Source organism: Seriola lalandi, unplaced genomic scaffold, assembly GCF_002814215.2.
Source record: "Seriola lalandi dorsalis isolate HSWRI2012SDOR001 ecotype SW California unplaced genomic scaffold, Sedor1 jcf7180002054378, whole genome shotgun sequence".
Taxonomy (NCBI): domain Eukaryota; kingdom Metazoa; phylum Chordata; class Actinopteri; order Carangiformes; family Carangidae; genus Seriola; species Seriola lalandi.
In genome coordinates, this window is record NW_019524931.1 from 313,450 (window position 1) to 457,628 (window position 144,179).

General features: G+C 41.2%; 4 protein-coding genes and 1 pseudogene across 7 annotated transcripts in view; 3 read left to right on the forward strand and 2 right to left on the reverse strand.

Annotated features, from left to right (window-relative positions):
- Nucleotides 1–818: 818 nt before the first annotated feature.
- On the reverse strand, nt 819–27,105 carry LOC111657031 (voltage-gated inwardly rectifying potassium channel KCNH2-like). The gene is made up of 3 exons (XM_023408995.2): nt 26,383–27,105; nt 942–1,172; nt 819–847 (listed from the first exon to the last, which is right to left on the reverse strand). The coding sequence occupies exons 1-3, from the start codon at nt 26,456–26,458 to the stop codon at nt 819–821; spliced, it is 336 nt and encodes a 111-aa protein (XP_023264763.1). The 5' UTR covers nt 26,459–27,105.
- A 2,883-nt stretch (nt 27,106–29,988) lies between these two features.
- On the reverse strand, nt 29,989–101,306 carry sspo (SCO-spondin). Its single transcript, XM_087174742.1, is given in 103 exon segments — nt 29,989–30,509; nt 33,327–33,477; nt 35,798–35,922; nt 36,724–36,784; nt 40,924–41,019; nt 42,095–42,306; nt 45,857–45,903; nt 48,461–48,615; nt 48,715–48,842; nt 49,482–49,678; nt 49,918–50,056; nt 50,163–50,279; nt 50,490–50,651; nt 52,591–52,833; nt 52,927–52,973; nt 53,258–53,447; nt 54,475–54,528; nt 54,619–54,774; nt 55,663–55,839; nt 56,038–56,208; nt 56,446–56,492; nt 56,586–56,738; nt 56,941–57,178; nt 58,025–58,159; nt 58,410–58,577; nt 59,263–59,475; nt 60,727–60,891; nt 61,362–61,582; nt 61,875–62,020; nt 62,189–62,355; nt 62,489–62,641; nt 63,178–63,236; nt 63,382–63,481; nt 63,608–63,820; nt 64,524–64,694; nt 65,061–65,261; nt 65,485–65,531; nt 65,655–65,824; nt 65,932–66,011; nt 66,137–66,307; nt 66,962–67,215; nt 67,559–67,653; nt 67,742–67,878; nt 68,397–68,531; nt 68,703–68,873; nt 69,031–69,077; nt 69,213–69,468; nt 69,639–69,809; nt 69,903–70,091; nt 70,599–70,690; nt 70,922–71,047; nt 71,314–71,443; nt 72,027–72,149; nt 72,304–72,495; nt 72,589–72,753; nt 72,931–73,089; nt 73,675–73,827; nt 74,170–74,415; nt 77,153–77,275; nt 77,400–77,541; nt 77,648–77,775; nt 77,916–78,029; nt 78,778–78,879; nt 78,999–79,103; nt 79,337–79,385; nt 79,590–79,749; nt 80,494–80,644; nt 80,777–80,959; nt 81,488–81,625; nt 82,288–82,440; nt 82,563–82,775; nt 83,038–83,139; nt 83,617–83,796; nt 83,877–84,050; nt 84,136–84,257; nt 84,492–84,606; nt 85,779–85,951; nt 86,053–86,146; nt 86,491–86,640; nt 86,757–86,866; nt 87,251–87,378; nt 87,564–87,766; nt 87,957–88,091; nt 88,210–88,466; nt 88,548–88,642; nt 90,065–90,275; nt 92,555–92,813; nt 93,506–93,671; nt 93,779–93,997; nt 94,191–94,363; nt 94,949–95,075; nt 95,176–95,317; nt 95,417–95,669; nt 96,613–96,769; nt 97,415–97,540; nt 97,708–97,793; nt 98,219–98,377; nt 98,836–98,938; nt 99,106–99,329; nt 99,505–99,675; nt 100,223–100,305; nt 100,400–100,609; nt 101,254–101,306. Coding segments are annotated over 103 exon segments (15,231 nt in total). The 3' UTR covers nt 29,989–30,486.
- A 3,472-nt stretch (nt 101,307–104,778) lies between these two features.
- Nucleotides 104,779–111,897, forward strand: aoc1 (amine oxidase copper containing 1). Of its 2 annotated transcripts, none has more exons than XM_023409012.2 (5): nt 104,779–104,842; nt 105,560–107,098; nt 108,037–108,325; nt 110,077–110,209; nt 110,867–111,897. In XM_023409012.2, exons 1-5 carry the CDS (start codon nt 104,833–104,835, stop codon nt 111,134–111,136), a joined length of 2,241 nt encoding a protein of 746 aa, XP_023264780.1. In that variant the 5' UTR covers nt 104,779–104,832; the 3' UTR covers nt 111,137–111,897. The 2 variants fall into 2 exon arrangements, with proteins under 2 accessions (XP_023264780.1, XP_023264779.1); XM_023409011.2 differs by lacking the exon at nt 104,779–104,842 and adding an exon at nt 105,107–105,271.
- Nucleotides 111,898–117,094: 5,197 nt separating this feature from the next.
- Nucleotides 117,095–118,175, forward strand: LOC147818970 (uncharacterized; annotated as a pseudogene).
- A 16,741-nt stretch (nt 118,176–134,916) lies between these two features.
- The window catches only part of slc12a7b (solute carrier family 12 member 7b), a 58,860-nt gene continuing 49,597 nt past the window's right edge, over nt 134,917–144,179 (forward strand). Inside the window, exon 1 of one of the 3 annotated variants that reach the window (XM_023408998.2) lies at nt 134,917–135,197. In XM_023408998.2, coding sequence (XP_023264766.1) covers nt 134,960–135,197 — 238 coding nt within the window. In that variant the 5' untranslated portion in view covers nt 134,917–134,959. The remainder of the gene's footprint in view (nt 135,198–144,179) is intronic. The other 2 variants (XM_023409002.2, XM_023409001.2) reach the window with 2 other exon arrangements.

A 144,179-nucleotide genomic window follows, 5' to 3' on the forward strand; every position in this document is an offset into this window, starting at 1 on the left:
CTGGCGAGAAATCGACAAGGGTTTCCCCCATGTACTTTCCTCTATATTACTGGAAATGTTACTCAAGTCTGTTCAAAATGTTGCTATTTCATGATAATGTTTTAACTTCAATGTGACTTTTATATGAATGTGCAGAATTTGATTCAATTAGTTTTATGAGGAATCAAGTGTAATCTAACAACAGCTACACATTAGCTTTATTTAAACACAATGTGGAAACAGACCAGAAGCACCATACTGCATTTTCTGCACTTTCATTCTCATCAAGAATCCTGGCACTAACAGGTTGCAAAAGAGACATAAGATGCTAAATGGACTTATCAGTAAACAGTAGTAAGATCACTCACACATAACAGCTCACACATAAACATTAGCTGGTGAGTGCCAAATGTTCTGTACACACCACATAAACAGATACTGACTCCAGCTGAGAAACAAGTGACAAAACCCATTCAAACACCTCAACATTTCACATACAAGCACACTCAAGCGCATTCACACTCCAGTACCTTCAATAGTACTTTTACCATTCCAATAGCAACTCAAATGGCATATGCTCTCCCGAGCTTGTTATCTTTCATACAGAATCCAACAACCACGTCCTTCTCCAAACACAAAACGCATGCACGCACGCACGCACGCACGCACACACACACACACACACACACACACACACACACACACACACACACACACACACACACACACACACACACACCTCCGTTTTGGTACAGTCCATTTTTCTGACTGTCGGCTCTCATTTTTATGTAAATAACACACACTTTCCTTCCCAAACAAGCACAGACACTGTTCTGTCTTTACACACCATCAGCTCCATATTCATCTCCTGTTTATGCGAACAGGCTAAAAACAGGTCTACACACCCTCTCCTACATTCACACAACCACCACCCAAATCACTAAAAGTTTTTTTTGTCCTACCATCTTTGCGGTAAAGGTTGATCTCCACTTTCCTCTCCTCCGATCCCAGCAGGGCCTGCGCCATCTGGGCAATAGCCAGTCGCTTAGTGTCAGGTCCGTACAGGAAGTTACACGTGCATGGCTGCTGCATGATCTCAGCGCGTGAGTAGCCACACATGTGGCAGAAGCCATCGTTGCAGAAGATGATGGCACAGTTCTCCACTCTTGCATTGGCGATGACAAACTTACGACCTGTGGGTGGAGTGAGAGAAGTTTATTCTTAGTCAGGTTTGTCCTGGATAGCAAAAGTAACATCCAATCAATGGCACTGAAGTGTGGGTTACAGAAGGACAATTAATGCATGTGGAATAATTTGTTAAGTCAAAAGTGTAATTTGTGTAAATGTATGTATGAGGTTTGGTGTGTAGGCTGCATCAAACTAACATCTTTTGTTTTCCCGCTTGCACTATAAATGCCCTTTAGTCCATGTACCACATATACCTGCTCTGAATATGCAAGACACCATACATATGCCTACATCATTGTTACCTATTTGAATTTCATAGTTTACCCTACTGATGCGTTAGCTTTGAATGGATGGTTAGCAAAAACTTTAAACAGAATAAAACACACAATCTCCACAATCATATACAACACAACTGTTTAAACTTGATGCAGATGACCATCAGAGTATTTAAATGAATGACAGTGGAATAGTTAACATCAATCCACATAAAAGTAAAACATGTAGTCTGTGTGAATCTTCAACGTATATGTAATTCAGCTTTAACCAAGCAATATTAGAACCACTGTTATGAGAAAGATTTCAAGATGGAATTTATTATATTTTAAGATTAAGGTTGTATTGTTCTAACAGTGATTCTGTGATTTAGAGAAAAACATTCAAACACAAATAAATATTACAAGGACAGACCGCAAAGGTGTAATCATTACATAATCAATAACAGTATCAATGGAAGCATTCCAGTTCGTTTCAGCAGGTCCAGGGTCTGCATGCTGGCTCATTTAATGGCTGACTGGGACATCTTAATGGGACAGAGCCATCATTAGTAACACCTGTGCTTCTCCTGCTGTAACAAGTCTGAATGTCTGCTGTGCAACAGGTCGAAATTTCTTCCAAGAACAAAGTCACAAAATGATGTGAATGAAATCGTTTTACCAGCAAACACTAAATATTATGAGAATAGACTTCATGTTTTGGGAGGAAATGCATACCATGCGAATACAATCACAACATTTCTCGACGTTTCCTGTAGTACTAATTAAAAACAACGGAAATCACCTGCGCACTAATACAGCAGTCTTGCTAACATGTCGACTAATAAAACTGCACAGGCACCGTGAAGTTACTCACTCTCAATTGCATTGTAAAACTGAAACCTCGTGGGAACCCTGAGCTAAACAATAAAAAAAGAAATAAATTTCACCTTTTGGAAGATATAGTTCACCTGTCCAACGACAGTTTCTTGGACGTTTCACTTATTCTGGGCCTCGTGCTGATATGTCGCTTTCAAAATAAGAGGCCCACTTTCAAAATAAAATTGAAGTAGTACAAAAATAAATCTCTATTAAAAGAAAATTAAAAACAATACATTCTTTAGTATACCACACCAAATAGGTAATTCACATTTGTACTCACTGTAGAGTAATGAAGCCATTTTACTGGCAATGGTCTGTTACAACTGGAAATACTATAATATTATGGCTAGAAGTGTGTAATCTGTTCCTTTTCTTCTCTCTGTTCATCTTAATTCCAACTCAAAAGTGTGCGTGCGTGCGTGCGTGCGTGTGTGTGTGTGTGTGTGTGTGTGTGTGTGTGCCCATAGCTTTGGATGTGTGTGTTTATAATTGTGGTCAAAAGTGTAAACCGCAGCTGCAACCTTGGTAGCTCTGACTCCCACAAAGCTCTGATCTGTGTCTCTATCTAAACCACTTACTGAAGAAGGAGCCATTTAGTTCCATGGCCTCTGCTCAATGTCAAAGAATGATCTTAATGTACTCAGAGAGCTGCTGTTATGCCTGAACACACACACACACACACACACACACACACACACACACACACACACACACACACACACACACACACGAAAACATACTTGGACATACTTCATTACCCTGTACTCTGCCTCTTTACTTTCAATGACTCTTGAATAAAGTGCAAGTCTGTGTTTCTTATGGGAATACTAAACAACGTATATGTGTGAATGTGCATATGGCCTGTGTGCACATGTGACTGTGCTTGTGCTACATTAGGGTATCTGTCAGGCTAATAGATGGCATCCACTAAAGAGTTTTAAGCTTCTGAAGAGCTCCTGTTACTTTCATTACTGCGCCCCACTGTGAGGAATATTTCACTCATAAATAGTCATGCGGATGGTTAGAGGGAAAGAGGAAAGGTTTGTGACAGAAAAGGGTGGATGAAGGAAAAGACAGCTGGAAGGCAGGATGAGGATGAATAAATTGATGGAAATAGGTAGAAGGATTGTGGAAAGGACGGATTACAGAAAAACAGGAGATAAATAGAGGAAGGGGTGGATAGTGGATGGGAATTAAGGAAAACAGATGCAGGATAATGAAAGGGGAGAGATTTAGAGAAAAGGATAAGGTGAAGCAGGGATAGAGGAGCGGTGATCTGTCCAGGGATGGAAGAATCTGAACACATGTCTCAGCAATTAGGTGGCATCAAATAAACAGACTGTTGCTGTTTTCCACATTTCACTCTGTGGCTGTGAATTCAGTTCAGTTCAATTAAAAACAACTTTTTAACTATTTAGCCATGAGGGCAAATGTATGAAGCAGCTTGCCAGCCAGATCAACACATTCACAGAAAAATAGATCCACTGTAAATCGCAGCTTTAACAAAATTCTACAAAAGGACGCTGTAAGCGTAAAGTCTAAAGGTTAAACTGGAAAAAAATAATAACCAAAGTAATGAAACCATACAAAGGCATAAAGAATTAATACTATTCATTACAAAGTTTGCAGTTTAAGATGTTTAAAAAAGCAAAGTTAGCTACTTTGTCACAGGCCACATTTCACCCAAGATGTGTCCATTATAAGGAGAGCAAACTCCCTAAGATGAAGGAAACTATTTTTCAGTACAAGTATTGTATATAAGAGTTGTTCATCAGAAAAGTTTTTGTTGGAGTCTTGGATAAATGACAGAATCCCAAATTCTTTAGGTGACATAAATAATTCAGCAACAAGATTATTGTTGCAGTGAACAAACCAAGCAGGTCCTCAATGCAACCTGGGTCTCAAAAATACAGCCTGACACTTTTGGTAATTTCTATTCCTTGTGAGGAGATCTTCACAAAGGCTGCTGGTGATAAATCTTCCCCAAGGACTACAGCTGGAGAAGGGGAAGAGCACCTTACTGCTGCAGCGAACTCTGAGAGATTTAGTTGCTTCTTGCTTAGTGTGTGAAACTTCAGACTTTGATCACGATGTACCTAAAACACAAGGCCAGCTTCTGGGAAAAAGGATTTAAAATGGTGGTGAAAGAATGTTCAGTTATTGATTCTGTATTGATTCAATGTGCTTCCAATGTTAAGATTGTTAAGATTGATTCCTGGCGGTTCCTGACCATTGTTCTGTGGTGTGTACATTCATTTTATAAATCTAGACTGGACAACTATGTAGGTGCTGGATGAAAATATAATATATGCAATACACATTCAATACATCAGGGTGAGATCTCTTATAGAGGCCCACATCAGAGTCAAATTGAATAATGATTGAATATGTTCTATGCAATACAGCATTCTGTGCCATCATAAATCTATAGGACCAGTAGGAATAAATAGGATTGATGAGGCAGATTAATTCACCAACAATCCAGTCTCTACCATCTGTCAAAACCTGTTCAAATATGTTCATGAAATCATGAAATACAATAAATCCTTAACAACGCTGCTAAGGTGCTAAATTTACTTTCACAACCAGCAGACACAGTGGTGAGAGGTGGCCAACCATGAGCCATGCAGGGCCGTGCCAGGGTGTCATTCTAAGACTCTTTCAAGGAGAGGGAAAGAATTCATCAGTGAAATCACCTGCTAAGGTGACAGGATGGACATTAAAACCTGCAGACTATTGATTCTCCATGCCACATAGCAAGGCTGTGACTGAAAGTACTCCCTTATTCATTCATTCCCTATTCCCTATGTCAGACATACTCAATAATTTACTCTATTATGAACGATAAATTGAGATTTCTGACACTTGAAAATCATCATCATGATGGTTGGGATGGGGAAGGGTGTTCTTCGATGGCCCTCTTTGCCTATAGAGCCCATCAGAGTGGGACTGCCACTGATTGTGGGTAAATGTAGTGCACTATATAGGAAATAGTGAGTGATTTTATACACAGCTGTGGCACATTTAACAGTTGCATTGGTTTTCTGTTCAACCATACCCACACTCGCGTCATGGTGTCAGTGAGGGCAACAACAACCTGTTTAGAGACAAAGGGATGCCCTTTTCATGGATGTTAGGCAGAGACCATGAACTGAACTGCAATGTCTGTCCCATCATTTACTGTCAATCATCAATATTCCACCAAGCTGATGAAGGCTAGCCATGGCTGAAGCAAAGCCTAAACTGCAAGTTCAAGAACTGCCTTAACAAGATGCCTTAAGCGCTGTCCACTGATACTTAACTCTCCCAAGAAACAAACTCCCCAACCTCCCTCCTCCACCTTCGTTAACTCAGCAGACCTGAGCATTGATCCCACATTCAGACCAAAACCTGCTCATACAGTTAATCATTTCAGTGACAAATGAAGTGTGACATACTTAATATATGCTAACTGAACTACTGTATATCTGAATAATCTGGGTCTCCAACAACCCATTGCCAAGATTTTGGGAGCAGGTAATGCATCACACATTGGCCCTTGATGAATGAATGAATTAAATTAAAACAAAGTCCACACACTGAAGTAATACTTCTTGCTAAGTGTTTTTCATCAGACTTCATTATGAAACAGCCCCTGAACAGGAATTATCCTTTTACAAGGAGGAGGGTGGACATTCATTATTCCCTGTAAATTCTGTTTCAGAAGCAGTTGACTGAGGTGATGTGCAGCAATTCCCCCTCTGAACCAGTGGTTTATAAGTCATTTTTATACCCACTGGGAAGAGGCTGTTCTGCAGTATCCAGACATTTCTGCACACTTCATTCCTTTTCAAAATCACCTATTGGCCCATGATATTTAAGACCCCTGTATCTGCACCAAACTCTTTGAGCACTACATTGTTTTGGAGGAATTGTTCCACTGCTGCATTCGTTATTATGTTGGAATGAGTTTGGCGGCTGCAGCTAAATGATTTACGGATGTTGAAAAGATTTATTTCTGTATCAAGTGTCGAGCCATAACTTGGATATGAGGGTTATTACTGTATTGATTGAGTGCATTTTTGTGTGTGAGTTCGTTGTATGGCTGTGGGTGTTGTTTTCTCAGCAGCATGCACACATAACAGAATTTCTGCGGGAACATATGATGATGCCTCAAACACAAACTCGGAGAGGGAAAACAGCAAGACGCAACACAGTCTGACCCTGTGTTAAAAATACAAAGATACGGCATGTACCTCACGGACTGATAAATAAAAGTCTGTTAATCAAGAGAGAAGTCAAGGAGAACTGACAAAATACAGTCACCCAGCAAGTAAGGATCAGAGACTGGCTTACTTTTATATACAACACCCAGTCTGTTTGCATGCATCACTAAAATATGAACAAATATGCTCATAAAGGCTGAATAAAAACATAAATATGTAAAAGTGACATTTCATATGTAGAAAGACAGAAACCATCCTCCTTAGGGTGGATAGCTGAGGTCAGCAAAGCATCTGACTTTCATAGACTTTCTCTAACCCTCACAAAGGAGTTTTAGTCACTTCAAGCCGACAAAACCTTACCTAGGCATGAGAAAGAAATGATCATCATGATAACAGATAAGCCACAGTATGTTGCCGTTATTAATGTAGGACTTGTTGATCATAGATACGCCCTTACGATCTGTTTAACCTCTTCCACTCCATACTAATTTTTTGGAGTCTGCTTTCTAAATCTAGCACATACTTTTTTACTTGCCATGGTGTACATTTTAAACAAGCCCCCTAAATGTAATGGTAAAATATATTTCTTGTGATTGCCATCCAGAGATATTTGTAAGTTTTGCAGTTGCTAAATATACATTGTTATCATTAGCCTACCAACTGTTTATTTAGTCTTTAGTAACTCTGAACAGCACAACTTCTTCAGGACAGACTGGACCCTACAGTGACTCGGTATCGGAAAAAGACGAGAGAGTCCGACCAGGCCGGGTTAGCTGGTTAGCACGCTAACTCGGGTGATATAAGTAAAAAAAAAAAAAAAGAAAAGTGTTGCCCTCCACCACTGGGGACAGCTCTTGGTGAGTAAATGAGAGTGAGTTCGATGCTGTTCTAGTCTGGTAAGTGAACAACTGTTAATGCTGATGTTGGCTATGTAGCAGCAGCAAAATTTACAAAAAGCTCCTTTAAAGGCACCAATGACTCAAAAAACGTGACTTTCCCTGTTTCTCTGCTACACAACACCCAATCAACCAAAAACTTATATCCCAAACCATTCACACTTGACAGAGCTGTGTGACATCAGTCAAGTCAACTGCTCTAACTTTAATCACAGTTAAGTTCTCAAAGGGCTTCAGCAAACCCAAAATCCTGTTAGCAAACTTTACATTTTTCCCATTTGTTCCTCTCCCTCCCCAAAAAACACCCATCAATCGAAGTCATGCCACAAGAATCCAAAACTGAGTTCATCCATTTCTTCTTACAGAAAATGAACATCCATCAACGTAGAGCTCCAGACTGAAAATGTCTCTGCCCATTTCTTCCTGCGTTAAACACACAATTATCACCGCCTCTTCCCATTTCCTTCATAAAACCGACATATCATCTATTGGACATGCCCATCCTGGTTTTAACAGGCGGTTCTCGTGGGAGACATAAACCGGTGGAAGGGCCTGTTCAGATATTCATGGGAACAGTGGAGATCGGTGCTGCGGATGCACTTGATAGCCTGCCTCCGTGAATTAGTGGCAGCATCAGCCCTCAGAGGCTCATAAAGCTTGATGGGTTTGTCTGGCTGCAATGAGCGCCGGGTAATACAAAAGCAGAGATGTGTGTGCATGACGTATGTTGTACATTTCATTTTCCAGCCTTTGAATAAATGCTTTTTACTCACTGATAATGGCCAAAAGAAACAAGTAGATGTGTTTCTTCCCCAAGTTGTTTAATTCTTTTAAAGAGCCTGCTTCCTTTAGAGGGGATGAGAGTTTACAGCAAAGGGTGACGCATGTTTGGATTAATGTAATCATTCTTCAGACACACACACACACACACTCACTCTCACACTCTCTCTCATGCTCTCTCTCTCTCACACACACACACACACATAAAGATGAGATAAAAAGCAACCATAATAAATAAATACATAAACATGGTGCATTCTGAATGACATTTTAACTCAACCAAAAGACAACCACAGGGTGAGAGAGGGTTAAGGCTCTAAAACAGGAAAATTAAAAACAAGCATAAAGGATGTCGGTAGTCTAAAGATCTAAAGACATGACAATAAAAGAGTGCAAGAGTGTTTAGTTTTATAGACACGTACTGATGTAAAAAGGAAGGCAGATGAATAAAGCATCAGGAGAGAGAAGCAGGAGAGTTTGAAAAGCAGCAGGGTTTGTGCAGCCCAGTGTTTAGGCCACAGCTGGACATGAGGGAAAGCTGGTATTAATTCTTGCAGGGAGGGGTTCAGGTACTGTATTTTTACATTGCAGGCGAGAGGAAAATATTCGGAACCAGTGGGCAACTGTGTTCACTTTTTATTCACACCAAGTGAAGCGTATTCTTCCTTTCTTGCTGCAGACTCCTCTCCGAGGTGCTTTATAATGTCACTTCACAGGCAGAGATATTGAGTTTGCTTGACTTTTGTGGCCCTGTATCAGTAACCTGCAGGTCTCCATGCTCTTATCTAACTGTGAAGTGAATGGGAAAAACAACGTGTGTAAACAGTTCAGAATCTATGATTAAAGAGACCCATGGTGGTCAATAATCAAATAAATTAAGACTTTAAAACATAAACTATACTAATGAATACACACAAAAATATAACATAACCATGAAATTATGACGTAATATTTTAAAAAGTAACCTTACTTTCATTGTTATGCAGTATTATTCTATCATTGTCTTTCAAAAAACAAGTGTTGCTGTTTAGAGAAAAGACAGAATGAGGCTGATTAATGCACCACAATCAATGGGATGACACTATTGAGTGAAATTAAAAAAATGAAACAAATTTAGGTCAGAAACAGGTGGAAAAGTCTCATCACATAAATAGATTTTTTAAAGTTGTTTTAAGAGACAATTTGTGAGTCATTTCTTTCAGCATTCTCGATGTATTGCAACTACAGTTTTGTTAAGATTAGGGTAAGATTGTGTTAACAGTTGAAAAAAAGCAAACAATAACTGTTAGTGTTAGGGATAGTGACCATCTCAGGGCTAGTTAATTTCACTATCAGTGATATTTTGCTTGCAGCTCGACATCGTGCTCTGTCATCTTTGAGAACTGTGGATTGCAACGTGATAAACATGAGCCGCACACACCAAAGTGTGCAGCGCTGATAGTTTAGATACTGCAACCCAAGATCCCCCGTCCAGCTTTGGTTTTGGTGACATCACTGACCACTCCCTGCTTTTCTCTCCCTGCAATTACCCTCTAATGAGCTTCTGAAAGGAGCGAGCTGATGGAGAGGCTGATTAAAGCTGCTACTGCTCAAGAGGAAAACACCATTTCATATTCCCACTAACACACACACACACACACACACACAAGATTGATGAGACATGCACACAACCAAATTCACACACTCACACACATAGAAGATCTTAGACGCACGTACACGTTCTCATAAACCCACCAACGCAGACTGAATAATTCACTAAGACCAGACCTTGGGGCTTTGCAGTCTGCCAGTTTGTGTGTGTGTGTGTGTGAGTGTGTGTGTGTGTGTGTGTGTGTGTGGATCTGTGTGGATCTGTGTGTGTATGTGCTTGGAATCTCCCTGAGTACACTGCGTAGGCGGATAAGGAGGGAAGCCCATGTGTTAGAAGCACAAGTCAACATATCAGCTCTGTGCCTGCTAGCTACAGAGACAGAGAGATAAAAGGAGAGAGAGCGAGATAGAGGACAAAGGAGAGAGAGAAATGAATGGAGAAATAAACAGGAAGGGAGGATGAAAAACAATATGAAAGTGAGAGACAAAGAAAAAAGAAAGAAAGAAGCATGTGATCGGTTGGTTTACTGTTGTAGACGAAGCAAATACAGAGACAGGCTGGAGAAATTTTTTTTTGTCTCTACCCATTTTTAACTGTGCAATCGCCATGGAAACTGAAGATTTGACACATGCTAAATTCTAACGCAGAGAACTGACACTGACAATAATTCACACTAAATGTGGGACCATTTATATGCAGTGGCTCTTAGAGCAGCGTCCAGAAACACCATCAATACAGTTTATACTCAGAGTTCTGTAGTAATCACAGATCAATCAGACTAAAGATACTGAATTACTAGCAAATGATATGAACACGACACGGATGCAGTGTCTCAATAAGCCACAGTTTACTTCAGCTCTGGCTGACTCATGTGTTCATGTGATGTTTTCCATCTTTAGCCAGTACACATTGTACACCGGTGTGGATAAACTCCTCTGACTTGTTTACAACGATTAGGTCACATAAATGATTATTCATCTTCAAACTCCAAAACAAGCTAAAATCAACTTTATTATATGAGAAGAGCAGGATTTTTTGAGGTTTGCTAACTCCTTATGACTCAGCACTCGTTACATATTCTGACGGTCCAGCCACATAAGGGATTCTCACTGGGAGGGTAGTGCCTGTCGACTGAGGAGTCTTAAGTCAGAGTGTCCTCATCACCCACTCCTTGTACCTTCTGGCCCTGGACATGCAGTAGAGACAAATGAAGAAACTCCATTTCCTGATGTAGAACATGAGATGTGGCTGCAAGCTCCAGAAATACTGAATGGACTTGAATTAATATTTCAAAGAAGTATTTAATTCAAGTATGAACTTTCACACTGACATTTTTATCCTTTTGTTATATCAGTGCATGATAGTCTATTTTATTGTATGTTGTAAAACATAATTTGAATCATTTCTAACTTGTATTTTTTCTGGTACCACTGGTCCAACCCATAGATTGTTACAGAGGAATTATGACTATGAATAAAGGCCATTGACACCTTCAACTCAAGGCCATGTTCTCATATTCTTGATAAAGGGTTGTACAATATATTTTCTTATTTCAACCTTCCTCTTCTTCTCTTCTTCTAATTCTTGATTTTTATAGCGGGTTGGCAGACAATGTTGTGGTGCATTACTGCCACCAACTGGAATGAAGCATGGATCGGGAAATGGGCGTGTGTGGAACGCCACACTGACGTGGACTGACGTGAACCCCGGTTGTGGTATGAATGGAACCAAAAAGTCTGCAGCTGAAACTACGTCTGTATCTTAACACAGTCCACTGAGTCATATGAATTGTAAATGGGAGTTTCCAGCTCAATGCTAGTATTTTCTTAGCAGCCAGCAGAACCAAAAATAGAATTCCTCTGAGGGAAAGTGATGAGTCGTCTTTTGAAAGTAAAGCCTTTGGTATAACAGAAAAAATAGAATAAAAGTTCTAACTATAGGTGGAGGTGTTGAAAAGGGCTCAAATTTGAACATTACCACATCGCCTGGCAGTGAATTCCCACTTCTTTGTTACTATAAAGGGGGAAAATGGGTGTGGGAGATTGTTGGAGTTAAAAATGCTTTACAAGCTTCACAAATACCTACTTTGTACAGTACATTGCTATATGAGCCATGCGTCAGTGATACTGTACCTCACAGTACTGTAGCTGTAAACCAATCCAGCTTCCAGCTGTCAGCTCACAGGTGGGACACATTCCTCTCCGAGTCTGATCACTCACTCAGTCAAAACCTACTCGCAGCTTTCCTGCAGTGCCAGAAAAATAATTATATCTATCTCTCATCTGGTGTGCTGGGCTTGGCAAAAACATTACAGTGTTCCCCCAAAATGAAAGTGCTGTTACAGCACAATATGTCTTTCCAAAATTTACTCATATTTTCATCCCATTAGAGATGCTGGCCGAACATTCTGTTGGCAGGACAGAAGTGTTCACTGCTGGGGAAGTGCTGATGTCATCAGTGTGAGACAGCTGACAGGAGGACGGGGGGTCCTGTCATGTTTTGACAGCCCAAGCATTTATTTTAGTAAACCTAGTGTTGTATTTGGAGCGATTTCTAAACAGAATGTATAAAAAATACATTTCCACATTTACTGACCAGAAAACCTGCTGGCACATTGTTTTCTGTGTCAGCCCATATTACGGCAGCTACACAACTCATACAGCGGCTTCAGGAAGTCTTCAGACCCCTTCACCTTTTTATACACTTTATTGTGTTGTAAATTTGGTTAAAATCGCGTTTTTGCTTGTCAGTCGACACTCAATAATACATAATGACAAGAGAAAATGTTTTTTAGAATTTTTTGCAAATTTACTAAAAATCTAAAATTAAAATCTCTCATTTACAAAAACATTCAGACCCTTAATTCAGTACTTTGTAGAAGCCCCTCTGTCAGCAATTATCGCCTCAGGTCTCTTTAGGTAAATCTCTACAAGCTTTGCACACCGTAGGGAAGGTATCATCCAGGTGACGGGCGCTTCCTGGAGTTCGCTGTGTGTTTGGACTTCTGCCCAATTTTCTTCTGCCAAATTTTTTTTGTCTTCAGACCAAACAATCTTTTCCCCTTATTTTCTCAGAGTCCTTTAAATGCTGTTTGGCAAAACTCCAAGTGGGTTGTCGTGTGTCGTTTACTCAAAGTGGAATCCGTCTGACCACTCTACCATAGAAGCCTGATTGATGGAGAGGTGCTGAAATGGTCGTCCAGCAGTTTTCTCCAATCTCTGCAGAGGACAGAAGTTCTGTTACAGCGTTGTGTTCTTGGTCACCTGCCTGACCGAGCTGCTTCTTGCCTGGTTTAGCTGGACGGGCAACTCAAGGAAGAGTCCTGGTGGTTCCAAACGTCTTTCATTTCACTATATTCAGGCAATTTGCCACAGGTGAACTCTAATCAAGTTCTAGACACATCTCAAGATTATAAAGAAAATGCTGGCACTCACAAATAAATAAATAGTCTTATTATTTCATAACAGGCAATCAACAAACCCATTTCTGCAACAAGCCACAGCGTTTCTGCACCGGATACAGGGCTCAGGATTTAGATTTATTTTCTACATCTCAAGGATAATTAAAGCAAACAGAAAGCACAGCAAAGGGTCAGAATACTTTTACAAATAAGAGATTTCAGTTTATGATTTTTAATAAATTGGCAAAAAAATCTTGCAAAAACATGTTTTCACTCTGTCATTGTGGGTTATTGAGTTTGGACAAAAATGACAATTTTATCCATTTAAAATGAAATCTAAGACACAAGACTGTGCAAATAGTCAATGGAAGAGGTCTGAATACTTTCCGAAGCACTGTGTTCTGGAGAGACGTGGATTCAACAGAACATATATGACAAAGACAGTTCAGCTCCGCCCGCTACAACAACACTACCCCAAACTCATTTCATACTGCATCATGCTACTACGTTAGCACAGTGGAAATTCCTCTGCTGAATACAACTGCAAGAAGCTGAGCTTTTCTTGCAACACAAAAAAAGTCATCTGACCAGGTTCCTCACTGGCCAATTAAAAATGCACATTACTGAAAAGCCCTCTAATGGCAGACAGCAGATAACTTTGCAATGTGACCGTCCTATTTCTATTGTTTATATCACAATTGTCATGAAGGATAAAATGACTGTCACTGTTATAAATTTCCAGAATTGTAAAATCCAATCTCACTGTTTTATAAACAGATAATCCTGCAAACCCGTCGGATCCGTCGCTCAAACCAGCCTTTCAGAATCCTGGAGCTGTTTCCAGTCAGCACACGTGTCACGAGTCAACAGTTTTTAGTTTTACATCAAAATTGCAATCAAACTCTTTTTTTTCTTTTTGCTATTGCTCAATTGTTCTGACCTTTATCCAGCTGTAGAAATATTCTGTTTGTTTCTTGGGAAGCACAAAGCACAGGCCACAAAGCAGTAGTTCTCCATTATTCCACCACTGATGGTCTTGTTTATTTCCAATGATCTTACTCTGTGTTTTCAATTGCAAAAGAAAGACTCCTGAGTAAAATTTACTGGTACTGGCCATCTGGCAAATTTGGCACATTGGTTACATTTGAAACTGCAACTCACACGAGACCCCGACATTCACTATTGTATTTTAGAGCGAAGCAGGAAGTGGAAGAAACCCTTTGAGTAAATGCTGACAGAGTGGCTTTCATTTGAACAAATGGGCCACCATGTTTGCATTCCTAATCCACTGTTAAATACATCCACGGTATCTCTACTGTAGGTTCAACTTGAAATCATTTTAATAGAAATAAAAACATGGTCTGGAACAAATCCCACACAAATGCAATCTGAAGGTCACCTGACTCAAAGCTTTGACTCTGTCCCTCCACACAGCTGGGGAGTCAGTCATACGACGTGGCACTTTTCAGAGAGTACACACCGGTCCAATCATCCAACAGTCGTTAAGAGTGATAATCCCATAATCACTGCAATCCTTAATGGGCTGTTTCGCTCTGAAGTGTCTCAGTGCTACAGTGTGTACAGCATCTCCCCATGCCTTAACGAGGTTATGCAGATTTATGCAAATGAGGTCTAATCCCTGGGACACTGGGGACTCCGGGGTCTTTAAATCGGTTAGCCGGCCTTTTCTGTGCCATCGCTCTCGGGGTGGCACAGGAGTCACGGTGAATGAGAGAGGGAGTCCGAATACGAGCGAGAGGGACACAAAGGAAGAGTGGATGAGAGAGGTGTGATGAAGTTTTAGAGGAACCTGGAGGAGGGAGACTTGATGAATGGGAGGGCGAGAGTGAAAGGGCAGCTGCCGGGAGATAAAGCCATGACAAATAGAGGTACAGGCAAAGGGCTGAGAGGAGAAGGACAGGAAAATACTGGGAGCTGCCAGAACACTCGTGCTGCCCCACTTGGCTTTATATTCTCACTTCTTTAGATTTCTAGAGATTAGAGGTGAGAAACAGGCACTCCCACACATTTGAACCACAGAGCCATAAAAACTAGAGCTCTTATTGATCAGATCAATCATATTTGAAGATGATAATTCTATAATATTATTTGTTTCTTCTCTCACGCCCTGTATGCATTATTTCATATGTATCTGCAGCGGCTGTAGGTATCTGCTTTATATAGAAAAGTCAGATACACTACATCAACGACCCCCGCCCTCAAACCCTTTAAAGTAGCTGAAATCTTAAATACATCTCTATATTCATGGCTCAATTTGCAACAGATAAGGTTTGAAAAAAAAAGTTCCTCTGATATTTTTTTTTTTGAGAGAGTTCCACATTTCAAAAGTGAGCTAAGCTCCTTATGATCAAACCCACGATCCAACTGTTGCTGAATCCTGATCAGTGCTCAAATGGATGCGGCACATTTGTGCAACTGAACCTCATAGTAAATTGTCAAACATCGTAGCAAGACAATGATTGAGAAATTATGTTTTCAGGGTCCTTAAGGCTTCAGAGCGCTGAAAAATAAAGACTCTCTCTCCTCTCACGTCTTTCTGACATCAGAACTTTTCAACATCTCTCACTTTAATCCTGTTTTGTGTCACCTGAGTGTAAGAGTGTAACACCAGAAATGCCTTTGAGGAAAGACTGTGAAAAAGAGTGCAACATTTGTCCCATTTCCACCATTCATTACATCCAGCCCCTTTGCATGATGGGAGACTTTATCTACTTTACCTTTCACCTTGCAACACAAAAACAGACTACGTCCTGCACTGGCACTGACCGGTCCTGTTGGTTTGTGGTTACTGGGAACACTATACTATAATTATATATATATATATATATATATATATTTTTTTTTTTAGCCTTTTCTAATCTACAACGACTGATGATGACAAGATGACAGGTGAACATTTGAAGGTACAAAACAGTTTAAGCATCTAGATTATCATCTCATTTACTGAAATCCAACACTATGAGCATCCCTCATTGTTTACTGTGAGAGAGTTTACTGCATTTTCATTTTGTACCATTTTCTTCTTTATTCTTCTTTGATTTTGTCTCAGGGAGGATGCTGCCCTTTTTCCCAGTTTTACATCAAGGTACGGAATAAACATCCTGATTGAGTCCCTGAGCATCACCTGACAACGCGCCATTCATGCATTCAAGCCTGTCTCTTCTTTTTATCGTGGCAGGAGAAAAAAACATGGCAGAAGTGCGTTTGATGCTTCAGTCTTTGGGGCACACGTTTTTATAAAAGCACAGCCAATTAGAAGCTGATGATGTGGAGGGAGACATAACTCTCCCAGAGATGCTTCTAATGTGTGTGTCATGATCTGAGAAAAGGGATTCGAAGCTGTGCAGCCACAAACATTCTGCTCTGACTTTGAAAATACATTTTTTTCAGAAGTGTTTTTGAGAGACTTTTGATGCCCATAGGCGGCTTCTCAGTGCAGCTCTCTCGTAGCACGCTCTCGGCTTCACTGAATACTGAGAACACCCAACTGCATTGACCAGTGCACATGATCATGATGAAATCACAATGCATTTGGTCTTTGTGTCTATTTTCCCTTCACGGCCACTAGACTACATTTTCCTGGTCTGATCCTTAACAACCATGTTACATTAGATTAATCTGATATTATATGTTCTATACATATTATATGTTGCAGCTCAATGCCTACAAGCCCTTTTCAAACACCAGTTGTAAGAGACTAGATTCAGTTCCAGGCCAAAGTTATGGCCATTATTTCACTTGTTGATGGCTTCTTTATCTAAGGTGTCAACAAAGGTATCGCACAATAAATCAATTCTTCATGTTTGAATCATGTTTCAAAACACTTGGAATTCAATCAGTCAATTAATACATTTCTTTTCATTTTGAAAATACAAAAAAACAGCTGCTTATGATTTAACCCATTTCCAACTGTCATTCAAACATGCAAAGACAAATACACAGCCTCCTGATTCCTACTGTAACATGCACAGACACCTCTAAGATCGCCGTTCTCCGCTGTGGCCTGGTGATCCACAAAACTGTGTGGTAACCACAGGGTCACAAGTTCAATCCTCACAACAGCTGAGGCATCCATCCTCATCAAAGCGTTCTTGACTAGAAGCTGTAACTGCTGAGAAGCTCTTTGCTCCACTTCAGTTGTATTTACCGTTGTAATAATCAGAATCGGAATCTCAAACACAAACAACACAAAACATTGGACAAAACATTGAATTATTGCCGAGGTTTATGTGGGCGTTTTCTTTTCAGTAGTCAGTAGTTGAAATCCTCGGAGCTGCTGGTCCTCGAAATAATTTCAGAATGATTAAAATGATCTTAATTCATGATTTAAAGGCAAAGACAAAAGTGAGACATTGAATCTATTTTTTCAAACAGCTGTTAAGAGGAAACTAGAGAGCTTTGCTTTTCAGAATCAGGGGTGGGGTGGGTGTTATGTTTCATGTGTTTTCTTTTTTATAATATGTAATTATATTATTGTATTTTATGTTTCAGGTATACGTGATGCTGCCACTAAACAGCAGATCAAAGTTTTATTTCTTACATGCTAAGGTACAATGAACAAAAAGCAAAACAGTGAATTGAAAAAAAACATATGAATTGGTTGAGTAAAATCTTGTATTTTGACCTAAAATCCATCTGGACTTCAGGCAGATCACTGCAGTGGTATTAAAAAAATGAAATTCTTTGAAAGGGTTGAGCGAGCCTTATTTTAGGAGGGTGGGGTCTCTATTGTGATGGTTAGTGTTCAGTCAAATGTCATGGCAGACATCAGTACTTGTCATGAGGATGGGGGAAAGTGTAATCCAGGTGAAGCTGCTAATCTTCAGGCGTAAAGATGCAGAAGAATTCCCGTATTAAGACTTCATATTAACTCAGCTACACTTAGTTAAATGAAGGACAAATAATCTGGTTTTGAGCCCATTAATCTTTCTTTAGCATTTCTAATGTTAATGGCTTATCTCAAGTCATTTTAAGTGTTGGATATAGTGTTTTGTAGGGGGCTGATTACTAGTGTCCTGTGGATGGTTTTTGGGGATCTATCCTGTCAAACATCTACAGATTACACAACTTTTCCCTGTGGATATCTTTGTAGGCCCTGCACTTGACTTGTAGATGGATAGCTGGAACTAAAAAACACACACAGTGAGCACACAACCTCTTCCCTCTCAGCACCCTCAGCGGGTGCCATGTTTCCCGTTTGGATGCATACCCATTTGAAATCAGAAGGCAGTTGGGCACGGGGGCACCTGCTGGGCACCAGAGAGACGAGTGAGGGAGTGAGGGAGTGAGGGAGTGAGGTAGGGGGAGACAGAGAGAAAACAGGTTGTCAAATGAGACAAAGAGCAGAAAGAGAGAAGAAGCGAGGTACAGAGGGAAGGCGGTGAGACAGAAGAGTGTTTACAAGCTCTGAGGGTTTACAAGTGTGTGCGCTCGTGTGTGTGTGTGTGTGTGTTCTTTTGTGTGTCCGCTTGGCAACGTGTGGGTGTGTGTGTATGCACGACAGAAAGGGAAGAAGACAGGAGAAGACACAGAGGGAGAGAGTGTGTGAGCGAGAGACGAGTGATTTCACACCAATAAAGTGCAATCTTGAGGCACTGACTCACTCCTGACTCCAGCAACAGTGTGGCAGCGTTGCTGTGTTTACACCCTCCGAGTGAAACAGATGGAGCAGAGAAACAAAGCTAACCGACGGAGAAGACCCTCAGTCCTGTGTTTATTCTGGACGTGTACAGTAAAGCAGCTATGGCAGCCTTTGTGTAGGAAAAATATTGATACTGCTTGATTTTCTAAACATCTGGAGGATGACCATGAAGCTGTAGAAATGTACAAATACTGCATTTTTTCTGCTACATGAGGAGTAACATCAGACAAATCCACAAAAAGTCTGCAGATGGAACCTTCAAATGTCTCCTCGCAGCCTAATCCATGTATGCAAGTCAACATTTGCACTCGACTGGAGTTGCGTGTCTTTGCACAGAGGCATTTCTTCCTCCCTGCACTGGGAACATCAAGGCTCTGCGCCTTATGCAACTCTCAGCCAAGGTCATCAAAGCATGAGGAAGCACGAAAAAAGCTCAGGTGGATGACCTGTTGTTGTGGGCAAAGAGGCCTCTTGGCTGACTCAAGCTAAAGACGATTGAAGCGCTTTTCCTGAAACTTTTCAAGTCGTCTCACTCAAAATTTCTTTGCAAAATTCACATCACTGGTGGTGTATTCTGTTTTTTCTTCGTCTGTATTCGCAGAACTTGTTTGCATTGCATTGCTACTGTATGGTTCTTCTTAGAAATTGTAATTCTGTCTCCATATTGTTATTCTTCTGTCTGTTCTACATCTCTTTCCATCCTGATATAGAGATCCCCCTCTGTTGCTAATCTTGATGTTTCCTCAATCATGTATTTAAAATATATTTTAAAAATATAGATTTTATCAACATCCAGTTCAACTTTGGTGAAACCTGGACAGGAAGAGGTGAACCGTTGAAAATGGACGCTACTTCCCACTTTTATTTCTTCCTCTGGTGTTTAAACTGCTCCTCTGTTGCGAGAGAGAGATTTACTTTAAAGTAAAATGGTGTATAGACGAACTCCCGATTAGTGATATGTAAATAAAGTTGACTTGATTCTGGGTACACACCTGATAATCTCAACTACCCTTTCATTTCTGCATATTGACCGTTTTTCCTATCTGTTCATTTCACAAAGTGGAGCTCACTGTTATACACAACATTAAAGAACAGGGCGTGTTGCTCTACATTTTTCTCATTGTCAACAAAATCCCATGAAAATACCAATACCAACAATTTGTTAGTCTGCCTGTTTCTGACTTCCCTTCCCTCAGCCCCAAGCCCATTAATCAGCCCGATCCCGAAAGATCCCAGTGAAGACGAATATAAAGTCAAAGTCATTTTCTAAAAGTTCTTAGTAAACTTTACTCAAACAGGAGGAAATACTGACCTTTCAGCCGTGGATTATTACACATTGGGCGCATTAGTCTGTACTTCCAGCAGCAAAATACTATATGTTGAATTCAGTCAAAATAAATTAATATGTTTATGTGAAATTTTAAAATGAAAGAACACTTTATTTTCCTCCACGCCTCCAATATTTTCATAAATGTCTAAAAGGCAATTCCCACCTGCTTCACTCTAACCAAACAACCAGCCAGTCAATGTTTTCAATCAATTAGCTGCAATTAGTTCATAGTGGTTAACAATCAATACATATATTAAATATATTGAAAACAATTTCCACAAGACGCAGAGCATAAAATTACCTGGAGTTATTGTTACCAGAAACAGTGTACCTCTTCGTACTGTGTGTGTGTGTGTGTGTGTGTGTGTGTGTGTGTGTGTGTGTGTGTGTGTGTGTGCGTGTGTGTGAGGGTGGGTGGGTGTGTGGGTGGAAGAGTTGGGGGGGGGGCAGTTGCCATGGCGATGAAGTGTTTGCACTTCAGCCGCAGAATGATAGCATCCTCCCCGGAGGACAGTGGCCTCCAGGCTCGTAATTGGACCAAGTCTTCTCTAAGGAGCGCCGCAACGGAGAACAACACACGACACCAAAAGGTTGCTGTGACCTCATATTTAAGGTCAAATGTGCTGTTGGTTGTTGTCGGGGAGGCACACAATTTGTCTGTGCAGTCTGATTTGTGTGGAGCAGCGTGGAAATCAAACATGGAGGATCACAGTAAACAGAGAGGGTTACACGCACAGAGGAGCGTACAGTCAGCAGAGTCTGAAGTCAGGGAGTAACACCTGAGGTAGAGGCGGAGGGCTGCTTCCAGTACATGCTGCATCTGCTCATCTAATTAGTTTATGTTTCAAAAAGGAGAAATCTAATTACATTTGTTTTTTGGTCCAAATAGAAAACTTCCGAACAAACGCAAAACAAGACAACAGTAAACACATTGTTCCCCATGAATAATGCATTTCCGTCAAGGCCACTTGCAAATGAGTCGCTACGTCTCCAAACAAACAGCACAGCCTTTGGCCACTCAGTGTAATTTCACAACATGCCAGCATGGAGAAATGAGAAACACAGTTTGTGAGAATCTGATTATCTCATATTGCACGTGTAATTTTGGATAAAGATTATTCCCTGAAGTTCGGTCAAAATCGGATCCGTGTTGTAATTTGAAGACATTTTGTAAAGAAGCAGAGGGCTGGGACAAACATGTGGAGGGATTCACACTCTAAATGCCTGCACATATATACTGTACAGTCTATATATATATGTCACATTACTGTGGATATTTGATTATATTAAGTTAAAATCACAATGTTTACACAAGTCTCTGTTTGCAGTGGATCTCATAAAGCCTTCCCACTGACTGATCATATTCCCATATGCAGTAAACAAAGATCACGCTCCCCATTGATTTTCCTCCAGTGGACACATCAATAATCTCTATGCAAAACAGATTTGACCTCCTGTTCGTTTCAGTCTAATAATCCAATAAACATTGGTGTTATAGAGATCAATTCTGAACAGCTACTGTGCATTACCACCCAGGCTGCCTGTTTGATTTGTATGCATTTCCTGCACTTTATAGTTGCTGTTAATGTGACCTCATGGATCTTATAGACTTCATGGAGATCATATCCCACTGTGTGCATGATGTGTGACTCATAAAAAAGTAATGTATATGTTTCATAATCTTATTCTATGGAGCACAAATTCATCTTCGACATGAAAAGGTGCCACATTTATGTTTAAAGGGGAACTCCTCCTATTTTACACATCAAAGTCTGTCTCCAGCTGTTGGAGTGTAATACTGCATACGTGAAAAAAGTTCTTATAAGGCCCTTTGTCTCCGGAGGGAGCTGTGTGAAGTCTAATGAATGTCACCATGTCGACTACCAGCTTGAAAATGAACAAACTTTGCAGGGTGGAGGTAGAAAGAAATGAATTTAACAGAACTCTGCAGTCTGCTCCTCATCTCTGCCTGAGGCCAGAGGTCTGAAGCTACATTAGCTGCTACTACCATAAAACACCCAAGTCTCCAAGATACAAAGAGCATATCCCTGGTGGATCAGTTTGCAATGTGAGCTGTGTCTTTTCTGATGTTTACCTTGCTGCATCTTGATGACAGATAAACCAGTTGTGATAACTTTTCAGTGCAGTGAAACAGTCTCAGTGTTATAAACCAGTCTGCAGTGTCGTGGTGTGTGATAAGCTTTTCTGACTCATAGACTTATTTCTCAAACAGGTTTTATTGGATCATAATTCATTGTGTGCGGAACCTGTTTTAATGCCGGGTTGGCATTTCAGTGTGAAAGCCCGCTAATTGAAATTTTGACATAAGATAATTTTCCTTAAGTTTCTGCTGAAGTCATGAAGACGGAACCTGACTGCAAACCTGCAGTGTGTTTATTCCCACAAAATAAATGTGGTACTCCCTCCAATCACCTCATGTCTTTGGCATTTTGGTGAATTTTATTCCAAACTAATGGAGTGCCAAAACCGCTGACACATTTCGATCTGAAGCTTTCATCACAGCACACACACTTTTATATAGGTGTGAGGAGATTTTTTTCCACTGGAGTGCCAGCTTTTTGTGTTGTAGTTTTCTTTTTAAAATTCAGAGCACACAACTTAAAATAGATGCAGGCGAAGTCGCATTCGCCTCTTTCCTCTTATGAACTTACTCAAATGAAAGCCCAGATCAATCCATCACTGTCTCAAGTACGACAGGAAGCCTGTGATTATGATACATTATTTTCAAACCATTTCCACCCTCTACAACAGGACAAACAGGAGAGGCCTACTCCCCTTGATTGTTATTTGTCTCAATTACGACAAAACAGCAGCTAAGGATCTGGTGGATCAATACGCGGGGCAGGACTGTGTGGGAGCCCACACCAGGCTCACTGTAGTAAGGTAATACCTATGCTGACTTGAATTACATTAGTGTAGTTTACCTTTTTCTCACTTTGCTGTTGACTCAACTCATGTAACTCTGTGTTCCTGGAGTTTACACGGAGCTCAGCGGTGCACATGCGCAGTAGAGCCGTAGGAAAGAAGAACTGTGTGGACTGTAAGAAAAGTCTCTAGGTTAAGTTATATAACTTCACTGAGTAGGCCATTTTTAAAGTGATAGCTAAAACTAAAACTGGTAGGCTAATGATAAGGTTAGCTAGTTGTAACCAAAGCAGCTAGCTAAAACTTGCCATGCCATTCACACGAGAGCCTGAAGTGCATGATGAGAGCTCTGACCAAATTCACTGATCTAATTATTAAATGCTAATTTGATACGGTCATGACCAACAATTGACTCTTGACATTTGACCCTCGGACAGAGATCAAACTTTGTTTTGCTCAGTTTATCTTTTTCATTTTAAATTGTAACAGAGCCAAAATGTATATGTTGTAGTATATTCAGAATAAGTGGGTGGAGTTTCCCAGCATGCTCTGGGGTAATGTGTTTGCAGGCATAAATTGAGTGGATTGTGTTCTGGATGTTACCTGTGCATGGTGACTGGTATTACTGTTCTTGACAGTTACTCTACATTGTTTCTAGTAGCTTTAAGTCCCTTTTAGGAAAAAGCATGTTAAACCATGAGTGAAGTGAGTTGCATAATAAATCATAACCTTGGAGACGCACTCCCTTTTAATATGACAGATAATTGCATTCCTTAATAAAATCACTTTATAAACATTAGTTATGGACTTGTTTCATTAGATACTTCCATTTGTTTTCTCATACATCAGCCTTCATTGCTCATAACAGTATTTTCTTAAGCATAAAAATAATCCTGTGAACCTAACAGTCTGTGTTGTGCTTACTTGATTTATCCAAGACAACCAGTTTCCTAAACTCTACTGAGTAAAACACACCTTTTCACACAAGTCAGACTAACTTGTTTTATTTAAGTTGCTAAGAGCAAGTTAACTTGAGTTGCCATTTTTAATTGCAACAACTTCAGAAAATGAAGTAAACACAATTACATTTTAAGTCAACTTAACACATGAATATGAAGTCAACATAACTGAAATAGATAGTCATATTTACTTCGTTTTTTCAATGCAATCGGTTTCCTAGATATTTTTAAGTAAGATCAACTTGTCACATTTCACAGTGCTCTACCTTTCATAAACTGTAGTTTATGCAGCAGCTATGGATAACTTGAGAGGAGTGGACTCATGTTTCAGTGGTTGTGGAGCACTGAGTTCAGAGTGGATTCAGAGGCAGGAGTGGAAAGACTTAAATGGGCAAATCCTTCAGTCAGAAGAAGAATTTGCTATATATAAATAAATAAAACAGATTTTGTCAGGTTTAAATTTCCAGTGTATTTTACTTCAACCCCTGTAGAATTAATAAGGTTGTCTAATTAGATGCTGGTGTCCACTGATGCCCCTTCTCAATGTTGACCAGTTTGTTATCCACAGCCATTAGACACCGTATTGTCACCAGCATCAGCATGCTTGCTTAGCCTGACCAAAAGCCTGGAACAATCAATAGACAATTATTCTGAAGACATGTATCACTGGAAAAATATTTGGAAAGCACTGAAGTGAGGTTCTCCGTCTCTCAGCTGTATTTTGTGTTCCTCTGCAACACTGAAGTGCTCCTCTTATCATCCACCACACAGAGAAGCTTCCTGACAAACTGAGTCAATGCAAATCTGCTGTAAAGAAACACTACAGATATGAGCTGGCAGCGATCCATGCTCACCATGCAGACTTATCCACCTCCATCAGGATGGAAAAAATAAGCACCACAGGATTAAAGTCAATTACCCAACTCTGACTTTGGTGTTTCAACTTGGCTGCACTTGTGTGAAGACGCTTTTCAGCACCTTTGTGTCTTAAACACAGTGTTTTTTTTGGATCCAACCCTTAACAACATCTTGTTTGAGGCTCTGCCGCTGCCGTGACTCGTGGGTATTACAAATGCAGCAAGACATCACTTGCTATTCCACAGCAGCCCTGTGAACTGCTCAACCCCAGAGCATATGGTAAATGGTGGAGGGCAAGGTGTGCATTTCAGCATTTACAAAGAGGGAACCTCAAGAATTCAGCTGTTTGGGAGAGAGTTGTGTTTTTTTCCCCTTATCAGCTCCTGATGGGAGTCATTGACATTTAGATTCCCCCAAAAGCTGCATCTAAATCTCTATTTAACATCTCTTGCATCAGCTTGAATGTCAAATCCTGAACTGACAAAATGTTAATGATACAAATCTTCCACTTTTCCATCATCATCCTCTCCATCTTCAGCAGGAGAGGTGCTTTGTGGCTCCTGAGGCACGTTTGAAGTCTGGTCACATGTTCAGAGATGGAAGAAAAAACATGAATGATTTGCATCAAGGGTAAGAGCGCTACAGGGAGGGAGGACGAATGAAGCCTGTGTATTTTGAAATATAGACAGCTTCGAATTTCGTGCCCCTGGCCTCCATGAAAAATTTAGCAGCTCATATATAGTGTGTTTGTTTTTGTAGTTGATTAATTTATAGGATAATGATTTTTTTTCTTTCAAGGCAAACACAACAAAGCACTATAATTGTTTTATGTTTGAAAAGCAGATATATGCAGTGGAATATATTTAGTGAGGTTTCTGTATTAAAACTATTTTACACATCCTCACTAACTGAGCCAAATGTAATAGATCACATGACCCCAAAAGCACCTGGGTGTCATTTTTTGGCAGATTGCCTTGCCTGACAAAATCCGTCAAAACAGCAGCAGCATGAGACACTCAGCGTGACATTAAAGCTTGAGAGGAGATGCAGAAACAAACAATATCTGACTTTGAAAAGTATTGTATTATATTGCTTTGTAACCTTTAAAAAATGACAGGTATGGCCTAAAAGACCATTCCTGACTGACAGATGTCTGTTGCAGCTGCAGGGTTCAGATCAACAGACTTCAGAGGTTTAAATACATATAAAGCGTCCGTGTTGTGGTATAAAAATGCATGAAAATAACTGAATGTGTGTTTTTTTTTTCTGAGGATTTATGACTGATTTCCCCTCCTCACTGTGAAACATCGCTGCACCACGGTGTGACATGTCACATCTGGTAACCATGCATCATTATTGAGGGTAATTCTGGAAAAACAAATGTCAGCTGAAAGCCTACATCATCAGGGAGCCATTTTCAACCCGCTTTGAATCAGTTATTAACATTAATGACGGAAAAATAGGCTGCACGGTTATAAACGATCTGTCTGAAAGAAAGAAAAATAATGATCTTACTCTGACTGTCGAATTTCCTGATGATTGTGTCCAGGAAGGTGTTCTGCGGAGCCACATGGCCCCTCCGGACCGGCATCTTCGCTGCGGTGGCCCCTGGACTTTTAGAGACTTTGCAGGACTTTTAATATTATCACACCGCACGACGCTCACTGCGCTCTCTGCATGGAGACCGAGCACTGACGGGTTCAGTGGCAGTAATCCGAAGGCCAAAGTTTTCCCAAGTTGGTCAGAGAGACTGAGGCAGCTGGTGGAGCTCCAGGAGAAAGTGAGAGGACGAGAGTTCTGGAAAGGAGGCGCACTGTACGCACGGCGGGTTTGAGCCGTTTCCAGCCTCCAGTTTCCAGGTTGAAAGGTGTGAGGGTGTCTGTTTCTGTCCCCCGAGGGGAGGGCCGCCCGGTCAGGTGATGTTTCTCTCCGGTCTCACACTCGCTGGAGCGCAGCAGACCTCTCATCCTGCACTACAGTCCACTCCTGTGAAGCGGACTGGGCGAGCTTCCCGACGAGCGTCGCTGGAGCCATAGTTGGGGCGCTGAGCTGCGCGGTTTTTTTTTATATTATTTGTTTCTCATTCCACCTCCTCCCTCTGCCCCTGAAGGTGTGCGCGCTCAAACTGTGGAGAAAAAGAAAGAGGGATGATTAAAGAAAACTGCAGAGCGCAGATCCGCAGCTTGATCCGTCCCTGCTCGGTGTTTTTGGAGGTGTTCTCTGTATCTCTCTCCCTCGCTGTGCGCTCTGCCGGATGACTTCAGCTCCACCGGCGTCTAGCTGCGCCTCTTTTAACCCTTTGCTCATCAGGAGCGGAGCTGCTCACACTTTTTCTTTTGGAGAGAGAAATAGATGCTGCACAGGTTTAAACTGTATCTGAGGTTTTCAAAGTGGGGCCTCTTGGCTGCTATAAATCCGGTCCTAGTATCAGAGATGAAATTATTCAGTTGACTAAATTGATTATTTATTGCAGCTGGAGGAAATGGGCCTAAGATGGCAGCCCCCGGATCCGTCCGGGTGCCGTTTACACATTAAGGAGCAGGTGGTGTCAGGTGAAAGAGGAACGTGCGTTGTATGACGACAGTTGTATCACACACCTGCTCCACGAGGCTGCGGCCAAACGGCTGCTATTAACAGGTGTTAGGCTACAACACGCCCGTCTCTCTGGATGGGAGGGATTCATTTGTGAGACACACACACACACACACACACACACACACACACACACACACACACACACACACACACACACACACACCCTGCTGTCTGCTACCATTTTACTGAGCTACTGTACTGCAAAAAACACCGTCTCCACGCCCCACAAATGAACATTTACCTGCCCCGGAGAGACGCGCGTGACCGGCTGAACCTGGATCAGTGAATTTCATGTAAATGAGCCACTGACACGCGGCTGTGATGCCGCTTCATTGTGTTTCGGGGTTGGATGGGGATTCACCACTCTGCTCTGCTACGTCACACCGCCGGGGTTCCCCCCTTCCGTCATGCTGGAGATGATGCCTTCACGAGCTGTCGGATATTGCGGCTTGCTGGGAAACGAACACGAATGACAGACCAACATGCTATGTTTTGAATGAATTCATATTCTTTTTCTTAATGCTGATGACTGCTGGGATTAAAGTAATTCTTTACACATTAGCAAAACATTTCATTTGACTGAGTCCATTGTTAGAGTGATGAGTTTAAGGAGCAGAAACCATGAAATTCTTGTCACATGATGATTAAAATCATGTAGTTAATATGCTGATTTACATATTTATGGCCTATATGTATGGAACTCTCAGGAATGAATAAATACAGTCGCAGTAAAAGATTGTGTGCAGGAGTTTTATTCAGGAAAAAGCAACTAAATTTGCCTGGTAATGTATTATTTGATTCCTAAAGCGACTGATGTGTAAAACTGTGTTTACATGCAGGTTTTGGTTCTCCCCACACTGGATGCCGCAGCAGCCTCTCCCTTTAAATCCATCTGAGCAAGATTTTTATATCCATCTCAGCGATGTAATAGGCCTTGGCTGTGTTTCTTGTTTTCAGTTCTGTCAGGCACAGGCCTAAAGCAACACTGCTACTCTGTGGGTGCATTTATCAAAATGACCCGCAGCAGCATGAATGCATTCATTTTCCCAGCGATCAGTGTTTTAATGATTGGTTAGACATGATGGATTGCAGCCTTGCAGTTGGAAGAGGCCTGAGGAACTATCCATCAAAAATGTGACATTTTGGTATGAATTAAAAATGCATCAGCTCCTGCTCTTATTACATTCAGCAGTATTTACTACAGCAGCTGAAAGCCAGGAGAGGCGTGCTGGTCAGCCTTCCCCTCTCAACTCCCTTATTTAGTCTGGAAAAGAGAGAGGGAGGAGGAGAGGAAGGAGGAGATGAGAAGGGGAAGAGGAAGGAGGACTCTTTATTGTCACAGATGAAACAGATCCAGCCTGTCTCGCTCTTTTTGTGTTCACAAGTACAAATACACACAAAGAGAGAGATGGAAAGTTGACTATAGTTGCTAAAGGAGTTCTTAATGCACTTTACCTTGTGCAGTAATGAATAAATGTCTGAATGAAGGAAGTGAAAAAGCTCTGGGCGTCACTTTGACACATCCATTAAAAGCTACATCTTCTTATAATGAAGAAACATTTCAGCTGCAAATGAAACCCAGAATCATCACTCACCTGACAAATACTGAGTTTTCAATTTCAACACTTTTACTGAGCGAGCAGCAGGTTGTTGTGAGCTTCAGTGTGTGCACTGAAAAAGATTGAGGAAAGAAGAAGGCAGATAGACCAGCAGACTTTTTTCAATGCTGACATTTTCTTTGGAAAATATCACTAAACATTGAACCGAACCATTTAATTTATAACTTAAATCTGGATCCACTGAAACCTCTGAGCCTTAAATTTGTAAAATGGGTCCAAAGGAAAAGAAGCTTGTTTTAAGGCCGAAAGACAAAAACAAGTAAGACTTAGCTGTGGATGCCTCTGTACATGGATGATGCAAACTTATGTAACTCCTGTAAAATGAAACCAACACAGTGATTATACTCCTAATATTTATCTTGCATGTTAAAATAAAGGCGTTTTGGAAAGGGGGTTATTATGTGATGTGTGTATTATCTTTGAATTTTTGATTATAAATATTTCACCAGGTGTTCCAGCTCTTAATTCGAAAGCTAAAGTGTAGTAGTTTAAAGATGTGTACATTACATGTGAAGCTTATTGCATGACAAACACAGCTGGTGCACTGTATGGGAAAAATAACAGTTTGAGAGCATTTATGAATAAATCTGGAGCCAGTTAATATTTTTTTAGGCTACAGCGGTGTTGGTGGTCTGATGAAAGACATGCACTGTAACAATAAACCTTACAAGAGTTAAAGGGGTTGTTCTAATCTGTACAAGTCATGTTGATTACCTTGTTTTTTATATTTTAAATAAAGTTATTTTAACGGGAAAAAATCGCAAAGAAATTAGGAAATTAGGAAATTTGGAAGGGAAGATTTGCTGTTGACTTTTCAATATTATTCAAAGATATAAAATGGAAAAAGGCATTGATATTTTTTTGGGGAAAAATTGTAAAAAAGGATTCTTAAAAAGGAGCCAAGATATTTTCCATGTGAAGAAAATGTTTATTGACCAGTCCACTGGAAATGCACCGTAAACATCTAACCAGTTATTGTAAAATCCAATATAATTAAAGGAGAAATCTGGTACATATACATTTTCTTTAAACGTACAAAAGAAACATATATATAAATGTATAATAGGTATTACTCAGATCGTATCATAGGTCTTTTAATCTATAAATATACAGTAGAAAAAGGCTGTACAGGCTGAAGAATAAACAAAGAGAGGAACTCTAAGATCAGCAGTCATATGATGACTAAGGACTACAGAACAATGTGTGCATCAACAGGGACTTCTTCAGCACTAGTCCACTCTTTCATCCATCTATCCATCCTGAATCCTCCATGTATCACCCTTCCTATTTTTCAGTGTGGTGCTCTCACTTGGGTTGGAGTTCATACTGCTCTCATTCTGTAGTGCATACACACATTCACACAAATACACACACACACACACACACGCACACACAGCATACTCCCTCAGCGTCTGGACAGGTCACCTCCTGTGAAGAAGAGATACAGTAAGACTGATGGTGTCATAACTGATGCTGTTGTTTTCTGTCATAACTTAACACAGACGCCAAACAGAAAACTGCCTCCACTGCAGGAAGAAAGACAGAGATCGAGTGTCGCTGAAGCTTCTCATCTGTCTGAACAGTATGACGAGATGTAAGTGGGAATATCTGAGTTTCTATGTTTGAAGTGTATAAAAAAAAAAAAAAATCAATTAATCTACAGCAAATGATTTGAAATGCATTTCATTTATCACATGAAATGCATTCACCGAAAGTATATAATAAAATCTGCAGTCTTGTGTGTGTAATGTGTGTGTGAGGCAGGAGAAGGAGTGTCAGATGAGAGACGAGAAAACTTGTAATGGCAGTTAATACGTGTAAGTGTGTGTGAGAGCACGGCCACATGCTATTCAAGATTGATTGCTGTAACAACCAAATCCGTCAGACGAGATGTCCGTGGGAGTGTAGCACTGGGAGGGGAATATGAGCTGGGGGGGGATGTTCTGTGTCATATGTGGCTACATCCAATTAACTAACGCAATCAGGCACGTTGATGAATGGATTAGCACATAATTGCTTCAGAGGTGGGATCCTCAATTGAATTATTCATGCTGGGCAAAGGCAAACGTATGTTTGGCTGAGATTAGAGTGTATATGCGTATGTGTGTGTATGTGTCAGCGAACGACTACGTGTGGCACTGATGGAAAGGGACTGAAAAATTGTAGTAGGACAGGAAGAGACAGACACCTGAACACCACCTGCTGCAGTTGAAGGTATGTCAAGGCAAGTTAGCAAATAGCTACAGGTTGCAGATTAATGGTTGAAACATCAAAGACAAACAGTGACTGAATCTAAATACAAACACAATTTCAGGATCACTGTCTCCTGTGTGAAAACTAGAACCACCTCCTCATGGTTGTATCCCTCCCCCACTCAGACTACTTCCAGGTTACATCCCCGTTTATCCAGAGTCATTAAAATATTAACCATTTGTGTGAAATTTTGTCATAATTGTTGTGTGAAATCTTGAGTCATGGCTTAAGTATTTTCTAAGGTCACCATGACCTTTGACCTTTAGCCACCAAAATCTAATCATTTCATTCCTGAGTCCAAGTGAACATTTGTGCAAAATTGTGGTGATATCCGCTTTTTTAAAATTAGAAGTGTTATATAACACCACATTTAAAAAGAAACACACCTGGAACATGACAGGTGGAGCTGATCTACATCGTACAGGTCTATGGAGGATATGGAGGACCTACTGCCTCATGTGGAAGCTGCGGTCTCCACACCAGTGACTACATAACAACTGACTCACTGCCCCTTCGAACACCTGCTGCTACAACACTGATTGAGGTGGGGGCCCCGACGTTCAAAAAGTGTTGCAACTAAAGAAAGAGCTGGGTCCTGTTCTTCAAGAGGGGATAATTTAACTTGATTTCATGGTTGATTTGACATGGGGTCATTTTTAGTTCTTTAAAGCATCATCAGGAGCTGCTCTAAGAGCAAACATCTCTCAAGCTAAAACTTATTAACTCCATATTGTACAGCAGGGGTCTCCAATCTTTTTTACTCTGAGAGATACTTTGACAAAATAAAAGGGGCTGAGAGCTCCTCATGTCTTACATTACTGGTTATATTCATTTATGTATCTTATCAAAACATACATCCGCAACAAGAGGATGAATAAGACCATTTCACAAGTCGTCAAATATCAACATCCAAAACTCACATCCAAAAACATCTGAAACTGTCATCAGACAAAAATCTGAGTCATGATTCAGTCAGACCTGAACACACAGACATGAAACACCACTGCTAATACACCTCCATAAATCTGCTTAGAAACCAGAGAAAGAAGAAGCTCCTCAGTCAGTGGTCAGTGATAGTCAGTCAGTACATCCAATGGTACATAAGAAATTTAAAATAGCTAATTCGATACACTTCATTTTCCAAAATGTAAACAAACATGGCCTAAAAAAAAACCAGGGTTCATGTTGAAGTTCACAGCTTAACTCACTGTATCCATAGCAACATATTTCCAGTTTCTTGGAAAAGTTTAGTTTATATCTGTTCTGTTATCAGAAGAGTTGCTATCACTGCACGTCGCCTACAGCTGACCTGATGTAAACAAACTAGACATTAACTCATTGGACTGACAACTGACAGATAATGATCTGGTGTATTTGATTTAGTTGCATTAGGAGCAGGTTTACTGAGTGAAGTAAGTGTTGCTTGAAATTGCTTAAAGTTTGAACGTTGCATCTGTAGTTTGTACAGACTATATTCTATGAACCTTTGGGTGAGCTACTGGTAGCCTGCGAGCCACGTGTTGGACACCCCTGCTGTACATGGATTTACTCTCGGTGAAGAATGACTCTTTTTCTATTGATACCTCTGAAAAACAACACTGAGGTTTCATAGTATAGAACATGTTTAATCTAAATTAGCCAGTGTCACACCAGCCGACAATGAGCTCAGTTATATAATGAGCACACGGTCATGTGAGCGCTGATCACGGTTTAACTGTTGAACCATGTTAGATATTTCAAAGTAAAAGCACCTTGTAAAAGCTTTGTCTTATATTTTAGTGAAATGCAATGACAATGTTACTGTATTTTTTAAATCATATTCCCTGATTTTCCCTGTTTGGATTTTACATATGGGATTCCCCTGCTGTTCCTCTATGTTTGCTGGGAGCCTGCATGTAAACATATGTCATGTGCAGATATTTTTCCATATATTTAAATGCTCAGCTCTCACACTGACATGATATATGTACATGCTCATTCATTAGTCCCCACCTTGGCAACTGGTGCACTCGCAGCTGTGTATGACGGGGAGGACGACCGGCTCGCTCTCGCCGTTCTCACATTGCAGGCTGAGGAAACGCACCGGGTTGTCAGGATCCAAACGGTAACTACAGCACTCGCAAACTGACTGGAGGTACGGCTCCTGTGTGGAGAGAGGAGGAGAGAGGATGAAATTACTAGAGAGGACGAGAGACGCAAAAAAAGGAGAGGAGGTGAAAAGAGAACCAGAGGAAACCAGAGAGGAATCCAATTAGGAGATTGGAACATGATAAGAAGGTGAAATTAGAGGAGGAGGAGGAGGAGGTTATGAGACAATTTCAGAAGATGAGAGAAAAGAGTTGAGAAGAGAGAGATGATTGGGTGAAAGAGGAGAAGATGAGCTAATTCCAGATAAGTTTTAAGGAGGTGAAAGGTTATTGGCAGGAGGAGCAAGGAGACAAAATGATACAGCATTAACTAGACTGAGGACAATAAGAAGCTCAAAACAAGGGAGGGGGCATATCTACAGTCACATCAGTCGATTATAAACTATACACATTTGCTGTGGTGCATCTGAAAATATGAAATGGAGTAACTCAAAAGATTAAACCTTCCAACAGAAATGACTCCATGTAAGAGGCTGCTCGTGAAGCTATACTTTGCTTTTTAGCCTCTTTCAGCTCATTGTTTTGGTGACAAGTGAACTCTTCTAAACCTACTGCGCACAACCAGAAACAAGCTGTAAACACCAAAGTGACATATCATCACCTTGTGAATAAGTGGACACAAATGTTTGCTTGTTTACACATTCAGCAAACACAGAGCAACACTGGATATGATTTTTATTCATCTGATGAATCCAAGTCCAATATTCTCTCTCTTTTAGCTCTGATTTGTTCTCCACCAACTCCTGAGGGAAATATGTGAAAACAGCTGTCTTCTGCAGCTGGAAACAACGCTGCAGAGAACAACGGGACTGAACCAAAAGCAGGTGCAGGTCGTGAAACCAAAACAGTGAGCAAGATGTACAAAGAATCTATAAACGCTAAAACATAATACAAACACAAAATTGGGTATTAGGAAATAATTTTGCATTTTTTGTTGGGATAGAAAACCCAGCTTTGGTGCTTTGCATGACAGAAGCTAGAGGCTGTGGCTGTGCTCATGTGTTCAATTAGTCCAGGCGAAGACTCAAGGAGGAGAGAGACTCTCTGCAGCCTCTCCTCCTAGATAACAGGAGGAGAAGGAAGTGAGACCGAGGGAGAGAGTCCAATATCAAAAACTCAAAAACACCTTCAACTTCTCAGAAAAATTGCAGCTATTAGTGCTTCACACACTTTGAAAAGTCCACAGTGTGTGTGTGTCTTGGACTACTTAAGCTGGTGAAAGGAGCATGAGTATTTTCCTGCCTCTTCCGGTCCTGCTGATCAATCAAAAGGGAACTTCTCTGCGCTGCCTAGTCACTGGTTACCATCCTCTGGTTGCCACAGTAACAGGAGGTAATGACACATTTGGCCGAGCTGATGTTTATTTTTACTAATCTCCCAGCATGACTGACTCTATTTTTACAATGTGAGATGTATGGATGCCAAAGAAGAACAAAGTCACCATGGTGATGAGGTGATGAGCTCGCTGTCTTACTAGGATGAAAAAGACAACAAATGAAGGCAGGAAGAAAAAAAAAGAAAGAGATTCACTAATAGGCTTCACACGTGAGCCCTTCGCAGGACTCCCATCCAAAACATCTATATTTAGATTACTGGTGACTCAACTGCTGAATAATGTACCGTTGTTCACCTGTCTTCATGCCATGTGAACACAGGAGGCAGGTCACGTTCTGTCAGCTGTGATTACAGCTGTTAACAGAAGGTAAAACTATCAAATAATCACGTCGCCTTGTTCAAAGACTGTTGCCTGTTCCCTGTTTATGGAAGACGTGAGATTACAGCACATGCCGGTAGCTGCGTGGGGCCAACTGTTTGACTTGATTTTGTTATGCAAAAACAGAGTTAACACCCTGGTGTCAGGTCACGCTTCAGGAGGAAGACAGATGGGAAATTTGGCTGCACAGTGACAGCTAAAGCAATAATCCTGATTGTTTTCTTGCACATTGTGAACACTGTTATTAATGGTGGTTGGTAGCTTTGTGAGGATTTAAAAGGGAACAAATTTGTTCTGCTATTTTTTGGCACTTTGTATCTACATGTTGGTAATTTAGGCCTGACGGACATTTGTAATTAAATGAATATTACAGAAATTCCTAACTGCAGGGGCTGAGCTTGCTCTATATGATTAAGCAGTCAGCCCTGATGAGCAGTTTGCAAACAATTACAACCAACAGATTTTTTTTTTCTAACCAGTTCCTTTCAGTCCATTTTGCTCCCTGTATTGATCGTCACTGTGCTACCAGTTGTCACTCATGTTGAAGTCAATACTTGTCAGTGTTGCCAGAAGATGTTCGAAGCGTTATATCTTCTCCGTACCTCCAGGATGACATCGGTCCTGGACAGACAGCGTCCCCTGCAGAAGCTGACCTCCACGTTGTCAAGCCGACAGTCTCCCTTGGTGATGTTCCTGACTTGCATGTAGCGACGACACTCTGGCTCGCCTGAAGGAAGCACAGAGAGGAGGAAGGGGGGTGGGTGGGGTGGGGGCAATAATATAGAAGGACAAAGTGAAGGGAGAATACAGAGGGCAAGGAAAAGGTGAATATGAAAAAAAAGAGGTGTTTTTTTTCTTCTTCTTTTTGTATTTGCATGAAAACGAAGGAAGAAAAGACAAAGGAAGAGACAGCCAGTTCCTTCCTGAGAGCACAGTGACATTGCCATGCCTCCTTGCAGCATGTGACATTTCCTCCACTGGGAGAGAGATTAAAGCCCCAACGTAGGCTAAGTAATGTAATCTCTCACTAATTGAGCACCGCAGCACTTGGTTTTTAGCCTCCTATAAAATCAACTATAGAACATTCAAATCCACTGAAATGGTTTCCAAGCCATGACATGAAATAAAGGGAACCTCAGTGATTTTTGTATGTTTGAACAACAAGCGGTATTTAAACAACCACAGATGACGAATCAGTACTCTCCACTGACGTTAGAGAGGACAGGAAATAGTCCTGAGGCTGGATTTAAGATGACAACTGAAACTACAGCCACAGAATGAAAGTGTAGCTTTTGTTTTTTAATCTTATACTTGTGTTTAAAAGTCATTTATTTTTTTGATACAAAAGTTGGTTATAAGAATGCTCTCAGGTGATTTATTCAGGGAATTGAATGCAAATTGTTTCATTTAGCACTTTCTATAAATGTCTTCTTGTTATACAATAAATATACATTTCATTTCTGGATACTTTTCTTGGTGCATTTGGTTTTTGTGATGTGTTTTTTTACATTCTGTGTGTTGTACCAACCTGGAAACTGCTTCCTACAGACTGGACAGCAGCTGCCTGGTTCCTCCACCTTGACCTCCCCCTGACAGAAAGAGAGAGACAACATGTCTTTATAATATTCTTTCAATCAATCTGAATGAACAGACAGGTGCGTAACACAACAAGCGATGAACAATAAAAATAAAATAATCAAATAATAATAAAAAATAAAAAATAAAAAAGGAAGTCGACACTGTGTGAGTTTAATAGGGAGGTAACAGCTATGTTTTGATAGCAGCTTTGATTGGGCATTTCATTATATACATTGGATGGGGGAAGAAAACAAATGATGGCCCATCTGGGTGAGCCAGAGCCACGATAACAAACCTAATGCAAATATAAAATCTATTAAAGTATTAAATGTGATCATTAATAACATCAATAATTATCTAAAAAATAATTAAAAAGCACTACATACTGAAGAAAGGGGAATTACTTTAAACTAGAAAATATAAAATAGGTGAAAAACAGTATAATCTGAAATGCAACACAGTGAGAATCAGTAAAGCCAATAGAAAAAAAGACCAGACCATCCCAGAACAGCTCCACCCTATATACAAACACCTGACATAATACATAATACGCTTATGTCTAATGATGTGATTGAAAGTTCCTGAAAGTTAGAAATTGGTGCTGGAGTTCAGATTTTCTTTTTAGGTCAAACAATTATAGAATCAGATGAAAACATGGAACATATGTTATAAACTTTCTTTTCATCAGATTATTCCAGTCCTCATCACTGAGAGTCCTGCTGGTTTCCACTCTAGGCAGTTCAGAACTCATTTCGACATGGGGCACCGTGGATCAGGAGGACCAGGGTTGGGATCCAGAATAGAGGAGTGAAGTATAAATAAGGTATAAATACATATATCCTGATGATACAAGTGACAGTGTGAACAGATGATGAGAGGATGGAGGGAGAGTGACTGAGTATCAGACAGGCAGGCTGCAACAGACAGACCAACCAAACTGATGGGAAAAGCGACAGAAATAAGAAGCAAAAAGTGACACAGAGACCAAAAATAGAGAGAGAGAGAGAGAGAGAGAGAGAGAGAGAGAGAGAGCGAGAGAGCGAGAGACAGTGACATAGAGACACACAGGACAAACACAGAAGGAGTGAAACCGCTGTGGAAGAGAGATCCAGAACAGTCCTGAGAGAAGCAGGGTGTCCAGTACAGCTGCTGAGAATAGCTGCTGTTGCAGAGTCTCACACACACACACACACACAGTCTGACAGCAGGCGTCACAGCACCCTCAGCAACACCAGCCTCAGCTCACCCCTGAAACTTCCCACAACTCCATTATGTCCACACACACACACACACACACACACACACACACACACACACACACACACACTGTTCACCCCGAGGACTTCTCCTCCCACTCTACACTGCCGCCAGCCTTCCTTCAGGGATGGAGGAGCCCACTCACTTAAAGGGTGGGAGGTCACAAAGAGGACCATTTCAAGATGTATGTGTGTATGTGGATGTGTCTGATGTGGCAGGAGGGGGAAAGAAATGGCGTGAAATGTGTATTCTGGTTATTTCAAAGAAAAGGGCACTTGGCATTTTAAGCAAAGGGTAGTCACATTTGTGTCATCTACAGGCTGTGACATGGAAATTGGAGCTGTGGTAATGTGTCTGCCACAGAAAAAAAGAGGGTTCAGTGTTTGAGAGGAAAACATCCTGATAGCTTTTATCACCAGATATAACAACAGAAGCTTCAATACATTACCTTGAAAAGTGGCTCTCAGAGCAGTGGAGGCATGTTGGTAGATTTCAGTTTTAAACAAGCAGCGCCATTAACTGTAAGCTGAGTCATGAATAACAGACTGCACTGACAGTAACCAATTCTCAGCCTGTCAGCAGAGGGAACACAGTGCATTAAATGACCTTTTCATATTGGCTGGGATAAGGAGAGCTTTCACTGAGGCATAACTTAGTGCAGCTGGGGATGTGAGGGATTTGAGAATGCAAGCACTAATAGTTATGGAGGTTTGAGCCCCTCCAGAGACGCACTGCAACGGCACAAAGACCTGTATACACCACAGGTGGAACACTTGGTAGACTGTCTGCTTTGCGGAGCTCAGTGTGCGTTCACCCTCTCCTAAAAGTACTGGATGTAAGCAGATTTTATTTTTACCCTGGCCTTTATTCAGCGCTGGTATGCTAAAGATATAAATTCAGCTTTCTGTGTCAAGGATGAGACAGTCGACTTTTCTACTGTGACTTTCTTCACTTCACCACCATGGAGAGAAGATTGTTTTTCATCAATAAGGTCTGCTGGTTACTTAATCGTTCTTTATGTAAGTTCCATTCACCCGAAATGCACAAAACACATTTTCTCACTTAACTTTTTGAATCTAGAGATTTAGATAGTTTTGCATTCATTTTTAACAAGGTTTCTTTGAGATAAGAGAATGAAAGAAGAAAATAATCCATATAAAGTATGAATTAATTCGTGCTGTCCTCGAGAGAGGTAGAAATGAATCAAATAGATTTTGATTCAGTTTTGAGTGAAATATTTCAACAGCTACTAAGTGGAGCACAATGGCATTTGTATAAACATTCATGTCTCTCATTAGAATGAATTGTAGTAACTTTGGCCATCCCCACCTTTCCTCTAGAGCCATTATTTAGATCAAACTTTTTATTTGTCCAATACTTTTGTTTATTACCAAACGACTGCAAAACTAATGACCAGAGTCTCAGGGTTAGGGTTTGGCATTTCATTCGTGGTCTACAAACCACATTGTTAATTGCTTTCATTACTATAGAAACAACATCTTGACAGTGTGTTCTTTGGATTATACAGAGAAACAGGGACACTGTTTCCAGAAGGACTTGTTGCTGTTGACTTTTTGAGATGTGAGTTTTCTGTGCTGTGACCTTGATTGTTTTAGGACGGTGACATAAGTCTTGGAGATGGATACATCAAAACTATCTGCTTGGCTAGATCCTCTAGATAGCGAGTGGTTTTATATATAAAGTATAGACTAGTTTCAATTCCTTTTTAAAATCAACACGCCTCAGTGGGACATCACAAACTGTTTATTTTCACATTGTCCTCCTCTGCTTCTGCAGGACTGGATAGAATCTGTATTTATCCAAGACCACACGCTCCACCTGTGTGACGGACTACAAAAACTGATACATATTTTATGGAGATTTTATTTTTTTCCTCCTCTGCCTCCAGTAGTACAGAATGCATACATAATTGACTGCTGCAAGCCGTTTACCACCCATGTGTATGAGCATTGTCTGTGTGATAAAGGTAAAGTCAGTTTTCCTCTTTCAGGGGGCCGTGACCAGCAACGGCAAGCACGCACTGGTACCCGTAATCTTCCATGCCTGACAATACAATTACACAAACCATATGCAAAATGTGCCTTACAATACACACTGTGTGCGGTGCCATTCATTTTGCAGAACAGGTCTCAGCTTCGTCAACAAAAAGTGGATATGTTGCACTGGAACGAAACTCAGTAAAGCTCAGTAAACGATTAAACCGGGAGTCAGTGTTTCGCGGGAGGTAAAAGGGCACTGTAAAGGAAAAAGTGCAGGCTTGTGGGAGGATCGGACAGTCAGGTATTGATCTGCTTCAGCCAGAGACTTGCAGAGAACATCCCACACATTCTTGAGGGAGCAGAGCATTTTCTCCCTCGCGCAGAGTAATTGAGATGTTTGTGACCACCAGAGTCTGTGTGAACTGTACCACCCCGGGGGTAACAGCGGCAGCTGAACGGACTGATGTGCTCGCCTGGGAGACTGATCGTGCCTCTATATGAGAATCTCTATGTCTGTATGGCTGCGAGAACAATCTAATTTGCAAAGACAGACACCACAGAGAGAGTTATTATGGTTCATATTATCCTCCTCTAGTGACTGCAACCAGTAGAGTACCCTGATTTTTCAGGTATTTAGGATTAGCTACAAACATTCCTGTTTAGTAAAGCAATCTAAAAACAGTTTCTCAAGTGACTTTCTAGAAAAATTTCCACATCAAAATCTATCCATATGTTATGGATTTTATTCATACCACTCACCCCTAGTGCCTTTGATTATAGGATACTGGGAAAAAATAAATATCACATTCTGGAGAAAACATACAGAACATACAATCAGACAAATGTTGGTTTAGTGTGAGTCTGGAGTGTCAGTATGTGTTTGTGTGTCTCACCTCATCACAGTGGAGTGGAGGACACCTCAACTGGCACAGTTTTTTGCCGTTGACACAGCGGCAAGACGTGCAGCCCTCCTCCCACTCTGATCCTGCCTGGCTCACACACACACACACACACACACACACACAATATTTATATTCACTTCCAGGTACTGTGATCATGCCTCAGCAGCATTACTGTCTCTGTCAGAGCAGGTTTTAATAAAGTAAAACTGGTCATAGTTCAGGATCTATTTCCTCAGTGAATCCTCGAAAGCTCGGGCTGTTACAATGCAACTAGAATACACACTACATTATATATTTGTGTGTGTGTGTGTGTGTGTGTGTGTGTTAGCTATGGGAATCATTAACAGTGCTTTTACCCGTACAAAATCACCCACTTGGGATTGCCTTTGTTGCTCACATTGAACCATTTGGCATAATAATCATGAGGCGGTTGATTAGAAAATCATAGAGGGCCTTTATATGGACATTAGTCATCTCCAGCCGACAGAGAGAGAGAGAGAGAAAGAGAGAGAGAGAAACAGAGAAGATGGGCAGACAGAATGACTGAGAGACAGGGGGAAAAGAAAGCGAGAGAGGAGGATTGAGGGAGAATCGGGATAAAGAGAAAAGTGATGGAGAGACTTAAAAATCTTGTAAAGAAAGCAGAAGAGACACTGTGACCGATAGAGCAGAGGGATGAGAGGAGAAAGAAAGAAACTAGGAGAAAATGATATGAGTAAGAGACAGGTCCGACGAAGGAAGATCAAAAGGGGTGGGAGGGTATGACCTCTTGTCAGTGTATGATTAATTTTTATAATCCTATAATATCCCCTCCTTCATAAATAATTCCTGGCAGGCTTGCCCAGTTGCGGTCTGAGTGCTGGCTTTCTACGGCGCTTTCTACATAATTGATGAGGCTGAGGCCTGGAGAGGCATTGTGGTGTAATGTGGCCCGCGGGGCATGTCACTCATCTTCTAATAGGCCATTCTTTATGAGTAAATAACACAATGGGAGTGAATGGGAGGGAACGTAAACACCACGCTCATGGTAAGGTTCAGACACAAGCCACAATGAGGCAGCCACAGCGGGTACAAGCTGCCAAGTGAGCTGGGCAGCAGATGTCTGTTTACTTGGGTGTAAGCCGGCGTGTGTGTGTGTGTGTGTGTGTGTGTGTGCATATACCTCTCGTAGGATGCCCTGGTCATGGCAGGGGCAGAGGGCGGGGATGACACACACGCCCTCCGTGTTTCGATAAAGCCCCTCCTGACACACGCAGCTCTCCACAGAGTGACTGCAGTTGACAGGAGAGGAGGAGTAAATGTCCTGGCAGCTCCTCTCACACAACAAGATCTCCCCCGACACACTCCTCCTCCACTGCTCCCCGTCAGGACAGGCTGCAGAGGAGGAGGTGAGGGACAGGTATGAGATGAGTGAAAAAAAAAAAAGGTGGGAAGAGAGAAAAAAAAAAGGGAAGAGAGATAAAATAGGAAGAGGAAGAAAGATGAGACAAGATGGTGGGATAAAGGGGAAATTGAAAAAATAAGATAATGTAATGATGAATTGTTGGAGGCAAGGGAGTGGGGGGAATCAAAAGGTGCATTAGAAGGTTTAGTATTAATCATGATGACACTATTTGTTTTCTCTTGCTGTGATATACATATTATATTTAAAATTTAAAAAGGCTTTTATAGCCATAGTAATAACAGATGGCCTGTCACGCTTTGGATTTCTCTGAACTTCCAGGAGCTGTGGTAAGACTGTACAGAGTAACTACACCCAATCTAATAATGTCACTTTCACTGACAACTAGTGCTGGTGGCAAAAGGCTTTTTCCAATCCTGTAATGTAAGCTGTAAGCATTAGCATGCCTTGTTTAGTAGCTAATATTTTAGTAACTGAGTTTTTCATCCAAGGCAATTCAGCAAATCATTAGCAAATTATATTATTAGCAGGTTATAGGTTATGTTTAAAAAGCCCCATTCACAACTAGCATGTCTACTGTGTAGTATTTCCCTATTGACTCCAGGATGATAGCGTGTAGGCTAATGTGAGTGGCTCTGTCCTGCTCTGTATTGGTCCTATGACTTCACTATGACTAACAAGCTCCAAACTGCAATACAAGAACAATAATGTCTCTTTTTTCCATGTCTCCTACATGCATCATGTGGTGACGATGTTGACGTCTTGCCTTAGCTTGAGCCTTGGTCTTTTAGCATTATACCATGTATATAACCATGAAGTGCATGTTTACGAGCATTTTATAGCTTTTTCATTTCAAAATGAGTCAGCTGCAAACATTAATATATAAAATTGAGTAAAGACAGTGTGTTCTCAACCAACTAAATAAGTTAACACTGGCCTATAGCTAATACTAAATCTAATCTAAAATCTACCAGATAGACAAGAAAATCCTGCTTTTGCCAACCCCCTTCTGAAATGAAGACCCCATTTTGTTTTGAATTGTGAAGAAATATTCGTTGTAAACCTGCTACTGTGAACTGCATGTTTCGTGTGAAAATGGAAAACTTTTGGAAATCATTTTGTTTTTTCTTCTCTTCTTTCCCATTAATCGTCTCACAACCCGACCTGTAGGTTGGGAACCACTGGACTTAACTAACTGGATGTAGCTTAGTTAACACTAGCTCCACCTCGAGCAGCTACAACATTAAAGTGTAAATGTAAAAATGCATTAGTCAAGTGGCGAACGAGTACTTTTAAACTTTGCATTTAGCTGATGGGACGTTTTTACTTTTATTTAAATAGAATTTAAATAAATGACTTTTACTTAGGTAAAAGATCTGAATACTTTTTCCAACTTTTTGTTGCTTGTGATGATGAATAAAACAGGCCCCATCTCCTTTCTTCTCACTCACCACAGTCAGGGGCCATGCAGGTTGTGGTGCGGTGGTCGGGGCCATCACATGGGGCCCCTCCATACTTGCTGGGCTGCAGGACAGTTCTGGTGGAGCGCTGTTGCCCCGTACCACAGCTGGCTGAGCAGGGACTCCACTGGGACCAGCTGGACCACATACAGTCCACTGCAGGAGGAGAGTGAGGATGGTAAAAGAATATAAAGAAACACTTTCATCCAACTGTTACTTCTATTTTCAATTACCTGCTGATGTTAAGCAGCATATGGAAAAAAAATGTGATCTGAAAACTTTTGCTCTGCTCCCCCAGGAAAACAAAATTACAATCACACCAATAATAAATCAGTTTATATTAAAGCCATTCTTTAAGTGCAACATCCTCTGGGAGTTATCCTGAAACAGGCAATGCAAGCAAATCCCCCAAAATCTACAAAGATAACACTAAACTAGAGACAATATTGTAATTTTTCTTTTCTAAAAAGATGATAATCAGACTTAGATTTGGTTTCAGAGAAAGTTAGTAATGTAAAAAGAGTAAAGGGAAAGAAAAAGGCCACAGATAAACAAAATACTTCCTTCTCTTTGAAAGTGGCAGGGTATGTCAGGGGGTCAAAGCTAAATTTCTGTATTCTGTCAACCAGGTTCATAGTGTCATATTTTTATTCAGTATGACTATTGATCATGACAACATTTCAGTCACCAACTCCATTGTAGAAATTTGGGAAATGCAGCCTCTGGTAAGAACGGTGTGGACTGAGGGAAAGACTATGAGCCACCTACAGCGTCCCAAAACAGAACTAACTTCTTGATCAACTTTCAGGCTGACTCCCTCATTGAATCCAATGATGCATGGTCATTTCCACTATGCTAGTGGGAGAAGGGGGCTCGTTTTTAATTTTGCTCTTGTGCATGCTGAGATGTGAGAAGATGGTTCTTGTCTCCAACAGCAAAATAAAGGACATGGTGTGTTTTTAATGATAAAAGGGAGACTAATTGCTCCACAGCTGCTCCACTGTTCAACCACAAAGATTGACAGTGAGCTACTTCCTGTGTTCACTTTCAGTTTACTCAGATGTGTTTGAGGTGATTTTTGATAAGAGAATTTTGGTTTAATTGAATTGATTTTTATTATTTCATTACTTATCCACAATTAATTATTTCTAGTGTCTTTTACTGTTTTTTCTTTTTTTTTTAAAGTTAGTTACAAGGCAAGACATGTTTACATACCTTTGTGCAATCACCATTTAGCAGATGAGCTGTTGTCACATAGTTAAACCTTTGGCCTATTGCGCCTTCGAAACCTGATGAAGCAATGAGTAAAACACATTGCTCTAATCAGTGTGAATAAAAGGTTCTTCATCATATTTATTGTCACTACCACAAACGCCTAATGTTGATTTTTTTCTGACAATGTGATTCTGTTAAATTTAAATCCTACAGAAAGCTGTAGGAGGCATAAACCCAAACTAACTCCATTCTACATTGTTCTTCACAGAGTTTGTGTCCCATAATATCCACCATGAAGGTTTTGATTAACATGCTAACATGACCAGTAGTTATAGTGGACAAAAAAAAAATAACACCCAGGTTGACAGATACTGAATTTCCCATCGAACTATATTTAAACTGCTCTCTGGCATTTTCAAATCCAGACAAGAGAGGAGGCAGGACAAGGATAAAAGGCACTGCTGATCAAATGATGACAGATAAAACACCCAGGTCAAATCACAGAGCTCTTTAGGTCTCTTGAGAGGATGTGAGTGGTTGCACTTTGTGACACTCTTTCTCCCCGCTATCATTCAGCTCTTTCTCCCCCCCTGCTAGTTTAAGATGTTACCGCATGTTTACCAAACAAAAACCCAGTAATAGCTTTCGCAAGCTGTGATCAATGTGACTGTCACTCAGTTATTTGAGCCAACTGCTGTCGCAGCTGTTACTAACTACAGATAGGTTGATATATCTATCATAGTCCTGACAGTTCAACCAAAGATTATTGTTGCTGGCACTTCCATCGCTAAAAGAGAGAGGCCTCTATAAAGTGAAAGAAATGCAGCTGTGACGGAGCATCACTCACCATCACATAGCTCTGAGGTGCAGTTGAACGCTCCACCTTGGCAAACACTGGATAAAATCAGAAAAAAGTCAAGTGACTGAAGTAGGATGTATAATAGTAAAAGGATAGTAAAATAGTTGACTTATTATCTTACTGAACAATGAGACAGCAAACTAATCATCATGTCACACAACCGAGCCTATCAGACTATATTAAATGAGTATGAAACCACTGAGGAAGATAAAATGACTTACGGCATGTCTGCTGCAGGCCAGACTATCTGTTACAGCAGATATCATGGTACCAAACTGGTTTGTTGTTGAGTGCATAGTTTGACTGAGACAATGAAATTCAACTCTGATGGTGTTTCACAACATGTTCAAAAATTAACTCAAAAGGTGATTTGAGTAGCTTTTTTAATTTCAAAATATCAGTGTCACATTAATTTGTGATATCTTTCATCATAAATAAATCAGTCCAGGATAAACCTGAGTGTCACTGCTTGTCGTCGTTAAAACCACAGTTTTGCATATTCTCTCAGGGATAGTTTATTAATTCTATATTTTGCTTGAAGGTTTTCGAAAGAATGGTTTTCATAGGACTTTAATTTGTTCTACCGTCTCTTGAGCGACATGCTGTTAAACTCCTTTTGTGCAATAAAGTAAAAAGGCTTCTTTCAAAATCCATTCTCTCCAAGTAGAAAAGCTGAGAATAATGTGGCATTGTTATAGTAGAGAAAAACATTTTAGAGAGGAACATTTTAGAGAGGAGGAAGGGGTAGATGTGTGCACAAAGTGTCTGACTTAAAGGCTGCAGTTTGATTCCCATCTACTGACAAGCAATGTTGACTTTTCTGAAGCAGGACCACGATCGACCCCTAAACTTAACCAAGCAGTTTTATTTGCCTAAACTTAAATAAACTTGAACCACCATGGTAGAAGACCAGAGTGGTAATGCTAATATAGGCTGTTTTGGAAGCTGACTCATGTCTTGACAATGATGATTATGATAATATAGTTTTTTTTACTACTGAGATTAAAATGTTGCATGTGGGACTTTAAATGTTTTTCACAGACTGAGCATATTTGAAGTATTTCAGTAACATGTCATAGTAAAGTCATCTGTGTGTATTATCAGTGGTGCATGTTGTATCTTTCATTCAGAAAATTAAACTAAAAGAGATTAATAATTGTACAGTACAAAAGCTAGACAGATATGGGACATAAAAAAATAACAGTCACATACTGTACTAAAATGATATAAATAAAAGACCCGATGAAGAATTGACTCAAATAAAGAAACAAACAGGTTGTATTACTCAGAAATGATTTCATTAAAAACATATCGAAAGCTATTTTTTTTTTTTTAGATATTGCCTGAGGAACACATGATGCTGCATGTACCGTGTGAACTGATGACAATCTAAATGAATCAGTTCAGGAGGGAATGCTCTCACTGCACGGCAGACTATGCATTACAACACACACCTACAGCAATTAATCACAAGGTAAATTATTGTCTGTTTCATGTGGACATTTAATCTGCTTTCAATAATAGAATCGGGCGCCTGGGAGGACAGTTAGATTGATGAAGAAGCACAGCCACTGTTCAAATGTGCCACGATGTTCTTTACAAGGGATGAATGAATACACACATTAATATGCAGGGAAAGACAAGTGTCTGAGGAAATAAAAAACTGAGGCACTGGTGAGGAAAAAATAAACAAAAAACTTTGAACCACCTCACTGTAAATGTCTCAATAAAAGAAATTTAAATTAGTGCAGTGGTCTCTCAGTGAAAGTCAGGTTCAAGTTCAGTGACCACACTCAGCCATACCTCCCTATCCACCCCGTTTATTAAGAAAATGCACTTTATATTTTTATGAAGTAGAGTTTCATTTCAGTTTCTCTTCCCCACTGCAGCTTTCCTTTCTATACGCCCTTTCAATACTATTTGCACATTCTCTTTAGAGGCAAATCTTTTTTCTGACAAAACCCACATGCTCACGAACTGCATGAACTTTAGTAAATCCAGTAGAACACATGGTCAACCATGCTTATCATATCTGCTCCTGTTCTTTGAGCTCCCCACTCCTAAATGTATGAAGGATTAGAGGCATTCTGAGAGTCAGTTACTGTGCTTCAGTTCAGAGGACGTATTTTCTGAAGTCTGCATAAAGCATTTCCTCATACAACAGGCAGCCGTCTGAAACCTGAATCTGGACAGTATGCTACAGTCCACTGTGTGGAGGTCAGTTGTTTATTGTTTCCTCATTAAGTGGAAAAACCATGTGGCTGTGACATATTTACCGACGATTTGCACTCAGGTGATCAGCTCCCATTGAAAGAGAACATGGTCACAGACCTTACATGTTGATGAGGGCCACCATAATGCTATGTATTATAGGTCTGTGTGATGCTAGATTCTCATTCTGGGAGGAGGCACAGGTTCAGCCTGTCCCCTAATGACCCTCCTTCATGGACCAAATCCACGATCCAGCCTCTGACAGTCAAAGCTACCTCAGCAGGCCAGGTCCAGGCCAGGTGAAGGGCAGTGTGGCTGCTCACAACATGACTATGGTAGTTAAATCAGTGAATGAATAAATGAAAGTGTGTAGTGTATTACCATGTATTGCAGAGGTGCTGAATGGCTGTTCCAGGTGGCAGCAAAGCTTCTGTGATCCCCATGGTGCTAATATTCAAGCTTTGGTAACCAGTCGGCAGGGAGAGCGCTGAACAGGGACAGTTAGCATGGGACACACACAAGCCTCCGTACAACACCTATGAGGAACACAGTGAAACTGTTAAGAATGAGTCCTGCTATCCAACCACACACAGATACACACATACTCACACACAAACAAAAAGGGATGTACAGACTTGTCCAGAGGGGCAGTTGCACCCAGGGGTGCAGGGTCCAAGTAAACACTGAGTGTGTGGCCACAGATCCTCGCAGGTATATGGGCAGGAACCAGAACAGTCACTGAACACCTGCCCGCTGGGACACTCTGCAACACACATACACAAATAAACATCCAATGAATTGCATCATGTCTCATATAAAGTTCAGTACACAGACAAGTGTATGTTTTTTTTTCTCTGTGCATATTTTGCAGTCTGTGTCTGCAGAACAGATTAGCTCAGATACATCTGAGGTCACACCTTTGACTGCAAATCACTATAAATACACTCAATGAAAATACCACTTATGAGTTGCTTGGTAACCACTATTTAACTATAATTCAAGAATTATATTGCTCTGCGGATAGATAATATGGAAATGTGCTATATTTACTATATTTACACATTCAATATGGTGTGTGTGTGTGTGTGTGTGCGTGTGTGTGTGTGTGTGTGTGTGTTACCAGGCAGGCAGCTGTCTGTGTTACAGACAGTGTGCTGTTCAAGTGGTCCAACACAGGCCATGCCACCAGGTTCTGTCTCTCTAAGGACTGTCTTGTTCCGTGTTGACAACCCACCACCACATGTAGCACTGCACTCACTCCAGGGTGACCACTCGCTCAACAAACAGCCCACTGGAGAGAGGGAGGGAGGATGAAGATGGAGGTTTTACAGGTGAATTCCTAGAAAACCTTTGTCAAGTTATAGTTTACATTTTGCATTTGGGCATGTGCTCTGTCTCAGACCTGGACATGATGACAGGTCACAGCTCTCTGTCCGTGAGGTTTCAGCACAGGGAGGGCCACCCTCTTTTTCCTGGCAGAGGCGTGTCCTTGTCCTCTGGCCTCGCCCACAGGAAGTTGAGCAAATGCTCCATGGGCTCCAGGGTTCGTACACGGGGCAGGGAAGCTTGGTGCACACCAGAGTGCCATTCTCACACACACTGCAGACACAGGGTGTTTGGAGAGGTGAGATAAAAACTTGATCTAATGCTTAGAGGAGAAGTAAGGTATCTAATTTGTAGAGGCAAGAAAAGGCCATAAAGTCTGAAAGTCATCAGAGCTGGTGAGACACGCTCCACTAATATTACAGATCAATTTGGACAAACTTTTTCGAACAAATCATTGTAATTTTAGCCTTTCACTTTCCAAAAATTAAAAATCAAACAAAGATTGTTCTCACCAGGTGTTACAGTCCACGGTAAGCTCCTCTTTAGGGATGAACTCCAGTGTCCCGTTACCTGATGGGATACCACAGCGACACTCCGTCATTGGCACACAGTGACCGTCCTGCAACAGTTGTCCATTCGGACACCGACAACCTGAGACAAAAGAAAGACGGAAATAAAAGAAATAGGAAAATAGAGAAACAGATACTGTGTTTTTTATTTAGAAGAATCTACTGTTTGCTTAAGGGCTCAGATTTACCTGCATGACAGGCTCCTTGCAGACACTGAACATGCTCCCATAGGTCAGTGCAGCTGCGAGGGCACTGATTGGCACAGCTCTCTTGGTACATCCGTCCCCTATCCTCACAGCGCTCACCTAGGAAACAGGAAAACAATTCATTCAGGCAAAGCTCACTGCATATGCTGTAAAACTTGTTTTACATTTTCGTGAAATTTTTGCCTTTATTTGATAGATGCTGGAAAGATGGCGCAGTAGAATAGGTCTTTTTCTCATGACCCACAAATTGCTGGTAAGATTCTAACTGCCTTTAAGTCTACCTGAGTTTAAAATAAAGGATCGTTGTACCTGGGCAGAGCCCTGTGTTGCAGCTCTGGCTCTGGGTCTGTTGGCTCTTACAGCTGGGTCCCAAAGGAAAGGCCAAGGGCCGCCTGAAGCGCTGCCTCACTCCACCGCTGCATGGCTCCGCACAGGCCGTCCAGGCACTCCACACACTCCACTGACACAGATCTATAAGAGTAGAGTGATTATCACCAGCCTCAAGTCTATTTTCATCCTAATTATAATGATTGTAATTATCATGATGGCTGCTGTGATAGCTGTAATTGTTGTCTTCTCTTCTGATGATTCTCATTATCATCAACAATAACAGAAGTGTGTTTACTGTTTATAGACTTATGTACAGGCTTCTTTGAGCTGATGAGATTTCTGATTTATACGTTAGAGATGAAAAGTTTGTACTATTTATTCAGAGTAAATAAAATCTTTGTTCATCTTCACTCAGCAGCTCAATGATCTGGATCCACTATAATGAAATACCAGACTTCAAATACTTGACATGCAAATCAAACCTAAGGTCCATTGGGCATGGCAGTAATGCAGAGCTATTCCCATTCATATCCAAAGGGGAAGGGCTGAGGAGAATGGAGGACTGATAGGACTGAGCTCAGGATGAATCATTCGTTGCTCAGACGACACCCAAACCAATCGACTTCATACGTCCCCACAGAAACATGGACGTTTAACTCTTCCTTTCTTCAAATCCCTTTTCCATTCTCATTCCTTTGGGGAATAATGAGAATGGGGCAGTGGGGATGCACAATAACATTTTTCACTGTGAATACTGATTGCAAGCGCTTAAACTGTCCACTGATGGTATTTATCAATCTACACCGGCAGCAGTGAAGTGACACACAATAAATATCCACACAGAAACCAGTGGGATCCTGGTACCACACTTTTTAGATTTTAATTAGAGATTCTGCGTTGTCAGAAACCTGGTCATTCTTTTCTGTTTACGATGCATCAAACTGATGATGAATCTGCCAAAATTCACTCTAACTGAACAAAGATAAAAACATAAATAATTGTTATTGGTGCCAAAGAAGGACAACTTAAAATCAGTGGTGTAATGATAAAGATAAAGAACCAAGCGAGAAATCTCAGTGTAGTCAAAAACCTACATTTTAAAATCCATATGAAGCTAATCACAAAAATCAGCCTACTATCATTATAATAAATATGGTAAGAAGTAAAGAATCAGTGTCTCAGAAAGACAGAGGAAGAACTTGCTCTTATCTTCAGTTGACTGCTGTACAGGTCTCTCTGACAAGTGGATCAGACAGCTGCAGCTTATTCCTTCCTCAGACCAAGAATATGAATCACATCAGTCCAGTTCTCAGACCACTGAACTGGTTTCCTGTGTGCCAAATTACTTGCTTTAAAATACTATATAGATACACTATATATATAATAACATAGCACTGAATGGTGCTAATCAAAGAGAAGCAGCATTCAGTTTTTAGGCAGCACATCTCTGCTTCATCTCTCTGTTTCAATATAAGGTTGAAGAGTTTTTATTTGCTTCTGCTTTTTGAAATTAAATTTGAAGACATTTATTCATATCTTTCACAGCACTCCTATTTATTCTGCTTTATTCGATTTTCTTTTATTAATCTTTATTTTATTCTATAAATCCTCTTTAGATGTGTCTCTTTATGCTGACTCCAGTCTCTAATACAAAATACCATCTCTTTATGTCTTATGTAAAGTACTTTTGAATTGTCTTGTTAAACGATGCTACACAAATAAATTTGACTTTGAGTCTACTCATATTTCAAGTCAAGTCAATCCAGAGTCATTTCATCACCACAGTAACTGTCACAGTCACTCTGACCCAATCTGTAATTCATGTTTTTGATGATGCCATGCCATGCCTAGATGCCATGCCTGTCTAGCTCTGACTAGTTCACTGGGTTGTCTGCATGAAATCTTTTGTTGGGAGCAAAGTGTCATATTGTTGCAATAAGCTGAGGGGAACTGAGATGGAGCCAAACTGCCCAATTCATTATTTTCTCTCACTGTGAAGTTAAAGAAGGAACTGGAGCCTGACGAAGGCAGCATGAGGAACTGTTTGCATTTCTGGGCGAAGATAAGAGTGAACAGTTACCTTTACAGATGTTAGCATCTGGACAGAGCCTCTCCTCTACCAGCGGTCCTGGACATTGGCTCTGCTCCTCCTCTCTAGAGACTGGAAGACCAGAATCAAGGTCCAAACAGGCCCGGAAACGTCTCTGAATTGAAACCATTTTAGTGCCACTGATAACCCCCCCTTGGAGAGTGCTGTGCTGCAGGGATGAGGAGGGCACACAGGGAGAGCAGGCAGTCCACTCTGACCACTCGCTGCTGATGACTGAAAGAAGGAAAGACAGAGGCAGGGTACCAGGATGAAGGAGTTATTCAAGATGGAGCTCTTTTCATTACTCTGATTACTCTGCTTTCTTACCTTCACACTCTCTCATGTCACACTGCAAAGTCCCATCATGGCAAAGGCTAGAGGACAGAATAGCCAAGAAACAGATTAGCAATATGCCAGAATGAGTCAAAGATCCCAGATGACGTAAAATAGATAAACGGATAAGTTGTGAATGAGTAAATAGTGATTAAAACCAAGACCAGCATGAACAATGAAGATGCAGCACAGACATAAGTGTAGCGATGGCAAAAGTCCCTTATTATGTATTTATCCTATATTCATGCAGTGTTTGGCACAGCTGCCTGAAATGATGCAAGAGTGCTGTTACAGACACCATTATTTTTTATAGCACGGCTCTAACCAGGTACTGCAGCCTATGGTGACCGTGGCCCCCTGAGGGACAGTAACAGGTGTAGGTGGTTGTCCTGGAGCTTGGTGCTGCAGGTGGACGCAGCCACATTCCTCTGGAGGAACACAGCTCCCGTTCTGCTGCAGCAGGCCCTGGAGGGGAAAGGAAGAAAATGGCTCAGTGTTAGCTGAAAAGTATAATGCTTTATGAATATACAGTATATGAATCTGTTGATAAATGTATTTGAATAACTGTATATACAAGGAAAAAAACCCAATTATTAAACATAATTTAAAAGTAATCCATTGCTGTTAAATGAATTATGGTTACTTGTGTTTTACACCTCCAGTAATCTGCCTTCTATTCCATATTTCATTATCTCCCCTCCCCTCTGCTGTATGGGCGTATCATCAGTCTATCAGAGGGGTCTTCAGGTTTTTGTAATAAATCATAGCTGGAAGCTCAGAAACTGGGCCAAACAACATTATAAAATTGTCATCACAGCTCATATCAAAGTGATGTATTAACAACAATATGTAGCACAGAATATTACACTTTCTGAAGTCATAGCAGTACATCTTTGCCCTGGTCTCGTACAGCTGGATAAATACCTTTGATGTGACATTAGAGCTGTTGCTGTCTACTTGTCCAGCCAAAGCCCAGTTTTACATTGATTAAAGTTAAACTGGTATTTCAGCTATTTCAGCTATTTCCACATACAGATTGCAATGCTTTCAGAATCATGTTTCCAAAATGTTTGTCACTTCCTAATTACAAATATATTTAAAAGCTCTACATCACAAATATAAAGTTTGTAATAACTGTTAGGACAAGGGACTTTTAGTGCCAGAAAGACTGTTAGAATAATATCTAAATATAGAGTGTGCACTGCAATGTGTGTGTGGAACATATCCAAAGAAGAAATATCACATTATGTGACAAATTTGATTAAATTGGGCGTCCAAATGACCAGCAATCAAGAATGTGCCTTTAGGTTTACAGTATCAAGATTAGGCACAACTGCCATCATAGTTTTAGGGTTAGGGTTAGTTTTGACATTGTTAGAATGACCCAGTTCACTTTATTGAGAGTAAAAAAAGTGTTACTTCTTCTTCCTGTATATATGATAAAGTAAACTAGGACTAATGAAAAATTTACCTGTGGGCAGTAGCAGCCTGGTATACACTCCCTGACCCCTAAACACAGATCTCCCTGGGCCTGCAGTGCACACTGCTTCTCGCAGGGCGCACCACAGTCTGAGTACACGAAGGGGGCTTCACAGTCTACAAACAGGAACACAACACAAGAAATGACTGTAGTTCCTGTACATTATCAACATGTACAAAGTCCCACGCACAGACACACACACTCACCATCACATTGACTTTGGCTGCATGCCCTGCTCTGTGTTTCAACAGGAGTGCACTGTTGCCCCCTGGTGGCTGGGGAGAGAGCTACACGGTAGCGCTGCTGCCTCTGAGACACACAGGAGCACTGAGACCAAACACTCCACTGCGACATGGGACAGCCTGGAGAAAAAAAACAAATCAACAAGTCTGGTGCAGCACACAGGTTTAAACAAACACTTCATGGTATTTGTGAAGCACCACTTGAACGTGTACTCATGTGAATCAATGTATATATGTAATGTAATTGATCTATTCACACACCAAATATTAGGTTATCCTCCTTTACAATTAATGTAAGATTGGCATTAACAACTAAACTACAGTTAAAGCAGAGACACAAATTCAGTTAGTAACCATAATGATCTGACACTAACAACTATAAATAGACCACTAGTATCAAATCAATCATTGCATTATCAAGACAGTCAATTTGTAGACTTCCTGTTGTAAATATTGGGATTAAAACCTAAATTGAGTTAGGTTTATTCTATATATGGACCTTCTTGGTTACATGTTTAATATTATCTGATACAGATGAAATGTCAGATCATTGTAATCGTACTTCCTAAATTGTCTATTTAGGAGCTTCTACTTTGTGCATGCCTGTGCACCTGATATCATGTTGGGATGTGTATACCTCAAGCACTCATTGTATTGTATTCACTAATAGCTAACACACTATATTCAATTGTTTACTGCAGCAATAATAAATGTAAGAGTCAGGCACCAGTTAATACCCCCCCTCCCGTTGTTGTGATTTCTCACACACATAAATATTTCATATCATGAGACAAAACATCCACACACTGCACTGACAGCTCCCAGCAAATTTAATTTAACAGAGCATCATCTAACAGAGAACTTCATCAGGCACTGTCAGAAAGAGCGTTTTACAAATAGGATCACACAGAAAAACATTAACAGTGCAGCGCACACACTGATTTCTGCTATTTGACTGTCAGGTTTCAGTTTACCAAGCTGACCACTGAGAGTTGTGTCTGTTTGTACCTGGACAGGGCTGTTTGTAACAAAGCTGGGTCTCCTCTGTGTTCCTCTCAGCCTCGATCTCAGTGGGACATGCTGCATCACCCCCTTCCTCACACACACACACCCTGCGCCGTGTGACAGACCCCGCACCACAGGTCCGGGAACATGGTGACCATGGTGACCAGGGGCAAAGGTCATCTGGAGTCAAGGAGTTAATACAATCAGAGCAAATATGATCTGTGTTTTACGTCATGTTTTACTGACGTTCTTCTTTTCCAGGATTGCACATAGAGTACATACAATATAGAAATGTTATCACTAGAAATCATGTGTCTGTTTTTTGGTAATATACCAATGAATACTGTGAAATTGTGGCATTTCTGAGTGCATACAAACCCAGACAGGGCGGGGTACGACACTCCTGGATTTCTCTCTCTGGCCCACTGCAGTGAGACCCATTGTTTCGTGGTGGGGGGTTGATGCAGGCACGGGTTCGAACCTGTGTCCCCTTTCCACAGGTCACTGAGCAGTCGGACCAAACTGACCAGGGGGTCCAACCACCATCCACTGACAACAACACACAAAACTTGGTCATATGAAATGTATTTTTGCCAAACAATCTGGCTGCATGCCAGTCAAAAGTTTGTTGCATGCCAAAATCTGGCATGCAATCTGTTTCTTTATTCTCTATATTCCTTTTTTTCTTTTTTCTTTCTTTTTTAACTAAATGAGTACATACTGCAGTTTAACACATTTAGGCTCGCTTCATTTCCTCCGTCTTTTAAAATAAATGGAGTGACCCACCTCTGCAGTCAATGTCTTGGCAGTAATCTCCCTCTGGGGTACATGTGCTAGGAGACAAAATAAATGAGAAAGTACTTCGAGTGCAAACCCTTTATCAGGCAAACATTATTTTCATCTTTGTTTGTTTTAATCCATCTCACCATTGTTTACACTCTCCCTGTAGCCAGGTGTCCCCCACAGTGAGTTCCTGGTTGTGATGGAGACAGAGGGGCGGGCAGGATCCTGGGTCGCAGGATTTATGCTGGACTTCCTCAAAGTGGCAATCTGCTCCTTCAGTCTCTGGGATCAGAGACCTGACACACAACAGTGACACAAAAAGTACAAATGTATTGCTACTTTACTCTATATTTCAATTTACAACCTTTTTAATAATAATTTTTAAATTATAATATTTAATATATTTATTTTTAATATATATTTAATAATAATTAATAATGAACAGTGTATTAATATAGGCTAAAGTAGAACCGTGGATTTGTGAATTTCTTTTCTCACCTGTATCTGGTTCTCTGGCCCTGCCCACAGGAAACGCTGCATGACGCCCAACTGGACCATGAGCTCCAAACGCACGCAGCTTGGCAGCTGTGGTTGGTGCAGAGGAGCTGTCCGTCAGTGCAGCTGCAGTTGTTACAGTCCACCTGATGCCAGCTGCCGGCCGCCCAAATCTGACCCAGTGAGTCCACACAGTCACACTGCCAAAGCTGCACACACATCCCGTCCTGCTGCAACTGGCCTGGATGCACACATGCATTAGTCAGACATTATTGCTGGAAAATATATTGCTGTTGATTTTTTTGCAGCCATCATAACAAATTACACCTATTACACCTTTCGTGGGCAGCTTTTAAAAGGGTCTGAAACAGGTTTTTTCAGCAGCATATAGCTCTGCCTCTGTGCTCGTGATCCCAGCCACCCCTTATAACTGACAGTGTGCTGATCCCCGTCTACTGCAGGTAACACACTGACTATGCATGACTTCTGCATATAACCCCCCCGTCAAATAACCCCAACTATCCCTTTAAGTCTCTAACATGCTGTGTGGGGACCCTGGCAGTCCCTGATGTTTCTGTTTTTCAGAGGCACACTCAAGGGTCTGCATGCCTGACACAATTACATGTGGAAGTTTGCAGATGGGCACATGCACGTTTGCCTTAGCCTCCAGCAGACACAGAGCAACAGTATAATTTATTTGGACTTGTTTCCTGCCACCTGGAGATCTTTTTAGCTCTGGTTGTAGTCTCTTCCACCTCCTAAGAAAAATATCTGACCTATCTGACCTAAATATCTATCCTGTAGTGATATCTTAATATGTCAATATTATATATTGAGTGCACACCACACTAAAGTGTATTCAAAGCAGCTCATAACTAGTTTTGGATTAACAGCACCGAGACTATTTCAGTAACCCACCTGTATAGTCATGAACACAAATGGACATACAGATACACATACACAGTCCCGCTTATCTGTTCAATACCAGCAGGTCCAGGACCTATAAGGTCTCTCAGATATGCAGTAAACACACACACAAACACACACAGCGGCTTATCTGTTCATAAAATGATAGCAGCCTCGGCACCTTTAGGGCAGCGACAGCCCGGCTGACATTCTGTGTTGCCCTGGCACTCGATGCCCTGCTGGAGGTCTGAGCACCGCTGTGGACATTGGTCGGCACACAACACGAACTCCTGGCCCGGTGGGCAACCTTTCTCATCTACACACAAATACACAAACAGAAGGTCACCATTTTCCCATGATGCTACAGACATTTTCTCTGCATAACATGCCTCACCAAGAATGCTGATCACAGGTTGTGATTGACTTTTTGAACAACAAAGATGTACCTGATAAAATGGCCACATGCTGAATCAATGAACATTTGTGCATGCATAGGATGAACTAACCCTAAGGTCACAGTAATATAAACTCAACAAGTGTGTGTGAACATGTTGGGTCTGTCTCACCACAAGGTTTGGTGTTGCAGGGTTTGACTTGGTTCTTCTCTCCTTCGCACTTTTTCCCACCGTTTTTGGGTGGAGGGCTGGAGCAGGAGCGAGTGCGTATGGAGCGTCCGCCACCACATCGCTTATCACAGCGGGACCAGGGACTCCACCGGGACCAGCCTCCATCCACTACATCGTCCAGACAAACATGAGTACAAACACAGACCAGTGAATCCTGGTGTAGCAGTGAAGCTTTTGCACTCTGACCCCTTGAAACAAAGCAACTCGTGACCGCTCATCACAGGTTATAACCTTAGTTTGGACATACGATGAGAGCATTCCGATTTCTTGATTGTTTCATTTGAAGGATTCATTTTTGAAGAGGTAAAAGTATCCAGTCTGCAAAGACTTTTTTTTTGAGAAGTCAGAGAAAAAGAATGAAATATTTTCTCTGTTCTCCCCTAAGATTTATTTATAATCCCCAGGTTGGGAACTTCTGACATTGACAGACAAAACACCATGCTAGTGCTTTTGTATGTTTTATACCATATACCAAAAATCACATATACTGTACTTTAATGGATTTTCAAAGCATGGTGTAAAATTTCATAGTTCTGAGTTGTGTTTCTCCAATTTTCCAGGCAGTCATTAGTTCCCATCATTTCACTATATGAGCTTAATTTCTGCTTTCATTGTTGTCAAAGTTTGTTTCATGGTAATGCAGTTAGTGTATGTACTGCATTACTAGACAGCTAAACAGCTGCAACTTCAAGATGATGCTGACTGTAAAGGACTTCCTATCAAGCAGTTTTTAAGTCTACAGTTTGAAATGAAAATCACAACTTGACTCAGCATGCTGCTCTGGTTGGCTGACCTCTGCAGGGCCTGATGTTACAGAAGCGCTGCTCCTGGTTCCCTCTGAGGATATCTTCACACCAAGACCCATTGGTCCCGGGGCTGATAAAGGTTCGGATCCTCTGCTGCTGACCCACTCCGCAAGACCGCGAACAGAAGCCCCACTCCCCCCACTCTGTCCACGAACAGTTCCTCCTCAAACAGTCGGCTCCCTTACAACCATCACCTCCATCTGGGATACATCAGGAAAGACAGAAGGGGTTTGATATACAGTACACTACATGTAGTAGCTGAGTATCAACATAGCTTTATCAGAATAACTATGATGCTTTGGTATAATTGCTGGTACCTCAAACCATTTGTTTGCATCATTAGAGAAATATCTAAATATTGATTTATTAAGGTGAAAATTGTACACAGAACAAATGCAAAAGTCATGAATGAATAATCAGAAGGAGAATTTCATTCATAACCTACACCGTCTCTTGCTTTCAGTGCTGACTCTTTTTATTATCTTGCCTCACTACTCAGTTGTACACACACAAAAAACACACTTCACACATTCACACACACACACACACAAACATGGTATTATTATTTCTTTCCGGATGGTATTACTCTTTGTTTCCATTCATCCCTCTCGTTGGAACATAAATTTTAGATAAAAATCTGAGAGTCAACAATTCAGCTGCCTGGCTTCTGGTTAGATTTGCATAAATTAGCTCTTATGTTCACATAAAATTCACTGTAGTCTCAAACAAAGTTGCTAAAAAATACAGCTAGCCCACACTAATCTCTTATGATGTCTGCACTGATCAGTAAATAAAACAACAAGTCCGCTACAAAATCTGTTCTGCCGTCAATGAGATAAGCATGTTTTTGGGGTTTTTTTTTTGCAATCTCAAATAGCAAACCAGCAAATGTAATAAAATTCAGTTTGAAGAAATGTTTAACTGGGGGAATGCAGATCATTACTTACAACATGTGCTCTCTCTGTCAAACACAGGCTCTAAAAATATGAAAAATGAATCCTCGGTTGTCTGAAATAATCAGTTGAATGGCAACTGTCATTAATGTGCCCACAGTCACTTTCATTGAAGATGCCTGATAAAAGTACAGTGCTCTATTATTAACTACTGGGGTATTTAACAGACTGATAACAGTCCCTTCGCTTCAGTTCTTTCATACACACAGTACTACATTTGAACCTGTGTCCTGATTCCTGTAAGTGCCACTTACTCTTGTAATCTCACTGTTTACTATATTGCTATTGGAAATAGAAGATATCAAGCCTGCTGGATTTGCAGGAGATGTTCTGTTAAAGCATTGACAAGAGAAAAATCTAGAAGGCTTAGTTTACAGCATGAGCAAGCAGATGGTTTGTGAGATTCACTATTACTGTATATTGACAGGAATATACAGGTAAGATTTGGTATCAATCATACAGTCCGACAGAGGTAAGAGATGTAAGTGCTGGTCGCACCTGGACACTGGGGCAGGTTACAGGCCTTCTCTTGATGAGAGCTTCCGGAGCAAGGAGGTTTGACACACCGTCGATGACGGGACTTCATGGCCGGCTTCAGAGCATCAGTGCAGGTCTTAGTGCAAGGACTCCACAAAGACCAGGGAGAGAAGCCAGCATCCTCATCTAAAGAAGACGGATGAGGAAAGAGGATCAAAAGACGAGAAGATATTCAAACAAAATCTTTACTGTCTTATGAGAGAAAATGTTTTAGCAGACAGAGTTTTAAATTAACACTGCACATCACAACGACAATCACCATACAGACTAGTAGGGGAGAAGGAAGCAAGAAAGAGGTGAAAAAAGAAAGTAAGAAAAATGCCAGAGAAGGAGATAAACACCGTCTGGTATTAAACTTCAAAGGATCATTTACCTGGTAAAGCTGGTTCCTCTGTAGGACCAACAATCACTGTCAGAAACACGTAAAAACTGATTATTAGTACAAACTCCATTATTTAGAATTGTGCACAAACAAGCATTGGCTGTATGTACTTTCTTTTCAGACTGGGTGGAAACTAAAAGACAAAGAAAAGCCTTTATGATTAAATTTAATGTATTGCACCCATTACATACAGTAAGCAGACACCCCCCTGTACCTGGGCAGTCAGGGGCCTGGCAGTAGGTGGTTTCTTGGCGTGGCCCCTGGCAATCTCTCCCTCCATGGGCCGGGGCAGGCTGAGTGCAGCCCCTGGAGCGAGTTTTCAGACCCAGACCTCCACATGACAGTGAACATGGGTTCCAAGGGCCCCAGGGTGACAGGCCTCCATCGACTGGGCAATGCTCCAAGGAACAATTCCACCTGCCGTGTTCGCAGCCACTGTGGGGAGCAGGAGGGAGGAAGGGCTCAGTTGTGATATGGTTTGAAGGGACAGGAAGTTGACTGCCCAAAAATACAGACAATAATTTTACAGCTAGGTGTACTGCATATGAACAGTATAACTGTTTAGCATTTAAATTGAAATACGTAATTTTTAAAAGCTTTAAGATGTTTTCAGGAATTATGGACACCTTCTAATGGTCGAGCAGTAGAAGAAAGTGGGTGCAGTAGGCAATAAAGGACTGTATGAAATGCGATATAGCTGCAAATATTCCCAAGATTCTCTGCTCACCATGTGCTGCAGTCATGAACCAGGGTGTCTCCAGACTGAAGCTCCATTCCCTCAGAGATATTGTTAAGGAGCAGAGATGAGACCGGTATGACAGAGACACTCTGCAAGGATGCCAGAAATGCTCTGTCGGCCAGACACGGACACTCCTGAAACACACACATTACAGAAACACCTTAAATGCAAAACTATTGTTTTCAATCTTGAATTACAGTTACAGAAATGTATTGAATACTACTATTTGTCCTTTGTGTTTTAAATTTTAAAAGCTTTATTCAGATTTAGCTACCATGACTCTATTGTGACGGGGAACCCACCTGCAGGCAGACTCCATGGTGTTGGTAGGTGTGCGGAGGGCAGTGGCAGCCTTCTTCGCAACCATCTGAGTAGCAGGCCTCTCTGCCGCTGACCTGAGCACAGCTGAACGGACAACCTTCACCTCGTTCACACTCCCTGTACAGCCTGCCCGGAGGGCAGCCCACCTCTGCACAGTGACATTGAGTAAAGACTTCCAAAAAGAGTCTGCAAGAGCTTTTCTAGAAGGTTAGCCTGGATATTACAGTTAAAATAAGTTTGATAATACAGCTACAGGTATTCTACAGTAGACAGGTACTCACCGAGGCAGACCTGGGTGTTGCACATCTTGCTCTGGCGACTGAGGCCGCTGCAGGGTAGAGAGCTGCAGAGACGAGAGCGGGACTGCTGCCCTCCACCACAGGTGACCGAACACGCAGACCACTGAGACCAGGGCAGCCATGGGCCCCCTGAGTCTGGAGGACAAAACACAGAGATGTGAAGACAAGAATAGATACAGGGAGACAGTGACATGCTTTGATTTAATAGCAAAGACTGTATATCTAATTAATTTTAATCTGTATCGTAATTCCCATAATTTTACCTGAAGTTCCAATAAAGAAATAACAAGATTCTCTACAAATTCAAGGAACAAACTTCTTCTCCATAACTTTAAGGAAAACCTTTCATCATGTATTGTTGAATATCTCACTTTGCAAAGGAGTACATTTAACCTAATGAATGTACAGTGGGTCAGGACTTTGTTCCTTAAATTACCACGAGGGATTAAAGCCTTTTTTGTTTTTATCAAGTCATCAAGTTTTAAGTTGGATTGGTCCGACAGGACTACCTGTACAGGGGTGTATGTTACAGTCTTTCTGCTGCTCAGAGACTCCCAGACAGCCTCTTCCACCACTCTGAGGAGATGGATTATCACACTGGCGTCTCCTGAACTTGACTCCTCCTCCACAAGGAAGCGAGCACTCGGTCCAGGCTCCCCACTGGCTCCAGCCACCGTCGACATTGCAACCAGGGACTGATTGACAGTGCAGAACCCCAGCCTTGCATGAACTGAGATAAAGTGAGGAAGACAACACAAAAAGAAATGAAAATAAAGATATTGAAATTTTAGTTTTTCATATATTAAATTGAATTAAATTATATATCATATATCATATAAACTAATATTATTACAAGAATCAAAATGCTATTGTACCAGTTTTTGCAGTCGCTGATGATGCTCTCTCCTGGATTTGCAAACTGCCAATCAGATCCACCAGGCCATACCCATGATCCATTACTGGAATCTAGACCACCTGCCCAGTGAGCAAATCAAAGAGATATAACAAATCAATAACCAGAGACAAACATCTATTGATCAGACTAATCTGTGTTTAGTCCAACACACTTTACTCATACAATGTATGTACAAATAAACAGACTGTGGATCTAACCGGTATCAGAGCTGTTGTGGTATTTGCAGCGACACTCATCCCTGGCCACACACACTCCATCCTGCAGAACCATGTCACCTGGACAACCACAAGTGCGGCTGCACCCGGGGGAGTCCAAGCACACTGTGTCACCATGGAGATCCGAACAGGAGCGAGGACAGGGCTTCCCACAGGGCCATTCTTCCTGGCCTCCACCGCATTCTTCAGAAGACAAGAGGGAACACAGTTTGAAGACAATTAATACAGGGAGGGAACTAAAGGGTTGTAAGGTCTACTACGCCTTTAGAGTTTAATGTAATATAAAAGCAAACTCGAAACGAGCTGGACTGGAAAGAAATGCAATCCACCAAGGGCTGAGGTCAAGTTCTGATCCCCAGATGGACAGAGGTGTGGGTCAGGTTAATGAAATGAGTGGCTGCTGGAAAATAGAAGCTTTCAAAGATGTGATGAAAAACCAATAAGGCTGTTGGTGTGTGTTAATAAATTAAATGCATTATTGAAGTTAAGTGACTGATGAACAGTGTTTGGATGGACTCTCCCTGACATTTGTGTTTCTGTGTGCAGACCTTTTGCTTTATCGCAGCAGTGCAGAGGCCTGTCACCTTGGTGTTAATCAGTAAACCCTGTTATCATTCTGCAGGGGTTGGACATATGCAGAGACAAGGGAGGGCAGAAAGAGTTCAACTGAAGCAGAGTTCATTGATCTTCCCCTTCAGAAAGCCATTTCATTTCAACAGGCCTTTTGTCTTCAAGCCGTCTCTTCTCTCTCTCCCAGGCTTCACCAGCAGCGACACATCTCCTCAAGCTATCCTCATTTTAATCCAGTAACCACTCTTACTAAGTGGGACATGAGTGCTTTTCTACATATATCCACAATTAATATACAATCCTTTATTACACTGACCTGAGCAGATGGTGTTGTTGTCATGGCAACCGCGGCTCTGCCTGCTCTCTCCAAGACAGGGCAGGCCACCAAACCTGGCAGGAGGGCTGTTACATTCCCTGGTGCGAGTGGATGATCCAGCGCAACCATCACAGTCAGACCATGCCGACCACAGACTCCATGAACCGTGGACTAGAAAGAGAGAGAGGGGAAAAGAAACAAAGACAGAAAATAAGAGCTGGGAACTGAAAAGAAAAACAGGGAGAAGTTGATACATCTGTCTACACCGAAAGATGAGTAAGAGACAGATAAAAAGCGACAAAGAATAGCAGCAGGAGAGAAAAAGATGGAGGACATTCAAAATGACAAAAACAGGGATGAAACACGAGGAAAAACTTGGCTGAGTGATCTGAGGGTCTCTGGCTGTAAATAATTTCAGCCAAAAGAGTCTTAAATTATCTGCATTATCTTACCAGTAAGCTCAGTTTCTACCAACATCTTTATGAACCTATAAAAGTTCTAAATAAATGTCCCTGCCGCTCAGTGGCGGCGTCTTACCTGGACAGAAGGTGATAACAGGGCAGGGCTGTCTCTGGATTTGAACTCCGATCCCGTTGTGTATTTCCTGTTCTCCAGAGCAGGCTGCTCCTCCAGCCTTGGGCTCAGGACAGCCACAGCTCCTGTAGCGGGACACCGACTCTGCCCCACAGGTCCTGGAGCAAGGAGTCCACTCTGACCACTCACACCAGTCACCTGACACTGGAAACACAAATCGAATTTACAGCCATTCTCAAATATAATTTATCATTATTCATTTACTATCAATCAACTTACTCATCAATTTACTATTAAACTAAAGACAGGTCATATTTTTTAAACCTGTACACCAGCCAATTAAAAATGTCTAGCTTTATAAGTTGTTCATTGATCATGCATAACTACTTCTTTTCATCACATACAGAGGCTTACAGGTCTTACTCACCTGGGCAGGTGTATCTAGTGCAGTTGAGCCTCCCTCCCTCACAGGTGCTGAAACAGGAAACACAACATAATAACTTTCCTGTCAGTTTTTTCTCAGTGTTTCTTTGTGATATGTAAATGCAGTGTACATGCATGTGCTATGGGTGATGTTTGTATCTTTATTATTCTGACCAGTTGTTACATCCGTCACTGGCTTTTGCTGTTTCTCCTGGTTCCAACCAGAGTCCAGTGCTGAGGTCCAGGCAGGGACAGTCTTCTCTCTCTATGCAGACTGTCCCATTAGCAGACAGGACCTTTCCCCCCGTGCAGTAACACCCTGGCTCACATCGCCACTCACAGTGCTGAGGGACAGGAAGGAAATCACCTTAACATCACCAAATTGTATTATTTTTTATCCATAAATCAAGACTTCATTTTAAACAGGAGTCGTGTTTGGTGTAACACTCACTGCCAGGTCATCACAGGAGCGAGGGCAGGAGGGACCACAGCTGCTGAATGCTGTGCCTGGAACCTGAGAACATGGCGCAACTGAGAACACACAGTTACATGTTGTCATTACACTGACATAGAACCAGCTGTACTGTAGTGAAGAGAAAACACAATGTGGTTGGACAGAGAACACATACAGATACCTCTGCAGTTTACACACGTACCTGGACAATGGTCAGTGTTACAGGCTACAACCTCAGTTCCCAGCCCCTCACAGTAATTTCCCTCCCCCACTGGACTGGGACTGTCACACTCTCTCCTCCGGCTCCGAATGCCCCCACCACATGACTTGGTACACTCCGTCCAGTTACTCCACTGACCCCACCCACCGTCACCTGGAACACATCATGGTGTAGTGTAAAAAAAACTAATCAAAACAACTCCAAGGCAAATGAAGATTAATCAACTGAAAATATCAGTTCAGCGTTAGCTGGTAAATACATCAATCAACCAGGAAGGGACAGTCATTTATAAAAATCTGGTTACATCAATGATATACTGGCTGTTAAGTATTAATCTGGCTACTGAAATGAAGCAAAAAGTTTAACTTTATAACTTTTTTGCATTTTTTTTGTATTATATCACCGTTTTCATAAAAGAATTTTAAACAAAATTCCAGAACTTAAACGTAGACCGAGTCTGAAATGTCACATTGTGCAGATCACATGAGCTTTCATTTCTCAGGATAAACCCTAAAAATGATGTGAACTATATTGTGTGTTACTGTGATTAGGTTGTTTACTTTTATTGACACATTTTGTGGCTCACAGGACGTTCACGTCATTTTGACTCCTGCCAGAACAAATTATGTACGAGGAAAAAAAAGAAACTTTGCTGACAGATCTTCAACAGTCTACATGGATGTGGTCTGACTCAAAATGGACATACAACCAATGTAAAAAGATGAGTGTGTGTGAAAATGTAATGCCAAGATAGAATATTTAAATATCAATAGAGTGTCAGTACAACTTAACACCAAATAAACTCACGATCACATGGGGTGCTGATGCAGACCTGGTCCTCTCTGTGAGGTCCCAGACACGGCAGGCCACTTCCAGAACGATGGGGACTAGAACAGAACCGGTACCGAGACTGGAGACCCGCTCCACACGAAACTGAGCACTGACCCCAAGGAGTCCACTGAGACCACTGGCCATCAACTGCAAAGATTGTGTGTGTATGAGCAGGAAATGAAGAGATAAAATGAAGTACAATAAGGTAATTCTGGGGCTGTTTACATTGACTGTGATGACAGACAATTCCTTACACTTTAAAAATTCAATCTTAGAGATACTGTATATTACTGTATACAGGATTTGGATCAGAGATTACTGACATGCCAATTACTGTTACGCAAACTGACATGAAAACAAAAGACAAAGACAAAGCAAAGAAAAAATCACAGTGGCTATATCAAAGAGGAGTTCTTACCATTGCAGCTGCCTTGAGAGCAGTTTACCAGCCTCCCTGCTTCACATGTACTGAAATATAAAAACACAAACAAATGAAATCATCATTTCATCTCTTATACTGACAAACAAAAACACATGCTGGTGGAGTTAAATTCATTATTCAGTTCCACTTACCAGTTGTTGCAGTCTGTAGGGACAATGTCTCCTGGTTTGTACTGCTCCCCATTCACATCACAGCGACAGTCAGACTCCTGCACACATACACCATCCTGGGAATAGAGAGGATCATGAACAATAAGAGCCTTATTTCTTGTACATGTCTGTCTACTTACGTTTGTGCACAGCCAGCCCACCCACCTGTTGGACAGTCCCTTGTGGACACTGGCAGCCAGGTGTGCAGTTCCTGCGGAGATCCATTGTGAGGTCTGTGCAGGACACTGCTCCCTTCACACACTGCTTCCACTCCTGGCCTGGAGGACACAGTCGGCCACCACCTGACACAGCAAAGGTGTGCAAGAAGAAAACCGCACGGTATTTTAATCAAAAACATGAATGTATTAAAAACGTGTCAGATCAACAAGGACATGCTGATGTCCAAGACCTTTACTTCACCAATGTGACATATTATGGCAACTAAATCTTTCATTTCAAAACAATGCAGTATGATCCATTATCTGTCAAGGAAATACACCTTTTAAATGCCAAGGTTTGCATAAACATCTACTTCTACTAGTCTACCACTATGATTTTTTTTTTTCAGCATTCTTCAAATGCATCATTTGATTAAAAGAAACATTGCCATTTTTTGTTTTTGTTGTTGTTGCTACTACAATCAGTTATGACTTTCTGTGACCCAGTTTGAGCATATAAAGTTTTTTACCTTACTAGCTTCTTATTGTTGTTTTCTGGTATGAAAAACACCATATTATTTCAAAAATAATAAATTTGAGATATGACAAGTAAAATACAACCAAATAGTATTTGTTCTATGAGTGTGAAGTTCTTGCTGTACCACAGGGCTGCAGATTACAGGCGCTGAACTGCTGAGCGGTGCCATGGATTCTAATCGGCCCACGGGTTCTGGTCCTGTAACCTCCTCCACATGTCACTGAGCACTTTGACCATGTACTCCACGGCTCTTTCACACCTGGGACACAACATAACTGGATAAACGTTTCTTATTTTTTAATCTGTGGTTTGTTTTTAGTGAATAATAAAGTGAAAACAGCAAACTTCCAAAAATCCAGCTTTTAGTTTTGATATTTTATAGTTACGATCATGTGAAGAAAACATTACCAACAAAGGAATTTTTTCTAACCAAAGCAGGGTTCAATGCTGCAGGTATCGATCCCGATTCTGTCTCCTTTGCAGGGACGACCCCCGAACGCCGGAGGAGGATTAGTTCCTGATCGATACCTCCTTCTCACACCAACATCACATGTTCGACTACAGGTGCTCCATTGGGTCCAGCTGCTCCAGCCACAGTCCACTGAGAGGCACACATATAGACACGTTAGAAAAAGACAGAGACAATAAAAAAAGAGTTGGGAAAACAAGAAAAGACATTGAGGAACACGGAGGAATGGCAGACGTAGAGATAAAAAAAAATCTACATTCAAAATTGCAAATGATAGTAAAGCACTAACCAGAGCAAGGAGCTGTTCCACACTGCATCTCTCCATTAGTGCAGGTGCTGTAAGAGACACAAGTACAGGTGACATTTGTTTATGGCATGTATTCCCACAGCAAGTGCATTCATGGATGTTTTTAGACAAAATTTAATTTATCCCATGAGTAAACAGAGGTATCATTTTTGTCATATCAGCACCAGTTATTGCAGGCATCGACACGCAGGGTGGCACCAGCTGGGTACGTCTCCCCCTGATGGTAACACGGGCACTGTGCCAAGGGCACACAGCTGCCGTTCAACAGGTAGAAGCCCAGAGCGCAGTAACAGCCGTCATAACAGGCAGTGGCACACTGCACATCTGTTGAGGTCATGTCCAAACACACCCGTGGACACGCACCGCCTTGAGCCTCACATTCAGCTGCTGTCATGTACACCATGCCCTCCGGACACTCACCTGAGAGCAGAAGGAGTGGAAATAAGAATGATGTAAAAAAACGTGAGCAACTGAAAAATACTGTGCAATAAAACACCACCGACACAATTTTATCATAATGTATTATTAATTTGCACATATTATTCAGTGGCCCTCCATAGTCTGAGCAATAAGAAAACATGATGCAGCACCTGAGCAAGGGTGGGAGTTGCAGTCTCTTGTCTGCATGTGAGGCCCAGGGCAGCTGCTGCCCCCATGCTGTGGTGAGGGTGAACTGCAGAATCGCTCTCTCGTTTGGACACCAGAGTCACATTCAGATGAACACTGGGACCACGGCGACCAGTCTGACCAACCGCCATTCACTGGAAGTACAAAACTAAACTTAGCTTTTTACCCCTCAGAGATTTTTTTATCCAAAACAAAAACACATTGACAGAAACTAAGGAATTATAGACCTGGACAGTGAACAGTGTTGCAAGGCTCTTGCTCCTCACTGTCTCCATCACAGCCAGAGTGAGTGTGGTTGAGTGAAGCGAGTGTGTGGTTGCAGCTGCGGAATCGTCGTCTGATTCCCACCTCATCTACGAGGTTGAAGCATGTCTTACTGCACTCAGACCAGCCTGTCCATTTACTCCAAACACCTTCTGGTAGCACTGCACAAGAGAATGGCAAAGTCACCATAACACCATCAAGTGATGAGTATGCAAGGGATTTACAAAACTAGGATACTGACTTGCATTTAACTTGAGGAAAGACTTTATTGTAGGGCTGCAAATAACTAACAATCATCTGACCTATGAGACAAATGAAAACTGAGAAAATATCATATATATATATATAATATCCTATAGCACAACGTAATAGTTATAAATATATTGTTTTGTCCAACCTACTGTACATAACAAAACCAGGAAAATATTCAATTTACTATATTACAAGACCAAGAAGAGCTGCAAGTTATTGTTGCATGATTTGCTTGAAAATTTCTTAAATGATTGATTATTGAAATTGATTATCAAAATGATCAATTATCAAATTTCTTTTGGGATCAGCTAATCAACTAATCTTTACAGCTTTAGTTTTCTGTAATTGTTGTTCTCAGTGTGGGGGAATTAGTGTTACTGTTGTGTGCATGTTGTGAGCGGTTATACCAGGGAGGCAGGGGGTGGAGCAGCTGCGGGCCTCAGTGGAGTCTCCTGGACAGGGCTGGACTCTGACTGCACCTGCTGGCTTCACTGGGGACCTGAGGCGACAGATTCAGGGCATAAGAACTTTAGTAGGTGGTGTGTTAGCAGTAACAGCAAACAAAGAACTTGAAAACCTATATACAATGTGAGCAGTTAGAAAAAATAAGTACAGGATTATTTACTAAATTCAATATAAGCACACATCTGTTGTGAAATAGGGTCCAACTGTTTGACCTCCATGCACCAAAGAGTAAGAGTAGATTCGTTGTTCAGTTAAACAGGTTCACCTGTATCGATGCTTTAGGCCCAGACCACAGGTGACATCACATGGTGACCATGACGACCAGGTTGACCAGTGACAGCTCACCACACAGCTGGAGGTGTCACAGGTGACTTGTCCATCCCTGCACACACTGGTGGGGCATTTCTGACAGTTAGATTTTTTTTTTAATTATTAAGAAATCAATAGTAAAAGCTAAGGACCCAGTGGTCCGAGAAAAAAGTGTATATTTAAAAAATAAATAAATAGGAAGAATAAGACTATGACATAAAAATAACCATTTCAATTAAGTTATTTGATGTTTAAGAAGGTAAAATTTGAGTCATTTAGCATTTTAGAAACGTCACCAGTTATGAAAACCAGGCACCCTTCCAAAGCAAATATGCCTGTGTCTCTCACCATGTGGTGCACTGGTCCTTGCTGACTGTCTGTCCTGGCTGCAGTGTTTGGCTGTTCCAGTGACAGACACATTGTGTGGCATTTACACATCGCCCCTCCTGAAGGTACAGACCACTGGGACAGCGACACCCTGGAAAAATGACATTATTTATGTCTGAATCAGTGTTTTATCTACGAATGACTGAGCCTATGTGAGCCACTATAATTCATGCAAAAATATCACCGTCAGGCTTGCTGCTTTTAAAAAGGTTTTGCTTTATAGTCTCTGATTCAGTGAGTTGGCAATTTTGAACACACTATCAAGTCAGAAATCATTTAACAGACAATAGACCATAGACAATTTAATATGGCCTCATCTGCTGTGCAAGAGACTGTTTTGATTTTGGCAGGGCTAACCCAAAGTACCCAAGTTCATCTCTACAACTGTTTCTACCGACTGTTTATCTTGACAATTATCACAATAACAATTTACAATTTCTCTTGAGGGTATTATAAATTATTCCAGCATATAAAAGATGTATTATCATGTGCCTGATCAGTTTGTATGCAACAATAGATTCTCAATGAGCACAAGCTTTTTACTTCGAGATAAGAGAGCATTCAAAGTTTCTGCATGGAACTTCCCACATAAGTACAATACACGCATTACTAGTGTTGTGTCTTCAGCTGCACAGACATTATAATCTAATCTCCAAAAACACTGTGAATCCTACCCAGGATACATGCTGCAGTGCAGTTGTTGGTCAAGCTGAGGTGTGAGCAGGTAGGAGGACAAGGCTCAACTCTTCCAGCCTGGCAGTCTGCCTCAGTCACCAGCACCATACCGTTGGCACAACCTGAACACACCAGTCAGTTTGTTAGTATGCTTACACAGAACAGAGGTGTAACTCAGTCAGTTTACAGAGTATATAACTACTGTTCTCAGGCTGGAAAAAAAACACTTCAAGGCTTTAAACACCATCAGCAAAATTTACTGTTTGACAAACTCACCTGTCTGTGTGCCGATGTCTTTGGTGCAGGAATGGGTGTTGCAGCTCTGGCTCTGCAGGGTCATGCCCTCACAGTCCCGCCCATCATTCTTAGGAGGGGGAGCAGAGCAGGTTCTGTTCCTCTGCCTGACTCCACCTCCACACTGAACATCACAGTCTGACCACTCTGTCCACTCTGCCCAATGACCATCAACTACAGAGAATAACATTGTGATAACCATTAAATCAGATATCACATACTTGTGAAGCATCCGTTCTATTTGACATCAGGTTTCAAAGAACAGACCTGGACATGCTCGAGGGAAGCATGCTCGACTGTCGAACTGAGCTCCACCACAGGCCCCTCCAGGCAAAGCCTCCCTCAGTATGTCCCTCTGCCGAAACAAGGAGCCCAGACCACAGGACACACTGCATGCACTCCAAGCTGTCCACGGGGACATGATGCAGTCCACTAGAGGAGAGGAAAAAGGATATATACACACATATATACATATATATATATATATATGCAGTATTTATATATATATATATATAGATAGAAAGATAGAGAGAGAGAGCGAGAGAGATAAATAGATAGATATTTTCCTGTCTGGTTTCATCACCAGTTTGAGGTGGAATTATAACCTACCACAGTCTTTTTCATCCGACCCATCCACACAGTCTTTCTGTAGATCACACCTGCGGTCCAGGTGAACACACTCCCCACTGTTACAGGGGAATTGTTTGGGGGAGCATGGGCTGGGCACCAGGGGGCGCTGCGAAGTCACCACTGGTCTGGCTGTGGTGCCTGATGAGACATGGCAACACAATAACAAAGCTTTATTCAACTTACATACAATATTTTACATAAATAACATATCCTGGGACAATTAAAATAACTTATTTTCATTTCACTTTATATTTTACATCTGTTTGTAGTCCATTATAAAATTATACAATATTCTGCAAAGGTTTTTGGCAGTTTAGATGTTTAAATTTTCATGCATTACGCAGTACCACAAGGGAGGTGTCTGATGGGTGGAAGCAGCCAGAGTCATGCAGAACTATCTTCAGAGACGAATAGAACAAGGAGTCCAGCAACAGGTGCTAATGCCCCCACAGAGCCCTGATCTCAACAGCATAAATTAACAACAAGTTTTCCAAGATGTCAAATATTGATTTGATTTAGATATTTTCTGTTGACTGCACTTGTATGAAGTTAATTGATAAATAAAAAGTATTCATGGCATTATTTTTGAAAGCATCTTCACCTTAGAGCCTAAAGATTTTGCACAGTGGTGAATAACTCCATTGTGGTACCAATATCATCAATACCAACACTTGTACTTCCAGCCCCCCGCCGCCCCCCGGACACAGTGTTGATGCGTACCACAGTGTTCCTCATCTGACCCGTCCAAACAGTCCTGTCTGCCGTCACACACCTGCGCAGAGTCCACGCAGCCAAATGACCGGCATGCAAACTGGCCCTCCACGCAAAGCACTCTGGGTAGGCCTCCATCATCGGGGGTTGCAGTGATCCACGGGGCTGTAAATAAATAGAGAATAGAGGCAGAAATAAATGTCTGTTCTGTCAAGTAAAGGATGATTGTAGATTGTAGAAAAACAGCAAAGCACCTTTTGTGGTTTGTAAACCAGGCCTTCCAGAACGAAGGGTTGTAGTGAGGTGAAGTCCAGGCTGACCTGTGGTGACCCCTGGGTAAATGGAAGGTTTGGTGGTCCAATGGCCTGATCATTTACGATGAAAAATAAACTGATAAATGGCACAAACACAACCTAAACCTAATAAACTGGTTAAATAAAACACTAGTTGAACTTTGTATTAAAAAGTTGTTGTTGGCAATTAGATACCATCAACAGCCAATCATACTTGGAACTGTGGTCTTCTGAAGTCCAGGTTCACGTGTGAGCCCTGATGTAGCCACACCAGGAAGGCTACCTTGGGACCTGGTGGTATGGAGGCCTGGGGCACCTGTTGTACTGTCACCATCGAAACCTGATCTCCTTGTGGAAATGGTCTGGTTCTGCAGCCCTGGAAAGCCTCTGGTTGAAGCTGTACCTGAAGATGAACATAAGGAGAAAGAGATGTGAACACTAAGGAGGCAGGAAATGTGCTCTACATTTCACCTGCTAATCTCTCAAGCAGTCTGTCAAACGTAAGTTGTTTGAATCAACTGATCCTATAAGGGAACTAGAAATTGGTACGAGTGGTGTAGTATGACTTGAAAGAACAAGAATGAAAAATATATATGACTCAACATCCATCAGCTCCTACCACAGTTGATCTCGTCAGAGTGGTCCTTGCAGTCCAGTCGACCATCACAAAGCACAGAGACAGGGACGCACTGGTCACTGTGCTGGCATGCAAACTGGCCTGGCTTACAGCGCTGCACCGTCACTTTTCCACCACCAGAGGGAGACGAGGTCACACTGTTGGGGGTCACCAGCTCATCTAAAACAGCAGAAGGAAGAGTTGATTCATATTATCGTTAGGCATGGGTATCGTTAAGATTTTAAGATTACAACTACTTTTATCAATATAGCTCATCGATCCGGTACTTGAACAGTAATATTATTGGTACTTTAGTAACATTAACAACATCATTACCCCATGTTCGTATAATGTAGTTAACTCTGTGTGTGGGCTCCAAGCTGCAAACATACAAAACTCACCTGACGCTACGACGGGTAAACTACAAGCTAGTTGATTAAAACCTGTACATTTCTCCGTCTGTATGTTACGGACTTTCACTAGATGTTTCCAGAGATTACTCAGGTTTCCTCTCTTACATGCAAAAGACTGAACCACACTCTGAACATTTACTTCTCTCTGTCATAGACACAAAGAGCAGGGTGTGTGTTGCATGGAGCTCCAGCGTGTGGCACAGAGCTGCCCCCGCCCCTCACACACACAGGGTCAGAGCTAGAGAGAGAGAGAGATAGAGAGCTAGAGAACGATAGAGAAATAAAGAGAGAGAGAGAGAGGGAGAGATCTTTCCTCTGGATTAGGAATGGCATAATCGAATTCTTCACCTCCTCTGCAGCCAAGGACCTCGACCCGCAGGTAGAAGGTGTGTCTGAACTCCACAGGGATGATGCGCAGGTAACGAGCTCTGACCAACCGATCAAGCCAGCGGGTCACAGGGTTCCTGCCCACCATCCGCACCTCAAACACCTGCAACACAAATAAGAAGATATTTACACATGTAATGAGGCTTTTTTCCAAGATTAATGCAATGAATTTTTCTTTTCTTCCACCATTGTGGAACATGTTAAATGCATAAGGATATATGCAAAGACAGAAATCACCTGATGTAAAAATTTGAGTCCAAATTACTACAAATACCTTAGCAGGGCCACCAGGCTTCCCATTCTCAGTGTAGTCTGTGAAGAGGCTGCTGTGCAGTGCGAAGGCCAGGCGGTATTTAGTCAGGTAACCCCACATGCGTTGACTCCCCTGAGTCACCACCCCTGATACCCACATGGGCTCCAGGAAGTCCACCTGAAAATATGGCTGTGTATCTGAAGGCAAGGGACTCCATCCAGGCTCCATAACCTGACTACACAGAAGACGATACGATTTGTTATTTCTCTGTATACCTTACATTCTCCTCTTCAAAAAGCATGGACAGCAATACATTTAAAATGCTGTTAAGCGCATGCATGAAACCTATCTAATGTTGAGGTTATTACTGTATATACAAATACCAGACCACTCACACATTGGGGATGATGTTTAGTCGTCCAGCATCAGCAGGGTTGTTCTCACGATGTGAGGATGACGTCAGTTGACCATAGCGAATTCTCCCATCCTCCAGTCCAAGGGGAGAGGAGCAGACCACTGCAGAATATGATGAATTTTAATGTCATCCAACAGAACCAGTTTGGCAAGGAACACTTCAAACATGTTTGGCATGCAGCAGTACATTAACTTTTTATAAGAAACAAACAGAGGCATCTGTTATCGAAAAAAAAACAAAAAAAAAACACAAATAATAAATCTATCCAAACTGCATTTAACACTCACCACGATATCCTGGTCCCCCACCCTGTAAATACATTAGAAAATAAATTTACTTTATTTTGCAATTTTATAAATTTTATAAGCATCATAACTGGTAGAACCTTTGTGAATTTATTTTAAGTTCAGAATTTTTAAATAAGCTCATTTACACCAGTGTCAAGAAAACAAAGATTTTGGAGGAGCTGTTGTTTCACTTAAACGTTTCCTTACTGCTGTGGTAACTGCAGGATGAGTGACTGCAGCCATGGATGGAGTCCTGAGAGGAGCAGGGGTGGGTGTGTGTGGTCTGTAAATTGTCACATAATTGACAACACTGAAGACGAGTAAATACAACACCTGGAGTCCTATTTGACAAATTTACAACACAAAGTATAAAAGAAGAACTGGATAAACACATGGAAAGTGGTCTAAATACAGTTACTACTACTACTAACGTTATGACTCCTGGAAACAATAAAAATTTCCCTCCACCTGTCTGACTGGGTAGTGATGTTGTGCGGGTGGCAGCCAATTTCATCCTCTCCTTTGGGACAGTGAGGGATACCATCACAGCGTTGCCCTGCCTTTATGCAGCCCCCTGGTGGGGGACAGGAGAACTGACCAGCAGGACAGCTGCGTGGACTGGTGGCAGTAGTGGAGGGCTGTGTACCTGCATGTGGGGAGTAGTTCACTAAATAAAAATTGATTTCTACATTCATTTTTTTGGTTTGTGTGACAACGTTCATGTGTGGAAGATGTGAGTAGAGCGCATGTAAATGCAGGTAGCTAAGTTAAGAATGGGTGTATGAAGAATAACTGAATTAAACATGAGTTAGGTTGGGAAGCTCACCACAGTACATCTCATCTGAACCATCCCCACAGTCATTGACACCATCACAGACAACTCCCAGTGGACCTGCTGGGACACAGCGACCATTTTTGCACTGGAACTCCTTCACTCTGCAGCCGCCCACTGGGGAGACTGGCGAAGGAGGGGTGGAGGTGGTTAACCAGTGATAACCTGAAGGAGAGGAGACTTTAGATGCGCATTTGTGCACAAAATCACCATCAAGCTAGCATGAAAACTATCTACCAACCATCGCCACAGCCCATTATCTCAAGTCGAAGGTAGATGCCGTTCTGAAAGTCATGTGGCAGCAGGCGGACAAACTGAGCTGACACCATCCTGTCCAGTCTGCTATCGGCAACCCCTCGATCGTCATGGTTACCAAGAAAAACCTGGAAGGACAAAAGTAACAAATAAACTTTAAGATCTGAAAAAACAATGCTAAGTGGCCTTTAAGTATCTAGTGAAAAGTTGTTTGGACTTGGTTTGATGACTGACCTTGGCTCTGGGCCGGGCATCAGCAACAAGCTCTTTGTAAGTGTACCACTGTCTGCCGTCCTGGCTAAACTGGATGTAAAAGCTGGACACGAATGTGCCAAACACACCACCACCCTGGGTTAACACACCTGCAGAAAGGTAAAGAGATGCATTTTATTGATTTCACTGATATACACAACATAACTTCACATAGAAATTAGTTTATACACAGCACACTAAACCAGCGTTTCAGTCTATTATTATTTTAGGTTTTAGCATGAAAGCTCACCAGTGATGTTGTATGGTTTCAGCAGGTCTATCTGTAGATAGGGGCTTTGTGTGTTGCTAGTGTGTCCCTCAGGGCTCCGCTGTGGCAGGTCCTTATATTCCTCCGGTTCTGGACTCCAGCCCTGCAGATAAATGTTTTGCAGAATACACCCAATGCTGCTCAATATTACACTGATAAGCTACAGTCATGGAAGCGGAACTGTGAGGCTGTACTTGGACGCAGCAATGCTTTGCTTCAACATGCCAACATACTTGCAGGGAAAACGTTAATATGCAGATATTTAGCAAGTAATGTTAACCGTTCACCATCTTTGTTCAGCATGTTCGCATGCAAACATTTTTCCTAATAAACTCTAAACACAAAGTACCGCTGAGACTGATGGGAATGTTTCTAGTTTTGCAGGTCTTTGGCCATAAACTAAACCTGATGATGGTGCCAGAGGAAGAGAAAGGTTCTCCCTGGTTACACATGTATTTCACAACAATCCATCTCACAGATGTCTAGTCGACCTGCTGGTGACACTGCTGGAAAGTCAGAGGGTTGCCAACATTATTCAGAATTACTGCCAGGAGACCTTGAATGTCCATCGCTCTTGTTACAGCCTCGTAAACAGCTGGCCAACTACCAAGTGTCAAGAGCATGTATTCTCAGTTTAAAAAGAATTTATTCAAATCTTTTTTATTCCTCATTTCATCAAATTGTCAACCGTTTTGTTTTAATCCTAACCCACTTTAAATAACTGTTTCGTTGCAGGTGGGGATTTAACAACTTGGATGAACATGTGCCAGTGCAAAATCTGGTTGTATATTATAAACCTATCACTGGGCCTGGTATACCTGGAGGTCTGTGTGGGGGTCCCATCCATGGAGTCGAGCTGCCTCAGGGGGGTGACCTGTCTGCTGTGATGAGGCACTGAAACTTGAAACTGGCAAAGACTGGACACCCAGGGGAGACCAACACTCATCTGAACAGAGCAGAGGAGGGGAGATTCCATGGAAATTTCAATCAGTGAAAATAGATCAAATGCTCTTTCACTACCCGAAAAACTGCAGGACCAACTGGTCACATGAAAAAGACACAAACCTCCGGGAGGAAGTGGATATGTTGGAACCAGGGGTGAAGTATCCTCTGTTGGCTTGGAGGTCACAGTTTCAGGGCTAATTGTCATGAGAATTGTGTCATTTCCATCTATATGCAGAGATGTTGTAGAACAGAAAGATGAATGTCAGAGAAGTACTAGTAGTAGTACTGCAATTTTGCTGGGGAGGGATTAAATGAGCAGGATGTTTATATAGTTTTTATTTTACTTGTGCTCTCTTCAACTCATTTACATCCTCAAACATATACATGAACTGAAAAAGTGAATTTTTCAAGAAGACATTTAATCAGTGTAGATAGCAGAACAAGAGTCGTTGTTCTACCTTGGCAGTAACAACACCTGTCTCCCTCTCCAGGCACCAGACTTTGGCCCTGTACAAACAAAGGAAATTTAAACATTAAACTCAGTCACTCAGGGGGAGTGTGCAGTGGGCTGTTTACAAGAGATAACAGTGAAACACAGATGCATTTAAGCCCAGATAATCACATACTCAAACGCAAAAAGAAAAATGTGCAAAGGTTTCACTGTGCATCACATTTCCACACACTAGGCCACACACAGACACACACTCTTACCTGTGGGCATCCAGTGACAGTGTATGGACAATAGGGGGAACACTGCACTGTTAGGTTGGACAGACAGTGGCATAACTGGCAGTGGTCTGATCTCCATCTGTCTCCCACAGCATGGGACTGACCCTGGTACTCACACTCATCACAGGGGTCAGTCTGACACCTATACACACACAGACATGTTTGCAGGAGGTGAGAGAACATGTGTGTGTCTGCTCATAGGTGTTTAGTGTTAGGCACTAAGACAAATAGCTATCAGGGACCTCACAGAGGTTGTTGTTGAAATGTAGATGATCACCAAGGACACAGTTTGTTATCTTCAGTAACTTTTAAAAAATACAGTTCAAAAATAATATTGGTTTGACAATGTGGTGAGTGATTATCATGTGTACCGAATTGATAAGATTTCATGTAGAGAGCATGAAAGTTCAGTAGATGCTGATTTAAACTGTTCATTGATTTTCATATGGTATGTACCAGAGGAATTTTGCATTTGGGTGGTGATAGATAAAAGGTCAACGGGTCATCAAAACCAGTAGGGTTCACTGTCAATGGACCACAAATATCAACACCAAACTTTAATGTAATTTTAAAAATAAAAGTTACATTCACAATTCCCTTCTAAAAAATGTCATGATGGTGACACTAACAGACAGGTTTGATGGGTCCTCAAAAGTATTAGCATTCAAACAAAGCAGATTTGAAATGTTCCGGTTATTATAAAGAAAACTTTGCCAAGTGTTGGAGAAGTGTGAATTTTGTCCTGACAGAGGCACAATCAGGAGGTCGATGGGGTCATTTTTTAGGAATCACCCTATAGGGACTCTAGGGCTGAGATATAATAGTGTACAGAAGAGTAGTGGAAGGAGTCAGTAGTTAACAGTCCCATCAAGAGAGGACTACTTACCGTCGAGCTTTCCTGTAAATTCCTCTGCATATTCTCCCGTCTCCGTGCTTGGTAGGGTTGTTTGGGCTGCGGAAAGACCACTGAACACTGTGGACACCGCAGGGCCCCAGACACTCTCCCCACTCAGACCATGATGACCAGCCACAGTGTACTACAGTAAGACATAACCGACTGCTCAGACTTCATGGGAGGTGGTGAACGATAACCAGTATGTACTGTGTGTAAAAATCAACTATGGGTTTGACATTGATCTCACTGCAGTTTGTGTATTTGAGAGACTCACCTGAGCAGTCTGGGTTGGGCTGACATCTCTGAGGTCTTCCTCTCTCACAAACACAAATTTCACAGTCCACTTTTATTTGCTGGCCCGGCCAGTAGCGCACACCTGCCACCTCACATGCACACTCCTCTGGTAACACACACTGTTGTGTATGGCTCATCACCTGGCCCTCTGGACACCAGCAACCTGCAGGTAGAAACATGTAAATGAGAAAAGAGGATGTGAGAAAAAAGTGAGGCTGGGGGGGGGGCACCTTCCACTTGTGGCTGAGAACTAGGCCTACTTTCAGTCCTGACGAATGAACCGTATCTCGTCAGTAACATGAATTAACTTTTTTTCCCCATATCAGAACAACTAATGGCGTCTGCACTCAAATCAGGTCGCCGCCTCCTTCCACAGGGAGAAATTCAGCACGTTCATATTCTTCTTCTTTGGCAATTTCGGATGGCTCTGCCTGATGCATGGATTACGATACAGTGCCACTACATTGCCGTAGTGGTGTACAGCCGCAATTGCAGTTACAAAGTCAAATCCACCGAGTACCAAGAAAACAAGTACTGGAACTTTGTCGGGAGGCAGAGGCGGCACAAAATTTGACGGAGGCAGCCGCCTCCCAATTCTCTATGCAGGAAAAACCCTGGAATCTCAATACTAAGTGTGGCAATTTCAAAGCAGCAATTTATTGTACGGTATTTCAGATTCCTCCTGACTGACCTGAGAAGCATTGTGCTGTGGGATCACAGGTTGTCCCACTGCTGATGTGGGCACAGGAAACTGGACAGGGAGCACAGCTGTGTCTCACCAGCCCAGCGGGACAGCTGGTGTTGGCACATCCATCGCCAGGACAAGGCTCTGGAGTGGAAACGGGAAAAAAGTTCTTTCTTTTCATCTTATTATCTTGCTCATAAAATTTTGTTGCTGTCTTTTTTTAGTATTTGTGAGAAACATGTTTTTTTTTCTTTTTACCGTTATCAAGTCAAAATTGTTTGATGAGGCTGGATTTCATTCAGTTTTTGCATTTTCATCTACCACTATCTATTTTTTGATGCAACAATATTGAGCAAAATTAAAAGATTACAACAGTTTCTATTAACAGTTCTATTTCATAATGATTTCTTTATTCATTAAACCCTAAACATACATTTTCTCTCTTACCACCAGTGGTATCAAGTCAAGCAGATAGATTTTGTTTTATTTGTGTTATTCATTTGTTTTTCTGCCCCACCCAAATACAATGGAGGTGAAAGGATAATTTTTATGGTGCTCACAGAAATTGCAATTTAGAAAATTCCAAAACAACGTATCTTTCCAGAAACAGAGTCTCTGTTACTCGGTTAGTGTTGTCTCTTTTGGGATTTTGGGTGAACCATTCATTTAGAGTGAACACTCTTCCTCAGTGATTGCACAAGACTGATGCAGCATTTCTTTCTATATTTCCAACCAGTGATTTTAAGCCAATAACATGTTCAGTATCACTTATTTCAGTTCCACCTTAGTTTACAGACGGCTCTTACTGATTTCCATGGCTACATTGGACGATCCAGGGAGCTGAGAGCAATCTCGGCCTCCGTAGCGAGGAGGGATGCAGCCTCTGTGTCGTACCTGCACTCCACCACAACCACTGGAACAGTTTGACCAGCTCACCCAGGGCAGCCACTGACCATCCACTGGAGGGGGGACAACATCACATCACAGTTTAGTAACAAATACATGGTTGATTTTCAACTATGCATTGAGACTTTGAGACTGTTCATTTGAAAACATATTTATTTTTTGTCCACCTCCTTACCTGGGCAGGTGGTGTTGAAGCACTGCTGCCTCTGGACTTCCTGTCCCCGACAACGGCGCAGTGGGTCCCCTGGAGGGCAAGTTCTCTGCCGGCTCATGGAGCCTGTCCCACAGGAAGTGCTGCAGGGGCTCCAGGGACCCCAGGGGCTCCAAGTTCTACAACCCTGCTCATCTGTGGGACCTCCAAGTGGTGCTAGTGACGAGTCTGGGCAGTCTGCCAGATCATTACAAACCTGGTAAGAGGATGGGGTTAGTGAGCAGGATTGGCTAAATATAACTGAGAGGGATTAAGGGATACAAGTACTTCTTTCTGCATTCTATAATTTGTGATGTGAGAATATATTGTCTGTATTGAATATCTATGTCAACAATTCTATCCCTTTTTGGACATGGAAAGTCTGTGAAAAAATCTGTTCGCTAGCTTGCCATTTGTGGAAACTATGTATGAATAATTTGTCACACAAGAAATCCAGCACCTACCATGTTGAAGGGGATACAGAATCCATCCATACAGGTGTATTCAGGGCAGGGGACAGTGGTGTTCCTACTGCCAGGTGGTGGCGGTGAGACGGTTTTATCTGAACACAACAAGATGTGAAAAACATTATCAAACATACCATAAATTACAGTACAGACTTTCTTTCACTCATCCATTCCCTCCTGCCTTTCTCATCCATCTCTCTCTATCCTTCCTTCCTTCCTCTACTTATCTCATGAGAACTCACCACACACCAACTCATCATCGCCCCGTGGACAGTCTGGGATGCCGTTACACACTTGTGTCATGTTCACACAGGTGCGGTTGTCACAGGAGAAGCTGCCCGGGCAGGGGGGTATCTTGGTGGAGCCTAGAGGGCCGACAGAACTATTGTCAATGTCCAGTAGCACGTTTTTAGACAAAGGCTGCTTCTGTGACCAGATGATATAAGCTCTGGAATTCACTTGATGATCAAAATATGTAGGTTTGTCATTTTAAGCTTTTACATTTGTATTTAACCCACCACAGTTGTCTATGCTCTCATCTGAGGCATCCCTGCAATGTGGAGTCCCGTCACAGAGATGGTGGTAGTCAACACACTGGTCCCCACTGAGGCACTGAACCTGGCCAGGGCCACAGGGGGTGGTACACTGCTGCTCATCACTCGCATCCATACAGTCTGTCTCCCCATCACACCGCCAGGCCTGAGGCACACACTGTCCACCAGTGGCACAGCTGAACTCATAGGACCTACAAGCTGGAAGAAACAGAGGGCGGTAAGAAAACAGTGAACAATGTAAAAGTTCTCCCCCTGAATCTGTAAAACACGACTTTTACCTGAAGTGGGCACAGTCGGGGTGACATGTGGGGGTGACGGTGTTATGATAACAGTGTAGCAAATGGTTCTGTTCTCATCCTCTCCACCTGGACAGTCAGATGTCCCATCACACAGCTTAGTGGTGGAAACACATGTGCCATCTCTGCAGGCGAACTGGTCAGGAGCACAAGTCACTGCCAAACAAAAGAGGACGACACAAGTTTAAAATTCCTTCCCAAAATTTGGCTCCAGGTAAGTTTTAAGAGTTACAATTTGTACCTTTACTTGGACAGACAGCTTCATCTGTTCCAGAGGGGCAGTCTCTGTGTCCGTCACATACTCTGTCTGCAGGGACACACATGTCCCCTGGGCACTGAAACTCCCCTGGTGCACATACACATCTGAAACCAGCCAAAATATTAGATAATGATGACCACAACATAGGGTCTATGATATAAATGGTATTCAGGCCACATCAAGTAGACTTTCAGATGAAAAAAGTGTCAATATCAGTGATTTTTTGTTGCATAAATGCATTAAAGGCTGCAAAACAAACTACAAAGCATATTTATACATTCTGGTCCATCCAACCACTGAGTAACCCAAATGCAAAATTTCAGCAGAACTGAACACACCCCCTCTCATCACTAAGGTCCCCACAGTCATCATGTCCGTCACAGCGATGGAGGTAGAGAATGCAACGTCCTCCAGCACACAGGAACTCCCCTTTGTCACAGACCACGCCACAGTCTGGGGCAAACACAGAAAACAACACCCAACAATATAATACACGTATTATAACAAACACAGCCATCTTGCATTATAGAGAATGATATAATATCATCTCATTAGAATTTCTGATATAGCATGTTTATGATAGCGTGTCAACAGAGTATCTTGCTCAGTTAAGTTTGTTGGTGGAGTATACTACTGCATAGAGGTGTAAGTGACGGATCACCTAGCTCATCGGACCCATCAGCAAAACCACAGTCCAGTCGTCCATCACATACACGATTGGCTGGCAGACACTTTCCGCTGGCACACTGAAACTCCCCCGGTGGGCACAGGGGTACAGGGGTGGCAGGTCCACAGAACTCCTCATCTGATTGGTCAGCACAGTCTGGGTGGCCATCACAACGCAGAGCCAGTTTCAAACATGGTCCACTGCAAGAGTGGGATTCATTTTATTCATTCCATAAATTATATTTACAGCAGTGAAGAATGACAATAAAACCTGACTAAAAGTCTACAGTCCTGTTACCGACCATGTCAGGCTGTACTGTTCGTTACTCACCAGCAAACAAAATAGTCAGATGATGGTTATCAACATGCTGATGTTTAAAATGAAACATGTAGCATATAAATAGTCTAGAGTGCAGCCAGTATGTACCATTTAGATTAGGATATTAGCGTGCTAGTATGCCAACATGCAGATGCTCACATATAAAACATTATGTTGGAGTTACTGAGGCATTTGAAGACATGTCAACATTATGTTTAAGACCACATACATACTGCAGTTTCAACATGCTAACTACAGATTACACAGGTTAGGAGACATTTAGCATTCTAGCATGTTTACATACATGCCCATTGGGCTTTTAGCCTCTCCCTGCACTGTATGCTATTTGTTTTCTTTGTCATTTTTTATGTATTTTCAATTGTGCAAAATAAATAAATATATGAAAACACACAGCATCTAGCACATACATACATAGTAACATTTAGCATGCAACATGGACTGACAGACCAACCAACCAACACTGCCATCTTTAGAGCTATTCCATGATATAAGCATGGTTAAAATGAAGCATATCTTGTTCAAAAACTCTTGTATTCACTCTCTTTTGTGCTTGTTAATAAACTAAAGTGAGTTTGGGTTCACCTTGGTGTGCTGGTGCAGCGGAACTGGTCTGGAGAGCAGGTGGATGGACAGAGCTCATCTGAACCATCACCACAGTCATCCTCATTGTCACACACCCACTGAGAGGGGATGCAACGGCCCCGAGCACAGGTAAACTCTGTTTCTAGACAGGGGGGGGAGGGAGGAGGGCAGGCCACACCCTCACACTGCCACACACCATCCTGACAGGAACTGCACATAAAAAAGAAAAACCGAGAAAAGAAATTAAACTTTCTTGATTGTTTGAAAAATGAAAGAGTCATGTACTTTCATAAGCATTTAGACTGACTGACCAGTTTTGGCAGTTTTGAGTGATGGTGGTTCGAGGTGGAAACATAGAGCCCTCCCACTCACATGGACACTCAGTTGGAGCAATGCAGCTGTCTCCTATAGAACAGACAACATGCTGACAAATCTGCTATTCTAACAGCTGTGCAAGTTGTAAGCTAAAATAATATTTGTCCTGAGGGCAGCAAAAGAGGGAACACTGTGTTGTTTAAATCAGAAAGCTTTCTTCTTGAGCCAATTTGTGCACAAATTTGACATTTGGTCTTGGATAAGGTATTAAGTGTCCAGAGTGGAATGGGTTCATGAAAAGCATCAGGTATTATCGTATCAGGTCCAATCTCACCAGTAGTTTTTGGTTAATCTTCTGGACCAAAGTGTTGCAGAGACGTGTTTGTTTGTTGAGGCTGGAAAAGCATCGGATTAGTGTGGTAAACCTGTCTTACCATGTTGGACAGTGCCAGCAGGGCAGAAGCAGCCCTCCACACAGGAAAGGACACCACACTGGGAGTGTGGGCTCTGCTGAACACTGGGACAAGAGAGAGAGCAAGCTGGACCACAGGGATCATACACAAGTCCATTCTCACACTGCAGAGCTGATGGGAACATAAAATGGATCAAAGACACAAAAGACAGCAAACAAGGTTACAGAAAGATGATTACACAAAACTTCATGTGCTTGTGTTTAAAATTCAGTGTGTGCACAACATACGACAGAGCTCCTGGGACCTCCAGCGGATGTAGATCCCTCGGCGGTTACACTCCTCAGCATAGGCAGCAATGGCTGTGCAGAGACATTCACAGTCCCCACCTGAGTCACAGCTGAAACGCACACACACACATACACCAGTAAAATACTATCAACAGTACACATCCACAGTATTGCAGTGCGAAAAAAAGTTTCAAGAAAAAAACATCAGTGAAAGGAAACCTGTACAATTTGTTACCACTAGTAAGGCTGTTTTTGTTTCTGTACCAGCATGCATACTGCTATGTTGTTGTGTTTGTTGTAGTTAAATGTGAAGACAGAAACTGTCTGGAAATCAGGAAGAAGATGGTGGAAGCAAAAGCAGAACAAACTCAGCTGTAAAAAAATCAGTTACAGGTTAGTAAGTTCCTGTAGTTGAATTGCTATATAAACAGTAGATTACACCTTTTTAAAAGATAATTTCGAGACACTCTGTGTAGATAAGTGGTGTCACTCACCCACAAGCATCAAAGACACACCAGTCATAATACTGCTGGAAGGGCACCTCAGGGTGGCACAGAGAGAAAAGCTCCTGGGTCAGGACTGCACACCTTTTCCTTGCCCATGTCACTCTGTGCAAGTTCAGCTGAAGAAAACAAAGAGAGAGAGGTTAGTTTGCTTTTGCTGTGTGTACGAGAGACAGAGCAAAGGACAGGATCTCATCAAAACTAGATTTGCAACAGTGTCAATGTCAGTAAGTAGGTCCAACTCTACTGTTCCTGCAAATGTCCGTGTGTGTGTGAATGCGCATGGTGTCTGTATTGAACTTACCGCACAGGGATCTCGGAGGTCCTGATCTGCCACGTCAGGGCAGGAGGGGCTGACCTTCCAGGAGTTTCCAAACAGCTCAGCTGTAGACTCCACGATGCCCTGCCGTGTTGTGAAGTCGTTCTCTGTATCCCCGTCAAAGTTACCGCACAGGCCCCCAACCTGACCCCGCAGATGGGCAGCCAGACGCACATACACACGCATACCTGGAAATAATGTGGAATGACAACATGACCACTGGTTTGTTATTTAACTTGTATCTAAAGCCAAAGATGTAAGCAGTGCACTGTAAATATCTATAATAATTATGGATAAAGTTCAGTGTGAAAATGTAAAAAAAAAATATATATATTTTTGGCAATAATAAAAATAAAAGCTGATGTAGTTTTGTCCTACCCCCATCCCACAGCAGAGTGACCCCGAGTCGGGAGGAGAGGGACACAAACATCCCAGCCCTTTCCAAAGTCAGACCACTGCCACTGTAGGACTTTGGCAGCGTAACTGGCATCCCGTTTACTGTCACAGCCTTACCTAAATGACAGACACAAGACAGCTTATCTCAAGCAACTATTTCCTAAAGGAAAGTCTGTGATGCTCATAAGCCGTCAACTTGACATCATCTGGCCTCTGCTTCCCCCATAACACCTACCTCTCAGCAGGTGTATGATGGTGTTTCCCAGGCTGAGGGTGACCGACTTTGTGCAGGTGACCCCGGTGCTCCCGCAAGGCACATTCTCCGCTGTGACACTGAACAAACCACTGGTCTCCCTTGCTAACACGTACTGGCAGTCACCCAGGAAAGAGTAACAGCGGCCATCAAATGTTACATAGTGTGGATCCCCAGTTGCAACGCACACACCAGCACAAGCAGACTGGCTGCAGTGCCAGCGGCGCTCCTTACACACACTGCAGGAAAGAATTAAGTGTAGGTGAGATAAAGAAATGCTGAAGTGATTTGATGTGCAATGAGACAACTGCATACATTACCATGTGTTGCAGTCTTTAGTGATGGTGTCATTGCTGTAGTAAAGTCGACCATTATGGTGACATGGACACTCATCTGGGAGAACACAGCGATCACCCTGGAGTAAACCAGAAGACAGTAGTCAAAACTTTACTTAATTCATCAGATATAATTAACCCTTTTTGATGTCTTATCTGACGACGACCTAGAGCTAAATAAAATGACTATCAGACAGAATTCCAACTGCATGAAGGTCACAATGATTTCATGTGTAAGCTTGAAGGCAGGCAAAAGGCAAACTCCATTCCAATAGAAATGGGTTTCTTCGGTTATAATCATACTCCTGATATATAACAATACATTTAATATTTAATGAAACTTTTTACAATAAACTAAGCTGAGCTGGCTTTTTAAAAACTCTAGATTTCTAATCAGTTTTCTTATCATTTTGCATGACGCACCAAAGAAATATCTATCACCTCACTACTTCACTACTGAACACCTCCATCTTTGTTGGCTTCAGCCTCTCCCTTACTTCTGCCAAATAAGGCACTGTACGCTGACAGACTTTAATTTCAATTAATTTATTATATATATTATATATTATATAAGTAATCAAGAGCTAAGTGAGGTGATATATTGGGAGTTTCTTTGAATAACAATATTAGGGGGCAGTTGCTTGCATTCTTAGCACTGTACAGAAACACCAGCAAAACCTGCAGACTACTCAAGGCTGAATTTCAGCTGTACAATCCACTCATATTAAATCCTTTTAGTAAAACCACAATCACACCTCAGCAGGTGCGTGATGCGAGAAACAAACTCTTCCTGGCTTCTCTCAGAGCTGGTATTGTGTCGAAGTCAATATGTGTTACCTCTTACCTTAACCTGAGTTTAACCTTTTCTCTAACCCCAACCAGTTCTCTCTGCTAAGCCTGACCATAACCCAACTGAAGCTATAGCCACAACCACAGAGGGGGGCACTACAGGAAACACTAACGGGAGGGAAAAGGGGGAACACGCTTCGACACAAGAGTGGCCCTCATATTTCTTGCTAGCTGGGATGATAAAGGTACTATTGAGACTAAAAGTACTACAGCTTGAGCTAGCTAGTTAAGTACAAGGATAGCTCTCAGTAATGCTAAACCTCTAACACAGGATAGCAGGAAGAAACTGTGTCAATAGTGTCAGTCGTTGTGACAAACCCACCGAATATCCCATTATCACCAACTCAGTAGATCATCTCTAACATTAGCTTTTGCCTCCGTCTGGCTCCCTTAGGTTTATTGAATTGGTTTTCTACACACAAATTTACTGTTCTGGTTCAGTTTGACTGCTTCATCAACCTCACTTCCGGCTGCATCTGAGTATTGCATTGGCTTTCTGCCTGGCTAACTAGAACACTGCGATGTAAAAAGAAGCTAATGACATTAACTACTACAAGTCAAAAGTTGTGAAAATGGTCTGTAGTTTCAACATTTCACATCTCAAAAGGATGTCCAATACACATTCAGAGAACAAAATTTGAGTTTCCACCCACTAGTAGGACAGTTCCTTGGGGACAGACACAGCCAGACAGAGGCTCTTTGCAGCTCGACTGCCCGACACTGGACCCTTGTTGTTGACCAGGGGGATCCAAACTGGAGCAGGTGAGGAGGCAGGAGCGTGGAGAGTAGATCAGAGAGCTTGGACATGGGTTCACCTTCTCACAGCTCTCTTGAGTGCAGTTAAAAAGCCCCTGCTCACACACACTGCAAAGGGAAGAGGAGAGTGAGCAGAGTGGGCACTGACGTCAACTGACAGGTGTTACTGTAATTAATGAGTATACTTCTACAAAAATCAAGCTTTATATTGAAATATCACTAGGCAATAAGTAAACCAAAGTGGAATTGGAGTTCTAATGTGCAAAAGTGCCCTTGAGCAAGATACTAAAAGTTTACAATGGATCAATAAATTTTCACTTGACTGTTACAAAACTCTACACAGTAGCTGTAAAATGTGATGAAGCAACAACAAAATGTGCTAAGAGGTGTAATTAAAATCATATCACTGGTATACCCAGCCAAGGCTTGTCATTCAAGGTGAATGAATGTACTGCACGTCATACTTTATATGAGTGTAATAATTGTCCAATACAAATTTCACTTTTCATGATAGCAGTTAATCAGGTCAATGGTCAGTGCAGGTACATAACTCGACAATTACAACACAATGATAGTGAGTCATGTACAAAAAGGAAAAAGCAGGCCACAGAAACACACGAACACATACAATATAACTGGACTGAGACAAATCTAGTACTAGTACTGGTCTAGTACTACTGTAATGCAACAGATGACTCTGAGTGATGATCTTTGCAGTTATGTGGTGAAGAGACGCAATGAAATCAACCTATCCTGTAGCAGGGAGCAGGAACATAGAGAGATTTCATTAGAGCTCTTACATCACCAGGGACTCACTGTGAAAAACATGCTGTCATACACAAGGGCAGTTTCAGTCATTCAAACACACATTATACTCATTGCACAGACTGAATAAAAAGATGGACATGACGTGACGTCACGCATAGGTTTTCTAAGGGGCGGTTTTGAAGAAACCTCCTCCTTTGTTGCCATCTTGTCAGTGCCTAACTCCACATAACTCCCGGCAAACTAATCCAAAAGATGGGCAAATAGGTGGGGCGTGTGTGGAGCCGAGGTTTAATAACTGTGGTGAGCATATGCTTATTGCCTTTAGCATCGTTAGCACATCTGGGCGTCTTGGTCGGTGGCTAACCCAAGGCTAACTAATTTGCTGGCTAATTAGCTAGTCAACGAGCTAAACTAACAAGCCTGTATAGTGAGCCAGACACCAATACCTGTAAAAAAAATCACTCACTTCACTTATTTGTCTGATATTTACTTGAAAAATAGTACAGAAGGCATCACCAGCACGAAGGAAAGGTAACGCTAAGTAATCCCAATTCGCTGAGGCACCTAACCGTTTGACGGTTAGCGGACTGTGACCCCACCCACCTGTCACTTAAAGGGGCCGCGCCCTCAATTACCCTAACTTGTTCTTCTTCTATGGTGTTTTACGGCAGTTGGTATCCAAAATGTTGCACTGCTGCTACTGCAGAACTTTAAGCCTTAATAAAAATTTTAATTGGTCATTTATATAAAATTTCACCCCTGTACAGTTGTCATGAAGGGGGAAATTAATTATAGAGACTAAAACCGCTTTTTGTACCAGGCTGTAAACAATTATCCTGAATGCTATCACTGGGCGCACACAGTTGGTCTCAAAAAACAACTAGAAAATACTTTCCCATACTAACAGGATAATGCAATCAAATAACAAAAGTCTAATCAAATAAATAATGATTTGACACAAAACATAAGCACATAAAAACATTATGTCTCTGTGATCTTTGGCCTTTAGTATTGTCCTCAAAGACAAACACTGACAGATTTGTTCATGTTTTGAAGACTAAACTGTATATTCAACAGAACTGTCTATTTCAGCGACTTAAGCCCACGCGATCTTATTCAAACAGAACCATGCTTGTGAAACTGTACCAAGAGATTATCTTGTAGATGCATCAAAGCTGTGTTCTACTGACAATGGAGAAAACATGCTTACTCACTCTTTTATCACAACTACCACATGATAAAAGCAGCATGCAGATAACTATAAAAGGAAGGTCCTTTTTTACGATGTGCTGTAAAATATCATCATCCACACAACTGGGCCACAAAGAGATTGTACTGAATTTACCTCTACCATAATGTTTTCTTTCGACAGGTTTAGTATGTCTGCTGTCCTTTATTGCAAGAGTATTGCATCTGTGCAACGCTGTTAATATTTAACTTAAGGGACCAGAAAACTTTCAACTGTGGTTTCAGCTGAAGTCAGAGTGGCCTTTTATTTTTTTGATTGCACAGGTTCCAGCACAACCTGATTGAATAAATATTTTAAACCTAAGACAAACAGTGTTAGTCAAAATATTCAAAATACGTGTAACAAAAACAGGCTCTTCTATACAACATACCATGTATTACAGTTATTCTGGATGACAGCCCCAGGCTGGTAAATCTTGTCTTCTTGCACACATGGGCACATGGTGATGGGCACACACTGGCTCTGGTGGTCCTGCACTAGTCCCGGTTGGCACTGGCAACCTGGAACACACATCCTAAGGCCCATCCCACCACCGTCATCACAACTCCAGCCCTGCCACAGGTCTGAACAGGAGCCCCCGCATGCACGACCACACTCCTGGTACACCTGACCCCCTGAACACTGGGGAGCTGTGGAGACAGGTGAATAGGAAAGGTTTTGAAAATGGCAAATAAGCTTGGTGTAGTTTGTGATTATTGCTTTAAAGGTTAAAACCTAAAGGTCACTAAATTCTGTCAAGGGATTTTTAGTGCCAGTGTAAAATGTTTTTGTAGTTCCCACATGAGAGTGTGCACATGGACACAAGTTCCTGATTAAAGCTTTATATCTTCTAAAGTACAGCTGCCAACATTGTTAAAACAGATGAGCAACACAGACATCCCACTAACTTTGACTTCTGACATCAGTTCCCTATTGATAACTATGGATAAGCTAAGCTGTCTCTGTATATACTGCTGCTGCTGCTGCTGCTGCTGCTGCTGGTGGAGGGGATCAAATCCAAGTCCAAGTGAAGTCACTAGTTAGTGATGTTGGTAAATTCAAAGTCATGTTATACTGTAAGTCTTTCTTGTGTCTGATGTCAAAGTCTGACTCAGGTCCAGGTCATGTCACCCTGCACCTTAGGAAATGCCACAGTTGTGTCCTGCACTTGTTATGTCTTGGACCATTCAAAAGCCTATCAGTGATGATTGAGATTACTCATATGGCAGATGAATGAACAAACAAACCAAATGAATGCAGTAGATGATCACTCTTCCCCTGACTGCACTCAGACATCTGTAGACATCTCAATCACCACTTAGCCAATGGCATTCTGACTTACGGCAGAAGGTGTGGTTGCGCCACTGGACTGCAACGCCCTCCTGAGCACAGTGTCGGGCGTAGGCAGTGAGGACGGTGCAGTGACAGGCCTTCTGTGGAGCGCAGCCACAAACCTCCGACAGACAGAGACGGAAATAGGGCTCCCTCTCCACCACGTCATGACAAACCTAATGGATTACAGAGGGAGGTGCAGGTGTGAATAAGAGAGGGAGACAGATGAAGACGAACTCACTCCTGAGATAGCAGGAGATTTAACACACTCCATACACACTACCTTAAAGACAGCGCTGTGGATTACGGAGCACACCGTCTCTGCGTAGTATCTCCTCTGGGTGTATGTGGTGCAGGGGTCAGGCGGAGCTCCTCCAGGTAGAGTACAGCGCTCTGATGTGAATTTCCCTGCAAAGGATGACACACTGTTCTCCACGTCTCCTTCTGGGGTAGTAAAATCATCATGCTGGTTCCAGGTCAGTGTTCCACACAGGCCTCGCACCTTGAATACAAATTAAATACAATTTGAGTCTCTTGTAGCTAAATTTAGTGCAGCATGATTTAAAACGGCACAAGTGCATCTCCAGTTTGAACTATTTTCAGAATGTGAAGGTGCACATCCTGCACTTAAGTTTGTTTCAGCTGGGGGTCCAAAATGGCACCAGTGAATGAACCATATGAGATGTAAGAATCACCTTGTTTGCAAATCCAGGTTGCAAAGTGATGAGGGCTAAAGGTCCATCTAGGTACCAGAGTAGCTGGGCTCCAAAGGTCTGGATTAGGAGAAATGAAGAAGAGGCCCTACGCACAACTAGGTCCCCTGTCACCACAGGCAACGCCTCTCTCTGGCCGTTCAATGTCACTGTACCTGGAAGTACCAATATCAACTGTAAGCAATCAGAAGCCAGTGAACACATTCAAAGTGAAGACTTCTCACAGTAGTGAGTAAGACAGCTTTAGGACTCATAGGACTTATAGTCTTACATTAAATTAAATGTTTTTTGTTGATTTTTCAAATATACACATAATTTTTCTAATATTAAGATAATTTTTATTTTTCCCTTGCAAAAATATCAGTAAATTAATTATTCAAAAGTTTAGTTGAGAATTATTGGATATAAATGCTGCATTCAAGTGTAAAGCAGCATTAATTTATTACTTCCAATTTTCTGGAAACAGCTGCCTGTTTCTACTGGAAACGAGGTTGATGGGAGCAGTAGGCGTAAACCAGAACCATAAAGTTGTAAGGTGTAAAATCAAAACAATGAGCTGAGAGGCACTAAATAGTCATTTGACCCATTGTTAATTAAACAAATATTGATTAATATGGTGAAAACATAGACATTTTCACCAGATCCAGCCGATCCAGGGATATTTAAAACTTCAGCGTGTACTGAGGTTTGCAGTACTAACAAGGAACGAGTCGTCAGGCAAGAGTGTTGAACGAACTCACCAGTGTCTGTGATGGTGACTGTGGTGCGAAGTGCTGTGACTGACATCTCCCTTAGACAACCCAGGCCTCCTCCTGCTGTACACTCCACACAGCGCACATTCACCACAAGCTTCCTGTCAACAAAGTCCTGAACACACACAGAGCTTAAGCACAAAGGAGAAGTGGCTACCACATATACAAATGCACCTTAATATTTCATTTACCAATGGCTGCATTTGATGTCTCACCTCTACAGCAGTGAACGGACAGCCTCCGCACTGTAGTGAATACCTCTTTTTGTCAAAGGTGGTCACCTGTAGCGCCCCCATCAGGCTGCATTGGGCTGCGCACTTCTCCCCTGTGCACTGCCACTGGCCTGCTCGGCACACGCTGGGAGGATTAGGGTGAAAAAGAAAAATGGGTGGTGTTAAAGGGAAAGTAGAGATAAGAGAGGTGTAGAAATGAATCAAACACACAGTTCACCCTCACCAGGTGTTGCATCTCTGCTGTATCCTGTCTCCTGACTGGTAGGTGCGTCTGCGATGGAAACAAGGACAATCGTCTCTTTTTAGACAGAGTCCCTGGTGAAGGTAGAGGCCTGGCGGACACTCACAACCCCCCACACACTCCTCCCTGCACTGGCCAACGGCTGCAGCAGGCCCTGGGGGTTGCGGGGAAGCACAGCTGGGGGGACAGGAGGACACACAGTCCGAAAACACCTGACCTCTGGGACAGACGCGACCTGGAGAGACAGAAAAAATAGGAGGAAAAAGTCCCAACCCATATATATCAGTATCATTTACTATTGCAAGTGCAAGGCATGTGATACAGCATCCTCTGTCCTCGATTTTCTAACTGGGTCAGGAATCAGATGTGTCAAGATGGTGTGCAGATCAGTTTTTTCAGGCCTTTCATGGTTATTGAAGTGAGTTCAGCTGGTCGGGTGGTTGGGTTCTGAGGGACAGGGTATCTTGAGTACTGGTGCGATGGAGATTGTTTTCCAGAGGGTGGGCATTGATGCTGTCCTGTGGGATTCCCAGTTGCTCCTCACAGGTAGCAGAATGGTCATCGGGGTCATGACAGGTGTAAAAGGTGTTCAGAGCAAAGGTTGTGGGATCAGTTTTGTGGAATTATCGTGTCTTGATTTATATCTAGTCAGAGTTTTCACTTAAAGCTTTGTTTTGTGTTTGTATTTAATGCGGCTTAATTCATGCTCCAATCGTTATAGTTGATTTTGGCATTGATAATGTCATACTTAATCTACCTTTTGATAGTTTAGATTTGCAATATTTTTATAATATTTATATATATTATACTATATTTATTATATATTTATAAATCAGTGGAATCATTCTGTGGTTTCAGGATTTCCATGTGTCGTTCTGGTTTTAAAAGCTTTTAACAAACTGAGGGAGGGTTTATGACACAAAATAACTACAAAATGATGGTTATAGCTGCATTCTACCATAAATATTCTTTCATTCCCAACAGGATTCCTGACAGTGTTGATGCTTTTACGCTCTTATTCCATCGCTGCAGCTCAGAATAACGTGAGGAGACTTTGTGATGACAATTGGACAGAAAAACTAAACCCAGACAGTGTGTGTGTTTTACCATAAATGCCATGTGTCTATTTTAAAACCTTATCCAGCTGAACCAACAGGTTGCCCAAACGATGATATTACCACAAAGGGTGGCTGTCCTCCACATTATGATGACATGCTGTTGGGCACACTCTCGGGCGTAGCTGGCCAGAGTGTCACAAACTGCCCCGTCCCTCTCTTTGGGTGGCAGGCTGCAGTACAGGTACAGACAGGTGTCGATGTATGCTGCTGGGTCCAGCTGAAAGACACAGACACACAAACATAACACTTTTAACTGTGAACCTGCATCAAATAACATGTAAAAGTCAGAAATGTACAAATCCTGTGCATAAACAATAGAAATGCACAGTATTGATTATGGATAAGTATGAATTATTTTTTGTGTTCATTGATTAACAGGTATGGGGAAAACCTTTACAAAGCACATGAACAGGATATGCAAACATGCACATTATATATTACATTATGTTATAAGTATAAATAATGACTGAAGTAAAGCCAATACCTAAATTCATAAATTCCTAATAACCAGAATTGTGCAACTCTAAGTGCATGGTAATACCTGCTGAATGTGTCATGAACTAAAACTACTCATTTCATTCTGCTTTGCATGAGTCATTTGTCTTTAAAACAGTCCCATGGCTCACATCAGTGAAACCCATTTCTTGGAACTGCTTTAACAACTGATATCCGGCAAATCATTTACTCTGAGGAGCTTTTTGATTTACAGCTCATTACACAAATTTACAGGCTTGGCTTTCAAACAAATTAGATTAAAAAATCTCTTTGTATCTTAGTGTCAAAATGGACCATGGGATCTGGTGAGTTGGCAAACAGTGGTAACGCCTAGTGACTGATACAGTAAATATCAGGGGTGTCTGACCTGGGGGTGGCAGTGTTTGAAGGGGTTTTCTAGGAGTCGATGACACACAGATTCTGCCTGCCTACGCAAAGCAATGTCTCCTGAGACATCGCAGCTGTGACCGAGCTCAGCTGCATCGCTGCAGCCCTGAGGGAAGCGTGGGACACAGAGAGACTCAATTACTGAAGGTGCATCTCAAAAATGCATTTTTAATAATTACTTAAAACAACTTATAGAGAAAAATAAATAATTGTTAACAAAAAAGTATAATATTGAAAAAAAAAGGGAAATACTCAGTGTATTCAGGACATTACTTCATTCTGATGGTCAGGAACTTTCCATGAGTTGCCGAAGCTGGCGGCAAACTGGGACACAGTTCCACCCATTGTGGTAAAATCATCTATAATAGAAGAAACAAATACCCTGTTACATCTGCACAGTAGTTATTAGGGTTTAGGTGAGTCAAGTTAAACCCAAACCAATCACTGATCGGAGACCAAAACAGAATACACTAACGTTTAGTTTCCAGTCTCACAAAATGGTTCACAGATGAGAGGCACAGTAGCTGAATATGGGAAATTTACTAAGCTTGTCACAAATGACTGTCATGTAATGTTGAGTCACTGCTATTTACGGTTGTAATTAAGCCTAGTTCATCTGATTTGCACAAAATGTGGTATTTGCACAAAATACCACTAAGCCAAAAAACCTCAATTAGGTCTGAAAAGTAACAAACACAAATGATTTCTTGTGGTCTCGAAATAATGTCATTACAAAAATGATTTCAGGTACGGCATGAGCTGGTGTTTAATGCGCTTATCTCACCATCAGCGTTGTTGTTGTAGACTCCACAGAGCCCCCTGGTGGACGCCAGGTGCTCGGCGGTCACTGTCAGGTAGACCGTATTGGCCATGTCAAACTTTACTCTCACACCCAGGCCACTCTCCACAAACACAAAGTCCCCCAGCCAATGAACACTCACTCCTGTAAGGAGGATAAAATAAATATGGTTGTTCATCTACAGCATTTTATTTTTGTAAGGTCAGTGAAGAGTATTTCCATCCATCCATCCATCCAGTTACTTAGACAATGGATATGAAGTCATGCAATATTAGGAGATAATGTAAAAATGCTGTAAATTATTGCCAGTAGAGATAAACCCAACAATGCTCTGCTTGTAGGTATTTAAACTGGATGAACACAGGGAATTGGTCAACATAAAAGACACTTAATTTACATTGCACTCTTGAAAAAAAAAGTTTGTTTTATGTTTTAAATGGATTAAAGTCTATTTCTTTATTTAAGTGTACTTGGTTCAGTACAGATACCAATCTGTGTCATGATACAACAAAAGCATAAGGGGGATTTTATATTATTTGAACCTAGACTTTCCTGGTTAACAATATCAGATTAGAAATGAAACTTTAGTGACATCAATTTACCATTTTGGAAAAGAGGTTCTCCATTTGGAACAGGACGGCTGTTCAGTGTCAAGTTACTGTGAAGAACGGAGACCAAGTCTAGACCCAGCATCATCTTTATAGCCTGAGAAAGACAACAACCAGTTAGCAAATATTTCCATTATATTGTCTTATTGCACAATGGCAAATCATAATCAAAGTTACAAGATAAACTGGATTTCACTGGCCCCCAACTAAGCTCCACAACGCTTTATCAACTCCATCAGCGGTGGAATCTGCCATGTCTCATACCTTACTGCAGTCTCCTCTCCCATCACAGACTGTGCTGATGTAGACTGCCCATGTCCCATCAGTAGATGAGGCCAGCAGGTAAGTGCAGCTGCCCTGGAAGTGGAAGTGCTTCCTGTCAAAAGTGCGGTAGTGGGCTCCCCCCCAGGACATGCAAGTGGCCGAACCCTGTGGCACCCTGGCGCTACCCAGCAGACCACTACGCACCAGTGGGGAAGACTGGGAGTCTGGAGACAAGGGAGAGAGGAGGGAGAAGTAGTATAAATGATTCATATAGTACTTATAGTGTTGTAGTAATATGAAATACAAACATTGATGTCTTGATGAAGATAAAGAGTATCAGAGAGAGATGCAGGGGGATTTAGAGAATGAGAACCAAATCAAGGACTAGTGTTTTCTGACCAGGAAGGAGAGTGTAGGTGCAAGACAAGCAGGTCTGGTCAGAGGCGTTTCTCCATGTCAGTCCCCATAGGCTGCTGCAGCACTGCTCCAAGGACATAAGGGAGGAGTTATGAATACCGGGGAATTCCTCACAACTCCACGTAGAGTAGCACTGACCGCGCACGCCCACACCTGGGAGGAAGACAACAGAAAGATTAGGTTTGAAAAAGGATAGAGAGGAGAAGGGTCAGAGACATGCAAAGGAAATTTTCCGGCATGTATAAAGGTGGATTTTCTCAGATTCACAATAGTTGCTTAAAAAGTTTTGAGTCTATAAAGAAACTAGTGATAAATCACTGTTAGGTTGTTTTTATTCTATTATGTTATAGTGATTTGTAATCACTTCTTATGTGCGATTAAATGAAAATGAGCCTGACAACACCAACAACCAATGTTTGGAAAATATACAATATTTTAGAGCATAAAAGAAATAAGCAGTAAAGTCATATCATTTTTACTGTCCTGTCTAAGTTTGAACATATACCACTATACAAAAGATCAGATTGGTTCTATTTTAACATTTCTACCGATTTGTAGATAATGATTTAATATTTTGTTTATCAGCAAATCTGTATTTGGAATTTCACTACTGATGGTGCAGTGTCTCATTTCACATGTACAGGAAGCATGATGCATGCATAATGTACATGGAACTGATCTGTTGGTTTCTTGTCCTCACCCTCAGAGCAGCGTGGGCCGCCCCAGCCCTCACAGCATGCCCTCACTGTCTTGTTCACCATCTTGCTCTCCATCTCTGGGGGTCTGAGGAGGGCAGACACATCAGGTGAAAGTCAGTATATACATAACACTGTATGTCAAAGTCAAAAGATTGAAAGTCATTCAGCTTTCCACTTACTTGTACAAGAAGCAGGAAGCCTTGGGCCCCTGCTGTTTGTAGTAGAGTGCGATGCCGTCGTCACCTCCATGCTTGACACGCATCCTGTCCACGTCTAGCCTCCAATCCCGGGTGTTGTACTGATAAACCTCAGAGCAGTTCACTTCAAGCTGTAGACGTGGGGACAGGACTCTCTCCACTCTCTCCTCCACCATGTGTTCGCACCAGTGTCTGGAATGTGATAGATAGATTTAATTTCCTCGCTAAGCCTCTGTGTTCAGGTGCAGTGGTGTGCACAAAGATACTTGCACTTGACCCAAGGTCCTCAGTTCCTCAGTTAAGAATAAACTTCAATTAGGTTCCTTCATAAAACCACATTGGAATTAGTATTAAAATATTATCAGTAACCATGTAATACTAATGTAATAATATGGCATGCAAGCCCCTTATTGAAACCATGCCCAGCAGAAGCTTATGAATCTAATTCAAAGGTACTTGTACTTGACTCAAGGTCCAGGAATTTTATAGAAAACCCAGAGTACTCACACAAACCTTAACCACTTCATCTTCAACACAAAGTCTGACTAGAGTTTTTAACTCTAAATATCTACTGTGGCAAGTATTTCTAACAAAAACTGGGTTAAAATGAGCACTTGCACTCGAAGAAACATTATTGTAAAATTAATTTACCATGACTTTAACCACAGTTAACACTGTGATCTGTAGGCTACATTCAGACAAGTGAATCATCCTCATGACTTCATGGCCACATTTATCTCTCTGCATAGTCTTTCTCATCTTCCTTGTCTCTCCTCCCTTTATACGGTGTTTAAAATGCGCTAAATCCTGCTTTGACTGGTCTGAATCATACTTACCCCATTCCCATCACTGTCTGAAGTCCAAGCAGAGTCAGCAGCAGTGTCTCCATGTCCTCTCCTAAGTATTTGTGCAAAAAAAAAAAAAAATTCCTGGAAAAAAAAGTCCACATGCAAGTCCATATCCAACTCATATAAACTGATCAAACCATTCCATATTAAATTCATTGAATTCATACACATTTCTATAATCCCATCTTCCTGCTATGATTAAAGGTATCCTTACCTTTGAAGTGCTTTTGGGAACTCTTTGGATTTTTTCCACAAAAAGTCCTTGGCTTGTTAAATAATATTCATATTTTTTTTGTGTTTGATTTCATTTTTTTTCTGTCACTTTTTTCTTTTCTTTTTATCCACAAGTATGCAATACAGTCCACAGTGAAGTGATGCTTTGCCTTATAGGGGGAGCAGAGCCCCAGAACCAGGGTTTTAAATGCGGGGGGTGACTCATGGGATGTACAGTAGCATCTGAACCTGCTGCCATTGGACATGACTGGTAATGTCACAGCTGGGAAGGCAGGCATTGGTTACCAGACCTGTGACGGACACATCCTCTGAACCTCACCCTGTGAAACATTACAGGACGCTGTAGGTGACTGCAGGGGTGGTGGAGCCTCAGCCACAGAAGAAAGAGATGTTTGTCAAAGCCTAATCCTGTAAAGAGACACCTTTCGGGAAGGATGATGGGGCATTTATTCAATGAAGCGTGTCAACAGACATGGGAACTGAAAGCTTTTAGACTCACCACTATCCCAAGTCTGACCTCCTGACCCCGCAGCGAGGAGGCTCAAACACAGCTGTCACCACAGTACACTTTAGCTTGAGCCTAGAGGAGAGGGAGGAGAAGCTTCTGTTGGCACAAGATTTTTGCTTTAATAGTTTAAGCAAAAAAGTGTGTCAAAATTGACTTCTTTATTTTTCCTCCACGTAGGCCAAAGCTGACTTTCCATTGCAGCCTTGGAGCCTTTGTGTATCTTGACAGAGATAACAGTTAGCTGAGTCACTGTGTTCACTGTGTCTTAAAAAGCCTCTTGGATAAGACATGAAACGTCTTCAAATATCTACAACCAAGTCCAGTTGCCCTCGATACAACTTTTCTGGGAAGAGTCACTGTGTTGGTTCTTCATTGTCATTTATAGGAAGACGGTGAGAGGAGAGGGTAAAGAGGGAGGTTAGAGGTGAAGGTTTTATTAACCCTACGTTCAGACAACAAAATACAAGAATAAGAGTCTGCAGCCATGCTAGCAGCTGCATGAGGCTGTTTGAAAGCACAGTTGTGCTTTGTGCTGATGATAACGTTAGCATGCTGACATGCTCACAATGACAATACTAATGTTGTAGTCATAATGTTTTCATGTTCAGTATCTATTCTGTGTTAGTATGTTAGCATGCTAACATTTGCCTATTACCACTAAATATAAAGTGCAGCTGAGGCTGATGGGAATCATTACTTGTTCAGGTACTTTGTCATAACCAAAATAATATTTTGATCTGATGAAAAGGCATGAAATCAGTTATACAATTCAACCAAAAATGTCAACTTCATGGTGACACTAAAAGGAAAAGTCTGGGAATTGTCAAACTCTACAAAAACTTCATGGCAATCCATCTGGTAGTTGAGATATTTTGGTCTGAAGCAGTGGGCTAGCCAACCAACACAAGACATTGCCGTCCCGTAGCCGTGGCTAGTTTTTTTAAGCAAAATGTGTATGGAAAGTCACTCTCCTCATTACAGTTGATGAGATAAATTAACCAGAAAGTCCAAGAAGCTTCAGGTTGTTTTTTGTACGGGTGAAAATTAGAAAGACAGACATCTTCACACAAACTTACAGCTTACCTTAATTTCAGACAGAGGCCATTAGTAAGCAAGCTTGGTGCATTCAAAGTGCAACATGGAAAATTATGGAACAAAAAAAATACAAGGCTGAAACATAGTTTAAAGTAATCTACATTTATGTCCTAGATTACTTTGGGGGGACACGTTGGGAAATTGGGGCCCAGCCCTCTGCACCACACAATACTAACAGTGAGCTAAAAAAAAAATGTACCAGTCAAATTAAAACTAATTAGCCCACAGTGAAATCAAGCTGCTCAACCAGCTGATTCAGGTATAAATATGTGTAACTGTGAGAAAAACATGTATGCAAAAAATACACATTAATATGCAACAAGTGCTATTTTCTAGTTGAATATTGACACTGATGCCAAATAAGCCTTATATACAAGGTAAAAAGAATATAATGTTCAGTTGGGAAAGCTTTCACTTGAGCCTCAAACAATGATCACTTGGAGCAAATGAACGGGCAAAGTACAACCTTGTCACAATAAATGTATTACAAGTTGTAAAACATGCAACAATGTGCTCTACAGCTTTTTGGATCTAAAAGTCTGACATCACTTTCAGACTTTTAGACTCAACCTTTGGTGTTATGTTGCCCCTGAGCAGCTTCTCTAGAGAACCAGAGGTTTGTGGCTAAAAGCATTTTAATGATATCTGACATATTAGTGTTTATTGCTGCATTTCACCAAATTGCAGCCAGGGAAACCTGAAAATTCCCCATTATTGAGAATTAATTTTTTTTTTTTTTTTTTTACAGTTTTTGATTCCAAATTCATTTCTCACAAAAGAGTATATGGTAATAATAGTGAAGAAATTATTATGACTAAATTTGAACAAAAAGCAATTTCGACAGGCAACTGAAGATATTCATCACCTGGTTTGAATCATATTTGAAGGATATGGACTAATTACACATAAAACATTTCACAGAAAACTAAATTCCCTTCAGTAAAACAAAATAATTGTTTCTTGAGCCAAAGAAGAATCATTAAAAGTTAGTGCTTGGCTTCAGTCTCTAACATTAAAAAGACCATAATCCAAGCCAGAAATCTTGATGTAGTCATTGACTCAGATCTAAATTATAACACCACGATTCAGACAATTAAAGATCAGCCTACAATCACCTTAAGAATATATCAAGAATTAGAGGACTCAGCAAGATTTAGAAAAACTTCTGTGTTTTTATCCTCAGTAGGTGAATATATACTGTAATGGTGTCTTTACAGGTCTCTCTAAAAAGTGGAACACTTGCAGCTACAGTCCTCACTAAGACCACTAAAGAGGACAACATCAGTCCAGTTCTCAGGTCTTTACACCGTCTTCCTGTGTGTCAAAGAGCTGACTTTAAAATACTACTGGTTTATAAAGCACTGAATGGTTTACATTCCTGATCTGCTGCTAGATTACAAACCATTCAGATCTCTCTAAAACTAAACTAAACTTTTTATATTGCCATGCATTCTTTTTCTCATGTTTTTTATGTCTGATTTAAAGTACTTTAAATTGCCCTTTTGTTGAAAGGAGCTTTACAAATGAACTCCCTTCACCTTGAGCAGGATGAATTAAAAACAGCACCTGTTATTTCATCATATTTACAACACACTGTTGGCCAATCAGCCCCCTTCACTGCAAAGTAGGAGGTTAAATATAAGCAGCAGAGCATTGAACAGTGCATTAAGAGAGTTTGGAGAGAGACTGGATCGTTCCACCTTAGTTTACAAAGCGCCTGAAGCAAGAGGATGACTACAGGTACAGTGGCTTGGTCTGTTTCTTTGTTCCTAATACAGCTACAGGTGTTTTTAAAGGAAGCAGTGGACTTCTCTAAAGTCAGTACATCAAGTATCACAACATTACATAAATGCTATTATGTAATCTGTAAGGTTAATAATTAGATTAATTCCAAAGAATGTGAAAAATTACACTGAGAACTTCATGGGAATTTTAAAATTGACCCAAGTGTGAAGTGCACCTTGTGGGTGTGCAGCATGAACAATGCAGGAAAATAAACAGAGAGCAGAGAGAGGGACCATGTTCACAATGAATGTTTAGTAGCAGTGGCTGATACATGCTGTTCCTGTGGAGAAGTAGAGAAGAGAGTTATATAATAAAAGCAAATAGAGTCAATGGAACAAGGAAGGATTGCTTATCCAGCTGCGAGAAAGGAGAAGAGGAAAATGGGTGAGTTTTTCCTTGGAATTCTGCAGGAGAGATAGCGCTGTAGTTTTTGATTCTTTAGCTTATTAGAAGGGCTATACAATTTTTTGGGAGGAAAAAAGTCTGTTTTTATACATTTGAATAAACAGAAAGAAAGCTCTTCTTTCTGGAACTCCCTATTTCAAACTGTTAGAAACATGATTTTCTCTTTTCAAGAATGAAAAATTATTAAGTGATTTCACTGAACGTATTCAGTTTTACTCCCTAATTTACTGTATTCATGCTGGACATTCTTCTCTCATTATATTACAGCCATGAGGCTTCTCTGTCTGCTGCAGCTGGTCTGTTTGGTTGGTTGTAGTGATTCCAGGAGAAGAGAGTGGGCTCATCATGGCGCCCCCATGTTTGCTGACCTCACAGTCCGTGAGATAAAAGCTGTCCGGGCCTACTTGCATGGTATTCCAGAGCTGGACCTTACTGATGCTCGTAGCAAGACTCTGCAGAAGAACAGCATCCTCCTGATTGAACTCCATCTGCCAAAGAAACATGAAGCCCTGAGAGCTCTGGACCGTGGACAGGCCAAACCCCAACGTCAAGCCCGTGTGGTCATCCAGTTTGGGAAAAGGACTAAACCCAGCATCACTGAGTACATTGTCGGTCCTCTGCCCTCCCCAAGTTCTCATGTAGTCAAGACCTTCAAAGGGGATAGGCCTATCCGGTTTGAGTCAAGGCCTATTACTGCTGCAGAGTATGAACATATGCATGACATCCTCGTGAAGATCACAACCAAAGCTCACAAGCTTCTGTTTGAGACTACAGGAGGGTTTTCCTTCACTGACTGCTCTGACCGCTGTCTGACGTTCTCTGACATAGCCCCCCGCGGGCTGGGTCCAGGTGAGAGGAGAACCTGGATTATGTTGCAGAAGTCTGTGGAGGGTTATTTCATCCACCCAGTTGGGTTCGAGGTATTGGTCAATCATCAGGACCTGGACCCCGAAAAGTGGACTGTCGAGAAGGTCTGGTACAACAGCAAGTACTTTGACAGTGTTGAGGAACTGGTAGAAAAATATGAATCAGGAGATGTGGAGAGGGTCAAACTGCCCGAACATAACGACGATGACCTCTACTCCACCTACATCCCCCGGGGTCACAGCAACACTCCCACCAATATCCATGGGCCAAAGCTTGTGGAACCTCAAGGGCCTCGCTATCAAGTTGACCACAATTTTGTCGAATACTCTGGATGGTCTTTCGCCTACCGAGTTCGCTCAACAGCTGGGCTTCAAGTCTTTGACCTCCGTTTCAATGGAGAAAGAATTGCCTATGAGATCAGCCTCCAAGAAGCTATTGCCTTCTACGCTGGTGATACTCCTGCTGCCATGCAAACAAAGTATATTGATGCTGGCTGGGCAATGGGCAGCTCAACATATGAACTTGCACCTGGAATTGACTGTCCAGAAATTGCCACCTTCGTTGACCTTTACCACTACTTTGACACAGACAAACCTGTGCTCCACAAAAATGCACTCTGTATTTTTGAGATGACCACTGCTATGCCTCTGAGAAGGCATTTCAACTCTAACTTCAAGGGGGGGTACAACTTCTACGGGGGTTTGGAAAACACTGTGCTGGTTTTGCGGACGACCTCAACGGTTTACAACTATGATTACATCTGGGACTTCCTCTTCTACCAGAATGGGGTGATGGAGGTAAAGGTCAGCGCCACTGGATACATCCACGCCACTTTCTTTACACCTAACGGACTTCACTATGGTACCAAGGTGTATAACTATGTGCTGGGTAACCTGCACACACACCTAATCCATTACAAAGTGGACCTGGATATTGCTGGTGAGTATTCCTATTGTCACCTAGTTTTTTTTATATCCTTTTTAGCACTGACCTCTTTGTAAAGATCCTCAGTGATCCAGGTCATGATATATCTTAGAGCTTTAGGCAACTGGATTAGCTTGAGGGTCTTGAAGATGTTTTACTTCTCATCCGCAAGGCTTCTTCAGTTCTAGCAGGCTAGTGGGGAGGGCCAGGCATTTAACTTCTTGTGGGGTCATTGACACCTTGAGGGTCGTTGAGGAGAGTCACTGACCCACTTGGCCATTGTGTGAGTCTTTAGTGTCTGATAAATTCTGATAATAGTAATAACAGTTAGTTCTGATAATCCCCAGCTTGTGATTCCAGTGGGTGGTGTTTATTGGCCATAACCATAATCCTTTCCCATACCGTAGTTGTCCGGCACAGACATTTTATGAAGCTGGAATATATATTATATTAAAACCTTATACGTTATTGTGCAGAATCCTCTAATATTGACATTCTTGGTTGTCAATGTGGTCAGGAAAAAAAAATTCAAAAACTAAGACAATGTAGTTTTTTTGCTCCCTTCCCTCCCTCTCAATACATTGTTTTAATAGTGTGTATTTTGAAACTGTGAAGACAGTGAAATGAGGTAAAGGGCACACAGGAAATTATCTTTCACCAGGTCTTTTATTTATGCCAATCCAGATAAAATGTCTTTCTGGACTTCAACCCTGTCATAAAGGAGGCACCTAACTGTTCTGTTGAAATGTGTGCTCAAAGCTATGTGCTATGTTGAAGTCAACAACTTAATCTTGTAAAACCTGTCTCTAACTTCCACTACTTTTAAAGTTCATTTAAGCTGGCATTGCTTAAAGAACTAGCAATGGAGAGTTCTGATGCAAAAGTAAATGTATTGTGTCTCAACAGACAGCTTACACATTAACATCTACCTTCTGACAATTCTTTGCTTTCAGGTCGAGAGAACAGCTTTGAGTCGTTAGATCTGAAATTTGTCAACTTCACAAATCCCTGGAGCCCGAGTCATTTCATCGTCCAGTCCAAACTCCACAAGACAGAACACAAGACCGAGCGATCTGCTGCTTTCCGCTTTGGCAAAAAGTTCCCTCGCTATGTGCACTTTTACAACCCAAATGAGAAAAATAAATGGGGGCAGCAGAAAGGTTACCGAATTCAGTTTAACTCACATGCCCACAGTGTCCTTCCAAGAGGCTGGAGAGAAGAAAATGGCATCAGTTGGTCAAGGTAATAAAATATTTTCCCAGTGTTTTGCTAGAAAAAAATTTATGATGTAAGTATGGCACCACCCCAAATGTCGGTTCTTCATCTTTATCTTCATCTCATACGCATTGTCCCAAATTCAGTCATATTTGGCATCTTTGGACACATTAGGATCTCCACTAGTTTTTGTGCATTAGAGCAAAGTTTGCACACAGAACACAATTTGTTTGTAATGATTGACCCCACAGAGGATCAGTGGGGTTAAAGATCTTAATCCTTGGATTAGGAGTTTATTTGAAATCAGGTCAAAGTAGAGTTGGATTGGGAATCAGTGGAAGAGCACCAAACAGTCACCACTGGACTATTCAAGTGAAGTGTTTGCAAACTGTGTAACTTAAATGTACAAAATTATATACCCATTACGACATTGGCCATTGTCAGCTCCACTGGTCTAGTCCAACAGATGGTGACAACCTGACAAAAAAGGGGTGGTCAACTATAGGATTTTGTAACTTTTTATCTTGCATATTTGCATTGCTGTAGCGATTGCAGAGGCAGTAGCTCTGCGTATTAGTGCTATAATTTTACTCACATCAGATAACAGGAGCGCAGACTTCCTCTGTTAGTTTTGTTAGTCAGTTATACTTCCTCTGTTAGTTTTGTTAGTCAGTTAACCACACAGCAAGCCAGATTATTTGTCCGACATTTACATGAAAAATCCTCCCAAAGACACCACACGGCCGAGAGGTCTCAATGAGTAACTAGACTAGTCGACTGTGACAGCACCCATGTGTCACACAAAGCGGCTACACTCTAAATTGTGCATATCCTTAAGCCTTAATAAAATTTTAAATGTTGAGTAATATAAACTTTCACCCCTGTACAGTTGTCATGAATAAATAGTAAATTAGCCATAGAGACCAAAACCGTTTTTCTTGTACCAGGCTGTAAACATGTTTATGTCTGCTATAAAGTTGGACATTTTAACATGTTAATCTATGGGGACTGACTCACTTTTGGAGCCAAACTCCAGTGGCCGTTCAAGGAACTGCAGTTTTAGCCACTTGGTCGTGACAAACACTTCAGGCAGCAGGAATAACATCCACTTGCTAAAAGGCTAACAAGCTAACAGGCTGACTCTGCAAAATGAAAGTTCCCAGTCAGTCCCTTCGGTATTCATCATCATCATCGTTATACAGGTAGGAGTTTGACATGTGCAGGGGTTTTCATGGGCTGTGAGTATCAGCAACAACTGAGTCAGGTTATGTTGAGTATTCAGGTCTTATGAAAGGTCTCTGCAATAAAAGCCATAGGATGGGAAATCAGCAGTTATTAAGTTACTCACCATTCACACTGCTTAGAGTTAAATGTTGTCACACTGCATGAAAGCTGAGAAACACTGTTTAAGGTGGTAATGTTTCCACTTGGAGTTAGTTTGGTAACATATAAAAGCTGAAAAGGCGAAAGAGCGAGCATATGCCTATTTTCTGGAGGCAGTATGTACCTGTGCAGACCTGGTATGAATCAAACTTGCAAAAGAATCAGTAGAAAAGAACCACTCACATATCAACAGAACTGAATGGACCAGTATCCAATAATTAGCCCACTACATTTTAAATGGTAAAATAAGTTAACACGAGGAAGAAAAACTCTTTTTGAAATGACTACTTGACAGACAGGCTGATGTGTTGTTCCTCTGTATGAATTCTTTGTCTCTTAGCTGTCAGAATGACAGGTAATGTAAAAAGCTGACTGGTGAACCGTTTTGTCTGCAGGTACCCTCTGGCTGTGACTCGTCATAGAGAGAGTGAAGCCACCAGCAGCAGCATTTACACCCAGAATGACCCCTGGGAACCTGTTGTGTCCTTTGAGGACTACATCCGCAACAATGAAGACATAGTCAACCAGGTACAGTAGTGAACATTAATATAGGCATATCTACATTCCCTGTTCATGTACATGACACAGTCCACACTGCTCAGGAAGGTAAAGCAGACATGAGATTTATATCAACGTTCTTGTTCTCATTAAAATAAAAAAACTATCTTCCAACAATGTAGAATAATTCCTTTAACCTAAAGGCATTCCACTGAAAAATCCAACATTTTTCATTTTGCAACTAACAAATAATGATATCTTTAAAATCAGTTCACCCAGAATCTTAATGGATCAATACGTTGTCATGATCATAAACCATGGTAACATTGTAATTGGCAAATTGTTGCATGGTTTTTGGAATTTGCTGTTAGTGAGTATAAAAGCAAAATGACATGGACAGTCCCACTGTCATGATTGATTAATGGACACCATCATTTGTGATGTTTGAAATGGATTCCTAGAAATGCTGTTTACATTTTGGGGAAGAGGTTGGGTGTTTTTTTGAGATGTTACATCATTTGTTTAAGTGCACTCTTCCTAGAAGCATCTGTCCTCATGTCTGCTCATGACAACTTACGAATGTTGAAATTTCTTCTGTTTACACTTTTAAATGGATAAAAACCAGATGTCCTTTTCTTTGTACTATTCTAGAAATTCTAATGCAATATTTGCTTTTCCTGTGTGCAGGACCTGGTTGCCTGGGTGACAGTCGGCTTCCTGCATGTGCCTCACTCTGAAGACATCCCCAACACAGCGACACCTGGCAACGCAGTGGGCTTCTTCCTCCGACCCTTCAATTTCTTCGATGAAGACCCTTCGCTGGCATCCCGAAGCACCGTCATTGTCCGGCCAGGCCAGGATGGCAAACCAAAGGTCCAGAGATGGACGCCTGAGGTCATAGGTCACTGTGTGACAAACAAGCCATTCTTTTACAATGGCACTTATGCAGGAGTGTAGAGGTGTTTCAGGGTTTTGCCAAAAAGTATTTTAGCATTAATATAATTTTGCTCCATTAAATTGTACAAACTCAGATTAATAACAATTCCTTGAATTATATAAAGTCAGATTTATTGTCAGTAATTGTCAGCAAAATCCATGTAAAAAAACCCTTTCTTATAAAATATGCTTCTCAAAGCTGGTCATATATAACTTAGCTTATAGAGGTAGAGTGAGAGTCTACACATTGCACTAAAAATTTTCCACTCATGTCTGACTTATTTGCTGTCTCTCTCCAATCCTGCTGCATCAAATTAAGGTGGGGGAGGGGGCCCTGAGAGCTCCAATAATCCTGTGTTGGGTCTCCGTGGCTGAGGTTTAGCAGCAGCAAGCATCCAGGATGCAGGATGCTCTCTATCCGCCCTACTGGGTGTAAACTGCTCTGCTTGCCTCCCCGGAGGGAATGTTTTTGCTGTGCAGACAACTGGCCTTACAAAGCAAACAGCCTGATTCCGGATCCTTCCCCGCAAACAGTCCAGGATACCTTGCGGCGCCGTCGCCCCTGGAAACTGATCTTTACATACAGTGTGACAGAATGTACAAAACACATGTAACTGCTTTGTCCTTTATGCACACATTCCTGACATAGCCATGTCACTCGCACCAAAGGATTTTATAAAGTGCCAAATAAATTGTTTTGATGATATTGTATGTTTTTTTATTTGATGATTGAAACTTTTCTGTATTAAACAATAATCAATAAACAAAGTCTATGTTTCCCAGCATGCTAAATATAACTCCTAAGGAAATCGGTGGACTTTGCAGTTGGAAAGTCGGTTTGTGTGAAGGGTAAATACGTGTTTTTGAGGTGGGTGAAAAAGAATCCAGCCAACAACTGTTGTCACAGTCTAAGAATCTTTTTTATAGGTGTGTGCCAGTGTTTTACAGTGCACATTATAAAAGAGGGATAGTATGAGAGCTATGCGCGCATTAATGAATGGACAACATTAGAGGAGGGGACAAAAAGACAATGCGAATTGGCTAACAAGCATTCCTATAGCTATTCCCATAGCAATGATGGTCTTGACGTTGCAGCTGTAGGACAGAACTGAACATAACACAGTTTGTTCATTCTAAACTGGCGTAGACACATTTTACATTAAAAAAATCGTCTAAGCATTGTGAAATTTTATTTCATTCATGCCTCTATGCCGTTAAATCATGTCTTCAAATCTTTCTGTAACCGCATTCTGAAATCAGTGAAGATATGTTTTAATCAGACTTAATACTGATTTACATTTATATAAAACCATTAAAAGTTGTTTTACGAGACAGCACAACACACAGAATGTTTCCCTGCTTGTTTAGTAGGACACAAATCACAGTACCTTCATAATACTGTACATATAGTCTAAACTTAAAGATACCTATGGAAAGAGAAACTCTGAAAGTCCATGCACCAAAGAGAGAAAAATTTGACAAATAAGTATAAATAAATAAGTATATCCTTCAAGAAGATGAGATCATTGTGCCTGAATTAAAAGCCTGTGATTTTAGATGGTGAGTTGTTGCCACCTAGTGGTTGCTTGAATAATTGCTTGTCCTATTAGATGATCAGCTGGGTCGAGTAAAACATCTTTATTTTCAAGTAGAAATTATCTTGATTTAAAAGGACAGTGCCGATTTTACACATGGGTTTACTCATTATGGGGAGTCCTGCTCATCTGAAAAGAGTTGTTATAATGTCGCCTGTGGCTCTGGGGAGGCTTTCTCCAGTCTGAGACAATATCCCTTATAATCTCATCAGAGATAAAGCTACTTGTACATGAAGAAAAACAGAAACTGGGCTTGAAAGATATAGAGATTTACCAGGCAGGCGGGGTCTTATCAAATTCCATTATGGAAAGTTAAGATTACAGTTTTTTGAGCTTGATCCACACGAGGGACTTAAAGTCATTTTGGCCTGTGCTGCATCAATTTTATGAGGTGAAATATCCGTCTCTTTCATAAAGAGTCCTACAATATTAGGTGGCCAAAGTTTAATATGGTATAGTGTAGTTATAGGATTCAGTGATATCATAGATACTTGCTATATTGACGGACTGTACTGCCGCCATCACTGGAACTTTTGTCTGGTTTTCAGTAATTCAAACACCTGCTCCACTGGATTGAGGTCAGATGACTTTGCTGTATCATGCTACCCATTTTGTTTTACATAAAAAAGAACCTTAACAACGTGTCTACACAGAAGGCAAAGTGTATGGGCTCCAGAAAAAGGGGGTTATGTCATACAACATGTCACGTGTGTGGATATACGACAGTACCTTGCCGCACTAATACTGTGTATGTTTTAAGGATATCGTAAAAGCAATCAAAAATTGCAATCACATTAAAATAAAAAACTAAAGGAGAAATTCCCTCACACATAGCCTAGCTTGTGAATTAGCATCCTCCCTCCCTTCCTCCCTTCCATCCTTCCTTCCTTCCTTCCTTACTTTCTTAGTTTATCTTCCTTTGTCTATTTCCAGTTTTGGCTTTGCTCTAATCATCCATCTGTTATTATCAATAGATGATTAACGCTCATTCATTTAAGCCTTTGTGTGAACCGGTCAGTGTGACTTGGGAATAGAAATATCACATAAGTTTGAATGATCTACATCCTGTAAGACCCAGCTACAAATATCCTCTGAACATGAATCAGAATCAGAGTTTTTCCAGTGGTGTGTAACAGGAAGATGTAACAGTAAACACATTTGTACTGAGGGAGTGTCATCATCATTAGACCATATAACTGGCAGCTGTAGAAGCTTGAGTCTTATTTCCCGCCTTTCAAGTCACACGTACTTTTCACATTGTCATTAAAATGCGGATTATACAAAATATAACTTCCTGTTGTGTCAGAACACTGTGTAATACACTGGTCAACAAATGACTGTGGAAGGAGAAAGCAGTCATAGTGACAAACCCTTGGCTCAGATTGAGCAGGATCAGTGGAAAAAGTGTCGACCACTTACTGTCTCTAGTTGCTCCCTTCTCACACTCCAGAGGGAGGCCAGCATATCCATGAGCAGGACTCGCTACCTCTTCGATGAAGCGTGTTAGAGCACCCTCCTCCTGTTCCTCCACGTCCACCCTCCAAGACACTGGCTGCTCGGCCTCATGTCATCTGTTCCTGGATCGTGCCTTTTTATGTCCCAGCACCACAGTACATAGTCTGCAGGACATTGGGTGGTCCAGCTGCCGTCTGTGACTCTGACTCTGTCAACATGTTCTTGTGAACAGGATAACTCAAAATTAAATACATAATAGAAACTTTACACCTACGCCACAGGTACTCTATAAGGAGTAAATGATCTGATTAGATTACAAGGCACCTTTCAGCATATTTTGCATATTGAGAGAACACTGGTTTCACCTTAAAGCTACAATATGCAAATTCCCAAAACTCTAAAACTTGACGCTTTAATTATTAAATCCAATCTGAAATAATCTGTAATGACTCCTTGTATTCTTTTATTCTTATTCATTTTCATTCAATTTTATTTTAAGACTAGATTATTGAAAAATTGTGGACATTTTCATGTATGTATTATGATGTCATCTGAAATGGAAATAGAAAGCTAAATGGAAAGCTAGAATATTCTAAACAAATATTGAGTAAATACAAATTTAATATGTGGTATCAAGGGGATTAGACCCCTATTGGTTGCAGCTTTTTAACTGAAATGGTAACTTTGTCCAGGTGTATCTACCTCATCTATTCAATCGCTTTTAAGCTAAAACTAAAACTAAAAAGACGATTGTCATATCAATGTTGTATTGATATGAAAACAAAGCAATATCACTACTGATTGATTGATTCATTTTGCATAATGACTGTTATCTTAAAGACTCCCAGTCAAATGCTCACTATTTCACCAGCAGGTAATTTTGTATTGGACAGTAGACATTTTTAATCACAACTTTGCCCCTCATATGACACTTATCTGGAGCAACAGCAGGTGTCTTGTGCACAGAAACAAATCTATGTATAATGATGGTCAGTTAACATCAGATTTATTTCCTGGGCTTTCAAATGAAAAACTCTCTTCGCTTGAAACTCAATGAATCCACCACTTACAAGTTGCATACACGCTAGCGAAGGAAGAACAGTTCACACTGAACAGTGCCATAACCCTGTAATTCATTTCTTCATATTAAATTTAATCTTGATAATTATGTTTGCATTAAATACAACAGACCACTTTTTCTTCTCCTGCTCACACACCAAAGTGTTTTAGGATGAAACGATGATAAAATATCTGGTTTATTGACCTTTGTAGGTGATGGTATAATTTTTGACTCCTACTAAATGACAAAGAAAAAAAATGTTTTCATTCATAAAACAAGATTCCTCTTTCCCTCTGTTTCCTTTGGACCGCACTGTAAACAGTTGGCAACTTGTTGAAGACCTACAATAAATGTTTTATATTTATTTTAGATTCCATAATATTGTCTTTAAATGCGATGTTAATAAAGTTACACCGAACATCAACAACAATAATAAAGACCTGGATGTCGTGTTCAAAGATGGCGCCTCTTTCAGTCCAATGAACGCTGCTCACGGGGTCCTACGGGGTTGTGGCGCTCAAACTACCGCATGCTGAACGTCTTCCAGCCGCTCCTCTCCCACTGACTGTGAGCCTAGTTCCCGGAAGAGAGAAGAATAATGAAGGTAAAGGTGTACGCTGCTCTGTTTTCGTGTGTCTGTTAGCACTAGTGTCAGTTAGCACTTACGGATAGCATCCCGGCTGTAAAGCTTTTCAGTCCATCCGTATCAATGCAGTTGTTTTTCTTCTTCTTTGGTGTCAGTTTGGATGGACATTACCGGGGCGTCTGACACTGAAAAAAGCGTTCATCTCCGCCACTGGCGTGATCACTCGATCATGATTGGACCAAAATAGTCACGTGACACATGTAATTGGAGGACGTAACACAGGTGTAACGTAATAAAGTGTGCAAAATCTACAGTTTGCCCTAATATAAATAGGATAATAATTTCATGGTCTACATGTGTTTCAGTGTTAATGTGAAATGGAAAATGAGTTTTGTACATTGGCCCTGAGATCTCAATGCAGTACAAGTTACCTGAATTGAAATTCACTTACTAACTAACTTGAGAAAAACGCATGTAAATAAACAAAGCACAAACAAAAACCAGAAAACAACTTCATCAATTTGACAACACATGTGCTGCAAATACTCACACACAACGTAAGCAGCGCGGGTTCAAGTCCAACCTGTGGCCCGTACCTTAAATAATTTTAAACTTTAGTGCTGCAATATGTAAATTGACTTACTTTGCAATTTATAAAGACAATCGGTAAACAAGAACGAAGTGTTGCGTCTACAATAACAAAGCATCAACAGTAGGGCTGCACAATTAATCGAAATATAATCAAAATCGCAATATGGCCAAGTGCAATATCCCCAAAATCGCAGGAGCTGCAATTTTTTTGATGTATTGAGGTAGAATGTGTCACAACATTGTTGTGCACTGTTGGCACCATAAGTGTGGGGCCACAGAGACGCTCTGGCCTACAAATCAAATTCTCCAGACATAAAGGAACTTGTTTGTTTAGTACAAGCCCCAACAAAAATTATATCATCATTTTAAAAAATTTTCAGTGAAAATGAAATGTAAAAACACCTATTCCAACTGAAATCACATGTTGCAATACCTGCCAAAATAATTGCAATATGACTTTTCTTTGCATGTCACGCAGCCCTAATCAACAGAAAATAAAAGTAGGAGTAGAGCAGGAACCATGTGCAATAACCCCTACTATTTGAGGATATTTTATACACTGTTTAGGAGGTTACAGTTGTGAGGTACAATGTTATGTCTACATAATGGTTAGCAGCACTTTATCAAGTCTTCCACTCTGAGTTTAATTTCTCTCTGATTTTATGTTTCTCTCGGGTAAAACAGATGCAGACAGGATCAGTGTAGGAAGTCTATCACTTGGTTTGGTTGTCTAAGAAGAAATGGTCACACTGCAGAGAGACTGTGAATGTGAACAATTTGGCAGCAGTTTCAGCCAGCTAAGCGCTTACAAGCTACACCTGCAAACCCACACTGAGGGAACAGCTGCGACCAGTGTGGGAGACAGTTCAGCGACCAGAGTTCATACAGAGAACACCTGCGTAGTCATACTTGACCACACCAGTCTGACCAATGTGGAAAGAGTTCCAGTGACTCAGATGTTTACAAGACATGTGGACGAGAAACGTTACCAGTGTGACCAATGTGAAAAACATTTCACTTATTTATGTCATTACAAGACACGCCTGCGTGTCCACACCGGAGAGAAGCCATATCAGTGTGATGATTGTGGAAAAGGTTTCAGTCACCTAAGCAGTTACAAGAGACACCTGCGTGTCCAAACCGGAGAAAAACCACATTGGTGTGAACAATGTGGGAAGAGTTACCGTTTCTTAGGAGACTACAAGAGACACCTGCATGTCCACACTGGAGAGAAGCAATACCAGTGCGTACAATGTCAGAAGAGTTTCTGTTTCTTGGGTGACTACAAGACACACCTGCGTGTCCACACCGGAGAAAAACCAAACCGGTGTGAACAATGTGGGAGGAGTTTCCGTTTCTTAGGTGACTACAAGAAACACCTGCGTAGCCATACCAGTGCGTAGAATGTGGAAAGAGTTTCAGTTGCTCAAGTCACTACAAGAGACACCAGCGTGTCCACACTGGAGAGAAGCCATACCGTTATAACCACTGTGGAAAACAATTTATTGATTCCAATGATCATAACAAACACCTGCGTACCCACTCTGGTGAGAAACCATATGGATGTGAACAGTGTGGGAAGAGATACACTCATTTAAGTGGTTACAAGCAACACCTGCGCTGCCACACCGGAGAGAAACCATACTGGTGCTCTCGGTGTAAAAGATTGTTTGCTTGGCACCAATCCTTGAAGGTCCATCGCTGTGTTGATGTAGGTGGAGAGAGTGTTGACTGATAAGACTGATAAGTCAGCCATTCCTGTGCTGGATTCAGTTCGCCTACCTAAGTGTGAAGGTTTCACATCAAAAATTTTGTTAAATTATAAAAATAAAAATAAATCAGAAATTTTATATTTTTTGGTTTCATGATAATGTGCAGTCTGCACGGTGGTGCAGTGGTTAGCGCTGTCGCCTCACAGCAAGAAGGTTCCGGGTTCGAGTCCCGGCTCGGCCGTGGGATCTTTCTGTGTGGAGTTTGCATGTTCTCCCCGTGCAAGTGTGGGTTCTCTCCGGGTACTCCGGCTTCCTCCCACAGTCGAAAGACATGCAAAATGGGGACTAGGCTAATTGGATACTCTAAATTGACCATAGGTGTGGCTGTGAGTGTGAATGGTTGTCTGTCTCTATGTGCCCTGCGATGGACTGGCGACCTGTCCAGGGTGTACCCCGCCTCTCGCCCGAAAAGATGCTGGGATAGGCTCCAGCCCCCCCGCGACCCTACTAGAGGATAAGCGGTAGAAAATGAATGAATGAATGAATGATAATGCGCCCTAGTTCTACATTAATTCAACAGAATACCGTCAGGTCTACGTCAGGGGTCTCCAGCTGTTTTTACTCTGAGAGCTACTTTGACAAAACAAAAGGTGTTGAAAGGTCCTCATGTCTTATATTACTGGTTACATTTATTCATATATCGTATCAAAACGCTCTCAACAATCACAATCTCCAAAACAAATCAAGGGAATAAGATCATTTAACAAGTCATTAAATATCAACATCCAAAACTCACATTTTGTACCAAAAACATCTGAAACTGTCATCAGACAAAAATCTGAGTCATGATTCAGTCAGACCTGAACACACAGACATGAAACACCACTGCTAATACACCTCCATAAATCTGCTTAGAAACCAGAGAAAGAAGAAGCTCCTCAGTCAGTGATCAGTGATAGTCAGTCAGTACATCCAATGGTGTATAAGAAATTTAAAATAGCTAATTCCGTAAACACTTCATTTTCAAACGTAGGCTAAAAAAACAGGGTTCATTTTGAAGCTTAACTCACTGTATCCATAGCAACATATTTCCAGTTTCTTGGAAATTTTTATCATAATCATAATTTTATTTTCATTTATTTTATAAGAAGAGCTGCTATCACTGCACGTCGCCTACAGCTGATCTGATGTAAACAAACTTGAGAGCATAACTCGTTTGACTGATAACTGACAAATAATTTTTTGGTGTTGTCTGTGTATTAGTCTGTGTCTTATTTCGATGTAATTTTCTATTGAACAGTATCGTAGTAATTATAAGCAGAGCTGGCATCACACTGGAGCCTGCTACACAACACAAGAGCTGCAGACAACTCAGCTCTCCTGCAGAAGTCTCCTTAACTAAGTAAGGGCTCCAGCATGTTATGTGTGTGCGCATCTCCAGTCGCACCTGTCATTGTGGTTCAATGTGTGCAACAATGTACAGTGCAAAAGAGGAACAGACAGTGACACTATGTCATTAATCCCGTATTAAGTTACTGTTAATGCAAACAGAACATGCCACTGCTGCTGCTTCATATTCAACTAGTTCAACTAGTGAAATGCGAGGTTCTTTTAATGTGAAGGAGCCACAGGAAATGCATTTTTAACTTTTGCATTTGAACATTGTGCTGTTAAATGAAGGATCTTCATGAGGAGAAACACAATTCTTGTTAGAGGAAGACATTCAGTGTTGATTCACGTCTTTAATGGGATTTGTTGTTAAAAAGATGAAACAACATTATGTCATCCTTTAATAAAGACAATTAAATTCTTCTTGAGGATGTAAAAGATGACAAATGTAGCTGTAGCACTTTGTGAGTCTTGTGTTCCAGCTGGATGTGTGTGTGATGACAGACAGGAGGATCTTCAGGACAACAAGCTGTGATGCTGCTGCTGCAGATGAGGACACATCTGGAGCTGCTTGTCCTCCCTGGAAATAGATAATCTGGTGAACTCACGCTGCATGCTGTCTCCTCTGCTCTTTGTTCAAGACAAATGGCAGACAAGGATGAAATAATCAATAGCTTCAGGAAACTTATGAGCAGATGAAGCCAGCATCACTCTATGAATGACATAAAGTAAGTGTATATTTACCTTTTCAATAAGATGGTTCAGTGTATGCTGTCTTCTCTCTTCTCCCCTTGTCTCATCTCATCTTGGTTCTTCTGTCTCAAAAAGATAAATAGCAGATAACAGTTAGCATCAGCTGTTAGCAACACTGAAGAAATAATGCTCACATTTGATCACTATATAAGTTCTGATAATAAATACATTTATCACAGTCCTCTTGTCTTGTCTGTAATATTTCTTCCTTGTTTCCTCTCTCTCTCGAGTACAGATGGTGACAAAGGGATCGTGCTGCTGCAGATGAGGAAACATCTGGAGCTGATCATCATCACTGGAAACAGGTAAAGACAGACCAGAGAGAACAACCACTAATAACCTCAACAACCTGGTGAACAGATGAAGTGTTTATCAGTATATTCATTCTGACAAGAACATGAAATAAAAGTATATTTACTTATTAGATGAAAGGCTTCACAGTGAACGATGCCTTTGCTCATCTCTTGTTTCCTCTCCTCCTGGTCTGGACTCGTTTCTTCTTCTCTCTAAAAGACAAATGACAAACGAGAGGAGACAGCAGTTAAAAAACAACTTTACAACCAGAATAATCATTTCCCTGTAAAAGAAATTACGATAATAACTTAGACTAATTGTATATTCATCTCTTTAAATGAGAGATCACTATTGATCAGCTCAGGAATTCTGATGGTATCATGAGAACGTACACGTATCTTTGTTGATGAGATGGTTCACTTTGCGCGCTGTTTCCTTTTCTCATCTCTTGTTTGCTCCTGGTCTGGACTTGTTTTCTCTTCTCTCTAAAAGGAAAATGGCGGGAAAGAGGAGACGATAGTGAATTATTTCATAATACTTGTATCAATGATATAAACAAATTGATAAAAATGGAAATTGTCATAAAAACATAATAGATATAAACTTATCTTTGTAAATGAGATGGTTCTCCTCACTGTAAAAGATAAATGGAAGACAAAAGGGAAAAACAGTTAATAGTTACAGTAATCAAAGCAAAGAAAGATTGATTATATTATACATATTGTGTTATTGAATAATGTAGAATAAATGTATTATTACTTATCTTTTTAAATGAGAGCGCCTCTTTCTCTAAAAGACAAATGGCAGATAAGGGAGAATAACAGTTCATTTTAAGTTCAATGAGGTAAACAGAAGAACTATTGATCAATATTGATATCACTGACAGGAATTCTGATATCAAATAAATGTGTAATCATCTTTTTTAGTGAGAAAGTTTGTAGTGTATGCTGTCTCGCCCTCTTCTCTTCATTATTGATCCATACTGTAGAATTTACACAATATATTTATATTCAAACAACATATTCATACTGTAGTATGAACATAGACTATTTAACTTTTAGATTGTGTGTAAAGGACGACTCACCGGTCTCTTCACTCTTGTTAATGTCTCCGTGGCTCCACTGTAGTTTCACCATGTCAGACACAGGCCAGCTCCAAGAGAGAAAGAAAACACTGGCCTGTGCTCCACAGCCATGATGAACAAACTATTTACATATGTACAATGTTTACTTCTGATATGGTGCAGCATGTCCATGGGCCAGATGCTCAGGCCGGCTCTGAGGAGTCAAAAATAATCCCTTTAATGACCTGCCAGACGCAGGACACAAACATGGTCAGTCTCATTTTCAAGGCATCAGTTCAGGCCTGAGAGTCCAAAATGGACTGAACCATGTCAGTGTTGAAGGGACAGACCAAAAGCTGCAGCAGGTCCAGAACCATCAAAGAACCAAAGAGGCTGGAGTCTGCAGGTCCTCCAGGAACTGCTGGATGTCCTGGTTTGTTCGTGAGAACTACTGGACCATCCCATCACCCTCTGAGGCGTTTCATTGGCCGACACAGACTGCTGCTGCTGCTGCTGTCTTCCTCAGAGGCCTTCCTCTTCGTCTTCTCTGCACTCTGTAGAGAATCTCCAGTGAACCAACAGAGGACTGACATGATGATGTGTCCGTCTGCTCTGTAGTCGCTCACTCTCCAGTGGTTTGTCAGCATCTGGATGCTGTCAGAGCGGTACACAGGGGAGATGACTCTGCTCACAGTCCTGCCATCAGCCTTTATGTGTTGGACACGGTTTCTGCGGTCGGCCCTCAGCTCTGCCGGCTCCGTCCTCTCAGGAATAACTGGAGTCTGTGTACATGAAGTAGAGCTGGAGCTTGCAGCAGGAACCATCAAACCTGCTGGTCTCTCCAGACGGAGACGGTCTGGTGTTCTCCCTCTGCTTCACAGGGGAGAAGGGTGTGACCGACCGAAGAGAACGGAAGGATCCTCTGAATGGAATAAGAGGAAAGTCCTTCGAGCCTGTGATGAGGTGGTGGTACAGGCCCAGGATGGACTTGCTCATGGACACGACGTTCATGCTGCTCAGAGGACGGTTCCTCACATTGGTTATCACCATCTGAAGGACTCCATGTCCTGGCAGAGGAAAATCAGCTAAACAGGAAAAACAAAAAGGAAAACATTAGTCACATTAGTCAGGATTGGATTTTAAACACACAAGTACAACGCCAAGTGCAAAGCAACAGGCCTTAGGCATCTCCAGTCGCACCTGTCATTGTGGTTCAATGTGTGCAACAATGTACAGTGCAAAAGAGGAACAGACAGTGAACAGACAGACACTCTCAGTCACATCATTGGTTCTGAAACAGTTGAGCCAATCACAGCATGAGGACAGCAGCTCAACAAATGAGGCTTCAGCTTCTGCATGAATTTATATATCCTTGATTGATTTTTAACATTTAGTTAGTAAAATGATTAGAGGAGCAAATCTTTTAAAAATTGTTGGCCAGACTGTTTATATAACAGCATCAATGGTTGCTTGTCGTAATTCTACTGTATTCCACGTTGTAAATGATTAAAGCTGTTACATCTTAAAATGTGATACATGGGCGTGTTGCGTGAGATGAGCTGCGATAATCCGGGGTCTCCGAGTTATAAACAAATCTTCCGCCGTGTATAAATGTGAATGAGGTTATTTTGAAGCAGCCTGGTGTCATTTGCACATGATTTAATGAAGAACAGCCGTGCGTAATAGGTCAGCCGTGCGTAATGGCACTGCGCCTTGACGCAGGGACTCTCAAATCACTTTTGGTCAACAGTGGAAACATGTTGACTCTGTCCTCCACAGACAGAGACCGGGGCCAGCATTACCACGCTGACGTCAGGCGTCTTGTCTCTGGCTCGTTCGAACACCGGGCGTAGTTTCCATGGCGCGTGCCACATATACAACTTTTAGCATTTTATGAAAAATGGCCCGGCCGCCATCTTTGTCCTATATTTTCAATGTTAAACTCGACGTCGTTTTTCTAAATCACTGCGTCAGTGTTCCTCCTTTTTTCACCGGTCACGTGCACACTCAGTATAAACCCGATCACCTGTGATCACTTTACACCCAAATAACAAGTTTAATGATATTTTGATGCTGTTCTGGGGAAAAATTTAACCAAACAAAAATAAAATAACCCATATAGGCCTATTAATAAATATAATTCATTCTCTAATTTAATATGAAGTAGTTTGTTATGCTCCATTTAATAATGTCACAGAGCAAAGGTGTGTCAGTCAGCTGTGGTCTACTGTGTTTTACCATAGCGGTCATCCAGACTGAAGATGCTGAGAGTCAGCAGGTGTTTCTCACGGATGAAACAATAGGAGGCCATGTTCTCCTCGCCTCAGTGGCTGCTTTTCACTTCCAGATGTTAGCACTTTATCACAGATGTTTTCAACAGTAGAAAAGCTCAGCTCCTGTCAATCAGCGCTCAGGTGCAGAATGAGATCAGAATTGTGGGATCTGTTTTTATAGCAGCACCTGAACACGTCACTCCTCATCACCATGACGACCTGTGACACTTGTGAAAATAATATTTTTTATACATTTTTTCCATTTTTTGTCTTATATTAAAGAACTGATATGTCTGATTGTTTGTAAAAATTTCCAATTTAAATAAAAAGTATAAGTAAAGTAAGTAATATTATGTTATTATGTTACGATTAGCATAGCATATTACACATCCTGTTACCCCTACTACTCATAATAAATATTTAATTTTATTGGAGATTTAAAATTTCAAAAGCAGGATTATGGTGGTGAGGTGGAACCATTCCTCAGGTTATTGATTGATGTACATTTTTTTTTTAATTCTTTTTTTTTTTTTTACTTTTTGATAGTCAATTCATTTTCAGTCAGTTATCAGGCCAAAAAGGCAAAACATTCACTAATTCCTGCTTCTCAAATGTGTGGATTTGCTTTTCTTTTGCCTTTGTTTTTTTAAAATGTCATCTCTCAAACTGTAATGAACATTTTTCAACATTTCATAGATGATAAAAAGAAGTATGAAAAAAAGTAGGCTAATTATTTAATTGAAAGTATTTTCATTTATTATTATTATTGTTATTTTTATTATTATTATTATTATTATTATTATTTTTATTATTATTGTTATTTTTATTATTATTATTATTATTATTATTCAGGGATATCGAGGCTCCTGTTCATGTTGTGCAGTGGGAATGTAGGCAAAGGATACAGATATGACTTAAAAGCAAGGAGCCCTGATCTAGCTGTAAACGCCTTCTTGAATTCTAACATTGCTTGAGTCAGTGGTAAGAGCGGGCCCCTGTATCTGCCAGGAGGGGCCACCATACACCTTTGGTAACTTGTTCCCTTTCACACCATTTTCCAGCCACCAAATTAAGAGCTGTTAACATCTTAACACAGACACTGTAGGAGCCAACTGTTGCAATCCCAGTAGTGTTTGTGTATGGCTGCTCTCTCTCTCTCTTCTCCTGCTCCAGGTATGGCTCCTCCCCCAGTGGAGTAGGTGAGCTGAATTTAATTATAAAAATATAAGTAAAAATTCCTCGTTTTTTCTCACTCATTGTTTTGCCTCCTAATCTTTCTTTCCTCCCGGGACTTTTCTTCCCCTCATCCCATGGTTTCACATCAGGGAATGTAATGCCAACACACACTGACATGTAACTGTACATAATATCCTACCTCTCAAAAACACTGACATTTCTGAAGGTATTAAGAGTAAAAAAGAATTCCCCCTTCCTCCTGTGTGTGTGTGTGTGTGTGTGTGTGTGTGTGTGTGTGTAAAACAAAGCACTACTTCATGCTTCTTTCATATATTTTTATTTATGTATTTAAATGTCGTCAGTTTCCACTGTTAGAGCGCAGGTTTGGCTGCAGAAACCTGGTGGGGGGGTGACATTTGCAAAACTAAAGCACAACATTGACATTATATTATTTATTATATTCAATAAAGATATAATTCCATTACAACATTTGTTATGGCACTGACTACCTGTCACAAAATTTGACAGGGAAAAAAAAGTAAGCATGACTGTTGTGGATTAAGGCAGTAGAAGAGCCCTACAAACACACATGCCATCTCACAGTCAGTGAAAGACTCCAACCTCCAAACCGGGCTGAGCTATGGATCTGAAAGAAGGGACTTTCACGTTGGCTGTGAGCTAATGGCTGTGATACAGCTGATTGAAGGGAGTGAGGGTGTGGAGGTGTGAGTGTGCCTCCCCTCTGAGCTTTACTTATGCAACATGCAGCAATCACCGCTGTCTCTCATTCTTCTGTGCTTCTCTGTGTACAGGGTTCTGCTCCTGGTGCAGCTGAGAGTTGACGTGTGTTGCCATCCTATGAGGAAACAGCCGACCTGTGGTAGAGCTGACGTTTGGCCTTCGACTGTTCTTCCCTTCCTTTCTTGTGAGTAGGACATTGACACTGTTTTCCTCTCCTTTCTTGATAACTGAGGAATTGGAGTATTATCATGAGCCCAGATGGTTTCCTTTTGACTTTTTCTGTATATTTATATGAAATAGTAAGCCAAGCTTTTGCAGACTGGTTAGTCAAATCAAGACTCAACAGGCCCACTGTGGAGCGTTACACTTTCACTGACGTTCAGTTCTTCCTGTTTCTTAACATCTGCTACTTAAATGAGTAACACATTTCAAGTGTGTTGCACAGTTTTATGGTGAGGAGAGGTTAAATCTTTGAAAGTGTTTTATCCCAGCTAAGATGCTCAACGACATTTTCACATTTAATTAACTAAAACTTTAAAGCTTTAATATTTTAAATCCGCAATTAACTTTTGAACTTCAGAAAGAATTTAATTGTATAAATCAAGTGTCACTTAACTCACAAAAAAATGATCACCTGACTTTGTTTCTTGAAGACCAAAGGTGGAGGTGGAGGCCAAAACAGGACTAAAAGAAGAGTGAATTTTGGACTTAGATTCATCAGATGTCCTGAAACACAACCTTACTTCTGTTGGATGTGTCTATAAGCAACTGTGTGACCGCATGAGTTAATATTATATCCATGGGAATTCATTTATCAAGCAGGAGTGCAGATAGAGATAAAATGAACACACTATATTATAAGAAACCTGCCCCTTATCCAGCAAGTGCATGTTCGTGTGCACGTGTGCATACGTGTGTAGCCGTATGGGTGTGGGGTAGTGTGTGTCCCTGCTGGTATGCCAACCATCCCATTCCTCTTTGTCTACTTCCCAAAAAAAACTCCCCCACCCCGGCAGCAGCTGAGACTAAACTTCAAACCGGGAGACAGAGCAGTGATAGAGAGAGACAGAGGCAAAGAGGCAGGGATTACAGGACAAGCACGAGAGAGAAATTTGATTCAACTAATTCATCTCCAGGGAGGATTTTAGCTGGTGTCACGTCACTGCTACCAGAGCTTTAATACCCAGACAAACCAGTACCTTACTACTACAAGTCATTGTAGTGTTTTTAATATCTATGCTGGGTCCCTGAGACCTCACATTACCTTAGATTTTAGGAAGCAAAATAAAAGTCTTTACTTTTCATGATGCTTTTAGGAAAAGCTCTCCACCCTGTCACTGAAATAGGTATGCTGCTGTCATGGCTGTGAATATGCTAGTGAGTCATCAGTCATCCAGCAAAGCAGCCGTAACATATGTTTGGTCAGTCCAGGCTGGTGTAAAGGGAAAGGCTGGGTGCACAGGGGGGAGGACAAGAGGGCAACAGGAGGACAGGCTAAAGTGAGTTTGGAAACACAGGTGTTTGCGTAATTCCAAACCTCAGCACCAACATCAAGGCTCAGTAAATAGACCCGCGTCTGGTTTCCTACCATTGTAAGCATGAGGATCATAGAAGAAAAGGAAGATCCAGAGAAGATCCTTAAAATATTGCATATGTGTCCCCCTACTACTGACACAACAAACGAAGATGCACTGTTGCATGAACATGTTTTTTTTATTGTTCTCTTTGTAGAGCATTAAAAGAGTTTGTCCAGGGTTTCCCCATTACCACTTTAACAGATGTCCACGGTGAAGCAACTCAGCGGGACCAAGAGGGTGTGTGAGGGAGTGCAAGAGGTAGAAACCACTTCAGGGATGCTGCTGTATCTACTATATGGCAGGTTATATGCAGTTCCCTTGCGCCTCATAATGCCCGTACGCCTCAGTTTAATAGTCTCAAGATGGCTGTCATTTGTAGGAGGGACACGAGCTGTTGATCATCAGATACAGCATGGCCCTGCTCTCTTTAATCTGCCTTCTGTGTTACAGGTCAAATCCAGCCGGTGCTACCAGTGCCACTAGGCCGAAGCTCCTCCTGGGTTCCTGGGAGTAGTTGTGGCAGCCACGTGATCTCAGCAACACATTGGTAATGACTTACACAAAAGTAGGGGTGGACTGACAAGTTTTTTCAGGGTCAACATGGACCCAGTTACAAGGACTCAGTCAACCCACATTGAGGAAACGCCACACAGTTCCAACCACAATGGGAGACATTTCAGCAACCAGTGTCATGAATCCCTCCAACTCTTAGTTTGTTTTCACCTAGTTTTGTTGTCTCGTCACTAACTCTCCTGTCATTTCAGATCCTTCCTCTCAATTAGACCGTGCACTCTGCTCGTCAGCTTCACCTGGTTTTCCCCGCCCATCTCCACACCTGTGGCTCATTCTCTCATCAGTCCCTCAATATATATACCAGTCCATTTTCCCGTGCCCTCTGCCAGATTGTCTTGTGTCTTACTACCAAGTTTTCCAGCATTACTTTCCCTGCTCTGCCTAATCTACCTGTTTTTGGACCGTTGATCTCCTGCCTGCTCCCCATTGGATTTGTTTGCCTGATCGTCTGATTACCTAGTTTGTGACTCTGTCTGAATTCAGTCAACTGAGCTTTCTCTGAGACTCTGCTGAATAAGAATAATGTAAGTAAAGGTAGGTGCCCCTAACAATGAGAACATGTCCCAACAACAGAATAATGATTGGTCCAGTAATAACTTAAGGCTGTGAAATGAAATCCAAGGACTGCATCCAGAAAAATTAGTTCAGAGCAGAAGTACAACCAAAACTACATTGAAGGAATCAAGTCTACTATTTAGTGATTTTTGTCTGCGTCATGGTGGATCTGTCATCTTTTATATTTTTAGCTTCCTGTCACTGGTGCACACTCACCCAGCCGTGATTCACTGTAGGCTGCAGATGCTTACAGTCACACACAATGTGACTTTTTGACAAAGGTCCAGAGCCTACTCATATTCTCCGTGTCTCTCTGTCACACACGCACATACATACATCTGTCCCTTATGAATAGTGCAGCCCGTGGGATCTCATTACACACAGCGGGCCATCTGCGTGAGGACAAAAACAAGTCCCGTTAACGTCTCCTACCGCTGCCATACTCACTACCTCTCAGCTTCAGGCTGCCGTCCCCTGTGGCGAAAGTTTTCCGCCAAACCTTTGATTCAGGAGCATGGCACTTACATGTTATATGTTATGTTGTATAGCACACATTCAAAGCCATGGTTTTTCAGCTCAAAAAAATTAAGGGAGCACTTAATCATCACAGTATAACACCAAGTCAGTTAAACTTCAGGGACATCAATCTGTCCATTTAGGAAGCACAAGTGATTGTGAATCAGTTTCATCTGCTTTGGTGCAAATGAAAGTGACAACAGGTGCAATTTAGAGGCAAAAGCAAGACAACCCCCAAAAAGGGAATGGTTTTAGTGTCCTTGTCACTACTGGTAGCATGAGGCAGTACCTGCAGCCCAATCAGGTTGCACAGGTAGTCCAGCTCCTCCAGGATGGCTCATCCATATGTGCGGTCACAAGAAGGTCTGCTATGTCTCCCAGCACAGTCTCAAGAGCATGGAGGAGATACCAGGAGACCGGCCGTTACACGAGGAGAGCTGGACAGGGCCGTAGAAGAGCATCAACCCAGCAGCAGGATGGATACCTGCTCCTTTGTGCGAGGAGGAACAGGAGGAGCACTGCCAGAGCCCTACAACATGACCTCCAGCAGGCTACTGGTGTGCATGTTTCTGACCAAACTGTCAGAAACAGACTCCATGAGGGTGGCATGAGGACCCAACGTCCTCTAATGGGACCTGTGCTCACAGCCCAGCACTGTGCAGCTTATTGGCATTCGCCAGAGAACACCAGAATTGGCAGTTCCGCTTTGGTGCCCCGTTCTCTTCACAGATGAGAGCAGGTTCACACTGATCACGTGTGACAGGCGTGAAAGAGTCTGGAGATGCTGTGGTGAACGTTATGATGCCTGTAACATCATCCAGTATGACCAGTTTGGCATTGGGTCAGTGATGGTCTAGGGAGGCAGATCCTTGGAGGGTCTCACAGACCTCCATGTAACAGCCAACAGTTCCTGACTGCTGTTAGGTACAGGGATGAAATCCTCAGAGCGATTGTCAGACCTGATGCTGGTGCAGTGCGCCCTGGGTTCTTCCTGCTGCGGGACAATGCCCGGCCTCATGTTGCCAGATTGTGTAGGCAGTTCCTGGATGACGAAGACATTGATGCCGTTGATTGGCCCACACGTTTCCCTGACCTAAATGTAATTGAGCACTTATGGGACGTTACAGTACATCCGAAGCCGCCATGTACCGCCACAGACTGCCCAGGAGCTCAGTGATGCCCTGATCCAGATCCCCCAGGACACCACCTACTGACTCATCGGGGGCATGATGCCCAAATGTTGTCGGGAGTAAATACAGGCACCCGGGGGCTATACACACTACTGAGTCACATTGAGTTGCTGTGATGAAATTCATGCAAGTTGGATCAGCCTGTGATTTCAATTTTTTACTTTGATTTTCAGTGTGATTGTGAATCCAGCCCTCAGTGGGTTGATGATTTTGGTCTCCATTGACCACTGTTAAATCATTTTGTTCTCTGTACAATGTATATCAATAAAGATTTTCAACTTGAATAATTTGTTCATCAAGATCCGATGTATATATATATATATATATATATATATATCTCTATATATATATATATATCTCTTATATATATATATATATATCTCTTAAGTAATATTCAATCATCCACATAGTTTCCAATTAATTAGAAGATAAAACAAAAATATAAATATTTCATATTTTATACTGTAATATAAATATAAAAGCAAAGATTGTGCAGACTGTGTGCAGTGGTAGCTTGTATGAATTTGTAAATCTTGCACTGATTTGTGTGAGAGCACAGATTTTAATTTGGATATTTAGAACAACAATGTGAAGTACATTCTCGGTAGAAGAAAGAGTCTCGGGTATTGCTTCTAAGCACATGTACAGTAGGTGTGGCAACTGGGCCTCTGCTCCTCAAAGCACCTCTGTACACTCTTACATCATGTTCCCTTGTGAGATCTGTTCAGATGTGCTGCTGAGGACCCAACACTGTCTGTTGTGACAGGGACAGAACATTGACACAGCAGTGGGGGACCCATTTCAGAATAAAAGCTTCCTTTCATGCTATAGTGCTGACCCACATACACTCCAGGCACGCATCGCTGGCTCCGTAATTTCACAAACACCACTGAAGCAGTCTTCAGGGGCCGGTGAGCGGTTGCCTTACAGTAAGTGACTGTGATTGCTTCCATGGAGGAACACTGGATCTGTTAATGTGAGATGATATTCTTACAGAGCAGTGACAGTAAGTAGGACTACCCAGTCAACTGTGTCACAATGTAAAAAAGCCAGGTCAGAAGGATACATCTCACTCGAGCACCTTGACAACATCTCCACCTCAGCAGCCGGTTTGTTCACTTCCCTCCCACAGGACGATATCTATGACTACAGAGTGGGAGTGGCATGAGAGAAAGCTGTTTGTAGACTGCCGATCCATATTTATAATGGGTCCAGACTAATTGTGATTACAGTCAGCTGCACAAGCCTGCTCTTTTCTGTCACTCTATTTGAATATTATGCAATATTCCTGTTCTTTTCATAGCTGACGTGGTTATGTAAATATACAAAATATTATTTTATTTTGAAGAAAGAAATAGAGAAGTGTTATTGTGCTCTATGGATAGGCCCAATTTTGCCAGTTTTGCCGTTTGTAATTTACTAAGTCAATTATGCCATAATTGATATTTTTTATTTTTAGGGGTTTTCATCTTTTCTTTTTTCTTTTCCTGGCAGAAATGGGGTATTTAATAAAATAATCTACAATGTTTTTATTGTTTCTATTATATACTTTCATACTATGTAAGGGACTCATAAATGAATATATTTTAATCACATGAGGCCAATTCTTTCTTTTTCTTGAATAAATCTGTTCAATAGTACAGTGCTTTTCAGGAGCATTACAGTACAAAAATGTCAGTTATAATGACAGAGCAAATACGTCATATTTTTATTCTCATTGAAGAATTGGATGTCCATTATCCATTTTACGAAAGGCAGTGATGAGGATGGCACAAAGATGAAGGCTGAGCTGTTGCCCTGAACACTTGCAGCTGTGGTTGTGCTGTAAAGGCCACATCTGTTCTCCTCCAGCTTAAAAAAAAAAGAAAGTAATTTATGTTTCATTTTGTCAAGCCTGCGAGTCATTCTGAACTGAGGTGATGAGTTTAGCCGTGGATGAGTAAAAACAACATGGACATGAGGGATTACAAGTCAGTTTGTCAGCTCTGTATGTTATCCTCACACCCTGCTTGTGCTGCTTGTCCATCCTTCAATGCTTTCATCCAGTCAGACTGAAAAATGCAAGAACATCCACACAGATGCATAAAAATACATTAAACACAAAAACAAAGCACATAATCCTTCATTTGTAATAGCACTGGTAAAATGTCATTTTAAACAGAAATTGAACTGAAATGACTATAACTACTTATGTAAACTAAACACACCCACCCCCAACCCCAGGACACCACTCCCACTTACCCTCCCAGCACTTGGTCATCCAACTGTCCTGCCAGCTGTCTATTTTAGATGTCCACGTAACACCCTTCAAGCAATTACTGTCTGAGTGGTCTCCTGGAGTTCATCCAAAATATTGTCTAAGGAATTCTGCGTGGCTGAAAAGTAAATTGCAATTTAATTACTATTTGACATGATTTATGCACAAGCTGAGATACACAACAATCAGGGCTGGGTTTAGAAACCTTTTTCCATGAAGGTCAAACTGGGTTGGGGGCACAGTGGGGGGCAGTTTAAAAAAAAGAAATAGGGGGGAACAATAGTGAAATGGATAGACAGAATGTTTAAAACCTTTCTACTAGGCAATAATAAAACTATACATTATTCATAGTTACATTTTTTAAACTATAATAAATGAAAACTTTGAAAATGCGAATATGAAACTGTATCAATAAATAGATGCTGTTTGTAACATGGTGGTATTATGAAACAATGGGACACAGATATGTAAAAGGACACCCACCCCACTATAGGAGCAAAACCCCCTGACTCCTTGGTTTGGATCTCTTTGTGGTTCTGTGGTTGTTTTGTGTTTCTTTGGGGTTGTTTGTGTTTGATTAACTGTCCAATAAGAAATGTTAACAGTCATTCAATTCAGAGGTTACGGTAAAGGGCCCTCAGCCTGTACTCGTTCGGCCCCTTCAATAATCCATCCATGATACACCTTGTGACTCTGGTAGGAGGGGCCTGTGCCATCCTTGGCCCTGCCCATGACAACAAATTGCTGCCTACACCACTTAGATTTAAAAATGAGAAGATGTTTACAAAAAAGAAAAAAAAAAAAGAAATGCCATTAAAGACGATTGGGATGAAAATCTTATTCAGGAGTAACCATGGTTGCGAAAGGTTACAACAGTTCCTGTTTCTGCTGGAGAGAGGGAAGTTCATCCTGAAGCTTGCCACTGTATTTATATATTATGTATTCAAGAAGGCTGCTTCACTCAGCTCAGTGTGACTACGATCAGATTTACACTCTGTGGTGGAGTGGGAGTGTGGAGGGTCCGCTTTGAGAGAGGCCCTGTGTGTCCAATCTCAGAGCTTTAGTCTTCTCAATGTATGACTCTTCACCTCAAGCTAACAGGCTTCATGTTAAACCATACTTGTATTTACAATGATACCATGGCAAGTGGCATCGTACAACCACAAAAGGTCTGCAGTGTGACCTAATGACCTGAGATTCGTTGAAGATTTTCCATGCTCTGTAAACTATTATGTTAAGGTGCATTCCAGTTGTAAGGTATAGCAACCTGTTGCTTTTTACAAGGCTGCTGCTTATATAATCTCAGTGAATGTTTTGGGTGCAACCCTCTTACTGTTTCTGCCAGAGTGATCTGTGAATGGATTCCCCTTGACAGATGGGTCTTTGTCCAAGGAACAATTAATTAAATTGGGTTGGTGATCTTTATCTGGGATTTCCAGCACCAGATGATCATCTGTTTTATATGAAACTGACAGAGATGGAACTAAAGCAGATATTTTGCTGAAAAGAAAAATAAAGAAAATACTTAAATGCAAAAGATATCCTGTTGTGTTGTGTTTTGATATTTCAGAGAATGTTTGGATGGCTTTCAAATGTGCTAAGAGTTTATCCTTTCGTTAGCAGTCAGCAGGGAGATTTGAGACCATGTCATGTGTCTCAAAAACAGCCTGGAAAAAATAAGAGATCATTCCATCCTGAGATATTTACGAACCATTTATTCTAAGCTGTAACATACCAAGGTTATTATGACAAGATGTTGGGAAATGACTAAACCATCACTGCTTTTTAAATTAGAGCTGTTTATTGAGTGTCTGTGGCAGGCTACTGATAGTGGAGGATGTAGAGAGTGAGTGCTAATTACCCCATCATTTTGAGACAATTAAGGCTTGTAATGAGTTTGGTGTGACATGCCAGAACATATGCTCCACTGGCACTATCTCACATGCTGTATTTTAAGGAATATTCTGTTTAGCTCCACTGTTTTGCTACTTGGCCTACATCTGTTTCAATAGTAAATAGATAAACCTATTTATGAAAATTATTTGAATTATATGTAGTCTTATATATGATTTTTTAGTGTATTCCGAAAGCAGAAAAATGTTTTTGGTGTTGATGGCTAAAATTAGGGGATTTCTGAACTATGTGAACCTATGTGAGGTTGTTATAAATTACAGATAAACTTAATTATGGAGAGGACATTATTAAGTTGGTCCAAATTTTAGAACTCGCTCATTCCACAATTAACAAATTTCAACCACTCTGATTTGCTTCTGGGGGTGATTGACAGCGCTCCATGGTCCTCTCAGCCAATGAGCGAAGGACGGGGGCGGGCACATCTGTACTGTAATCAATCCTCTGATAACCGCGTGAGCTTGTGTGTCCCCTTGTACGCTGTGTGTGTGTTTGCCCTCACCGAGTGTGGTAAGCCGGTCGGTGTCTTTTTTCCCTCCACTAAAAAGTGCAACAAAACAAGACAGGAAGGAGGGACATGGGGGAAAGATTTGTGGTAGTCCCGGTTGACGGAGGAGGGGGTGTCACCGGGGAGAGGGACCACACGGACGCGGTTGTAGCCGACCCGGCACCGGACACCGGCGGCGGCAGCAGCAGCACCGGCAGTGGCACAGTGGAGGAAAAAGAGGCGGGGGAGGACTCTGTGTTCGAGCCGCCGCAGGACCCCAACGATGTGGTGCCTATCCTGGAGTACAACAGGGAGCCCAACAAGTACGGTAAGACAGCTGCCCGTTACAAACTCCGTGTCCCACTTCTTAGCTCATCCATAGAGCAGAGGATTAACCGTCGCATTTTATTTCAGCTGTGCTCCTACCGCTGCAATTGTGTAATAAACCGGCGCTTCAGTACCCCCAAAAAACGAAGCTGTGGCAAATGATACGCCTAGTTTTAAAAACTGCTGTCTTCGGTTTGGTTTCTGTGAAAATGTAACTGTCGTTTGTCCACAGTCTGCTGACTTTAACACTTCATTTTAGGATCAACAAACAAACGCCCGTTAAGCTTCTGCTAGCTTAAATGTCTCGATAAAATTCAAATTTTAAATTACCATCGACGCTAAATCAATATTTGCGTCACTTAACAGCATAAAACTTAATGAGCAGGCTATTCAAAACTTCCTGTACATTTCTCCTCTAATTTAGAGAGAGCAACCTTTTATTCCTTTATCGTAAGTGTTCAAGTAGGGTCTGTTTTTATTACTACCAGAATAGTAGCGTCAACTGATGTGGCTGAAGGTTTTGGCACTTGGGCCTTTCTAAATAATGGAGAGATGGCAATTAGAGTATTGTACAACGGTACAACAAACTTCAGATAGGTTTACTGTGTCTAATAATTGTAGTAATAATAACAATCCTGCAGAAAATCTTACATATGATATTTCCATGGGATCCTCTTAAACACCACAATACTGTTTGTGTAGTGTTGCTCTTTCATTATACTGAATATGTCTCTTGCTCTGAGCCATAACTTGGCTGCAGTCTTTATTCTCAAGCCTTGTTCAGCCAGTTGCTCACAAACAAGGTGCTTCTATAGCAACAGGTTGAGGGCTAGAAGGCGCTATAATAATTGCCTGGCACACTGGCCAAACAAGCCTGCAAAATTACTGTGTGCTGCTGATTGCTCAGTGTGTGCAGAGAAAATCTGTAGTGTTTATTGATTGATAATGGTAGAGCACAAGCTGTTTTGATAAACTGTGTTGAGCTGCAAAAATTGGTCACTAGTTTGAACATGGTATGTTTTAATGTACCAGGATCTTACATTGAGTTTACATAGGAAATTATTTAGCTTAAGACAGATGCTGCTTTCCACTTGCACCACTGACTGAGCTCATGTTTTGGTTGATACAGGCTGTTTCATAAGTCACAGTAAAATAAAAGAAGAGTTTTAGTCCCTAAAAAAAAAACGGAAGAATTTAGAAAGAGCACATTGGCTATTATTGTTGTACTTGTGATTAATCATGGTGATAGAGCAGAGTGTTGCTATTGACATAGCGTGTCAGTCTGTTATGTTAGGTCCAACAAAAAATTTCCCACTGGCTCAGGGTCAATACAAGATACTGGGTTCATAACAAGTTAGGTTCTGGTCCTGCAAACTCTACTGATGGTGATTTACAGAAATCCACTGAAAAATATCAACAGGTATGAGTTCCAGTGTGTTCCATTTCTTTTGTGCAGACATGAAACAATAGTTTGGGGACATTAGGTAAAATAAAGACTTTAATTTAATGCCTCTGTTTATTTGGCATGTAAAGTACTAAAGTACTGACCATGTAAGAAGGTGTCTTGATTTTTAACCTTCATCTTTTGTGATCATGTGTTTCAGGACTGAGGAAAAAATTCAGAAATTGCTTGTTTGTTATGCAGCACAGCTATAAACGCTGGTGTGTTCTCATCTGTAGCTTATTTTAGACCTAAAAGTGTTGTTTTAAATTAGTAACATTGTACTTTGGATGGGATAAACCTCTGGTTTGTACCCTAAGAGTAAAAGGTGTGTTTGACTGGAAGCCTAGTCAACACAGTTGCAGAGCCATGAAAATGTCTTCCACATGATTTCCTCTTCTATGATACAAGGACAGGTTGAAACCTGCCTTTTTTAGTTTTAATGCATAGATTGAATTTCATTCTAAAATCAGATTAAGAAGAAGAAGGTGGGTGTGCACTTTTTGGTTGTGTGTATTTGCAGTGCTTGTGCTTGTCCTTTGTCACGCATTTCGCTCAGCTAGACGATGACAGAGTATATTGTGTCTGAGCTTTCATCAGCAAACATTTTAATCTCTTGAGTATTTGTTACATGACTCCCAAGAAGATTGTGTCCTCTCTGTGGACACATACACAACTCAGCAGTGGCACAATGGCAGAATATGGCTTTGAAGTATGATTACAGTTATGGTGTTTCTACCATTTCTGTTTGTTGACGGTTAAGATAGACAAAGCTAAGTTAATTAAGTCATTCATCCCTGTGTGGAAATATGTCCTCTTTATTTGACCTAATTATTTGGGAGCAGAAGACATCCATGTCTCTCAGAGGTTGAGAATTTTCTATTTTTGCTGTTTTGTTTCACTGTTAATTAAATACTTTTGGATTTTGGACTGGTGAAGATGTAATTTTGTGCTCCTAGAAGTTGTGATGGGTATTTATGACTTTTTGACACATTACAGACTATATTAATTGAAAAAAAACAATCAATAGATCAATTCACAAAAAACATCCTACACCTGCACTTGAATTAACTTTAAGTGTTGACTAAACTGGATCATGTAAACAAGATTTGGCAGGTGGACAGTGGATTTAATACTCAGCAGATAGATTTTGGGTGGGGTATTGCTTCAAGCCTGTATCAGTGATTCTTGCTGTCATGGCGTATTAAAAAATCCAGGAATGTATATTATCACAGGATAATGAAAACAGGCCATCTCTTATGTATCTTATTATTAAACATTGCCCTTTTGTTTTGTGAGTCATTTGCCCTGGATTTCAGTTTCCCCATTTCCTTCCTCTACTGCAGTCATTGCATTGCAATCAATACATGACTGATAGCAGGGATATCTAGCAGTACTTCCTTTGTTGCAATGTATTTTCTGATGGGCTCCTGGATGCTGCTGCTAAATGAAATTATTCCACGATAAAGTTGATAAGCGTAGCAAATAATGTGTTTAGATAATGGATGGTCTGGCATTGCAGAGGCCCTGACTTTTACTATTTTCAGTAACACAGAGCCACTTGTGCACACCAGCAGACTCTTGAAAAAGATTATTCTTAGATTTTTTTTAACTTGCTGCCCATGGCAGCTTTTGTCAAGTAGGTTTTCTTAAATAGACTGCACCTAAAAGCTTAGGATAAAACACACTGATTGTTTCCAGTTAGCATACAAAACGTACACAGAGATGGTATTCTTGATATGTAATAATCAGTTTTCTCCAAGGCTTTCTACTGTGAGTTCACCACAAGACTATTTGTGACTATAAGTAGCTCCTAATTGAGGCTTTACTGGACCTTTAGAAAACTGTATCCCCTGATCAAACACACTGTTAATATATTTGAACGTACAGCTGGATTGTGCGATCAAGGTTGTGAAACAGATGTTTAGGCGTAGATTGAGTAAGAAGGAAGCAGTAGTTATGAAGAAGTACAAATGATAGACAAAAGGATAGTGTTGTCTGAAGGATACTGGCTGTTTGTTTCACTGGCTTGCAAGCCTCTTAAAGCCCTTCAGATGATCTATAAATGTGCTGTTTGCTTGTTCCTTGTTCAGACTGAGTGAGAAAACGCCAAGCTGTGAGGAAAGTCAAGTGAAGGGAATATATCAACATGATTATTGTAAGATATCGGCATTTAAAGTACACAGTATATATTCTGACATTGTATTGTATAACAGTGTATAAAGTATATGTTTAAAAAGCACAATGTCTTTATAAGAGACGTAATGAAAATATTAATAGCTAATGAAATCACATGAAGGGGTTTCATAGTACAACAGAGGATGAACCCCGCAGTTTAGCTCAGATGCTGAGGACGACTAAGATTACATTTGGATTTATGGGAGATTAAGCAGACAGTGACAGATAAATGAGGTTCTGCAAGGATAAGGGTCCCCAGAAGGTGTCACATTTAAACTTGATGAGACAGTAAGCAAGAGGCTGTCAATCTCTCATCTGTGACAGTTCACACACTTTGTGGTTGGGAAACAGTCCTGCGGCATGTTGCTGAACAGTAATGCAGTAGGTTTTCATTCTTGCATGCTTACTGTTGCATCTGAGGGACTTTGGCAATAATATAGTTAAATGTTCTTTCTATGGACTCACTCAAACATTCACTCCCAGAAGCATGTGTTTGCTTCTTTAATTGCTTGTGTATTCTGTTTTTTTCCGCTTCATTAGAGAATCAGAGAAAGTGATATGTATATGAAATAATTTTGGATGCCATTAAATTAGTTTTGGAAACAGAAAGAATGAGTCTTCACTACGCAGCATTATGTTTGCACTCATTATGTGCATTCATGTTTAAGAAGGCATGCACCTTGGGTATCATGTACTGCCCTCTGCTTTATTTGGAGCTCAGCAGTCAGCACATGGACACCAACTGGGCCCAGGCGTCCACTATATCTGCTCTTGCTCCTGTGTGGCCTCCCAGCCTGCTGCCTCACTTGCTAGTCCTGCGTGGGATGTTTGTTCCAGTTGCTCGTTATTTACACGCAACGCTCAAGAGGAGGGGGTGTGTCCCTCACTGGTCAGACAGAAGGGTTTATAGAGAACTTTCCTCCTCATTTGGTGAAATGCACACAGGCACAGTTTAGCCCAATCCTCGAAAGTAATTTTTTTGAATGGGGTCTTTTGTTTTCAAAGGTCAACAGTGAGCGTTCAAGGGCATTAGTATACTTATGACCAAAATGATAGTTTAATTTTTCTGTTGTGCACATTTTTTTATTAACTTGGGATAGATGCTCATTGGGGACCTGTCAAGTGTCAATTTTAGCTGGAAGTGCACTTTTCTTTATTGTCTTGTCGTCAACAAACTTTGTTGTTTGTCATTATAAATCCCTGCTTTGAACTGCAGACGATTTGAATATTTCAATATGTTGACCTGTGGTATTTCAATAAATACCTAATTAGATTTTTTCAATTGGCCTTTTTGGCCTGCAGGTCATAAAACCTTTGGCCATTTGTCAGTTTTTTGTCACATTCATTACTTTAACCATATAAACATCACATTTAAGTTTCACATATCAATTACAGAATTCATAAACTAGTAGAGAACACTACTGTATCTCTATTTCCAACTCCTGTCATGACTGGTCAGAGACTGTTTTCTGTAGCTATCAGTACTGTTAAAAATAACTCTTATCCTCGTGGACTCATGATATGCGACACAATGCACACGTATATCATCATCTGAGATCCAGGCGAGGCCTTATTGTGTTTTTCACAGAGGTTCACTGTGCTGCCTCCGTTTTCTTTTCTCCTATCCTGACAGAAATTGACCTTTGGATTTGACACAATGCTGCAGCTGTCAACACGATTTGGTTGGCGTGTGTGTGCTCTCCAAAAGTTTTATGTTGTGAGAGCCATGTGTTAATGGTGAGCGGCAAGCTTAAAGTGTAGGCCGACCAATACTTTTTGAGGCTGATAATGATATGTATATTTTCAAATAAACCTGATAACAATATGTTGACCAATACTCATTTTTAAACCTAAACCTAACCTTGATATGGAACCCATAGAATTATATGGATTACCTTCGATATATACTAATTTTATGGTGTAAAAATCAACTTGTCCGTGCTCTCTGGTGGAACACCTTCTAATTTTAGGACTTGTTGGATCTAAGAACAGTAGTGGCTAATATTATGTACAGCAGACATTTACAAAAATTTTCCTGATGACAACTAGTGCCTTTGATGTACTACTGTATTCGTCATTATATAAACACAATATACAGTGCAAGTAATTTTATAACAAATAAGATTATTTATATTACCACAAACAGCAGACTGTTGAAAAAGTTGTTTAGGTATTTTATTCTTCACTTGTGCAATTTTTAGTAGCAGTTGTGTGAATAGTAATATACATAGAATATTATGATCCCAAATGTTTCCAGGAATTTTCAAGTAGCTCATGAAAATTTAAATTTCAAAATGACAATGTTGTAGATACATATTTAATTAATATTTAGGTAGTATAAGTAAGAGATTGGACTTGGTATCAGCAGATAAACTGTATTAAAGCACTTACATTGGGATCTGGGACAAGAAAACTTAACTTGGACATCCCTAAATAATATTATTGTGCATAATATCTGCTAATCAATGCACTAGACTCACTGGATATGGAAACATTAATGTAATCCACCTGAAATCCTGTTCTTATATCTTCTTATGCTTTGTACATAAAATTGCAGCTAGTGTTTTATGTCAGTCACACAGTGCACGTGGTCGAGATTGATAACAGCAGCAGCTGAAAGCCCTTTCTACTGAATAGACAGTGAACAGACGTGGGAAAAAACTACATAACCTGTTTTTCCCCAGGAGGCTCTCTACATTTGGTGTGTGGTAGTCATGGGGTTTTCCAGCTCTTGGTCAGCAGTATATGAAAGGCTAAGTAAGTCATTTACTGTGAGTCATTTGGCCTTATTGCCTTTGCCATTGTAATAAATACACCAAATAAATACTATTGTAGAACAAAATAAAGCCAAATGAGGTCTGTGACATCAGGAGTTGGCAGAGCATTGTTTAGTCTCAAATCAACAAGTACATAGAGGGAGTGGACACAAACATGAGCAGATGATGTTATTCCTCCTCGTGATAGCCCTGCAATAAACGCTACCGTTGTGAATTTAATGTTCAGTTTTTGTTGATTCAGCTTTAAGACAAATTGTTTATTTTATTTTATTGTAAAAAGTAATAGCATACAACAGTTGAAAAATCACCATACCGCTGAATCAACACCTCTCTGCATGATCTTGTTTAGGTCTTCCCATTATTGTGTCCAACCCAGGTATAAACAAGCAGAAACGACATGTAGGTATAGTAGGAGCTCCTTGGCAGTGGCGTCGGTGGATATCAGATGTCAGAAATGTGTAGACAGACGCATTGTGTGAGTATCATGTTCTGCTTGTCTCTGAATGAAGAGCCTAAGGATAACCTTCGTAACCCCACCCCTGTCACAAGCAGCCTAAATGACTGCAAACATGTCAAAAGCCACAGATGAAACTGATACAGTACAGGCTTCAATCATTTCCAGTGTCTCTCATGACTTGTACAGAGCTGTCTGCCCAAAAAGGAACCAAGCTTACAAAACACTTGTGTCAACTTCTGTTTTTACTGACAGTGTTTCTCATACATAGGCTGTACTTGGGCGGCCTGCCCAGGTATTTAAAATCACTTGGTTTCAATTTAGGTGAATCTTACATTAGAACACCTTATTTGATTCTTGTCAAACTAACTAATTTTGGGACACACACCTGTTGGAGTTGTGGGCACTGCAGTAACTAAGTGGGGACTAGAGGCTGCTCTGTGCGCAGCTGCCTAGCGATTAGCCAATAGATGAAACATGTTTCATCGGTAATGTAAGCACCATGTGTGTTACTTATGTAGAGGTAGCTCTTAAAGTGGAAATGCAGTGGTGGTTTAGCCATGATTACAGAGGAAGGGAGGAAAGAAAGGGTAAAAGAAACACTGTATGAAGAGGAAACACCTTCAAAAGAGAGGAAAGTGTCACCTGAGCCTGTGTCACATACAGTGTTTAATGGATGACAGGCAGACAAGTGGGCTGTTACCTGAGATGTCTGAAGTGTCGCTGTTCATGTGTGCAGTAAAGTCATTACAGACTTCATGTTGCCTTTCATCATGCAGAGGGTTGCATTTACCTATATTTAGCTAATATGTGGTAGTTTTCCTTGACTTTTTAGCTGATTGTGACTAATGGAATTTTCCCCTCATCATCAGCACCTCAGCTCTACTTTATATAGATTTTTAAAAGTTATGTCTCACTGCAGACCCGAGCTCCCCTTTAACACCTGGCTATGGTCTCCTTCACCAATAAACACAAGTAAATAAATGTCATGGAAGAAACTTCAGAAAGGAAACTAAAATGTTCAATTGCCATTTTACAGCCAGACATTAGGAAAGTCTGACTGAATATGGTCACTGGCATTGTTTCCCTTTAGTTTCACTTGAGCCAGTGCTTGTTAAAAAAAAAAAAAAAAAAAGAAGTTCCCATTTTCTAGTTTACACTAGTAACTTACAGTGACTAGGAAAAGTAAGTGAACCCTTTGGAATGACCATGATTTATGTATAAATTTGTCCTAAAATATGATCAGATCTTCGCAGTTATGAACAAATCTGTTTTAACTAATAACACACAAATCGTTGTATTGTTCTTGTTATCATAGTGTAGCTGGAAAAAGTTTGTGAACCCCTCGGCTAATGGCATCAACAAAAGCTGATTGCAGTCAGGAGTCAATGAAACTAGATTGGAGGTGTGGGTTAGAGCTGGACGTCTCAACATCATGGGGAAAATGAATTGTGAAGTTTATCCAGGTCTCTTACAGGATAATGTCAGGGTGTCTGCTCACCTGCTGAAGCTCAGGAGAAACTGGGTGATGCAGCAGGACAATGACCCTAAACATCACAGTAAATCTACTACAGGTGTCAAACAAAGAAACTCCACCTCCTGGAGTGGTCCAGTCAGAGCCCAGACCTTAATACAACAGAGATGCTGTGGAATGAGCTGAAGAGAGACACTCACACCAGACATCCTCAGATGCAGCTGAAGCAGCTCTGTAGGAAGAATGGTCCAAAATTCCTCCTGAACATTGTGCAGCTCTGATCAGCAGCTACTGGAGGAGCCGGGTTGAGGTTATTGGAGCCAAAGGAGGATCGATGAGTTATTAAATCCAAGGGTTCACTTGCTTTTTCCACCAGCACTGTTAATGTTTAATGGCTGTGTTCAATAAAGACATGAAAGTTCATAAATGTTGATTGTGTGGTATTAGCTTAGGGGCACTGTGTTTGTCAATCTTTTGGTCTGCATTTGTACAAAATATAAAACAAATGATTTTTTCCCCATATTATTTCATGATGGCATTGTAACTTGTATTTCCAGATTGGATCAAATGGGGGCAACAAAGTATCATTTTTAGTCTTCATCTCTCTCCTGCATAATGAGAGGAGACAAATCAAATTCAAAAGTAGAAAAACAGATGCC

What these genes read in the sequence shown, in the direction of transcription:
- LOC111657031 (XM_023408995.2), bottom strand. Translation starts at nt 26,458, where the DNA reads ATGCCGGTCCGGAGGGGCCATGTGGCTCCGCAGAACACCTTCCTGGAC. An exon ending in CAGGAAATTCGACAGTCAGA is followed by an intron (nt 1,173 to 26,382) that starts GTAAGATCATTA and finishes CTCCACCCACAG; the next exon opens with GTCGTAAGTTTGTCATCGCC. An exon ending in CAACCTTTACCGCAAAGATG is followed by an intron (nt 848 to 941) that starts GTAGGACAAAAA and finishes TCGCATAAACAG; the next exon opens with GAGATGAATATGGAGCTGAT.
- aoc1 (XM_023409011.2), top strand. Translation starts at nt 105,217, where the DNA reads ATGGAACAAGGAAGGATTGCTTATCCAGCTGCGAGAAAGGAGAAGAGG. An exon ending in AATGGCATCAGTTGGTCAAG is followed by an intron (nt 108,326 to 110,076) that starts GTAATAAAATAT and finishes TTTTGTCTGCAG; the next exon opens with GTACCCTCTGGCTGTGACTC. An exon ending in ATGAAGACATAGTCAACCAG is followed by an intron (nt 110,210 to 110,866) that starts GTACAGTAGTGA and finishes TCCTGTGTGCAG; the next exon opens with GACCTGGTTGCCTGGGTGAC.